Genomic DNA, 139,367 nt, shown 5'->3' on the forward strand with positions numbered 1-139,367 from the left:
GTCCTGTCATGCTACACCATACAACACAATATAAATCTCAGTATACTATCATAGTGTTGGTCCAGGCCAGGGATATCCTTCACCTCAGCTATTGCACGCCCCCCCCCCCCCCACCCTAGTAGGGCCACCCATGGCACCCCAAAACAAATTTGACTCTCCAATGCTTCAATCTACTTCAACCAGACAACATTCAAAGGAATGTTGTCTGGCACGTCTTTGCTGCAGACAATGGGATCATAGTCCAGGTATTCCTCATCCGTGTTTCATCGACAGTGTTACAATCAGAGCAGGTCAGCCCACCTCTATCCTCAGGAATCTCTTGAACTAATCATCTGAGAGCCATAACATGCCCACTATTCACTTTTGGTGCGCTCTGTGTCTTGGTCTGCTTGTAAATATTGCATAGAGTGGTAATTGAATAGTGGTAGCATGACATTCAACATCCCCACCTCCACTGAAGCTTTAGCGTTGTCCTGCACTTAAAAGTGTCTTTGAATAAAGGCATGTGCCAAATGAGCAAATATAAAGTGAAGTATTGCCTCTAAAAATCTATGCTGTGCCTGGAAACAGAGTCGGGGGAAACAGGGATGAATTTTACAGGCAGGCTGATTCAGAGTGAACTGACCCGGGCTGATCATCAGAGGTAGCTTTTGGATACCAACAGCAGGACTGTGCTTTCAACAAAAAGCACAGACAGATGTTTACTGGAAGTTTCTCCAGTTGATACTCACTCTTGTACTGTAATCAAATCAGTTTTCTCATCTCTCCTGAGATTTTCTGTCTAGATTTTAATCAAGTTAAAAACACCCTGTGTCAGTAATAAGAGACTTCCCTTTTCAGGCCCCATGATTGTCCGGTCTTGATCTTCCTTTAATTTTATATCCTCCATCACTGTTTGACTGGCATTGTTTCCAACGAGAACGAGAGCCCGGACAGCAAAAACAGCCCACATGTTAAACCTCTGAACCTTAGGAGAGGCATTTTGTCTGCAGAGGAGAAGATGAAAGGAGGGAAATGAGGAGGAAGGGGAAAGCTTCTCGGTGGCCTAACTGCGGGCCTCGAGGCTACCAGCTTTTCATTAGTGAGTCAGTGAGTGAGTGAATGAGTGTGATGGGAGGAATGGTCAAATAGTGCCGTGTCGTGCTAGTCCACATGAGCCATTTGTGTGATTTGGGGGCTCCCATTGACTCCTATTGTGTATTGTCCCTTAAGTGAATGACCGAGGCTCAACAGTGAGTCTTTGTGTGGGACATTTAACTGCCTGTTAGCATGCTAATTATGGGATGTGTGTGTGTCTGTGTGTGCCAGTGTGTGTCCATCATCTTCTGGTCTTTTTCCATCCTCCATCTCTCTCCTGGGATTTAAACTCCTCCAATTCTCCTTCTCTACTATTTTTGCCAAAGGCACTAATGCTCCACTGATCTCTGTGGAACTGTTGTGACCTCTTCTCAAGCTCCTTCCTGCTGCTTTGATCCTTGTCACTTGTGTCTTTATTCTGAAATCTGTATACTCCCAGTGTGCTCTTTGGTCCCTCTTTTTAATGAATCAGCTACTTTTGATGCTGGGATCAGTTTTGCTTTTGCAACTCTATTGCTCATACATTAAATCCTTGTCTCAGTCATAGTGGGACATTATCTCGCATTTAGCTGTGCAAAACCTAATTCAGACCTTCTCTTCTTCCATCAGTGACAAATCCTCCCTGAAAATTCCTGCTATCTTAAAAATGTCCTGATCATCTTTTCATGACTGAGTTTCACATACCTTCATTTAGCTACTGATTTAGTAACTGTCCGTCAGCAACAGGTATCGGCAGTGCCGTGGGTGTTAAAACCAACTCTGCAACAAGTTTTGTGCCTGTGGAAGCTCCTGGTTTCTTTTAAAATCTAATGGAAGGCACAATTTCTATCGCTTTTCACTCTCACAGGTTACATTTATTCATACTGATCTCCATCACATATCTGCTGAATGAAAAAGGCTAAAGTCATCTTTCATTCAACGTTTTTCTGGTTGCGGGGGGTGCTGGAGCCAATCCCACCTCACTCTGAGTGAGGGTGGGGTCACCCTGGACAGGTCATCAGTCCATCACAGGGCCAACACACAGAGACAGACAGAGACCAACAACCACTCACACTCACACTCAGACCTACAGTGTCACCAGTTAGCCCAAACATGATGTCTTTGGATGGTGGGAGGAAACTGGAATACCCGGAGGAAAGCCCTGCAGGCACGGGGAGAACATGTAAACCAAAAGGCCCCAGGCCGGGAATCGAACTGACCACTATACCGCCATGCTGCCCGGAGCCACGACAACATTGGCTAATGTACAAACCCTACATTTCTCATCACTGAACTCTGTCTGTTCAAAAAAAATCTCATTACTGATTAAATAATTCATGTTTTTCACCAGTCAGCTGATTTGCCTGCATTTTAAGATTAAGATAAAGCACTCTCAAAGTTAAATCGATAAGAAGTCATTTTCGTCTCAGCTCTCTTCTCCAGTGAAGTTCAGGGTTGATGAATATACACACCCCTTCAGGTGCATGGATAAATTATGGTTTCAGTGCTCCTGAGGAGCAGTGTGTTGACCAAACTTGATGCACTCCAGTGTAAATTGATATTGGTTAAATAGTATTATCACAACTGCCCATGAGGGAATACCATTGAGCAGTTGCAAACGCTTCTCACTGACCCCAACAATGGCTAGCTTTGTTTGTTGGGCCTGACAACTTGCACCCCTTACACTGATGTTGTTTCTTAACTGGACATTACAGACTAAATGTGATTAATAGGGTTACAAATGCTGGGAGGTCCGTTGCTATGAGCTGACATATTTGACAATTAGTGAAGCAGAGTATTTTGGATGCCTGCCTCTTCCCTGGGTCAGGATACCTACATGTTCTACAATAGCATCTCCATGTTAGTGCGGGATATATTTATTTTTGCATGTTTCCAGTTGGTTATTTTCATCAGCTCAACTACACCTCATCCTCAGTGTAAATTCTGCACTGACTGAAAACTGAAGACTGTGGTGGGGAAAATGGGCATCCTTGATGGGAGCCTCTTTGCAATAGAACAGACAGATTTATTACAAGCACTATGTGCTAACTACTATATATTAATTACCCTAATAACCCTTTGACTCTTTGTGTGAAGTGAGTCCTCCCTGTGCATTTAATATGCACACTTTGTTTGAGCACACATATTATTTCTTGATATCAGGGAAGAGATATTGTACTTGTTGGTCTTCTTGTTCTTTAATGTGCACCCTGCCATTGATGGATTTACATAAAGTTAAACGGGCACTAAAGTTTACTCGCTCTGTTGTCAACAGAATGTGTCATCCTTTTGTACATGCACGCCACCTGCCTGCGCACTAACTGTGTTTGTGTATCGTTCTGAGTTTGCCTGTGAACAGTTGAGTATGCAGCACACACTTCTGGATTTTCTGCCTGTAGTTTCCATTTTTGTCTCTATGTTTAAGTTAAGTGTGTGTGTGTGTGTGTGTGTGTATGAAGCTAGCTGTGGGCCCTATGTTTGAACCCTAGCTCACATGGGCAGAGCCAGGGAGGGCCGCAGGGTGAGAAGGCGAAGGGAGAGGGGACTGATGCCCAACAAACTCTCCATCTCCTTCTCCCCTTTCATCTCCTTCTCCCAGCATCAAACAACCAACTCTTTCATTCAGGCATCTTTGCGGCCAGCCACCCCAGACCCTCCAGGCCCCCACTCATTCATGCTCCTTAATTCAATGTTCCGAGGAGAACTCATGATTGGAGAGTGACTTTTTTATCCTCCTCTTCCATATCTTCTCCTAAGGAGCATCACTCATATCAAAACAGCTTCTGTCCTGTTACACAAAAGAAGTAAAGCATAGGTCAATCCACAAGGCCGTGGTAGTGAAGGCTCATCCAATGAGTAGTTGAGCTTTTTATGCAATGACAAATTTTACATTATTAGATATTAACATGATGCTTTTCCTGCAACTGTGGTCTGTTAGAAGGGCCAGCATTCAATCAAACAAATATAAGACATGATAAAGTAGTCTATCACGAGATGAAGTGTGGCTATTCAAAGTCCATTCATTGAGAGAAAAGAAAGTCAACGATTCACATCAGGTTTTTACTTCAAAAATAATATAACTGAATCATTTTCTTGTTTTGTTCTTTTAAGCCAAAAATAAACTCAGAAGTGAAATAATGCCTCTCTATGGGATGCTAGAAAAATTAACCCAACCAAACGAATTTATAATTGTGTCACAAATTTCTCATCATGGAGGCATCAGCCAGTATTGCATAGTCTGAGACCGCATATGTGAACGTCCTCATTTATGCAAAGGGGCATTGCGTGGCCCTCTAAAACACAAACTGGATTTGTTGATCCAGAGTAGGATCAGGAAGTTAAGTTAAAGTTACCAAATCATGAGAAGATCAACATCACGCTTAGTTCGCTGCAAGACTGAACAGCAACTTCGTCACAGGTATAGAAAAGAAAAGTTAAAAAAAGCACAAAAAACTCATAAATATTGACAAAGGGATGAAAAGGTTGCTTGTTGGGGTCTCAGAGGACATGGTGTCCTTTCACTTCTCAGGAGGGAAAACATGGTCAAAAACTTGGGGGGGCTTAAGATTAAGGAGAATTTCACAGTGGATAATTGGAAAAAGGTCCTATTCAGTGCTGAATCCATATTTGGGATATGGCAGGAACAGGAGGGTTAATGTGGGGACATGAAAACCGGGTTAGGGTTAGGGTTACTACAATCAAACATGACTGTGAATATGGCCTGTGGTGGAGCTGGACGCGTGCTCTGAATGTACTGCACCCTGAACAAAAAGAAACGTACTAACACTTTTTACTCAAATTGTTAAATTAATATCATCCATCCATCTTCTACTGCTTTTCTGTTTCCGGTTACAGAGGGTGCTGGAGCCAATCCCAGCCAATGTTCTGGGAGAGGGCGGGTACACCCTGGACAGGTCGCCAGTCCATCACAGGGCCAATACACAACCAGTCACAGACAGTTAGAGTCACCAGTTAACCCAAGCAGGATGTTTTTTTGACAGTGGGAAGAAACCAGAGGAAACCCACACAGGGAGAAGATACAAGCTCTGCACAGAAGGGCCCCAGGCTGGGAACCAAACCTGTGACTTTATTATGGGGCAACAACGCTAACCACTATGCCACCATGCTTTCAGAGAAACACAACAGCTCTCCAAAACAAGCCAAATGTATCCTATGCTAGATAAGTATAGAGCCAATAGAGACAATCTGTTTGTTTTGCCCCACAACAATCCATTATCAGTTTGACACACATTGCCATGGAAGCTGTTATGTTCAGAGTTAAAGTTGCTGAAGCACCTTCAGCAGCAGTTATAACCTTGAGTCATGTTGAGTATGATGTGACAACCTTTGCATGTCTGGATTTGGGGTTTATTCTTCTCTGCAAATAATTTCAAGCTCTATCAGGTTAAATGGGGCTTATCTGTGCACAATTTCAAGGCTCCTTTTGCTGTCTCGGCTGCATGCTTTGAACTTTTGGCCCGATCTGAGGTCTTGAATGAGCTGGACATTCAGAATTTTAGTCTCCCTGTTGAAAAAGACAGCATGAGGCTGCCACCACTGGGATGGTGTTGGGCAGGTGGTTTCATCAGAACAGAGGCTCTTGTTTCTCACAGTATGAAACTCCTTCACTGGCTTTCTAAGTTCTGATAGGCGGCCAGTTTATAAAGGATCCTAATTGTTCGAAATGAACAGGGGTTAGAAATGGATTTCTTTTAGCACAAGGCTGAAACACAAACAACTGAAACAGTAAAGGAGGCCGCAACACTTTCTGAAAGCACTTTAAAATACCCTACTGGTTGTATATAACAGATTTTATGATAGACTTAACAATGACCAACACCCTGGAATTACATAATTTTATTTTTGTGCTTAAAGTCTCGTCTTATATTATACTTTATCTTAGCTTATAGTGACCAGGTATTTAGATATTGGCCAAAGAAGGTTGTAGAGTAAATGGTATAGAGCTATGTTGGGTTATTATCATTTATAAATGAATATTAAATAATGCAGTTTTCATACAACTGTATTTTTTGTATGAAAATGCTTCGGATTAGGTTATGTCAGGCAATATCAGATGCAGCTAAGGAGAAAAACAATGTGAGAATCATTGAAATTGAACATTTTTAGAGAAGCACATCATTTCTTTGTGTTGACGTCCCAAACAGCAACCAGCCTGACATGCTGCAGAAGTATCCCAACAAAGGACACCCTTGTTGTCGGCCGAATTCTTGAACACCATTTTCTGCATTTTCCTGAAAATGACTCAATCTCCTCATCCCTCGCCTCTCATTCCGCCAATTATCATTTTTCAGGCATGTCCCCTTGTCCTCCAGTGATGGGTTGTTTGGGAGTTTCCAAATCTTGCCACGAAGTCTGCTTATATTAGTGAGCATTTCTGAGGGATTCAATGGCAAAAAACACACATCTACACACATGCACTTTCTACAAGGATGGTGAATAATGTGAGTGATTTTGCTGTGAAAGGGAGACAGGGGACACCAGCGAAGGGCACAAGGCAGCATTGAGGATTCTTTTGCTCTGATTCCTTCAGCATCGTCCTTGTTTTTCCCCTTGCCTCTTGTTGTCACAGCTGCACCAGAGTTGAGAACTGCCACAGCTTTGAGGGCTGGTCTGGGCTCACACCAAAGGATGTGCCACTTTCCAGTGTCTGCTAACCACGTCTACTCTTTAGTGTAGATCATGTATATGTGCATAAAAAGAACGATCAACATAAACCTGAACTGAACAAAAAGACGAGAAGCTGTAGCGTTTCAGTGGGGCGTTCGAGGGGTGATGCACTGCAAATGTGATGAAAGGACTTATCATCAGGTTTTTCAAACGCAACGCAGGCAGAATATATGAGTTTACAGCCATGGTTTTAGCACCGTGAGACAAATTTGTCTCAGACGCACAATGGTGCTTTGAGCTCGGTGCTAATGTCAGGATGATAATCTGGTCACAGTGACAACACTGGGGTTTTGAAGCTACAGGCCAGTGTAATGTTGATTACTTTCACCATCTTAGTCTAGCATGTTAGTACCCTGACAATCGCTAATTTTATTTAACACAAGATAAAACTGATGTAAGTGAGTGTTTCATAGAACAACCACATCAGCAGATATACTAAAACTTCTCTGCAAACATTAAATATCTGTACAAAAAAATTGTGCCAGTCGGTCTGTAGACATTGAGCTTTACGTTTTAGGATTAATCCACTGGTGGCACAAAGAGAGGACTCAAGGAGTCAGTTGGATTTATCCTCTGGCCAGTGTTTTCACAGACATTTCACAGGAAATCTGTCCTTAATTTTTCAAGATATTTCTCTAAAAACCAGAAATGCTGACCTATTGTTGGCGGTGTATGACACATTGCAATGCCATCAAAGTCAAGAAAATTCATTCTCCAGGGAACATGAATAGTAATGCTGATGTTTTCGTCTAGACCACAGTGGTGGAACAACAATCCAAAAGACAGGCTGACAGTGGCCTCCTCTTTTACATAAACCACGTGGATAGCAGAAACTATATGTGATGTCCAGGTGATCGGTTCTCCAAAAAGGACTATTTCAAATGAGCTTTTATGCTTTAAATGTTCTCTTGTCCACAAACATGTAACCCCCCCATAGCAGCTGTAAATGCAGTGTGATGCAGAATATGCGAGCACACGGATTGCACCAATCGCTCCTGATGCTTGAAACCAAGAAACATGAGACAAGTTGTCTGAAAACAAGTAGAAGGGGGATTGCAGGATACCGGCAGAGATTAGCTGCAGGTAACTGAACCCTTTTTTCTGTTTCACCTATTTCAGTGGGGACCCTTACCCCAATACCACCATTGCTTCAACCCCCATATATCAATTTCCTTTAGATGTTCCCCCCTCACACAATTGGAGTAACTGAATTCTTTCCTTAGGCTGGCCCATGGAGATATGAAGCAGAGTACACAATGGGCTATTCACAAGGCAGCCACGCAGCCACACACACACACACACACACACACCTCAGCCCCATTCATCCATCTGACCAGTATACAGCACTGTCCATTTCCTAAAGCCCACACACATATATGTCCTTCAGAAACATACATGCCTGTGCATGCAGGCATGTAAATGCACACAGAAATTTGTTATTTGTATAGACATTTAGCTGACCCACACACACACACCTCACGACCCAGCTGTAGTGAAAGCCTGTCCAAGTTTTGCAAGCATCACACGCACACACAAATATATGACAAAAATTAACACAAAGCCACTGATACTTTGGTACTATAAGCACAAAGACAGGATTCACAGATGTTCACAGATAAATTAATTGGTCAGGAAGTTTTTGAGAAAAAAATCAAAGAGGGCATTAAACTCATAATTAACTCTATCTCCCTTCAGCTTAATGATCTAAATGCCGATCTTTTACCAGCTCCACTTGTGCCATTCTGTAGTTCATTCTACCTCCACTCTTTCTTGATATTCCTATCATGTTTGTTTCATTCCGTATTTTGACGTGTATTCTGATATTTTTGATGAGTCTCTGTTTGCATTAATTTGTATTTTCTGATGTCCTTAAGTGCCTGTAAAGCGACTTTGTGTACCCTGAAAAGCACTTTCTAAATAAAATGTATTATTATTATTATGACCTTTGGGCTCCCATTGTGAAGTCAAGCTTGAATTCTGCTTTTATTGGAAAATATAAGACTGAGTTGATTACATTCCTAATAACTTAATAACTGCAATAACAGTATCCCACAAGATCCCTCTGCAGGCTTGACTGATTCACTTCAGTGAGCAGATACCGACACACCTGCTCGCTCCTGCACAGGTGCATGCATAGAGACAAAAAGCCAAGGAAAATATGTGACCAAGGATGTCACAAACGAGCAGACAGTGTGTTGATGACTAACAGAGAGATATAAACTGCTTTCAAAAGATGCTACTGCGACTCAGGAAGTGTGTTCGCAAATACACAATCACATATGTTGATCTGTTCGCGTCTATAGGCAGAACAACACTAACACCGCTGTTCAACCATTTTAACACACAGCCCGGTGAGTATATTATTGAATGTCTGAACCAGTAAACAGGCAGAAATCTGCCCATTGCATCATGATACACAACTACACATACATTGCCCAGTTCTGCCTTGTGACAGTAAACAATATATAATAAATGACCTGTAGTCAGGAGAAAGCATGCACTAAGTACATTTTATCGTTGGGTCACAAAATTATCTATTAAATGACATTATTGTAAATATATTTGTCCTTTGCTCTGTTCTCTGGTATATTTTCTCCAAATGCAGAGTGCCTGAAAAATCCAACTTCACTGAAGTATCAATAAAAATAGCAATATGTGTTTCTATTTTGGTCAGTATGTATTTAGACTCTATAATTATTTTTTCTCCAAAATATCAATTCAACAGTGATCAATTCTGGATCCATGAGAGACATAAGTAATATTTGCCAGGACTGTATAAAGACACCTGAGGAGTGTTGGGTACAAAGGTGTTTCCAGCTCTGATGTAATGTATATGGCCTCACGTTTACAAGACCACAGGACCCTGTTGACTTTTGACTGCTGCCCTGTGTATTATTTCTGTGTCTGCTTCACAGTGCTGGTTTGGTGCATGTATGTATGCCTCAGTTTGTCCAACAAAAATTATTTATCCTCTCTTATAGTTTAATAATGATCAAATAATTATTTCAGAGCAGCATCCCATTTTATTTCAAACAAAAATGGGTTACATGGGTTAAATTTGTAAAATCTGAGCAAACCACTCACTCAGTAAAAGTCATAGGAAATCCACTATTGTTGTCACTTTTTAATAATTTCCATAAACATTATGGCATCACAGCTGTTATTCGGTCGACAAAGTAGATGAATATGCCGAGAGGCTAAAAAGTGTAACAGAGAGCAGGTTGCACAGTAATTTTTTATGTTTCTTACATAAAAAAATATATGTAATTACAAAGGGCCTGAAGTTTTGTGTAATTTCATTGAGGACAGTTTAATTTGGTTTAATATTTTAGTATTTTTAGAGTTAGAAGCAATTTATTTGTTTCCATTGAAAAACTTTGTAAATATGTATATATTCATTATTAAGAGATATTGCTTATTTTATAATGTTCCTTTATCCAGCTGGAGGAGAAAGCATTTCACATGGAAATTAATAATTTTCCCTTGTGATATATAGGCCAAATAGAAAGCTAGAAATGAGGACCTGTAATAAAAAAAAAAAAGAAGCTTTTTTTTCCCTCAAACATCTCATCATCTCTCCTCGATTGATTTCTGTACTGACATACTGAGGAGCCAACCATTATTATTGTGAAGGAAAGATGTTTAAAATTAAAAATTTAAATGTTTTTTTTTTTTAAAGCAACATTGACTACAAAATTTAAGATTGCGGCATTTTGTCACAGTGCCACTCAGCTAATTGGGTCTAAGACGTAAATCCAGCTCCTGCTTAATTTCATCAAGGCTGTCAAACCCAGAAAGATCCAGTCTGCTCTGAACGCCATCACTTGATACAGAAATCTAACTTTGTTAGGCCTGCTCATTTCATTTCTCCCCATCATGATTATTTGTGCACAAATACACGTACACACACTGACACACACACACACACACACGCCTAAACAAACACTCACGTCAAACTGAGGCCGGGCCGCAGATCCTCATCTGCACAGCAAAAGACAAATCCCCGGAGTGTCTCTGTGACTGTCCCCGCACTGAAGCTCCAGGAGCCGGCCAGTCCCGCCACATCTCCCGGGCCGAGTCTCCGCGCTCCTGGAGCTTTTCTCTCTATGTGTCAGTTAGTTGAGACGCGGTTAGAGCGTGTCGGTAGAGGAGAAGACACGAGCCTTTTCCTTCGTTTCTTTTTTATATGCACAAAACAACTTTTTGTCCCCCCCCCCCTCTTTTTTTTTCATTTCAGGGGGAAGGGGGTGCTCGTTTTGATCACATGATTACAATTCACCTGAGATAAAACAAAGGGCGCAAAGAAAGGAGGGAGAGGAGGAATGAAAGAGGCAGAGAATCAGACAGAGATGCACTCATGGTTAGGATTCCCTTATCACAGTCAACATTCATGGATACTGAAAAAAGTGGTGATTTTTGGATTGGGGGCCAGTGGGTCGCATGGCGGGGATACAAGGGGTCATTGTTGAGAAGAACAGCACTTGTGTTTGTATCCGTGCATCCCATAATGTCCCCTCTCGTCCTTCCTTTCTGCATTTCTACCAGTGCTGTTTGGTTTCAGAGACAGGCTGTGAAGTAATTATCACACTCACTCTCAGGAGGGCATTTAACAAACCAGTGATGTGCAGGTATATATAATTTAATATAATATAACAAACCTCTACATCTAGATTATAATTTACTAATAGATGTATGCTATTACTCTAAAATGTGCCCATTTAAATCATACATCAAAACTCGTGCTATTATGATGTAGGATGGTGTGATGTCATGTCATCCTAAAACACTAAACTCTTGGTTTTTTAGTATTTCCTGCCCGGATGACCCATAAATTCATCCTGTTTACGTTGTGTTCAGGGGCAGCCAGCATTCAGCCTGAGCATCAATATTAAATAGCCCCTCTCCAAACCTTCAGACAGGTTTTTGACAGGAGAGCTGAGGATGCGTCTCTGATAATGAGCCCCAGACTCATTTAAGAAAAACAGCAACAAAGAACAAACAAACTCAAATTTTCTTTCTGGCTTTTTAAAATGAGAGCGACAGAGCGAGAGAGAGAGGTGGGGGAGAGAGAGCAGCCAATCATAGGCCTGGGAGTCCTCCTATGCAGCCACGCTGCCCCTTTAAGGTCCGTCCTCCTCTCTGCCTCTTTGGGTTTTTTTCCCCTGGGCCTCATACAAGGAGCCCATTAAGGCCCGGTACCGGCACACAGAGCCGGCATTCATACCCGGGCAGGGTGAGCGAGGGGGCTGGGGAGCGAGCGTCACTTTGGAAACTCTGGAACTCACGGATTCTCGTGCTAAACCGGCGACCTCCTTTTCTCATTGCTGAAGTAAGACGCTTAGCATGTCCATGTCTTTCCTCTGTGCTGCTGCTGCGGCAGCTCTCAGTCAGACAGAAGAGCCTCCGTTCAGAAATCTATTTATCTCACTCATAATAACTTGCAGCGTTCAGGATTTGCACACAGGATTTGTGTTGTGGTTCTCTGTCGGTGTTTTTTTTTTTTTTTTTTTCAATCTCAAACATCAACCTAACATTTGTGATAATTCAAACATATAAATCTGTAAATGCTGGGATAGAGGCTATAAACGGTGGCAGCATGTGTGGACTATTTTGGGTGAGGGTGGGGATGATAAACATTTTGACAACGACAGCCCTGATGTTGTTGTCAGTGTAACAAGCGGTTATGTTTTACATTGATTTCTGAGATGGTTAACATTTTATGTCATTGATCGTCATTTAAATTTGGATTTTCTTTTTCTCGCTTGTCCTATAATGTAAAATTTAATTGTTTCTGTGCGATTAACTGAATAATAGAAATGTAAAAAGCTGAAGAAAAGCCCATAATAGAGGACAATGTGACGACGAGACAAATATTTGCTATTGAAACTGAGGGGAAAAAGTTTCAAGCAATAAATTAAGGCCAACTTATTGGGCAGTCGAGCGGCGATAATGAGCTCACAAAGCCGAGGTTCATCCCACATACTAAATGTGCCCAGTAATGGAAATGAAAAACAAACACTATTTCAAAGGAAAACAAATGAATGAGACAAGCAGCTGTGTTGAGTCTCTTATTGGCCCGTTTGTCTCTAATCTGTGTGTGAAATAAATAACACGCTTCATAATGAACCTGTTCGCAGATTATCGGCTCTCGGTCAGGGGGACTATTTCCTTTCCTCAGATGGAGCGGCATTATGTGCGACAAGTGAGTGGCGCAAACTCAAACAAGTGCGCGAGTGAGACGTTCAGGTGCGTCAGGCGCGGCGGTGAAGCCGAGCGTCGCGTCCGTGCTGCGGGGCCGGGGTGGCGGTCCGTGAAGCGGCCCTGCATGCCAGGTGGCTGCCGGACACCATTTATCATTCATGCGCCTCGGACAGATGGTGGAGCTTTTTAGACGCAGCCGTCAGCTGCAAGTGGAGACAATTCCTGACACCCACTCTGGCTTTGGGACGTTTGAGCAGCATCACCTGCCATTCACCCCTGCACTCGGCCCACACGCTATACTTATAAATTCATACCACATATCACACAGGCATATATAGACATCGCCGGTCAAATATGAGGCCAGTGAAAGCTCAGTGTTACAGGGGTTAAGTGACTATAACCCAACACTTAACCTACAAGAAAACACCAACTCAACATCATTTTATATATAATGTCATTGCATCCCTAATTTCCCTGCAACATGATACCGAAGCTAAAGAAAAACGGGGAGTGCAACTGGTCCGCAGGAAGTCCGCTGATTTTAGGACGTGGAGTTGGAGGCAGGGTGTTGATTTAATGGACAAAACAAGGGCACATTTTGCTCCCGCCGATAGACCTGCCACTGTTTCAACAGCCAGACTGTGTCTAATTCACACACTCGTACCGACACACGCACGCACACGAGGTTTATATTTCCAGCGCCCGGCTGTGTTTATCCAAGAGGAGCGGGGTATAAATCCCCGGTTTGTGCTGCTGCGGCCTCGGTTCATTACAGCACTCCCTCTCCGGGGAGCTAGGAATAACTGCAAAACCTTTAACAGTCGCTGTTTTTTTTTTACAGGAGCAGGACCTCTGCAAATTATATTTATAGCCCACTTATTCTCATTTATATACTTATATAATAGCGACCCAACTGATGTAGACACAATAAAAAAGAAAAAAAATGAGAAATCAGACTTTGACTTGTTCTGTATTATTATGACAAATCTTGCAGTCAATTAATTGAAATGAATGAAATCTAGAAACCCGGTTGGGCTCATTCTATTGTACAGTCATTTAAATCCTGCGTGATACTATAATAAATTACAATAAATCATCCCAGGCTCCTTTCATGTCTGTTTAGATGCTGTTAATGTGTGAATTACATCCCAAATTAACGGTTGTATTGGCTTGAAACTGGAACACTGTGACCCCGTTTGAGGTTGTATTGCTGTAATACAGAGACAGAAATTGCGAAATCAAATGTAGTTCCCCGGAGTCTTCACTTAACCAACAGTGGAGAGAAAAACAGCATCTCCGCATTGTGGTCGGACTGTCAGAACTGACCTCCTCTCACTCTGTTTCAGGTGCTGTTGGATTTTAACCGCTGGACAGACGGAGGAGAGAGAAAAAGAGAGAAAGAGAGAGAGAGAGAGAGAGAGAGAGAGAGAGGGGAGAAGTGAGAGCGGGTGATTGGAGCAGACATTTGTGCTTTAGCAGGTAAACTGGGGTCCAAGGTGCGCACTGAGCCGCCTATGATACCAACAACGCGGATGGAAAGAACTTTAATGTGGAACCCTCACAGAGTTTTGCAACGGAGGCTGAGAGTAGAGACAGACTGGCAGTTTATATTATAACTTATAACTTAGAGGAAGCCAGAGGGACAGACCGGACCGCTGACTGCCGCCACTCCGTGCGTCACCGCAGGGACAGTCCAGATCAGAGCGGAGCGGTTAGGGAGCAGGTCCTCCATCCCCAGCCCTGGAGGGTCGTGTCTGGAGGAAGATGTCCAGAGAGGAGCAGAGCTTGTCGGAGGTCGAGCTCAGTCCCGGGATGTCGGACGACAGTCGCTCCCTGTCGCCGGGTCACTCCTCCGGGGCGCCCGGCGGGCGGGACTCCCCTCTCTGCGGCCAGGGGCTGCAGCAACCGAGGCCAGCGTGTTTGGACGACGTGTCCGCGGGGTGCTCGTCCGTCCGGTCCGACGACGAGGACGAGCGTTTCCCCGCGGGAATCCGCGAGGCCGTGAGTCAGGTGCTCAACTGCTACGACTGGACGCTCGTGCCCATGCCCGTGCGCGTGAACACCGGAGGCAAGAACAAGCCGCACGTGAAGAGGCCGATGAACGCCTTCATGGTGTGGGCGCAGGCGGCGCGCCGGAAGCTGGCGGACCAACACCCGCACCTGCACAACGCGGAGCTCAGCAAGACCCTGGGCAAGCTGTGGAGGTGAGTGCGGACAGTGGACATCCAGGGGACAGCACGGGAGGCAAATGTAGACCTGCTGCAGGGCGGGACAAGTGCTTAACGTTTGCGCAAAGTCATGCGACACAACTATACTAATCTCGCCCTTTTCCGCAAATGTGACAACAGAAAGGTTTTCCAAGCTCCGTTTCTATTCCACGTTTTCATTTGATTTCATTTACACGTTTCTCACTTCCATAACATCTCTGGCTCACACTGATGATTTCACAGAGAGGGATGACTGCAGCTATTTGTGCACATGCTGTATTCATCCCTCTACTTTAATCTGTTTATCTTAGTATAATGGTGATTCGCTCATGAAAAGGATGGCGTTTCGTGATATTTTCAGAAATCAGCATTAAGCTATTGAGTTCACAGCTCAGCAAGAAGTAGTATGTGTGTATCAGGCTAGAAATCAGGCTAATTTCATCCACTGGTTAATATTTGGGCATATGGCATTCAGCTCATTTTTCGAAAGCTCAGCCTTTCAACTGTGAAAGTTAAAGGTACTAGATGAAGTTATTTCATCTATATTTTCACATTTTTAAATATTGTTGCTTCTCTTAGTTGATGAATTTGAAAGTCCATTGAGTAGAGTACAATCCCTAATATTACTGTAGTCCAGAGTGTGGGACAGTAGTTTTTGACATTGCAGGCTCTAATCACGGAGCCCCTGTGGTCCATTTAATTTGAATTCTTCGTTCATTTCACAGGATCCCTACTTGTTTGATATTTTTCATTACTGAAAACTATTTGCTGACAAGAAAGGTTAGAAAGGTTAAATTCATTAACCTTGTGGGGATGGAAGGGTAATTAGATGAAGACTTGACCTTGGGCTCTGGCATCATTAGCTTATTAGCCCACTACATTATGAACACTGGGAACGACGGAGGTCAGGGTTTTCTCATGCCATTCCTGCCATCCGTGGTAAACAGGAGCTCAATTCCCTGTTTGCACACAGGATGCTCCTCTGGCCTGCATTATTTCATTACTGTCCAGCAGTTAAAAGCCCCTGACAGGCATCCCATCAGATGCAGCTGTGTATTTAATGCAGCTGAATAAGCTGAGAAAACAAGAGGAATTTTGACAATCTGCATCATACGAATTTAAAACTGATTACCCTGACTAATGGAATATCTGTTAACTGCATAACTGCTGTGATAACTGCAGTGATATTAACATCCAGGTCATTCACTTCTCTGCGAATACTGAGCCTCAAAAAGTTTATCTTTACGAAGCACACACACTTGATTATCACCGGCTTCCTTCACCAAATAACTGCACGCTTATTTTTCTTTTAACCAAGACTTCTCAATGAGAGCGACAAGCGGCCCTTCATTGAGGAAGCAGAGAGGCTGAGGAAGCAGCACAAGAAAGACTATCCTGACTACAAATACCAGCCAAGACGCCGCAAGAATGGGAAGCTTGGTTCTGGATCAGGAAGTGAGGCCAACGGCCATTTGGAGGGTGAGGTCAGCCAAAGCCAATCTCACTACAAGGGCCTCTACCTGGAAGTGGCCCACAGTGGGGGAGCCGGGTCCCCTCTGGCAGATGGGCACCACCCTCATGCTGCAGGTGGGCTGCAGGCTCCCCTCCACTCCCCCACCGACACTTTCCCCATTACACTGTTTTAGTCTGAATACAGCTGCACATTACGACAAATGGACAGACAATGGCTTGGGTCTGCCAAGAAAGAGAGCTGTAAATACATGTTTTCTTGTCTTTCTCCAGGTCAGAGCCACAGTCCTCCCACACCTCCCACCACTCCCAAGACAGAGTCTCAGTCTGGGAAGGCAGGGGATGGAAAGAGAGAGGGTGCTGGGAAAGGGAGCTCCCGTGGCACATTGGGAGCAGAGATGAGTTCAGTTGCTCCGGGATCTGGGAAACCTCACATCGACTTTGGCAATGTTGACATTGGTGAGATGAGCCATGAGGTGATGGCCAATATGGAGCCTTTTGATGTCAATGAGTTTGACCAGTATCTTCCCCCAAACGGGCACCCTGGGGTTGGGCAGAGTGCAGGGGGAGGAGCAGCTGCAACGACTTCTCCGGCCTCGCCGTACACCTACGGCATCTCCTCAGCTCTGGCAGCAGCCAGTGGACACTCGGCAGCCTGGCTCTCCAAGCAGCAGCCGCCGCCACAGCAACATCATGGGTCTCCTCTGGGCTCAGACCCATCCAAGGCCCAGATCAAGAGTGAAGCTGGAGGTTCTGTGGGTCACTTTGCAGAGGCAGTCTCTGCAGGTTCCCATGTCACATACACGCCCCTCAGCCTTCCTCACTACAGTTCTGCCTTCCCCTCACTGGCCTCCAGGGCACAGTTTGCCGAATATGCCGACCACCAGGCCTCAGGGTCGTACTACGCCCACTCTAGCCAGGCGTCAGGGCTGTACTCAGCCTTCTCTTACATGGGTCCCTCCCAGAGGCCTCTGTACACACCTATCACTGACCCAGCCAGTGTACCGCAGTCACACAGCCCTACACACTGGGAACAGCCTGTCTATACAACACTGTCGCGGCCATGACAGACAACGAAACCAGAGGGTGCTGGCGCAGGTTCAGCCCCCATGCCAGTCCCAAGGAGCAGCAGCGGCAGCATTAATAGTGGTATCAGAAATCAAAGTGGACTCAGCAAGAGGTAATGGGGGAGTTGGGAAGGCAGGACGGGAGAAACCTGGCACTGTCCTTGCCCAGGTGCAGAAATGTTTTCACAGCACAGATGAGTGTGAAGCGTGGTGCTTTCGAAGCGCAGCTGATTACTTGGGGCACACAGTGTCATAGTCAGCAAGCGTGTTATTTTGATAGTGCAAAGAAAAAATACTCACCCAGCAGTGCAGAGTTTCAGATTAGATCTTTCACAGCACTTCAAACAATACAAGACACGGAGTTCCGAGGAGGAAAAGCATCACGCCCCCATCGACTTGTTGACTTCCTGGGTATCAGAGAGGGCACAATCCCTAAAGGCCAAAAGATGGCTCAGCAGAATTAACATTTTAATGTGGAATATATAGCTTTGACCTGCGTTATAAAGGCTTTGACAAATTCAGAGCCTGACTTGAGTCCACATGAAATGTTTTTTTGTGCCAGGAGTGCCAACCTATTTGGCTTTGGCCCATTTAATTCTCAGGCAGGATTGACCTTTGATCAGACCAATGTTAGTTTTGTATTGCTTCTGGAAATCAATACAAAAAAACATTGACAATATTTTCTAGGTTATTCTGAGGCACATTTGTCCCTGTTTAATTCAAATGTTTGTGCTGTGTTCACTACAAATGCCTTTGTACACACAACAAGATGCGTGGAAGAAAAATGCCATAACAACGTGTTGAGTTTTCTTAGGCGAACTGTATATTTAGTCAAAAAAGGATAACTTAGTCTTATCAGGATAGATTAAATGTACTTGAAGTTACAATTTGTACATATATCGATGCATACAAATGTGAAATATTTGTAAAACAACCAAAGTTTTGAGACCAAAACTTTTTAGAGAGGAAACTCATTTTAATTGAAGTTTCTCCCAACGTAACACTCAAAACTACCTTACATTGTGTAGATAGCCAATGTTCTTCTGTTAGATGTCAACAATTTTACCAATTTAAAAAAAAAAAAAAATGTGTTGGTCACAAAAGTTGCTGTTGAGTTTGTTTCGCAAAGGCACTGATGAGCATGATTTTAGTTGGTATTTAATGTATCCATGAACAACATTCATGATAAAAACATAATTATATTTATACTTGGATCACTTGTTTTCATCAGCCATGGCTGCAATGTGTCAGACAAACAAGATGCTTCTGCAATTTTTTTAAATAACTGAGTGCTATCAAATGCTCTACGCTATTATTATTGCCACTGAAAGCCTGCAGCACTGCCTTTCCTTTCTCCATATGCATTGTTTAAAGAACAGTATTCAATGTGAAATGTCACATTTAATTTTATTTTGGATGTATATGATTTTTTTTTCTTGTTTAAAAAAGCTTCAGTCTGGGTGATGCCCATACTTAGAAACAGTTACCAGAGATTGCGCAAATGAGATAAAAAGTTTTAACAGAACCTTAATATTGAATAGAAAATGTGCCTTGTCCTAGTAATACCTGTTACTCACATGTTTGGTTAAATTCTGTTTGTTTCCTTTCCAACATTTGGAACTATTAGTTATTGTGTTTTTTCCCCTTGTGTCTTAGCTCATATGCTTTTCTGTGTTTCAACATCTTATTTCTATAACTCAGTTCCTAAGCATAACTGTTTTAATGATCCAGTTTTTCACCTGGGAAAAGAAAAGAATTTAGAATTGCTTTTATATTTATTGCTGAAATATTCTTTTTTACTACAGGACAAAGAGCTGAACATTTTGCATGCATTTAGCATTATTTTAAATCATGCTCCGTTTTTTTGTTTGCCTGTTTGTTTTTTATATCTTTTAGCTTAAATGTCCATTTATTACTATTTACCTCCGACACAAGAGACAGCTCATTGCACTGCTACACTGCAATGCGAGACACATCTTTAATGTTGCTATGTATTCCTTATTTATGTTTGTTTTATGTTTGAATGCGCTGTTAAATGTCTCTTCATTTTGAAGAAACTTTTTCACTGTTACTGCCATTTTAGTATTTAATCTGTCCAGTCCTGTATAACAGCCGCCAGCAGAGCACAGCAACACAACTTCTCAATAACAGCAAGAGTGAAAGCTTAAACAAGTGATGATGACTAAGGACCTTATACTCACTTGAAATAAAGCTATTTCTGCTTTAATACAATTCTGCCTATTGAAACATTTCTACACTAGAACAAGTAACGTAACCCAAATCTGAATAATAACAGTATAAACATATAAACATATAAACAATAATCTGAACATCCTAATTTTTTAGCAACAAATTGTCCACCATTCGAGAAATGTTCCTATTGTCACACACAGCACAGCTCTCACTCTCAGCATTATCAGTTCAACATACAGATAATTCAGTTTAGCTGGCTTGACTAAGCAGTCCACCACTGATGATTAACAAAGGTAAGCTGAACATGAGCAATGGTTCCTTGTTGCTGAGGACAGTCAAAAGGACCTGTGGGATGATGTGTAAGTTGATAACAGCAGCAGAAATGTCATCAGATCCACATTCTGATACTGCAGCTGAAAGTCTCCCTGTGTCTGAACTGATACAGTCTTAGAGAGGGGGTGTGTGTACATGCCTATGTACGTATTTCAAGTTTGTTATAATGTGCATTTGTGTGTGTGTGTGTGTGTGTTGCAGGTTAAGCCTGACTCCTAATTCCCCCTCTTTAATCGGCTGTGTGATACTTTGGAGGGACAAAGAGGCCCATTGAAATGGGAGCTGGGGGGGAGGAGGAAAACAGGGCAATGAGGGAGCCTTACCCATAACTGCCTGGTCTGTAGCTTCACTGGGATACAAAGGGACTCTCATACACTCTCTGCACATAGACCCTGCAACCCCCGCTACCCACCCTTACCCCCTAAACTCAGCCCAACCCCTGAAAAAAAATTCTCCTCAGGTTAGAGATATAATTGGATTAAATTTTCCAAAAATGAAAAAAGTTGGAAAGAAAGAAGACATAAGTAGAGTTATTTTCTGCTGAATGACAGTTTGTAAACTGCCAAAGCAGGTGTTGGCAAGAAGCAGTTGATGCAGAGCAAGAAGGGAGTGAAAGCATTGTTTGTGAAAGTTTGTGTTTGTTTCACTCGGACACGCAGACAGCTTGGAGGTCTGGTTAAAATCTAGCTTGTGCATTGTTGAGCACTTAGTTGATCATTGTTGTTAAGTTATATGTTAAGCCAGTGGGCTGTGACTCACATTACTGATGCAAGTGATCATCAGGCATCTGAGGAACTGGGACAAAGCTCTTTTTATAGCATGAATTGCATTTTGCCATTTTACTCTTTATCTTAAATTGTGTGGACTTATGTTTAACTAAAATTTGGGACGTTTCTCCAAAATGTGATGAGACGATGAGATCATCACAAAGAAGTGATATGTTGTATCGTGGCCCTTTTGATTATTTACTTCTCAAAGAGAGAATTAGATGGTTTGTAGTTCAAAATGAAATCAACCCCCCACACATGATGCAAAAAGGCATCATGTGTGGAGTGCAATGATTAGATAAAAATACAGACTGATGGGATAAAAAGTCAAAATAAATAAAATGGAAAGCAGGAGGATTGAGAAAAAGAACAAGTTGGAGGATTCATACCCTTTGCTGGGGTGAGTGCGACCTGTCGGTGGCCTCACTGTGGCTGGTGCTGCTGAGTGTCACATGTACTGCTGCCTCCAACCCATGAAAGGAGAGCAGCGTCACCCTGAGGTGCTGTCTCCTTCAATCAAGGGACTCACAGACTGAGGCAGCTTTTCAGAAATGAATAACATGACCGTGGCCACACACTGTAATCGAAACCAGCAAAAACTGGCTTCTTGTTATAATTTATCATTTGTGAAGTTGATGAGAACACAATATAGTCCACCAGTTTTTATTTTCACAACAGTAAAATGTTCTATTTCAGCTTTCTGTTTTGTTCCCAAGCTGCATTTATTATTTATGATGTCTTGAAATTTATGCCATATACACATCCACCCGTCCATCAACAAGTGGCTGCAGTGTCGGACAGCTTCCTCTACATAAAGCTGCTAATCCTCCCTTTCTCGCTGACTTTCAGCCTCTTTCTTTTTCAAGCATGCACTGGCCTCCATTCTCTCCAGGCAACAACCCATTTCCCCTCAACAATACACTGAATGTTTAGCTGCTTGTACATATGTATTTGTGAGACTAGCACATGAGACATGAAAGACAGAAGTGAGAAAAAAAAGCGACACTTTTAAAATATCTCAAAGCTCAGAAGGCTCTATCCTACGTGAGTATTTTCATTGGCTTCTACTATTGAAGCAGCATTTCTTCTCATCACATAATTTTGAACGTTGTTTTATATGAGTGTAGCTGCCCCCCCCCAAAGCACATACACAGTTATACTATTAAATTGCTGTGGCATAAATATTATTTAAAACACATTACAAATTCCTCTGAGTGCAAATAACATAAGTGGGACATGGTTATTTATACAAAAGTGTTTATTCTAAACTACTAAACAAAACAGCAGGTAGAACATTTACAGCACATAATAATCAGTAAAAAATAAAAACTAAATATAAACGTTTGACTTAAGTTATGTGTCCATCTTGTGGTTGTTTGTTAGAATGCAGCAATTAAAAACAGGAATACAGCAGGTCCGGCTTTGAAGTTGCTTTAGTTAAGCTCACTATTACTTGGACCATAACATTACCAACCAGAAAGCCACACACTGTCCTGATTTCATAGTTCTGCCACGTTCTGATCAGATCTGATCACGTGTTTAATCAGTTATTATGAGCTCGTCACAGCCCCAGTCCTCATAACTTCCATCAGGAAGATACCTGCGTATGATGATGGGGATCTTTCTGCTCCTGTTGGAGGAGGGAGACAAAGGTTGCAGTAAAACACATGGAAGCTCAATGTCCTGCTCTGTAAATGATGACAAAATAGAAACTAAATGTGGAGTATTAGTTTAACTTTGTAAAACATTGGAGATCATTCAAACAATAAAAAAATTAAGTAAACTTACTTAAGCTCTTTCATAGCTATTTGCAAGGGGTCTGTTTCTCCTTCCAACTCCACCATGACTGGAGCGCACATCCTGTTGAGATTGAATCAGAAGCGAGGAATGGTAAAGTGTATTTGTATGTGGAGGGAAAAAAGGACACCTCCTTACATCTTGTAATCATGTCTATGGCTAGTTCAACACAAACAAATCTGAGATACAGCAACATATGTTGTACATATATGTAAAACAACTTAGGTCTGCACCAATTGTCTGATAAGCGTTCACCTGTTGATCTAACAGGCAGGAGCTTGTGTTGAGACTGTTGCCACTACTATCCACTGACTTTGGGAGACTCTGTTATAGATTTAGTCATTTTTCTTTGCAATTTCAGCCAGTTGACACTGACACAATCAAATATCGCATTTTACCACACAGGTCCATTTTGAAATACGAGCACAGATCATAACAACAACAAAAATTAGGGATTATACATGCTTTTACAAGAATGAACACTGTCATTTCACAGTGAACACAGAAGATGGGAGTGTAAAATGTAGAGAAGAGTCAAAGAGGAGACCGGGTCTGAAGCCAGGACAGTTTGGACACTGGATCAGAGCTGAGTGTGGGTTCACTCTCCTGACAGCACTCACGCTATCTGCAGGGCCCGTGTCCCCAGGACTCTGGCTCTCTCGTATTTGGTCATGTATGGTGTTGTGATCCTCTTCTGGTTGGCCTGCTGGCCTTCTCCAGCCGGAAGAATCTGCACATTCTCCTGATCTTCCTGTTCGCAAAAGCAGAGACAAACAAGGCTGGTCTCACTGCAAATGAACCGATTTACACGATCGGGGGTATAAAGGATAATCAAACAAGTAGATCTCACACACCACGACTCAAACACGTTTCTTCCTGTAAAAGCCACAACAATAATCGGCGAACTTACGTCTTCCACGTTTTCGAGGTCATCCAAGCCCTCGTCCTCTTCGGCATCATCAAAATCTCCATCGTCGAAGCTACAAATTTGACAAAATATCGTTATGCCGGAGAGTCAGATCCAGGATTAGCTAAGAGTGTGTACCAAGAGCTAGCCAAAAGTTAGCAAGCAGTAACGCCAGCCCACGTTGTGTAAATACGGAGCTGAATGTAACACCGTAGATCTGCAGGCCGTTACTTACTTGTCTTCGTTGTCGGACATGTTTTATTTTGAAGCTGCTATGTCTCCTCTGTGAATTATTCCTATTATTGGTCTTATGAGACACTTTTGTCAACATGCGATCACATGAGCGCTCTGACTTTCCCACTTCCGGCGTCTCAGGAAAACATTCCGGGTGGTTTACCGGAACATGTGTATTTCATTCCGCCTAACTTGCTTTTTTGAACAAACTGAGTTCAAAATACTAATAGTGTCCCTTTTTGGTTTTATGTATTAAATTATAATAATTTAATTCAAATCAGCTTTTATTTTTCTCCTCCATAGTGGTTGTGAATAACCTTCAACCCCTTTACTTGTATTGGGTTACAAACTTCTCCAAAACATACCAAGACACACTTTCCTTATTTTCTTATAGGTGCATTTTTTATTATTATTCTGAACCACCAGAAAGGTGTAGGCAATAAAACATGTACAATGATGACACTTAAAATACCAAGTCAAACTGAGGCATTCAATATATTTTATATTCACACTACATATATAAAAATATATATAAATATATATATAAAGGAGCATGTGCAGAAATCTTACAGTATTTGTGCAATGCATAAATTATTCATGCAAAAAAAATCTCTATTCTAAGAGAGATTATTTTTATAAAAACATAATATAGTACAACAGAATGGACATCTGGTATGCCAAAAAAAAAAAACAATTTTAAATACAACTTTAAAAGTTTTCTTTTCCATTAGGAAGGTATGAAATCTCTCTTTCTCTCTGTCTCCATCCTCCTAATCCATCAGGGTCGCAGGAGGTGCTGCAGCCAATCCCAGCCAACGTTCTGGGCAAGGGCAAGGTCACCCTGGACAGGTAACCAATCCATCGCAGGGCAGGTATGAAACCTTTTCAAATAAATGTTTATTGCAGACTTCAACTAATACATGTATTTAATGAGATAGACAGCAAGAGATATTTTTTGCATGTAGCAGAAAGTGTTGGTAAAGAAACAATGCAGAGAAAATTTAATCTGTTAACACTTGCACAATGAAACTTTTATTTCATCCTGTTTATGCTGCTATACTGTTCTTTGTCTTTCACATGATGAGCATCTTCTGTGGTAAAAAGAACAGCAACATATCATCTCAGTATGTATTTGTTGCATATGAGGGCTTTGAGTCGCTATAGCATTTCTTCTGTTATGACAGTATGTTACTGCCTAATGGTTGAACATCTTAAAGACTTTTGTGAGCTTGAACTTTCCTTTTGATTTCTTCATCTCCTTGAGTCCCTCTTTATGGAACTCTGTTAAGAAACAGCATATTAAATGCAGTTAAAACATTTCAGTGAGCAAAGATAAGCACTAACGTGTTCCATCGAATCTAAGACAGAATTTGCAAGAGTAATAATAAAAAAGAGAATCAGAGAGACAACATGAAAAACATTTTGAACTGAAACATTTCTCACCTTTATTCTTTGTGGAGGCTTCCCAAAGCTCATCCTTTTCTTTTTCCCTGATAAGAAAGCCAAAGTTGAATTTCTACTTGATATCATCCAAATCTATGGATGTGAAAGTACCATGCACTGTTTTTTGCTTTGCACCTCTGCCTGTCCTGATCCAAACTGCTGATGATCTGGTTCCTCTGTTCGACGATGGCGACCAGCTCATCCATCAACTTTTGCTCTTGACCTCGATCCTTCGGACTCCAGTCACTCTCTGAATGTGCAGACAATGGTGTGTAACATTTAATTTAAGTTCAACAGACTGTGCAGTGAAATTTCATCATGGCAAAACTCACATATTAACAAACTGTGGTTTTCCCCAAGCAAATTACACTAAAACCAGTGTGTATATGTTAAAAAAAAGCTAAGTTAAACTGGAAATATAGTTTAGTATTAATGATCCTGTTCATGAATAAGTGATTGTTGTTATTGTCAGATACACTGATAAGTGCCATGCACAGTATCATTCAGACCAGGTTTATTAAGGAGACATCGCAGCTGATACTCCACGTCTGCCTGTTTCTCCTCTAACTTCCTCTGCGTTGTCCTGCAAAAACAGACAAAAAGCAAAACTCCTTCACCTCCTTTATTTTCAGGAATAAACAAACACACCATAGAAATCAGAAATGATTGCTTATATAAAACCTTATCAGAACAAAAGCCTTGTCTAGTTTACTTACAGATTAACCAGCTCTTTATCTCTGTGCAGCAGAACACGTCTCTCATGGATAAGAGAGAACCACTCTATTAACATTTGCTCCTCATGTTTGGCTGAAATAAAAAAAAAAAAAGGAAAAAAAATTAGCCATGACACAGACACTGACCTGACCCTGACTATGCACACTGTACACGTTAAAGGTGATTTCACACTATTCTTGCAGTCTCTCAGATTCCTCTCCAGTTCGATTCCTCGTTGTTCCAGTGCCTCTAGAAGTTTATCCACTTCTCCTATTTCTGTCTCTAGGTCCTCTGTGGAAACATGTTGGTCTGTCTGCACCTGTCAGCGACACACAGGACTGAAACTCAGGAATATCATACGGCGAAGATACTTCACACAATATCAAAATCACATAAAACCAGATTTATTTGTATCGCGCCAAATCATAACAAAGTTATATCAAGGCACTTTACATATAGAGCAGGTCTAGAACAAACTCTTTATAAAATGATTTAAAGAGACCCAACAGATCCCCCGATGAGCAAGCACTTGGCGACAGTGGCAAGGAAAAACTTATTTTAAGAGACAGAAACCTCGAGCAGAACCAGGCTCAGGGGGGGGCGGCCATCTGCCTCGACCGGTTGGGTTGAGAGAGAGAGAGAGAGAGAGAGGGAGAGAGAGGGAGAGAGAGAGAGAGAGAGAGAGGGAGAGAGAGGGAGAGAGAGGGAGAGAGAGAGAGAGAGAGAGGGACAGAAGGAGGGCTGCTCAGTGCTTCCCCCAGCAGCCTAGGCCTACAGCAGCATAGCTAAAGAGTAGAGGACTTTAACTTTTTATAAGCTCTGTCATACAGGAAAGTTTTAAGCCTGGTCTTGAAAATTACTAAAGAGTCCGCCTCCCGGACCGATGCTGGAAGTTGGTTCCATAGAAGAGGAGCCTGATAACTGAAAGATCTGCCTCCAGATTTACTCTTGGAGACTCTAGGAACCACAAGTAAACCTCCATCTAGAGAGCGGAGTGGCCTGCTAGGACAGTAAGGAACTATGAGCTCTCTGAGATATGATGGAGCTTGGCCATTAAGAGCTTTATACGTTAAAAGAAGGATTTTGAATTCTACTCTGTATTTTACTGGCAGCCAATGAAGAGCAGCTAACACAGGAGAGTTATGATCTCTTTTCCTAGTTCCTGTTAATATTCGTGCAGCAGCGTTCTGAATTAACTGAAGGCCTTTTAGAGATTTGTTTGGCCATCCAGATAATAATGAGTTACAGTAGTCCAGCCTAGAAGTTACAAATGCATGGAGTAGTTTTTCTGCATCATCCTGAGAGAGGATGTTTCTGATTTTCCTAATGTTTCTCAGGTGGAAGAAAGCTGCCCTACAGACTTGTTTTATGTGAGGGACAAAGGACATGTCCTGGTCAAAAATTACTCCAAGGTTTCTTACAGTGGAGCTGGAAGCCGAAGTGATGCCGTCCAGACTGATGAGATGATTAGATGGGGTTTCTCTGAGGTGCTTGTAGCACATGCATTTATTCACACTTGAATAATTTACATGTAATTCCCAAAGACTGAGCCTCTTGATAGCTATAAATAATCAAACTTGTTAACAGTAATAGTAATAATAATATTGGTGCTTCTAATCCTCCTAGTAAGGTTGAGGATGATTCAGGATAACAAGGTCAATTAGATTGTGGCTTTTTGGGCAACAACACGACAATATATATTTACTGCAAACACGCATTGTCATTTCTTCTTTCTGCATTTTTTGGGGGTTTAAAGCCAGCCATACCTTCCTCTTGATGAGTGGGAAGCCGTGTCCAGGGGCAGGAGTCCGTCTAGACAGGAGGTCCTGAGAAGTTGTTGATTTGGACATTGAAGGTTTTCTATCAAAAGTATTTTCCTTGCAGGCCTGCTGAATATGGAGAAAAAAATTTAGTTTTTTTTTTTTTTACATTGTATATGGTTGTCATGTTGATAATAGCAGGCACTGAGGAAGAAACCCTGTAGCAGTTAGAATTACTTAATCTGATATGTTTACTTTAGCGATATTGATGCGTAAATGATTTTCTCTTCTATAAAGCGACGAAAGTCTGAGTCTGTAGTTATAAAGGGGCATTCGTACGAGAAGTAATTGTGGCTGATTAGGCTTGAAGGTCGTACCTCACTTTGACTTGGCTTTGTTGAAGAACTCTGGGAGTGCACAGATGCGATAACTGGCACAGAAAGACTTTTGGGTACAAAGTGACTCTGTGCTTCACCTTCAGTTGGTTTTACATCATTAATGGCAGTATTCCCCGGCTCACTTCGGCAAATGGAAATGGAAGCTTCCACTGAGGATTTAGTTTGGTCTGAAGATTCAGGTTTCACAGCCTCCTTCTGTACATCCTCATCCATGTCCTCTGCAAAGGGATTGGGAGGGGGCACTTTTGTTTTGTACCTGGTTCCCTGTGAATTAGAGACAGCTTTTGATCGAGGAGCGGGTACAGGGGCTGGAGCGGGCGGCAGCTGTGTCCAGGGTCCAGGGTGGACGATGGTCATCCACGGGTGGTTGATGTTCACTTTAGAATTAACACTGGTTGGACTGGTGCTAAAGGGAGAATCACAGGAGGTAGTTTTTGGTGGTGATTCCACAAGATTTTCAAAATCAATTTGTACGCTTGTTCTCTTTTGAAGGACATCATAGATCATGTGCACATATACTATATTAAAAATTAATAAAGACATAACAAAAAAACTGATGCATGATAGCATGATAAAATAATATGATACTAATAGAAGTGCAATACCAAAGAGAGCTGAACATTTATTCTGACTCTTTGGGTTCACTTACATGTGAGATGAAGTGGGGGGATTTTTACTTTGGTTGGGTGAACTGCCTGCACAGAGAAAGACAGAAAACCAAACATTAGTTTCACTTTTCAGTAAAGGTAGAAGCTGTAGTTCACCATCAATATACACGTAGGGGGCAGAATGTTTACAGTAAAATAAACAGTGCCTGTTTACCTGCAGCAAGGGAGCCATTTGTTGTCTGAGAAGCTTTGATCCTGGGTGCAGGAAGAGAGGGCAGAGAGGAGGCTGCTGTTCGCCTGGGTGCTGGAGTGGGCAGAGCACTTCCTCCTGTCGACTGTTGCAGATGAGCTGCCGCTTCCTTCTTGCTGCAAGGTGCAGGTCTTGTTTTGTCAGTTTCAGGGGCCGTCCTGTCTGCAACGCTGGGTTGGGGGGGGTAAGCAGGTACTGGCTTCTTCAGCACAACAGTGGAGTAACAGTTCTCCCTGCCTTTCCTGTCATTGAAGTTCTCCAGCCTTTCTTCCCCCTCCATCTCTGGTGTTTGACAACCCTGTCTGTTCTTTGACTCTGTTTTAGTGTAATGGGGGACACTGGTGATATTCATTCCACTGGGAGATAAATAACTTGCCTGTAATTTATATTTTGAACGGCTCTCAGTTGTTCTTGCTTGTTGATGGAGGTCAACATGAGTACTTTTACTGTCTGTGACGTGGTGACTGCAAATCAAGGAGCTGGGATCACTTCCCTGTATGTAAGCCTCTGACAAAAGAGTGCTGTGACACACTTTGCACCTGAAGGACAAAAAGGCAATTTGTTGCTGTTGCTTCACGTATATAAACAGAAAAAAATGGGTGATTAACATCTGAAAATTATAATCCACATACGTTGAAGAAAATCCAATCATTTACTAATTCAAAAAGAATGAAAAAAAGTTATTTTGTCCAGCTGTGTGACTGAGTGTGGATAGACTTCCCTCAGATATAAATCATAAATGAGCGGGGAGGTCAAATAAGGTCACATGATTCCTTGAAACAAATTAGCAACGCATTCTTAGGTGTGAACTGCAGTCTGTTACAATCAGACTAGCTAGTCTATAGGCTATAGCTGCATCCAAACACTAACAGGAGCAGAAAACAATGAGCTGTTTTTTTTTAACTGTGCCGTTACCTGAAGCAGCTGCGATGGCAGATCTTTCCTCCAAACAAATGTCTCTGTATGAGGTGGACGGGCTTGAAGCACAGCTTGCACACCGTCCGTGGTCTCGTATTGGACAGATTGCCAATGGGGGCTTCCAGATTAGCCTTGCTCTAAAAAAGAGAAGAGAAACTTGCAGCTAAAACTGTTAATCCAGCAGCCTCAGATGAAAATGAGCTATGTGAAAACAGGGGTGTTGATGGCAAAATGTGAGTGATCACCTTTAGAGCTTTCAGACCATCAGTAGGTTTACTTGTGAGCTTGTTTAAGACATTGACATCTGATGACCTCGAATTAACAGGACCTGCTGCAGAGTCAAGAAAAGCAATTGCTGATGATGTGAAAGTATGAATTGAAAATATGATGCGTTGGTTTGAATGAAGGAGAGCGGTAAGTAAAGGTGAGATTGTTGAGACATTCAACAACCACGTTTCTTTGAACCAAACGACAAACCTCTGCTGACTTGCTACAAATAGCAATTGAACATCTGATAAATAACAATAAATCAGCACACACCATGAGACTTTCTGTTGAAGAAGTGGTAGTACTGTAAAAGGTAGGTGATGACACTCAAAGAGTCAGGCATCTTTGTAGAAACCATTTCCTTTGGGTCCAGCAGCGCTGGGATGCCCAGCCTTGTTTGTGCAACCTCAAACGCCTACAGATCAGGAAACATGAGCACAGATGGTAATCATAAATATGAAACAGAGCTGACAGACACAAGCTTTAAGGAAACATAAAGTTTAAGGACTCACCAGTTTGTTATTTTGATAAACATTATCTTTGGAGAGCGAGCTAAAATCTCTGAAGTGAGGTAAAGAAAAGAGAGATGGATTAAATGCAAAATTGCAAAGAAAAGAGAAAGTTGTTTCAAATCTTCGTCAGTGACTCCACAGACACAAACCGTACTACCAGATGATTAGTTAGAGATCCTTGGTCAACCGCTGACTGGAAAAGGTAAAGTCCAACTAGTTAATCTCATTTAATGGGACAAAAAAAGGTTGAGCGAGATTAAGGAAAGAGCAGCTTAATCCAACAAAGTTAAACCTGTGTCCCAGATTGGACAGCACGTTAGTCAGACTTTAACTGTTACAATGAAGAAGATTGAAATCTTAAGACAGAAACACAATGTGTTTCCAGCGTGACACCTCAAAACCATCTGTCAACACAGAGCTACCAAACTACATGGTGACTCACATCAAGTCAGGTCGGTGTTTGTGGATGATGGCACAAAAGGCGAGTCCGTCTCTGAATGAAGTTGACATGTCCTTTATGTCCACATTGCGGTAAGGGGCGCAGGTGACCCGGCACCACTGTCCCAGGTCCGCCGCCGAGGCCATGGCGAGGCACTTCATCAGTTAGAGAAGATCAGTCAGAGCAAGAGAGCTTTGGTTTGGTGGAGAAAACAGGAAGCCAGCACCAACCACTCCTGCACTGCAATTACTTTTTTTTTTCTTTTTGCAGAGAACCTGTGGCCAAATGTGCGCATCTAGCTGATGAAGCTGCAGGAAGGAAGTTACGTTGTTCCCCCTATTATGTCTCTTTCCCACTTAAAAACAAGGTATCCTGGCGAGCTGTTTGCGGACTCAGCTGAAATGCAACCCGGGTCGCTCCCCCTCTGTCCCGGCGGGCTCCTGTTCGTGCTGAGCTGCCCCCCAAACAAATGCAGGGCCCCGGGGGACACGCTAGAAAGACCGCAAACCTCCCTCGCTCACCCCCCGTTACTTTCAGCTGTCCTCCGTGTTGTCCACACTCAGGGACATGTCCAATAGCTGCCGCTAGGGGGACACACCGAGATGCTGATTTCTATAATTAGGAGGTTTCTGATGTCCTGCAGACTCGACACACTTCTTACTGTGTCACACACTCCCTTAATCTACAGTGTAAATATGATCAGGACATTTGTTAACCCACTCTTCCTCAAGATCCCATTTTCATAAGCATATATTCATATAAGCAGTTAACTAGTGGCTTCAACATTATCTTGTAGTGTTTTGACAGCACATCCATGTTCGTTATTTAAATAGTATCTTAGTAATCGGTAAAGCAACCTATTCAAAAAGCATCTCCGGTCATGCAGAAAAGTTAATAAAACATTAATCGGCAGACCATAACCAGCATTAAGCATTTAAGTCAATATAAGAGACATAACACTAAAGATCGTACTTTGCCTTTCATATTGATCTATACTGATGGCCACGCCATCAAACGAGTGCTAGTATAATTTTGAAGATATGTGACCTCCGGTCTGGTTACTTTCTTTTTCCCCTTGACGTTGCTCGATAGTTAAAGAGATTCATGTGCTAGAATGGATATCCACATTTCATTTTACACTTTATAATTTCCCTTGCAGTTAAAATGCAGTATTGGCTTTTGTGTTTGGAACATAAACATGCTGAGTATGCTGTGGGAGAGGCATTCATTCATTCATTGATTAATTCACTTCTAAGATGACGCTCAAACACCAGGAAGTGTTCTTAGGCTTAGTGAAATTAAGCCGTTTTAGAACATTTAATATACAATGTAAAAAGGAAATCGGGGTTTGTGTAATATATAATAACCGTACTGTGCTTCTCATTCGTATGTGTCTTTTCTATTCACTTCAGTTCTGGTTCTCCCCTTCCTCTCCGTGCTCGTTAATCTCTCGCGAGACCGACGTTGTACATAAATCTCGCAGTGATGGCTGCGCCGCCCGATGCGGAGAGTTTGGAGTCTCGTATCAGTGAGTATTTCAAGCTTATCTGAGAGAACCTTTGTTGTCTTCAGGCCCGGACACTCACAAATTGTCGTCCGTGAGTTGTTTTCGATGACATGTGAGCTTGAGCCGAGCAGCGCGTGTCCCTGCTGAGGGGCTCGGACCCGTCACATCCAGGATGCTAACCTAGCCGAGGCAGCTGTCAACACAGTCAGGTGCAGCATTAGCTTCACGGCTCGACAGCCCAAGCAGCCAGTGGGCCCAAGCCCCGGTCAAACCCCAGCCCTGTCCCAGCCCTGTGCCAGCCCTGTCCCAGAGGGCAGATTATAGTCCGATGTAGACATCCCTGTCACCGACACAGTGAGCTAGCTACCGACACAATGCTAACACCTGCTCGAGGTGTCGGCTGCAGGACTGCTATCGCTGACAATGTTGCTGCTTTGGTTCATGTTAGTCTCAGTCTACAACAGAAGAACAATCTGTGTTACATACTTATTGAAGATACTGTATGCTGTTTCCGTCTGAAAGAGACAATTGCAACATGTATTTAGGTCCTAGTTTATCAATTATTCTTCTTGAAATGAACACCAACAGAACATCTGACGTGTAAAACGTGTCAAATAAATCCTACCATTATGAAGGCCACGTTTTTGTTGTTTACAGTTGCTACTATAAAAATGCCTTAGGTTGATGTGTGTGTGTCGAATAAAGTGGCACCTGAGACAATAACTGAATAATTAGAGATCATCTAGAGACAGCTGAAGAAGTTATGATGAGCGGGTGTCAATATTAGAACTACAACTTAAAACCTCAACACATGTGAAACTGCACTGATGTAATCCATAAAATGTCCATCATCTCAGATGCTTGTTGATATTTCAGACAGAGCCACAAATCCACTCAACAGAGACACAGACTGGAGCAGCATCCACGCCTTCTGTGACCAGCTCAACAATGACTTGGAGGGGTAAGAGGAGCGCTCCCAGGGTCAGGACATTATGTGCGCCTCATTCCCCAGTTGTGGTATTTTCTGATTAAAGTCCTCTGACATGGGCTTTTTTCGCTGCCTGGTTTGAAATGGTTGTAAAATAAAAATCAAACTGAATGTAAATTCACACCCATGGTGTAACGTGCAGGTAGTGAACTCGATGCTCACTACTTGAAGGTGACATTTAGCGCTGCAAGCAGATCACAAGTGCAGGTCTGGAAACACTGCTATCACAGAAGTGATAGAGGTGTGGTGGATTTAGGAAAATAAACAATCTTGGCGTTTTGATAGCGTTACCCTTAATCATTTAAGCAATCAATCAAATTTAAAGTGGCTGAATCACGGTTGGTGTAAACATAAAAAAAAAAAAAATTAAATCCCTCATGATTCCATTAGTTAAAAAAACAAAAACAAAACAAAACAAACGCAAAAGATAAGTACAAATATATTGTTCAGCAGTACCTGCAGCACACTCTTGGTTCTCTATCCTTGACACTCACTCTTGGTTGTGACATGTGTTCTAGACCTCAGCTGGCCACCAGGCTCCTAGCCCACAAGATCCAGTCCCCACAGGAGTGGGAGGCAATGCAGGCCCTGTTGGTGAGTCTCAATCTGAAGCTGCATCTGTCAGAATTAGCTGCTTCAGTAAGGCAAAGAGTAAGGTTATAATCCATACAACCTTACTCTTTGCAAAAAAAAAAAAAAAAACTCTTCACTGAAAGCCGATTTTGATATTGTAGAGGATTCTAACTTTTGTCTGATTTTTTTTTTTTTTTTTTAATCCCAAAAAATGCTGAGCTCCCAAAAATCATTATAAACTCTGCTTATAAAATATGAGCTCTTATATATTACCGCCTTCAAAACTGAATTCTGTTCCACTGTTTGTCTCGATCTGTATTAAACTGAAGTAGTACACCTGTGAGATAACAGATGCTTTCATTATATCACACTATGTATGTGCATTTTCTTCCATTACAAGGTTCTGGAAACGTGCATGAAAAATTGTGGGAAGAGGTTTCATAGTGAAGTGGGCAAGTTCCGCTTTCTTAATGAACTCATCAAAGTAGTTTCTCCAAAGGTAAGAGGTTCAGATTGACTCTGTGTACTCTGACATTTTCAGGTATTTTTTAGCCTGTGTCTGTGTATATATATCGCTGTTGTTGTTCTCAATCCCTCATCCAGTACCTTGGCTCACGGTCACCCGAGCCAGTAAAAAAGAAGGTTTTGGAGTTGATCTATAGCTGGACTTTGGGGTTACCTGATGAGGCCAAAATCTCAGATGCCTATCAGATGCTGAAAAAACAAGGTGAGAGGCCAATCAAGGCTTTTATCTAGCATTCATTAACAGATAACATTCATTGAATTGCATAGTAATAAAGACGATTGCAATTGGTAACTACAGTGATAAAATAATGTTGCACAAACAACATTAATTTAACACAAGCATAACTCTGTATTATTCATTTTGTTTTTAAATCAGGTATTATCAAACAAGACCCTGAGCTACCACCTGACAAACTACTGCACCTTCCTCCACCCAGACCCAAGAATGCCATATTTGAAGATGAAGAAAAGTCAAAAGTAAGCACCTTGGAAAAGCTTCTTTTTATATACCTGAACCACAGTGACATGTAATTGAATAAAATAGCAAAAAAATGGGACCACTTTCAAGACCATGGCTGTCTACTTTGTCAGATGCTGTCTCGCCTGTTGAATAGCTCGCACCCTGAGGACTTGAAAGCTGCCAATAAACTCATAAAGGAAATGGTCCAAGAGGTAAACCTTTCTCCTACTCCTTTTATAAATGGCACTTTTCTATTAAACCTTTACACTGCCAGTGCAGCCTTGTGTGTGTGATTTTGAGGAAAAGTAGTAAAATCTCTGTGTGCTTCTGAGTGCTGCTCTCATGGCTGGGACATTAACCACATTAGGAAATGGGTCATCTGCCCTGCGGCGGGGTTTGTGTGTCGCTGGCAGAGTGATTCAGCAGAGTAGATTTGTCCTGGTTTCAGGGTAGAAGGAGCAGCTCTTATAACTGGATGCTAATAGCAACCTCTCTCCCTCTCACTTCACTGTTCCTTTGCATATACGATTGTTTCATACACGTGCATGTATTTTTGCTCTGTCGTGGCCCGTTTCAGGACCAGAGGCGGGCAGAGAAGGTCTCAAAACGTGTGAATGCCATTCAGGAGGTCAAGGAGAGTGTTGCTCTGCTGACTCAGCTGCTGCAGGACTACGATAGCACGGCTAGCAATCAGAGCAATGCTGAACTCTTACAGGTGAAGTGACTGACACACTTAAAGTCAGGAGACTCGCTTCCTTGAATTGTGTGTACACAACTTCTCCCTGAGCTGTGATTCACAAACTCGATTTCAAAACATTTTATTTGATATGTGTGTGTGCTGTGTCTTTAGGACCTGTACCAGCGCTGTGAGAAAATGAGACCCACACTGTTCAGACTGGCGAGTGATACAGAAGATAACGATGAGGCTCTGGGTGAGTTTCATTCATGCATCATTATATATCATGTAAAGGTGGAGAGAAGGTATTAGCTTTCCTCGTGTATTAGTTCTCATCAAGTTAGGCCTCTTTGCGCCTTTACCTGCCTGACTCAACCCAAAGCACAGTATAAAAGACGTATGACAGCTGCATACATACAATATGAGAGTGCCTGCTTCTTTTCCCAGCGGAGATCCTGCAGGCCAATGACAGTCTGACTCATGTCATCAACCTCTACAAGCAGCAGGTGAAGGGGGAGATAGTGAACGGCAACAACACATCAAACGTACAGAAACAATCAGGTGGGTGAGGCTGTGAGCACACCAAAGTATTTTTTGTAATTCAGTAAGTATTCAGGTGTTGGAAATGACGTGTCTTCAATTTGCTTCCCATAGGAGGCGGCACAGCTCTGCTAGATCTGTCAGGATTGGACACATCGCCCCAGTCGCCTCCATCCTTCCCAGAGTTTCCCACTCCAACGGACAGCCTCAACGCCCCCTCACAGGAGATGGGGATAAGTCTCCTTGACGACGAGCTCATGTCACTTGGTAAATGGATATCAGACAATGCAGATCTTTTTCTAAAATAACAGTCCCTCATGAGGGGTATAAGAAGTCTAGGTTTAAATTAAAGAGAGAAACTTGGTGAAGCACCGTGTGTGTGTGTGTGTGTGTGTGTGTGTGTGAGAGAGATATTATTCTCGAACTGTACTGTTGCTCCCATCCCACAGGTTTAAGTGAAGGGACACACACCTCCAATCCCGCTTCACAGCCTGAAGACTCCACAGCCTGGGATTCCTTCCAGGTGAGCACTTGGAGTTACATAATTGTCATTTCACAACCTCGCACAATCTCTATTTTGAATTCATACACATTCATACACTTGATATGGCTCCAGTATAACAAACAAGGCGACAGTGTTTTTTCACACACACTCTGCCTTCAGTCCTCTGACAGTATAGATGCAGACACCACCGCAGCACCCAACCTTCTCCTCAGTCCGGACCCCCCCTCCATCTCCCAGCCCCTCTCGTCTGGCTCAACCCCTGGGAACTCTGCCCTGGATGAGTTGGACCTGCTGGGGAAGACACTGCTGCAGCAGTCCCTGCCTCCAGAGGGACTGCAGGTCAAATGGTAATGAACACTTGTCTAACACTGGGGATCAGACTCAGAAATGACCTGATATTTCTCAGTTTTGTTTACATGTTGTTGTCTGTTTGGCGTGCTTTATGCGTGAGAATTTGTTTAGAGTAATGGAGCTGTGGTGGGAAGAAAGCTAACGTGTACACGTTTTCTGTCCTGGAAAAACGTCTGATCCCATTCTGCAAATAAGAGAGAAAAAGCAAACAAGTCTGAAGTGTAAAATAATTTTTGTCATTTCCACGCCTTTAAACCAAACAACTCAGATGTAAATGTTCAGTATCTGTATCTCCTTTAGTATTCTTAATCTTGCATAGCATTTGGATTTTTGAATTTCATGGTAAAATTGAATTGTCTGTGAAAAGCACAGAATGTCACAGATGAGTTATTCATCTCTCTGCTTTCAGGGACAAGCAACTGTCCAAACCAACTTTGAGAGACCTCCAGAGTAAGTCTGGGGTCAACATCGGCCCAAACACCATCCCAGCCTTTGAACACCCGGCACCACAACCTAACTCTCAGCCAAGCCTCGGGGCTACACTGTTGGACATGTCCCCGACTCACAGGGAGACTCCAGCTGCTGAAATCACCCTGACTGATGTTTTTGTACCGCTAGAATCCATTAAACCCAGTAAGTAGACTGTGGCCGTTTGATTCCCCTCTGCTTCGGCCCACCTGGTCGTGTATTTGTATGGATTTATTAAATGTCCTTTTTTCCCCTCCCCATCTTCTGACAGGTAGTCTTTTACCTGTGACTGTGTTTGATGGACACAGTCTGCGGGTTCTCTTTCACTTTGCCCGTGACTCACCTCCATCTCGTCCTGATGTACTGGTAGTGATCATCTCTATGCTGTCCTCAGCCCCTGTCCCTGTCACCAACATCACCTTTGAGACCACAGCTCCAAAGGTCAGTGTAACAAAACTGACTTTTTGTCCGTCTTTGCAGTCCAAGTCGAAAATTGGCTGGTGATTTGATACATGGTCTTAAATGAGAAACACAGTTCATCTTATCAAGACGTTATCAAACTGCTGCAACAGCTTTACTATCTCAGTAACAAAAATGTTTTCATTTATTATCCGTAGTCTATGGCAGTGAAGCTGCAGCCCCCATCAGGAACAGAGCTCCCAGCTTTCAACCCCATCCTTCCTCCTGCTGCTGTCACACAGATTCTGCTGCTGGCCAATCCAAACAAGGTGACTGTTTGAATTTTCTACACAGAAAATATGAAGCTGTGTGATCTCACACTTCAGACTTACATTGTTCAAGAAAGACATGACAGCAACCACACAGTCCTTCTTCGGTGTCTGGTTAAAGCTTCACTGTTGATCAGCTGGCACCCTCAGCAGGAAATGATCAAATGTCACATTCTTTTACTGTCATTGGTGAAATGTTCTTGTGGAAGTTTAACCATCTCCCTGTCCTCTTTGTGTGTGTGCTCCTCAGGAAAAAGTGCAGCTTCACTACACACTAAACTTCATCATGGGAGAGCAGGAGTACAGTGAGAGCGGCAGTCTAGAACAGTTTCCTTCTCCAGAGACGTGGGGGAACCTATAGCATTTAAACACAACCAGATAGACTCTCTGCTTCCCTCTAAACCAAGTCAACATCCCGCATAAGCCCATTTTCCTCTGTAATGACATTGTACTTTCTTTGATTGCTATTGATTGTTTTCCTTGGATTACGCTCACGCTCAGTCAGTGTAATGTGTGTATGCTTTGCCCTAAATGAGTCATGATTGTCTCGGTCTAGTCTGCTCTATGTGGCTGCTTTAAAACAAACCTGCAACTGATGCCCCAAAGTCGTTGCACTCTTGTCATCTTTTAAACAAACAGTACGGAAGGAAGAAAACTACGACGACTGCAAAGGTATTTGGTGCGACTTTTTTTCTCTCTCTTCGCCATGCCCCTCAACGAGGACACAAAATTGATCTAAAACCGTTACGAGCTGTTTACCATCACTTCTGCATGCTTTGACATCACAGGACACAATGCTTACAAAATCCAGCACACCAGAAAGAACATGAACATTACAGAGACACCAGCCCTCTTCATTTGTATAACCAAGCTGTATGTCAGCTACCAGTTTCAACTTTTGTGGGATCATTTTGTAATGAGCCAATATCAATATCATTCTTTCACAATCAGAGTCCTCGTGATTTGTACAGAGAATGATTGTTTTTGTTTATAGTTTCTGACTTTTCCTCATCTTCTGTAAAGAGCAAGAAATACTGTAACAGAGTTGTGTAATTTTCTGCCATATGTGCCTATTTTGCAGTTTTAATTTAATTTAAATATTAGTGCAATGATGGATGGATTCGTTTTTCTCATCTGTTACATGTCAGTCATATTAGGTCTGCAGTTTGTCCAGGTTACACATCAGCTACTTCGTATACTTAAATCCTTAATATATTCAAAACTTTTTTTGAAGTAGAGTATGAATTAAAATTTTCTTTAGCTTGTGATTTAAGTGAGTATTTTACTGGGTTAAACTAATTCTCTAACACTTGGGCATATGCAAACTGAGCTGAACACAGGCGCTCTTGAAAACAGTGTCTGTCTCAAAAATTGTTTTAACAGTCTGCGGTGCATGTCAGCCACGCTGAACACTTCCTCCTCCCCACCGGCTCTCAATCACATTCCACAGCACTACTCTCCAATACAACTGCTCTGTAAATACCAATGATGGCAGTGCTGTTGTGTACATTTGACTTGTGCAATGTGCATGAGCATAACACTGGTGAAATATTCCAAATGGGTAATAAAGGTTTTTTTTTCTCTGTGGCCCCAAGCGGTGGTTCGTGTGTGTTGTAGATAGGAGATTCGCCTACCACCACATTGAAACTCCACAGTGCAGCATTTTAAACCCCCCTTCCCTCCCACAGTTACAGTCCCAATGATTTACACAATGATAACTGAAGAGCTTTATTAAACATGAAAAACCAAGTGTAAAAAGGGAGTTACTATTAGCTAGGAAAAATCTCCATAATCACTGCAGCTTACTGCTGCTTAACTGAACAATCTATGGCAGGTGTTAGTTCACAATCGCAGAAAGAGAAATGCATTTACATGCGAGTCTAGCTGGTGCCATCACTACACAAAGCCCCAAAAGAGTTGCCTCTCTAAGTCCCAAATTAACATCTAAGTCTGGAAATTATCAAGAGAGTACAACAAATAGGTTGAATCTCCTGATTTAACCCCTTTTGCTCAATATACCCCCACCACATTTCTTCAGTAATTCAAACTGATAGCGAGGCTTACAAAGTTTTAAATTCAAAAATAAAGATATTGAGCCTCAAAGAGAAAGAAGCTTATATACAAGAAATTGACTTGAGCACCTACTTTTGAAACACCCAAAGGTCAAGTCAAAGTGTATGAGGAGGCTCACAGTACAAAAAAGAGCATGTTCTTTATAAAAATCTTTTTTTCAGGACAATAGTGACAAACCTCTGTCAAACTAAATAACTGATGCTGATTAATTTCACTTTGAAGAAAAACCAAAACCAAAAGGGTTGACCATTTAATAAAATTCTATGGGGCCTTGTCTGAGTGTTTTAAAACCACATTGATAATGAAGAAACAAGATATTTTATTTATAACAACATGGCAGACTGATGTGTTGAAACCTAACCACGCCTATGACAGGGATGGCAATGATTAAATATAAACAACATTTCGGACAAATTTTTGTAATTGGGTGTAGTGTGTTGTGCTGTGCCACTGTGGTGCACAGATGGGGTTACTTTCTCCCTGAGGCAGAAGGAGGTGGTGGAGGAGCAAACTGAAAAGGTGAGTGGCCCATAAGGCCCATCATGGGCTGGGGAGGGTTAAACTGCTGGGCCATCAGAGGCTGGGGAACCGATGGTGGGGGTGCGGCCTGTCCCACTCCGCCACCCCCTGAAGCAGGGGTGCCTCTGGCATTGCCGTACTGGCCACTGCTGCTGCTGTTGTTCTGGTACTGGTCGTACGAGTTGGAGCTGGAGCCATAGCTGCGTCCTCCATCCCTGTTACCACGATCTCTGTATGAGGACGAAGAGGAGTTGCGGTCCCCGTCCCGGCTGCTCCCACTGCGACTGTCTCGGTTGTAGCTGCTGCTGCTGCTCCGGCTGTCCTTTGAGCTTCCGCCCCCACCCACAGAGCGCATTCTTCGGTCACACTCATCCTGGTACATGAGGTTGGGATTGTTAGCATTGGAGCCACCACGGTAACGGGGACGGCCACCTGGAAAGGTGAACACAGAAGGGGGATAAACAAAAAAAAAAAAAGATGGAAAATTTCCCAGCAACCTACTAATTCACACACGATTTGTTGTGGAATAAACCTTCAACAAACTCAAGGGAACATTTAGGATCAGTTGAACTTTTCTATCCTATTGTTCAAAATAAGTTCATATTGGTGATATCAGGCCAAACAAACTTCAATCATTATTATCAGTATTAAGTTTTACTCCATCACCTCCTCCGCCTCCTCCACGTCCATTGTCAACCAGTTGCAGCAGTTTGGGATTGATGGCCTGTCTGGCCTCCTCTAAGACCCGGATCAGCTCACGAGCCTGGCGGAGATTCCCTGGAGTGAAAAAGGTGTAGGCTGTGCCTTTGTTGGTGCTGCGGGCCGTACGACCGATGCGATGGATGTAGTCCTCTGATGAATTGGGGTAATCATAATTGATGACAAACTTGACATCCTCCACATCTTGACATTGACATGGTAGTAGGGTTCAGTGGAGGGGCGGTGTGTGGTGATCAGTTACAGGGATGGAAAAGATAAAAACAGAAGTCAGAGCAAATTAACACTGGCAGAGAAATTTATCAATCAATTTGTGCCCTTCAATAATTTTAGGTTTTGTGCTTTTAAACCTGGAAATGTTCAGACAGACAATACCTGCTAGATACCCAGCATCCTCTGAAATCATCACTTACCTCTCCAGTGAGCAACTATTTATAAAATATACAATTAGAAAATGTATTTACTTACCATGCTACCATGCCAATTTCAAAACAGGCTTCAATAATCTATTATAATAAAGTACTTGCACACATGCAAATAGGGTTACATGCAGTCAAAGCCACTGATAAACTGGTTTAAAAGATGAAAGGGTTACAGTGGTTTGCTGTAAAATTTAGATATGAAGTGACATACATTAAAACAGATAATTCATTATGAGAAGCAAGTGGCCCTATACATTAAGTTCAACAGGTGATTGTTGTGTAAAAGACATATTCAGCTGATTATTGGTTTCAGTATAAGAATCAACTTGGAAAGTTAATTTCTATTTGAAAAAGAAGTCTGTTCAAAACAAACTAGACGTCTGTTTCTCATTACAGTTGACAAAGGGCTCAGAAGACACTGCTGATTAGAGTAAAACAAATCTTTGTTTTGGAAGCACGATGAAGGCTGGCAGAGGAGAATGGGGAAGGGAGGGTTAAGTACTTACCCTGTATGAGAGTTTAGTGATGACTTACAAAGTTACCCTTCACCCTACCCATCACCAGTCCTGGGAGGTCTGCAGGGGTAGGAGGAGAGCACAGAGGACAAAAGCAGTCCCTTCTCCCCCCTCACCACTCCTCCACAACACTCCCAAAGCTGGAAACTGTCTGGGCCAGAGTTCCAGCTCGACTGTGCTGGGATCCGGTCTTACTCTAGTCTTATGTGTGCATCTTCATGTGCCCCCGGCCTTTTAATGGCCCGGAGATGATACTGCTGGATTATGACGTTTGGAGCACAAGCTGGTGGGTGGAGAGGTCTTTACTCTGCTATTTCATGTGAACTTCAAGGATCGTGTTGACACTTACTCTGCCATTTCTCATATTAGTGGGCAGACCGTTACAGGTGGAGTGGGAGACCTTCTTGTGGGCTTTTTTGTTGCAGCTTGTTCCAAATGCCTCCCAGGTCACTTCCATAGGCAGTGATATCATAGAGCCCAACTTTTCAAGTTTAGTAACAAGAAACAGACACTATGGAGAAGATGTGGAAACTGTTCTGTCAGATGGATTTGACAGTGGGCTCTGTCTGCTACAAAATTTGACTGTGCACAGTCTACTAGTCCTCATGGGGGAATTAGCAAGTCATCAAAAGTTGGTGAGCTGGTTATTTACAGACATAACTGGTGGTTGGGTATGATGTACACAAATAAAAATTGGAAGGACACAAGGTTGGGGGTGGGGGCAAAGAGACGAAAAGATGGGCCAGACAGTCTGAGGAAAACAGAGATAACAAGAGAGCAAAAGGTATCAGGCTAATGAGGAAGGGGAAGATCTAAAGAGGGAGAGAAAAGAGATGAACAAGAAAGAAGAAGCATTTAGGAACAAGAAAAAGAGGGAGAGAAGTGGCGACAGGAAAAGCAGGAAAAAAGAGCTGGTGTGTAAGAGAGGCAAAGAAATTGAAAGTGAAACACAGACGAGAAAGAGCAGGAGTGAAAAAAGGGGGAATCGATTATAGATAGGTGGCTCCTCCAGGCCAGGACTCCTGCCAGCCAGGACCAGACATGACGTCCGCAGAGGGAGAGGCCGGCCGGCACAGCCAGTGGTAGGGGGTGTCAGGGGCTGGCATCAGGGGGCAGTTCAGAGGGGAGCCTCCAGCAAAGCCATCCAGGCCCGGCTTTGGCTGCTTTCCACCCTCACTTCCTTGCAGTTGTCTTTTTCTGTCTTCTGGTAGCTCACCACTGTATCTCAACTTCACAAAGCTCAAGTATCATCTATTTAGGCTCAATATCGGTATGACTATTTTAGGCAAAAAAAAAATGTGTTGCTTGATATTGGGAATGGAAATGCATCTCCTCAAAGGCTGTGCAGTTTTTGTAATCCATATCCCATCAGAATATAGATAATGAAAACTTGTCTGTGTTGCTGGGTGAATTTCAATTGAGCTAGTCTGGAAATGATGTGGTGCTTCACTGCGATGATGGTATGGCCAAGGGCAGCCCACCCTCCTCCACACCACCCTCTTCGCCCTCTCACCTGACAGCCGCCCCCGACCCTAGGATCAAATTTGGAAGCCCAGCAGCATCCTGCGCTTGTCCCCCCCCCTCATGTCGCCCAGGGAGCCAGTGTCCTGGAAAGGGGGGAGAGTTTTGTTTGTGGGCACTGTTCTAGGTTTTCAGCGGAGATGGCTGTGTCTGGGACTGATTAATCAGGCCGTCTCTCTCCCCAAGTCAGCTTTCGATTTGTCATGCCTAGGTCCGGCTGCAGGCTCCCGAGGGCCTGTGTGCTTCTAGTTGCCGGAAGAGAGACTTGGAAACAAAAAAACAAACAAAACAAAATGAAAAGAAAACAAATGAACATAGAATTAGGTTAAATGTTGATTGCCATCCTGCAAGGGGCTACTACACTAGCCTCACCCCTTACATCTTCACACTTCATTCAACATCATTCCTATGTTCTATGTTTCTCTGTTCAACAGAGCAAAGTGGTTTAAATCTTCCCAATAAGCCCTGATTTAAACATGATGCTCCATGAACACATCCTTCACCAGAGAAGCATCATGTGCTGCTACAGAAATGTGCCTTTGTATGTGTTTGAGGTTGACTTTTAACCATATATGCTGGAAATACTGGAAACATGCAGTGAAAAGCCAGATTATTATGCTAATGGTTGTTCATATTATTCTTTATAACAAATGTCTTGTGTGTGCACCATATCTGTGTCGTTATACTGAGAAAGTGGTTTTTCTTTGCACTTGAGCACACAGGACATACCCAAACCACGTGAGGCCACGTCAGTAGCGATGAGGATAGGAGCTTTGCCGCTTCGGAACTCTGCACCATGAGACAATATTATAGATGATCCACAGCATAAAGGTGACAGTGAAGTATTGTAAGATATTGTAGTTCAAATGTCAGTGTGTTTGTTGTACCTGCCAACACCCAGTCTCTCTCTGGCTGGCTCTTATCGCCATGAATGCACATGGCTGGCCACCTGGAAAGAAAGGAAAAAAAAAAAAAAACAACAAAAAAACAAAACACAGCAACCTGTCAGATATGGCCAAATGGTTTTGTCAACATTGTGGAAAGGGTATACCTCACACAGGGCTCTCAGTCAGCACCAGGACAGGGTAAACAGAGTCATGCATTAGCTCATGCACAAGTGCATTTACACCTGCTAGATATGCTCACCCATCACGTCTCATTCTGCGTGTGAGGTCGTCACATCGCTTCTTGGTCTCCACAAAGATGATGGTCTTGTTCTCTTTCTCAGCCATAATCTCTTCCATCAGCTGGATCAACCTGAAGAAAGAGAAAAAAAAAAAAGAAAAAAAAAAAACCCTCAATACCAAATACACAGTAATTACCCTCATCATCATTAAATTGAGGGTGAGGGGAAACACAGTGAATAGTTCAAGTGTAAGAATGATGTAAGGACCACAAAAAACATAAATTGTAATAAGCAATGACGGAATATGAAGTTCACTCAGCCCCTTACTTGTGGTCCTTCTCACTCTCCATACAGACATCAACTATCTGAAGAATGTTGTGGTTGGCACTCAGCTCCAGTGCTCCAACATTGATTTGGACATAATCCTTCAAGAAGTCCTCTGCCAGCTGGCGAACCTCTTTAGGCCAGGTAGCGCTCCACATCAGAGTCTGTCTGTCAGGCTGAGCAAAGAGCACAGCAGTTAATGAGAGACACTAAAATGACTGCTAATAATAAAGTAATACATAACACCAAACCAATAATTTCCTTTACATTCAACGACAATATGCTATTTTAAAAAATCTATTTTCTACATTTTATTAGTATCTAGACATACACTAGACACCCAACAGCTTTACCCTGATCTGGTCCACAATTTTGCGAATCTGTGGTTCAAAACCCATGTCCAGCATACGGTCCGCTTCGTCTAAAACAAGATATGTGCAGCGCCGCAGGTTGGTTTTTCCAGCCTCAAGGAAGTCAATCAAACGACCTGGCGTGGCTATGCAGATCTCAACACCTGCAATAGATAAACAGAATTATTAGTTATGCAACACAGAAAAGTGTTAGTATTTATCCAAACACTACACACTCCTCACCTCTTTCAAGGTCTCGGATTTGGGGTCCCTTGGGAGCGCCTCCATATACACATGTGCTTTTGATGCGGGATGACTTTCCATAGTCATATGCCACTTGCTGAACCTGCTGTGCCAGCTCTCTTGTTGGAGCCAGAACCAAGCACTACAAAGGACATGCATAATCCCATAAAAAATCACTGTTTATGATATTAAGATGACCCTTCATATCATTCCTGTAAAGTCTGACATTCCAAAGCAAACTGCTCAGTATTTTCGCTTTCTCCTCACGTACAATGGGCCCATCTCCACGCTCCAAGTAGGGCTGGTGGTTGATGTGTACGATAGCAGGCAGTAGATACTTCATAAAAAAAAAAAAAAGAAAAGTTGAACTGACTCCGCTGCTTCTACACTAGTATTTTGTGCATTTGTCATAAAAGGAACAAGGGGAAGATATGGGCCTCACCGATAAGGTCTTCCCAGAGCCAGTCTGAGCAATGCCCACCATGTCCCTGCCACTGAGGGCCAGGGGGAAACCTTGTGCCTGAATGGCTGTTGGCTCCTTGAAGTTCTGCTGCATCAGTACATCCATGACATACTCTGGGAGTAAAGGAAGGGAAAATTGTTTCTGTTAGCAGCCAGCAGATCTGGTGTAGTGGTCCTTACATTGTTGCACAGATTTGTGGATGCAGATGTAAGTAGGTGCTTACGGGGAAACTGTGCCTGATGGAAGTTGGTGACAGGCTTTGGGCAGCCCGAGCCTCGGACAGTGATTTCTTTCTTCCTGCGATACTCCTCAAGGTCATACTGAAATCACAAGACAGCGAAGGAACAAACTCTCAAACAGAGTCCAAAATCAGAGAGGTATTACAAAACTCAAAACATACTCCACTGATTTCCCTTCTCGGGATCAGACGGTGACACTGCCAGATTACCTGACTCAACCGCTGCACTTCAACATGTTCATTATAGAAATTCTTCTCAAATTTGGGAAGCTCGTCCAGGTCCCACCTCTTCTTCCTTAAACGGTCCCCGGGGTTTCCAAACTTTTTACCCGGCGGTGGGCCACCTCTGCTGGAACCGAAACGAGGGCTGCTGCACAAATATTGAGACATGAAACGTTTAACTGGCGTTAGGTTGCGCTATCAGTGTTAGCATTGTGGCAACAAACGCATCGGGGCATTTGTACTGACAGCTAGCACTAGCATTAGCTCAGATGCTAATTGACCGTATTACTGTGCTGCTCACCCTCTGTCACGGCCACGGTCTCTGTCTCTGTCTCTGTCTCCGTACGAGCCTCTCATGTTGGGGACACACACTCCTCCCAGCGATAAGCAGCCTCTGTAATGTCTCTGCAATAAGTTACTACCTTTCTCTTTGTTACAATCTCGGGCCTGGCTTGTAAAACCCTGGATCCGTATCGACGCGTCCTTTATTTCAGCCGAGTGTCAAAATTAATTTTGACGGTGGACCGAGAAAGGAGGAATTTTCTTTTTTCCAGGCTTTCTGATAAATCATAGACGGAGTTAAACTTCAGGTTTTGGGTTACACAATATCTCGGAGCAGCAGTGATTGAACCTGGTGTTGTTGTTAGCTTAGCGTTCAGCTCGACACTGTGATTGGCTTAGTGACGAGGAAGAGCCGCCCCCAAGTTTGATTGACACCTCTATCTCTCAATCATTTATGGTGTTATCGGCTGTGTTTTTTTTTTTTTTTTTCCTAACGTTTAACACAAAGCACTAAAATACATATTTTCACAATTAACATTTGCTTTACAAATGCAAATACAACTACACAAAACCTACCAATAGATATTAATAAATTACTTATGGTTTTTGTATCTTTAAAAACCACGTCGAGACGAGATTGTGATGAAGTGAGCAGGTCCAATCGTCATATGAAACGGATCTGTCACTTGTTGTGTATCCCTATGATGTTGATTTTATATTAGTTGAGGAGTATGTTCAGTGACTGACACACCAAATAACCAATACTTCAATATGCCCATACCGCGTATGCCAATGATGTAGTTCAACGATCAGTGTACCTGCGTTATTGGAGTTACTTTCCTTCACTGCTGAAAAGAGGGGTTTCCATTTTATCAGTCGACCTGTTTCTAAAGTTCTAAGAGTTAAAAATAGCATCATTTCACAGAGTCACAAAATATTAAACATTGCTGTGACAATGGGGTGTACATAGTAGTTAAAGTTGACAAAAACTCCTTCATAAAAATATGTTAGATATTTCCATTTTGTCTTTATTTTCAACACCAACAGAAACCAATGTAGCATTAAAACATGAGATATTACTGATATACAAATGAAAAGGTATGCAAAAGAAATAAATCCAAATATACGAAATTTAAAATAGTAATAAAAACACAAAAGTATTAAGACAAAGCACTATACCAAGCAATGCCATGGGAGTCATCATCATGAATGTTTCACACTGCTTAGTTTAACTATATACATCATTCTTTCCTTCATGGTATAATATTTTCCCAATTTAATATATTCAGTTTTATGAGTAACATCCAGCTTTCTAATCACATAGTGTCAAAACTGTAATTTTATAGAGTTTTGCATCAAGATGCTTGAGTTTGATATGCTGTTGCCTCTGGGCAAAATGTGAGACAGTGAATTTCACTTTCTCAATACCACTAAGTTAATGTTAAATTAATAATTAAATTCAATCAACTTTTGATTTCAACTGAATCACTTGAGGTTCAGTGTGATAAGTGATCTGTTAATTATTCAGTGGAGGAGGTGGTTGGACTGGATATGGGCTTGCAGTCACAGCCAGACACAAAGTTTTTGTATTCACAAGTAACCTCCATTCAAATGGAGTATGGATTTCTCATCAGAGTCAACTGTGTAGTGTTGACAGTGCACAACCACAGTTATTACATGCTTACCTGAAGTCAATAGACTAGAGCCAGTCTGTAAGATCTATTTGGATTTTGCTCTCAACATAAGCATTGAATGGTAAATGCAAATTAAAAAAGGCATAAGGGCCTTGGCATGTGTCCGAAGCAGTTGCTCAGCTTTTGCTTTGCTGTGTTCTTCCATTAAATATTTAGGATCATTAACACCAGCAATGATAATGCTGGCTGCTGGTAAAACACATAGTAAACCTTCTTCTTAACAGCATGAACAATCAGCTAAAATCTTTCAAATATTTTTTGCAAAAAGACAATGAGAACAAGGGGAACAAGAGGATGGAAGCCAGGCTCAAACAAGTAACACCAGTGGTGTTATGATGCATTTTCTTACAATGTCCCCATGAAGTAGCAAGGCTTAGGGTTAGGGTTCAAATATTTCTTATTTTTGGTGACACCTGCAACAATACATGGTACTTTCAAATTTGATTTCAATCCATGCACAGTCAGTGAATCACATTCTTTGACATTTGGCAGTCCAGTCTTACCAGACTCTCAAGCTGATGCAGAACATCTTCTAGTGTGTAAAATACCAGCAATTGTATATCATTTCATCAGTGAGTCAAAGGCCGTAAAAATAAAAATATTCACTGCCACTTTAACATGTTTAACATTTTTCTCACCGCTGCTAACAATTCAGTTCACAAACCAACTTTTAAAGCCTCCATTTTAATCTTTAGGATTTGAGTAAAGTCAAATTTAAAGCAATTTTTGCACTGACACATGTTCGCATGTCCTTATTTGTCTTAGTGACTGTCTCATTACTCCCTCAGTAATGTCGTTACACACAGAACCAGCAGAGGCAAACCTGATCTCTGCTGCCTGTAATGCCCTCAATTATGGGAATACAATCTACAGCACACAGCTGGGCCGTGTCTATGGGGAAGTGTTGCTTCTTCAGTAATCTGTAATCTGTGTGGGCGTTGTCTTTCCATCAGTCTGCCCACACTATTATCTCTCCTGCAGCTGTTCTCTCAGTTCTCCACAAACAAAAACATCATGGGAGGAGCCCAAGCCTCCAGCAGGCCATAAGGCCATAAGCTACACTGGTTCATTTGAATTCCTGACAAAATAAAGCATATATGAATAATGTGTAACATTTCTGGAATAAAAAAAATTCCAACACAGTTGCACTTAGATGAATTATACTTTCAAAGTCATACAAGATTTAAATAAAAAAAAAAAATATTCACGATTGAATTCGTATATATTAAAATGGAGCCATGCAATATAAAGGCCCTGTAGTTTTCTTGACCATAAATCAGCTCTAACTCTGAAATCAGTGTATCTCATTAAATTAAGTACAGGGAACTGCTCCCTTTGTTTGGCAATGTTTCAGTAAGAGGCAGATTTGGCAGTGGGGGAGGAGGAGTTTTCATGAAGAATCAATAGATCAACTATAAAATGAAGGAGGTCATGTGTTTCAGATGAAGATGGCACTTGTGTACAATGTATTTGATGGGTGTTTTTTTTTTTTTTTTTGCTATGGTGTCTAAAGTGCAGCATAAGGATGCTGGATGCAGGCACGGTTATTTGTACTAACCGCACTCATGGATCCATGAATGACTAGAGACATTATATGTTTATAATTAATGGTCTGTATGACACCTATAGGAACACACAGGTTTTCATCTCCACTTCTCCCTGACAGTAGTTGTAAACAACATATCTGTCCTTATTTCTCTGTATATTTCCTCTTTTATCTTAACACCTGCGCGCAATCTGGTAAGCATGAATTCAACTGGTCTTTCACTGACTAAATGTGAAAAAGGACAATGCAAAGATCTGCAGAATCTGATTGTCCATTTCAAGTAAAAACAAAAAAGCTCATTTGTCTGAGACAGTTGCTTAAAATGCAATATGGCAGGTGGGGGTAGAGTGAGTTTCAGAACTCATCATCAGAGCTGAGCAGCAGGGTCTTTTCGTTGTCCCCTCGGGTGCTGACATTACTGTGGCTGCGTGAGAGTGGTGGCCCCCCACTCGGGTCCAATGTGGACTGCTGGGTGTACTGCTGATAAGCTGGGGAAAAGTTGTGTATTGCATCCTGGACCATGTCCCCTGGATTCATGGTCTCCTTCAGGCTGCTGGAAATGCTCTTCATGGGAGCACAACGTCCTGGAAATGAAGAAGGGAAGATGACATGTTGATAAAGAGAGACAGAGAGAGCTGGAAGGTGAAGGAAGGATGAAATTAAAGAAACAACTGAAATGAGGATATCCAGTTATCAAGAGGATTTTCCCAATAAAACTTTGAAGTGATGAAGCTATAAACATTGATAAAAGGGATGAAAGAAAAAAATCCATTCCCTATAAATTATATAGTAGAGCAGCATGGGGTAGTAAGTATTGGGTCAAAATGGATTAAGACATTTCAAAACCACTTGCTAAACAATAAAATAATACTGCTGAACCTAGGCAGGTGATCATAAGAAACATGAAGTTTCTTGTGTTTCTCTAAATTCCTCGGCTAATTTGTGATGCCCAGTTCTTATCACCAACAAATTTTGTCCATACAGACATTTATCTCACAAACATACACTTAACAATATGACACAAAGAGAAACAAAAAGGTGAAACAGTGAACGTCTGTAAAATTAACAATGGGACACAAAACAAGACAAAGTAATAGAAATTCAATGAGAACACAAAAAGCAAAGAAAAGGCACAGTAATACACAGAACTGTGGCAGACACAGGCAAAGACAGTTAATGTCAGACATACCGTACTGTCCATAAATAGGAAATGAGCCTTTCAGTGCAGCACAAGGAAGAAGGAAGAAAAGGGAGAAAAGGGAAACAAGAGAGTCAAGATTAAATTAATAGAATGGAAAAATAGAGCTGAAGGAAAAGTGAAACTTTCAAAGATATTTAAAGATGGTTAAAAGTTAAACGATAGTAATCAAAGGCAAAAGGGGAGAACAAAGTGTGACTGTAGAAATCAGACTGTATTCAGAGACCTCTTGAAAGTTGAGCTTAGATACAATATTAAATCACCAAAATTAGCTTTACCTCTCCAGTCTCACATCAAGATATATTACACTAGCTTGCTAATAACCCAAACGTTAACACACACACAAACACTTCCCTTACCATATGAGTCCAGTCTTTTATCCATGTAAACTTTGTAAGTAAAAGCATGGCGCAAAGCAACAGCAGCAAAGAACATCTCAATGCAGATGATGAAGTTTTGGTAACCAGCAGCAACTGTTCCCTCGCCCACAGAGAAGCCAGAAGAGCTGATCTGAGGGATTGCTCCACATTTCTCCAGGATGGCTAGCAGCATTCCTGGATTATACAAAGAGAGTCAGAGTAAGAAAATTGGTGTTTAAAAAAAAAAAAAAAAAAGTTGAATAAAAACTAAACTACATAGTCAGTTTTCTTCTCCTATGCATTTTGAATTTGTGCACAACAGAAATTGACTAGAGATTCAGAATTCACCTGCTACAAAAAGTAACATATCAATATAAATGATCCACAAAAGCAAGCTTATGTAAACTAAAATTCAGTCTCATCTCTTTGATCTTATTACTGGTAGCTGGTCTTATTACAACCTGATTGCCCACTGAGAGAGAGAGAAAAAAAAAAAAAAAAGAACAGGAGCAGCAAAACCACAAGAAACTAATGAATTCCTAAAGGATTCAAAAACCTGGTAAATCTTAGTTATAAATTCTAATCTGGTTGAACCCAAAAGAGTATTTTCTGTAGCAGTATGGGACCGAATCGTCGAAAGTACACTTAATATGTATGTAATATGCTGATAAATCGTGCCTACAAGCTGCAGAACTAACAGATGAGAGTATATGTTGCTGTGTGTGTCTGTGTATTTACATGCTCAGAATGTGGTTTGCTTACCCTGCCAGAAGGAGAGAAAAATGACTGACTTGACCATGAAGAACTTGAGCACTGGGTTGTATGGGACAAGCAGCTCTCGCGTGGCAAAGTAGAAGAGGAAGAGAGCGTAGAGTGACAGACTGACAGAGATGTTGTAGATGATGGTCACGTACAGGTAGCCACTGGCCACACTAGTGTAATGCATGGCACAATAAAAGAGGCACAAATTACTATTTTTTGAAAGTGATCACACATTAAATATATGAAATCTATATCACGTTCAACAAATAATGTGTAACAAAACACAGAAAGATAGAGCACAAGGAGTCACTGCTCAAGTAGATTACCATGCTATGGAATGATAGTGGGAAGGCTACTATAGAAACATACTTGAAATCTCCATCTTTGTATTTCCCAAAAGCCTGAAGAATGACAGTGATCACTGCCATCAGGGGTTTCACCACACAGAACTGGAGAGTTGCCTTAGGAGTGAAGAGGAGTGAGAAAGATTGTGTGGATCAATACAAGGCAGCAATTCTTAAAAAAAAGCCTCACAGAAGAACCATTTTATGGCAAACACATTAAATTGCAATTTCAGTAAATGTCACAATTTACAGGATGCACTGATAATTTACCATGTTTATGATATGTCAAGTGGCTCATGTCAGTCAGTCTAGTAGAATTGGAACCCATAGTAATCTTTGTCTTTCTGTGTGTGCAAATTTAAAACACAGTCGTTTAAGTGATTTTTCACAATGTATGTAGAGTGTAAGGGGCAGCATGGCAGTATAGTTGCATGTTTGGTTCCTGGCCTAGAGTCTTTCTGTGCAGAGTTTTGCATGTTCTCACCGTGTCTAGGTGGGTTTCCTCCCACCATCCAAAGACATGTATGTTTAGGTTAACTGGTGACTCGAAATTGCCTGTAGGTCTGAGTGTGAGTGTGAGTGGTTGTTGGTCTCTGTCTGTCTCTGTATGTTGGCCCTGCAATGGACTGGCGACTTGTCCAGGGTGACCTCGCCCTCACTCAGTGTGAGCTGAGATTGGCTCCAGCACCCCCCAGGATAATGGAATGGATAATAAATAGAAGATGAATTAATAAATGAATGTAAAGTGTAAGAGGATGTTTAGTACCTGTTTACAAAACCTCAGGAAGCCAATGGAGTAGGTCTTTCCCCACAGACAACAGGTCCCATACATACAGCTTGACCTTGAGTGAATACAGGTTAACAGGTTAAAAACGTTTTAGTCTAAGTATTATAAGTATTCTGGTTCTTGCAATATTAAATTACTAAAATAACTATTCATACCAGAGAGAACAATAAAAATAACAGATTAAAAAAAGATGAAGGTGAAAGTAAACAAAACTCACTCAATAGGTTTCCCTCTGATCTCGGCCATGATGGCACTCTCTCCTCCCAGATACTCATAGCATAGACTCAGGAAGTTGTAGATCACAAAGGCTGCAGTCACACATGAAAAAAATGTTACTGCGTTTTAAGATGACCACTAGTATTTTTGAAACACTGGAGTTGGGATGTTTCCAACAGCTTCTGGTATCATAAGATGCATGATGACTACAGCCTGAATAGTTTAGTTACAATTATAGTAATACACACAAGTATCATTACCACTTGTCATAATCACAGTTATATTTTGCTGATTCAGTTTCAGAGCTGCTGAGCTTCCCATTTCGAGGCAGAAAGTCCACTCATCCCCATTACCAGGCTTGGAAAAGATTGGGTAATAGTTGTGGGGGAGGTAGTGTAATTGTAAGATACAGTTCTCTAGTGCTGAGAGCAGATCAAGGGTCATATAGGGTCAAGTAATGCAAATTGTTCAACATTCACACTCCTACTGCAGGTAGACAAACATAATGTGATCATGTCTCGTTATGGACGTCGTCTGCAAGCCAGGAACATGGTGGCCTTTTATTCTTTATACATCCGTCTTTCATCCATTCGGCAGATATTGGTCAAATGGTCAAGGTTCGATGGCTGATTTTGAAGCAAATATAGGCCAAAACAAACATCATGCATCCCTCTTCTTAAGTGTTGAAAGAGGAGTTTAAAAGTAAGCCTTTCATTGTAGCACACTAACAACAAACCCTGCCAAAACAGTCAGCACAGTGCTGGCTTTGTTAATGTAGCATTATTACTGTCACTGTATAGTTTCCACAAAAAATGGACTCTCCTTATCTTGAAAAAGACTGGCATTATGAAGGATAAAAATTATCTGACCACAAATCTACAAGTGCAAATATACTAGTGTTACCAAATGCAAGTAAATGTTTCATTAATCTAGATCAAGGATCTAGATTAATGAAAACAACTGCCTGTCAGAACCATTTTATCTAATATACCGCATTTTTCGCACTATAAGGCGCACTTAAAATCCTTACATTTTCTCAAAAATCAGCAGTGTATGAATTCTTGTTGCGCTTACTGACCTCGAACCTTGACCTCAATTGTCGTAGCATTCCCAGCTGACACAGGGACGTTGTGTTAATGTTGGTCCCTGGTTGGATATGGGTTTCAACGTCAGACAATGTTGAATAACTAATTATGCAGTGCTGGCAACCAACCACCATCCAACATTTAGTCAGTATTACCTTACTATAATTAGACGTCAAGCCAACGTTGAGTTTTTAACGTAAACCCAATTTTCAAATCCATATCCTAATCCAATTATAATCAAATGTTTTACGACATTGCTCCAACGTCACACTAACTTCAGGTGTTTGCTATCGCTGCTAACGATAAACCAATCAGAGAACAGTACCCAGTACGCTTACCTCCACCACTTTTTGTAATAGTGGTACATACTGCGCTTCGCTTTATATGTTTTATCATGCGCCTTATGCATGAAAATAGACCCCTTCATTAATATTCATTAATATTGCGCCTTATAATGCGGTGCGCCTTATGGGCCGCAAAATACGGTTTATGACAAAAAAAAAAAAAAAAAACAAACAAAAAACAATATTGTATTTGGCCATTCATTCACTATGCAACATGTGCTCAAATGTACAAATGACAGTCGCATGACACATGATGATTCAATCATGCAAATTCACATTAACATAACCAGAGTGTGACTGCTGCATGAACACTCAAAGACAATCTTATGACCATGATTGCATTATCAGTGTGGTTTATCGTCTCAGAAGTGGGGCGGCTTTTAGGAGTCTTTTCAAGGATTTGCTAATTTTCATACTGTTGCTAGGTAACTGTTTTCTCCTCCCTTGCAAGCCCAACAGGCCACAGAGACATAAGAACAAAGATGGCAACCTTTGTAAATAAAGACACTGCAAAGGCCATCTGCCATTGGGTTATCACACCACATAAATTCTCACACCCTTCTTTCTACAGAGAATCAAAAGAGATACACTGGTGTGCAAAATACTCACTCCAAACACTGTGGCTACCAGTGTCAAAGCCAAACATGGCAACATACAAAGCAGACACAAGTGGAATATGTTAGTCTACTAGTTCATCATGCAGGGCTCCCCTTTCAACTTACCTTCATAACAATCCCGGACTGTGTCAAAATAAACATAGTACTCTTCATTGGTGAAGAAAAGAAGGCTGAGCCAAGAGTCAAAAGCATAGATGGGGACAATGAAGAGGATCCTAACTATGTGTCTCTGTTCATTTGGAGAGCTGTAGTAACGCAGGTGCATGTAGATCTTGAAGGAAAAGACAAAGAAGACATTAGAAAAAAATGGGATCCATCAAAAAATTAAATTAACATTGATTTGGGAAATTTAAGAGCAAACGTAATACAATTTCATGATATAGACTATTATTTGACCAAAAACTAAAAGACTAAATTTGCAGACCAATTTTATAACCTGATTTTATTCCTGATTTTGTCACAAGTCTGATGCAGAAATGAGTCACTCTCAGATCATGAAACTGAGTAAGATCTGATATCTGATGCCATCAGGCATCACACACTCTCTCAGTTGGCAATTATAAAAAGTCCATATGTGGGTATGGTGACTGAATGTAGCGTGCTCCTTAGAAGCAAGACTATTTTGGCTGTACTGTACTAAAACTATGTGGCTCTTTTAGATCCCACTTTAAATTTTAATTTTTCTACATCAGCCTTCCACAATTTTCTGAGGGCGCAGCCAGAACATATTTCCCTGATGGTATCATACTGAATCACTTGGGACTGATTATTTTAATTCAAGTTCTGAGTATTACTAGCAAGCTCTGTTGCCAAGCCAAAGGATGGAAAGAAGGACCAGTGTGTGGCCAGTGTGAGTGTTCCTAGTTCCCCCAACAGTAATCCAGTTTCCTCCCAAAGTCTGAAATCATGCCAGGTAGGATGAGCGGAAGGTATGTGTGAATGTGAGCAGGGATGGCAGTTTGTCTCTCTGTGTCACCCCTGTGATAAACTGGCAACCTTGGACAGGTCTACATCGCCCTTGCCCAATATCAGCTGGGAGTAGCTCTAGCTCCCCCAGAATTCAGAATGTGGTGAATTAAAGAAACTTCCTGCTATATCATGAAAGCTTTGTGTACACGACAGGATGCAGCCACTATTTTGAGTTGGATATGGGAATACTGTGTGTTGTGTGCATGCACTGGCATTGGGGTTGTTTCAGGTAATTGATACTGGGGCTTTTATCACTCCTATTCAGAGCAGTAGACGACAGGAAAGGCAGGATGGGCCTTTGTCAGCAGCGCTTCTGTCTGTACAAGCCACCTCATTTCCACTTACACAATGCCACACCTATCACCTTTCCTAGATTGTAAACAGACACACACTTTGGGTAAAATAACAAAGAGTGGGTGGCAATGCACCAGGCAAGATGGTGCACTTTGCTCATAGGGCTTGTTGCTAGGATACCCTTTTCCCACATCTGCATGCATGCACGCACACACACACGCGTATTCCCTGGTCTTTTATGTTGTCTTAGTTGAGTGCCAGGAGCACCTGTTGCTGAGGTGACACAAGACAATGTAAGACAAACCGGTGACCTAGGCCTTGAAGCTCCATTGTAACATAGTGACTAATAAACTTTCATAAAGACAAACTGCACTTGTCCACTGTACTACAACGCAAACACTTCAAACTTATATTTGTAAGAGATTTTGAATATAATTGTAACTCCACCTCTTAGATCATATTTTTCATATTTTCCCTATTTACCAGTACATACTCATACCATAGTTGTGGAAAGAGAAGCAGAAAATTTGTAGTTATAAGTTCAGTTTCAATCCTATGACCAGGGGGCCATCAGAATCCGCAAAATGTCTGGATCTTCTTACCTGGTGACATGTGATTAGAAGAGCTGTCCAAACAAAGAAACCCGATATAGTCTGGGCAGTGGATGTCATGAGAAAAAATGGTGCTTCTTGTGTGACAAGTGGAGTTTCTGGTACCATGGAGGAGTTGGGTCTCTGTGGGGCCACAGTAGCTGGGAACCCTGAGGCGATGCCAACTGGAGAGTCATTTCCCAACCTTTCTGACAGGGGTATGTCTCGTTGCCAAAGTTGACTCATCTGTATGAAAAAACGGTATACAGGAGATCAAAGAACAAAGATACGCTGTTGCGATAACGCATGCTCACTTAGCCTAGATCTTAAAATGAGCACTTTGCTGATCAAAACAACTATTGGTTAACAACAATCAGCTATAAATCCTTGTGTCTCTGATATGAAGCCTGAAAGAGCCTGAGAGTAAAAGCTAAGACCAAAATCTCAAGCAAACATCCACTAATGTCAGACTGAAAAAACAGAAAAAGATACAGAGCAATGTAGGACAGTGCACAGATCTACAATGGAAAACGGGCTGTGATGGATGAAGTGAGATCAAAGCAGAGGGAGTGAAAAGTGAATGCATAAGGTAAATGGATGAGGAGGTGGTGATAAAGAGTGACCCAATCTCCCTAAGCTTTCCTGTAGGCTGGTAAAATAGGAACAGCGTCAAACACAAATATTTTCTTCATAGGACTGCAGCACCTTTCCACACATCACTAATGAAAGAACTTAAGTGCAGGTTAAACATACTGAGGCCTGTGGTCACAGGTACATGCTGCGGTAGATTCTTGACATAAACTTGAAATGGAGTCAAACCATAACTGAACCCCATCCAAATGCTTACTCCCTAAAATGGCTAAAGATGTTAATAAGTTCCTGTTGTACTCCAGAAAACTTTGGACACACTTTCCTATTCATTTAAATGTCAAAACATTTGACTGGTACTGTAGATTGTTAAAATAAACAAAGCCAACATTGTGCAACATTATATAGTCCAAAACAAACTAAGATGTGTCAGTGTTATTACTTGTCCTTCATTTGTGCCATTTCAGCAGAATGAGATGTTGCACCCTTTACAAAACTGCTATACCTATAATTGTCAATAATTATGTGTAAATAAGATGGTGAGGAAGGCATTAATACACAGCCCTGATTTAGACAAATGAAAACAACATGGGCCAAACCAGACATCACAACATTAAAAGCTCTGCCTTGGGAAATCACTACAGATCTGAGCACTGATATCACCCCAACTACATCAGCATCTTGGTGTGGATTCCAGGAAAACCAAAATCTAATTGCTCAGAGAAAACTAATTTCACAATGACTTTCAAACCCCCACCGCTTCGCCATGGTGAAGTGGCTAAATATATATTGTATATATATTAGCCCTCGATGTGATCATGGATAACTCATGCTGCTCCTCAGGTTACGGTAACTAGAAAGACATCACTGTCTCTCATACACCAGAACATATTGGACTATTCAGACAAAGAAAATCAATCAAAATTTAACTGATTGTATTTATTTTAGTTGGCAATTGGTATAAACAAAGTCTATGTAATATATGAGCCTCCAATGCATTTCCCTTTCACTTATCTTGTACAAGTCAGTCAGTTACCCATAGTAACTTACACAATGAGCTCTGCTATGGGTCCAATTAGTCCTACAATAACAACCATGCATTATAATATGAACTGCATCAAATGTCAAACACGGTTGGATATCCGCGTAATGTAACACGTGATATTGGGGCAAGGTCTTATCACTTATCAGCTCCATCAGCACCTTTATGGCATATCGCCTGATTAGTAGACTTCTGGACTGATAGAGTTCAAATCATTCTGTGGATCCACGTAAAGAAGTAAAGAAATTGTGTTGTTAAACATAACAATATATTTAAATGTGTTTGATTTTACTGTTTTGGTTATGAACGATGATCACAGATATCATCTCACACATATAAGAGCAGGACTCTGTGCTTGCCAGCGGGTCATAGACAACATAGACTGCACCTTTGGGTAGTTCTCAAAACATGCATTATACTTTGACCTCAATCGAATCAGCTGTATTGGTGACGGCCTAGGACAGATCCATGGCACATAACATAAGGCGTCATGCCATTAGGCACGTTCAATCAGAGGCAGTTTAGACAACAGGGCTACTTAACCGTAACCACAATTCATTTTAGCTGGGGGTGGCATTTACCTTAGCCGATTTAGATGAGTAGAAACCGCCTGCGACAAGAGGGAAACACACTAAGCAGGAAAAATGCTAGCTGTTTTTCAATGTTCATCCAAAGCCTGCTGCTTTACTCACCTCCTCTGCAGTTGTTTTATCTGCGGCGGTTTGAATCAGAACATCAATTTAGCTCATCCTTCTTTTTGTCGTTCAAAAAGTTATCCGGGACAAGGGCTAACCTTCAGACGACAGCCATCCACTTGTGTGACCACTGCATCGTCGTTTGAAGCGCGGAAACTCGCCTCTTTTTATAAGATTAGAAAGTGTTGGCAGCTGAGCTTCAACTACGCCGAGCGCTGCTAGCTAATGCTAGCCTTCCTAGCCGGATGCTAGCCTGCTCTGGTTTCTAACCGTGAGGGCAATACAAAGAAATATTAACACTGTATTAGGAAACGGCACACCTAGTTACACTGTTGGGGTGTGTATAAAGCGTAAAACAGCTTCATTTCCCAGTTAGTGCTGATGAAACCGACACCATTAGTTGTTCACCGGACTAAAGGCAGTAGCTGCCAACAGCTCCGAGCGCATGCGCAATCAAGCTGTTTGACTTCTCAGGTACTTTGCCCTCAAGTATGACGTAACTTTGTTCAGGCTACAACGGACCCCCCCCAAGTGGGAACAACTTTATTCAAAGGATGAGTAACAGAAGGCCATGAAAGAGTTGTGAGCAACGTTATTAATTTTTATTACTTCATAAAATATACACAAATACTGTTGTAAATAAAGTGTGTTAAAGAACTGTACAAGCTATCAGTACACAATACATAAAGTGAAATCCCCATCACTGCAGCCTCCTCTATGCCGTCCCCAACCCACCTGTTACAATGCCACTGGGTCATGGTGGCCTGTACAAAGGTAATTACACACAGTACACTGCTATTTACACATCCCTGCAATTGCATCAGCCACATTTCTTCAGAATGACATCATCATGGTTGCTGGGGGTTAAAATGGAGGTGAGTGACATCAAACTACTGATGTATCATTTTTGCAGAAGGAATGTTGAAAGCCCTGTGTATTATGAGATGAACAGAAAACCTTTGAGCCATAACAGAAGAGAAAAAGGTAGGCAAAAAAGATTAATACAATTCTAATAAGTTACAGCTGATGATAAAATGAAACAAAGAATAAAGGACAACACGCTATCGATTAAAATATAGCTTAAGATAAATAGCAAAGAGAACAATGATAAAAACAGTTTGCATACAAGGATTTACTGAACCGGGATTTACTGTATCATTTTCTCTCACACAAAAAAAACACATACATCTGATGACCCAGGTGGCAAAGCAACAGTAGCCCTATCCACTATACGAATACCTAAACTTCTGAATCTCTAAAGCCCCTATTTTTGTCATTAGTATGCATTTTTCTACTTTACATCTTGAATCAAATAACCACATTTTGGCTTTACATCAAAATAAAAAATATTTACAGTGGAGTAAGCATAAAAAAAAAAAAAAAAAAATTGAATGCCCCATCCCCTAAATTTAATCCCCATCAATGTCTTCCTACACCCCAGTGACTTCCGATAACAAAAGAATAAAAAAGGTAACATTAAGAACTATCATAAAAATTGCAGCCACTATTTCTTAGCCAAAATGGGCAGCTATGGTCTCTGGTCAAATACACAGAGGATTTCCTGAGGAGCTTCCCTCAAGACTTGGGACTGTGTCTTTGCAATATCTATGGTCATTCTTCACCTTACCCACTCATTTAATCCCAACAAAAACACACAACTCAAAACAGGCAAAATAAAGGGTGGTGGAGGTTTTGGTGGTTGAGTTTTGAGGGACAGTACATCACCACGACATAAAAGGATGAAGGGCAAGCAAGGACCAAATGCTACTTCACCAGAGACATTATTCTACAACAGCTAAAACAATACTTACTTATCCTTTTTCAAAGTTATCTTTCTTTTTGTCCACTAGCCTTTCACCTAGCTCTCCCCATCTACCTTCTGATCTTTTAGCTGTTACTTCTTCCAAAAACATGTATGAAAGGAAACCCATAACAAGCTCCGATATAAGACAGCTTCATGAAAGAGAAGAGACTACATTGACTGAAAAGGTCTGTTTGCTGTGTTAAAACTGAAAAGAAATCTTTGCGAAGCTGATATCACTCACAAAATTGACCTTTGAGGAGAAACATGCGGGTGTCCCTGATAGCTTCTTGCTTGTTTGATGCAAGCAGTTCTTTCACATTTTGCCAGACAGAAGGTATTAAGGGAATGATTCAAGGAAGAGGGGAGCAGGTATGAGCAACCACGGAGTGGTAATAGTGTCACACTGTCATTCACACTGTCACTGTCATTTGCTGTTTGTATTGTGTTGCTCCAGGGTTCAGTAAAGACGGTTCATTAAAGAGTGCATGTCGGATTCCGCCATGGACTTCCTGACTCCTTTAAAAATTTCAGTCCTTTTCCAAATAACTGTGTCCATTGGCAATTATCTTGAAATAAGACAAGGTAAAAAATACAAAAGGAAAATAAACTGGAGCAATGAATATACCTCGCTGCCCTGAAACAACAAAGAGATTGCCAGTTATTACAGAAAGCAATGTATTAGTGACGCATTTTGCAGTTATGTGAAAAAAATAAATGAAACATGGATTACCTGTCAGTTTCATGTGCATGCAGAGCCCAAATATTCTACTTTCCCATATGCTCAAATGGCATGCTGACCTGAAACAGAAATTAAATTAGACTCAGAGGAAAAACTGGCAGTAAAGTTCTCTCTCACATGGATTAGGCATAACTATTATAGAAGGCTAAACTGTCATTCCCTCCTGAAGCTGTAAAACTGTACAACCAACAATGCTCCTGGTAGATGCTACATCCAAATGTACATAACCTGTATCTCTTTCATAAAAAAAAAAACAAAAAAACAAAACTCTTAACCACTACCCTTACACTTAGGTCTGTTACTCAATTTCCCCACAATGAGACAAATAACCCTAACCCAGGAATTTGAATCAGGTTTAAAAAAAAAAAAAAAGAAGAAGAATGGCGTTCTTTTTCACTGCTGCATGAGAAATAAAGAAAGTAGTAAGTCACGTTTACTACAATGTTTGGCTTCATTACTTCAGAAGCAAAGGTGATTCTGAAACCAGACACCGCACCCACATTCAGAAAGTAAACATGTACATATTTTTTTCCCTTTAAAAGCACTCAATTAGTGCACTGTATGTACAGCAGTAGGGTAGCCATGCAACAAATACTAGCATTAGTACACAATTTCTGTAACCATAAAAGTGCTGATTTACAATGATCTCCAAATGTCTGAGATGGCCTTCCATTTCAATCTCTAATTACATTACTTAATTATTTCTCTGGGTCTACGGTCATCATGACCCAGTTCATTTTAACATAAAAATCTGTGGATGCCCTGCTGCTTGTAAAACATTTCTCCAGCATTGGCAGCAGAAGTCCCTTGGCCCTGGGAAAGGTTTCTCACCTGTGATGTGGAAATTCTGGACTGGTCGTGACGGGCTGTGAGGTCAGAGGATGATACATTGGCAGGAGCCCCACGATGGAGCCTCATGCTCACCTTCCTCTCCCTTTCTGCACGAGAAATTGCTCGTGGTGACGTGTTCCCTGAAATTACACATAAAGCTAAGAGATGACCACATCTGATTTGTATATATTTTAGAAAACAAAAATCTTTTCCGTCCATTTTAAATAAAGTATTGTTATTAAAAGACAGAAGTTTGGGACTTAAATAATGTAGAAAAAAAAAGCTTACCAGACTGCTGGACTCGTGAAGCAGGGTTAGAGATGGCCTGGTCGGGCCCATTCCTGATTCTGTTGGGAGCTCCAGGGTTGGGACCTGGGGGGAGGCCTCGTGATGCAGACCCCCTTGGGGCTCCTGCAATTCGCTCATCTCTCTCATCTCCCGTTCTCCTCTCCCGATCCCCATCCTCAGCTGTCCGACTGGCACCCTGATAAATGAAATGAAACAGCTACATTAATGCTTTTCTATTCCCAAAAAACACAATAGCTTTTAATTGACCTGTATTATATTGTGCACAATTTGGAACAGATAGATGGGAAACTGGCATGTGATGAAAGCGGTAGTGGTAGCTCAGCACCCACAGAAAGAATACTGAAGGTAGAAACAGTCAAAAACTTACAAATTTGAGCATGTTCCAATCAAAGACGTAATCATAGGAGAAGCCTTGTCGGTGGAATAGATTCCTGAAGAGCTGTCTTAGGTAGGAATAGTCTGGCTTGTCATCAAAACGGAGTGAACGGCAAAAGTTCAGGTATGTGGAGAACTCGGCTGTTTGAGAAAGAGTGACAAGGAGATACTCAGTTTACAGAAAATCCTGGTTACATAGGTACAACGCATCACTTATTGGCTGTTGATCTATGATAATATAATTATATAATTTTTAGTGTTCATTTCCAAACTGAGGAAACTTCATTCTGTAGCCGCAGACGGCAATACAGAAAAATCACTTACAAGGGTATCCTTTGCAAAGAACCTCAATGGGTGTGGACATTTTCTTCTCACTGATTCGTTCATATTTCTGTCTCTTGGTTGCAGCCTTAAGGCCCTGCCAGGGGAGGGAGCCCAGGTTGAAATACATCAAGACATAGCCCAAAGACTCCAGGTCGTCACGTCTGGACTGCTCTGTGACCAGAAAATATAGAAAGAGCAGTGCATTTTAGTTGATTTAGTGCCATCACAAAGGCGCATTTAACCAGAGCGTATTTACAGTTTTAAAAAATAAAAACACTATAGACTATTTCCAAATGAAATTCAGGTTTTTGTAATTTCCAAATAACAGAAAAGGGGGGGGGGGGGGGGGGGAAAGACATCCCCTGAGGTAAAAGCAGTTCACTAGTTTTATTTTGCAGGCCAAAAAAAATAAAATAATAATAATAAAAAAATTTATGGAATAATGCACAATCTAGACCTATGTGTGGTGTAACACTTTCACATTTGTCATTGCGAACCATGTTATTCATGACCACGCATTCTGTTAAGTCTGTCAGGCTGACTTCAGCGGGGAACACGGAGGTAAAAATTGGTTATATATATATAAAAAAAAAAAAAAAAAAAAAAAAACATAAACCAGGAAAAGTGAAGTCTGTCACAGACACACAGACAGACCGACTATGATTACTATCAGAGTACAAACCATTACATATTCCAGCAGTGTTTTATTTTTCTGTCTTGCGGTTGTTTTGATTCTGATTCAATTTGTAATACATAGCTATTTAATGGGAAAGTGCTGTGTAAATAGACCTCTGTTGTGGTACAAACATTTTCTGCAGTTCTAGTCTGTAGTCTGTAAGCCTGTTGTGACATCTGGAAGTACAAGGCACCTTCACTGCCTATTGTGGCACTGTCTTGTAGATTTTTGCTGCGACCGCTATTTCTGTTACTGTATCTGCTGTACACACGACTGTAATTATTGCAATGTTTATTGTTATTATGCATATATAATTGTATTTTATGTATTGTTAATAATATTAAACATATTTGACTCAGAGAAGACTGCAAAGTCATTATGGGAGGTGCATTGTAGCTGTGGATTTAAGGCTCTTTTATTTTATTTACATCCTTTTAATTCATTTGTGTTGTAGGGTTAAATGAGGGCAGAGATGTTGTGAGAGGAACATTCTAACCGCTACCCCAGAAAATCGCCCTCTTTTTCACAGCCCAGTGTTGACAGGTATGGCAATCTGGCCAAACATGACTACAGCCTGAAAACAGGAATATGGGTTAGGGTAGCTCAATTAGTTTATTCAATATCTATGGTTACAAATCACAATGTGTCAAAGATAACTGTACTGTAATGAGGTAATTTTCTGCAAGATGTGTGAACAGTTTTTACATCATGTCCACAAAATCACTATCTGGACTGCTCATGTCTCCGACATAACACAAATAAGATGAGAAGGACCTTAAAGTGTACTTTTTGTTTGATAAGGTAAGAATGAAAAATCACATCTTTATATCCACCAAATATAAGCAAAGTATCGACATCACAGCATTTACGAACACCCATAATGTTGTATACTTTGATTCCTAAAACTGCTTAATTTCTTTACTTTAGATGTACAGTAAGGTTACTTACTACAACAGAGATAGTTCTGTCGCTTGAGAGTTTAAGCTCATGTCCCTAACAGATCTGTGAACCATTTTTCACCCTCACTTTTGTCCTTCCAGTTAGTGTGCAACACAACGTCAATAATGTGAAACCAAAACACAGATAAATAATTTTCTGGGCCTAAAATTGTTCAGCTAGTTTAGTTATGAAATGGGTGGAGGTGGGTTTAAATTGTTAGCTCTGTAATATGTATCACAGAGCAATTGACTGAAATGACAACAGGGCTGTTTTCTATTCAAATTGGTTTTTCCTTCTTTTTCTCTGTCAGGAGCCTTGTTCCCATGTAACTCCATGTATAAAAACAAAGACTGATAAAGCAAGTAAAATGATCTGAAATCAGAATAGGACAGAATGGAGCTAAATGTGGCCGCATCCTCAGTGAAACAATTACTTAATCACCAAAAAGAACTGGAGAGACACCAAGTGAGAAGGAAAGGGGACATGACTGAATAAAGATTTCAAAGACAACTGATGAGTGTCACATAGATTCAGTTCTCATTATGAGCAGCTCTGATGCATAATATTCAAGTGCTTAGTATTCAAAGGCAGCTGAAAAAGTGGAGCAAGGGTATTACCCAGTTGGAGCAGAAGTTGCGCAACTTTGGCTCTCTGTTACTAATTGCAACAAATAGTTACAATGCCATATTCCTTTCCATCTGATGGCAGAATAGCTGCCCAACCGTGTTCCATTTCTTTCTGCCTTAGTCTTACTCGAGAACACTTCGACCTCGCTCCCTTGTCAGCTATACGTAGAATGTAAACAAACATGAATGACAAGACCAATTGGGTCTCTCTTGTACTCAAAGAGCTGCCTGAGTACATGTATAAATATAGAAAGATTGAAAAGTTGCAGCAGTATTAACCCCAATTCACTGTTTTGCAAAACATGCGGCAAAACATGCAATAGTTCTTGAGACCCTACACACACTTCATCAAAAAAGCAGTATAGATTTTTATTAAGAGCCTCCTTACCAATTCCAAGATGTGTGTTGATGGAGGCATAGCGTGCCGTGCCAGTCAGGTTCTTGTTCTCCCTGTAGGGGATGTGCTGGTGTGTGCGGGCATCACGGTACTTTTTGGCCAGGCCAAAGTCAATGATGTACACCAGGTTGCCCTTCTTGCCAAGCCCCATTAGGAAGTTGTCAGGCTTCACATCCCGATGGATGAAATTCTTGGAGTGAATGTATTCAATGCGACTAATCTGGGGGCCACAGGTGAAACAAAACTCAGGTTCTGCAATACACATTATTTTAATCATAAGAACAGATGGATGTTACAACAAAGGCTTAATGAACTGTGCTTGAGAGAGCGATTTGTTAGATGAATCTTTATATTTATTTGATAAATCTTTAGCACAGTGGTTGCACAAGTTTAGCAGAGACCAAAAATTTTATAATGACATCAATTATATATGAAAGTTTGACATGTCTATTCTTCTGAAAATGAGAATGTTTCATATAGTGAGAGCTCAACTGAAAGGACAGTGCTTTGTGTAGAGATAGGACATACCATCTGGTCTGCCAAAAGCAAAACAGTTTTCAGGCTGAACTTCCTGGAGCAAAAGTTGAAAAGGTCCTCCAGACTAGGACCAAGCAGCTCCATTACCATCACGTTGTAGTCTCCCTCAGCACCACACCACTTTATAGATGGAATGCCCACTGGAATACAAGTCCACTGTTATTACTGGACCTTCTACAACTGATAATAATTGGCCTTTCTCAAATGCATAGACTATTAAAATGGCTTTAAAAATCAAAACAATGTGAATGACAGAGCTTCAAAGATTTTGTACAGGTTTCCTGCAGATTTAATAGGACATCTAAAACATTACAAGAAATATTTTAGTGAGGAATGCATTCATAAATCTTGCCAAGCATTTTAAAGTTGCAATCACTTACCTCCTCCTTGCATCATCTTGTAGAATTTGCTTTCAATGTGTAATTGTGGATGTTTGGTCTTCACACATTCAAGCTTGATGGCTACTTCCTCACCAGTGGCAATGTTGGCACCTGAGGCGATGCACCCAAAAAGTTAAATAAATAAACAAACACATGCCTACTGTCAATCAATTAAAATAATTTAGATCAATCACAATTAATATTAATTCAACTTTTGCATGGGGACTTAAAAAAAAAAAAAAAAAAAAAAAAAAAACACACCTCACGAAAGAAGGCAATATATAAATAAAATAAGTACCAACCACATCATATTTAGAAATCACTCATTTTGTTTTTTTGGAAACAAACAAATATCCACATTAACGTGGACCTCTTATTCATCTTTTAGCCAGCCAGATATTTGCAAGCCAGCAGTGTCAGCTTTTCATGGGCACCTGGATGAGCTGACCACTAGTGATCGTTATATCGACACTCACATGCAACTAATTTGAGTATTGATTACTGTAATATTGTTTTTAATTAATAAATAAGAATAAGAAAAGTGCATGTGTCACTTCCAATTATTTTATTGTTTGTTTTATTGTTTTGTGCCCTCTCCAAGGGACAGTCCTGCATACTAATGCTCGGCTTTCCTCTGTACTGCCGGCCGGCATCTTGGACAACGATTTACGGCAATTCCGTAAATGTTTTTTTATATATGTATATAAAAACCGAGACCAGCTCAGTTCTGAATGAATATTGAGGACAATCTAGTTGATCGCCAAACAAACATAATGATACAATATGAAAATACTGTCCAACAACTTATGTGGATAGTTGAACAAAGGAGGGAAACGGACAGTTAAAACAGAGGGGGGGAAAAAAAAAAAAACCAAACAAACAAACAAAAAAAAAAAAAAAAAACAGTCCACTTACCAAGGTAAATGTCTCCAAAAGAACCGCTCCCTATTTTTCGCCCAAGCCGGTACTTATTCCCCACTCTCAGCTCCATGGCTGCAAATGTCACTGTCAATAACAGATTGATTTGGTTAGAAGAAGGCTAATGACATGTGATGCCACACTAGCTTTTCTCTGCTGCGCATCTTGACTGACTTGACTTGCTCTGTAAAACTTCACTGAATAGAACAAGAAACCATTCCCTTGACTTTCCTGAGTAGTACTATGAGAGAAGAGATCCTCAAGGGCCAGTCAGCTGGTCACATGATGATCATCAATGAGAGACGCAGTGAACTGCGTGAGAATGCAGCTTAATCAGGGCTAGTTGATCAAACAGCTGTCTGGCCTCCAGAAACACATGGTTAATTTTGTAGGGGAGTTAGGAGGGGGTGGTGACTGCACTGATATCAGCACACAAGGATGGGAGGAGAAAAAAGAAAGAAAAAAAAACAACAACAAAAAAAACGGTAAAATAAGGGAAACAGCCATGCTAGCTAATGCTTGGAAGAGGGGATGAATCAATTGCTGCATCAGTGCTAGGACTTAGCACACACAAGGAAACGAAGTGTATCGTCTGAGCTGATCTGCACGTGATGCTGGAGCAGGATCATCATTTATTTAGTTCTCTCTCTACCATTGTGCAGCTACTGCAAAAGCAAGACTAAGCTCTCCACTGTTCTGTGCTGGCACTGCCAAGGGTGGTAAGGCATGGGCAGGCGTTGACTGCTGACTATCTGTGTCAAGGCTCTTTGCCAAGTCTGTGAAATTTACTAGTTTAGACATTACAGAGTTTAGACTACTAAATTTACTACTTTAGACATTTACTTCTTAACAAGCAACTTGGGTTGTCCACGTAAACAAACTGTGCTGTTGGTAGTAACAGTGGCCCCTTGTTCCAAATGTAGCACAGCTGTGTCTTCACACTTAGTGTGCGTCAGGTAATCAGGCTCTGAGCTATCTACTAAGATTATGTCACTTGCTCTATTGACGATTCCACAGGAAAAGACACTGAATAGGCTGTGCCCTATTGTGTGTAACCGTCAGTGTGACCTGAATCTACATCCTCTATAGAAAACATCAAAACAGTCTCATGACAGCATGACGACAACTCGCAAATTGCAAAACAAAGCATTCTCAGACAACTTCAGTTTTGTGGGCCTGCCAACTCAAGGCAGCAGACCAGTCATCAACTCTGCAGAACTTGCCTCCTTTACCTTGTCTGCCTACATCCACATTGTCTATATCTCTCCGAAAATTACTGTGCAAGCATCTTTGCTGAACTGTAAGTAACTTGCATTGCTCCATCTTCAATTCAATCATCAAAATTGTGCCAACAATGTCGGATGTAGGCCCTACACCTCTGTGTAAGTTGTAGTTGAAGAGAGGATGGCTTGTCATGGTGGATGTGATGAAGGCAGATGGATTTGGGTTAATAAAGGGTTAGGTTTCATTACACCACCAGGCTATGTCATGCAGCCAGGGACCTGACTTCAGGAGCAACATTAGTCACAAGGCCATGCTCATCAGTGATTTCTTTTTTTTTTTTTTACTGTCTGTTCAAAGATGGGCAGCACGTGGATTTGAGACACATTTACCCTGTGTGCTTTCAAAAGTTGTACATTGTTGTTTATTGTAAAGGCATAAAACCTTAGAGAATGACTTGTGTAAAGAGTAGCTAGCAGTTGAAGACTATCAGACACCCCATTTTAAAAACAAAAAACACAAGCACACAAAAAAAAAAAAACAAACAAAAAACAAAAAAAACACCCTGCATGTGCCAGAATTGTAGTAAACAGTGAGTAGGTTACAGTTGCCACAGCATGTAACCGCCAGTGAGGACGTCATAAGTGTGATTTTGGTTTTTTTTAGCTGCTCTTTGTAGAAGTGGCAAAATAAGTTCAAGAGAAAAACAAGCTAAAGAGACTGAAATCCAGAAGATTTCACAATCACATGAAAAAAAAAAAAAAAAAAAAAAGCAGTGCTGCGCTTCTATCACTCACACAGCTGTCACTGCTCGGCCGTACAGACTGGACAGCAGACACAAGCACCGATACGTCGGCAACTTAAACTTCATCGTTTGTAAAACATGTCCAGTCCGACTGGTGACGGATGTCAGGCTCTATTTATCCATCATGGTTGCAATTTGCCGAGAAGCGAGTCGATTGCGATTAACGCTGCTGAGGCACAATAATTTGCTATAAAATTCACATTCTTTAAGTGATATTTCGCGTAGAAAGACGCGTTCGTTTAATTTACTGCCAGTAAAAGAAAATACCAAGCGAGAGCATTAGTGTTAGTTAAGTGTTGGCTGCTAAGAGTAAGCTAGTAGAAATACGTTAACCGGACCGCGATACGTACTGACCAGAAATGTCTAAAATAGAGCAAACCCACAAATGTGCGATTTATCCTGTTCTAAAAACACATTTTCTGTCATATTTACAACCGCACCCATGAACCAGACTAGTCCGTGTGGATAGGCATCCTTACTACTCGCCCCCTCCCCCTCTGCCGTAAGCCGTGAATGCGAGAGTCTACCCCGGCCGAAGCAGGCCCCTTTTCCCCCTCGGTTTCCCCGGTTCCCCGAGCCGACACTCACCCGATACTGGGTTCGTCGGAGAGCTGCTTCGGTGGAGTTAGTGATCCGATGGTTGTCAGTCGGACAGGGGCACGGGTGGAGGAGGATGGGAGCGGATTCTGGCGGCTTTCATTCCCCCAGCTCGTAGCTCTGTCGTCGGTTGCTCTGCCTGTTGATAGTCCCTGAGAAGCTCCAGCAGCTCGGGCGGCCGTGCTCCGCTGGAGTCTGTCTCCCCCTCTCGTTACTTAACAACACGCCCGTTCACGTCGATGATGTCATCGCTGGATGTCAGCACACAGTCATTAAAGAAACATGTCACCAAGTATCAGGTCTCTGTCCGGGACTTCCGAGGTATAATGTTCATGTACATGAATGGAGCAGGCTGTGGACGCGAACTGGCCTCTGGGACTAAGAAAGCACTCTGATTCTAATGTGTTTACAAAGTCAGTGCGATCTTACTGTTAGTGTTTATCTTGCAGCAGTTTTGAGACTTTCTGTTATATTTATTGTCATAAAAATACTTTGTCTTCTCGCATTACAAATTGCATGGAAGTCTCCAACACGATGTTCTGAAAAACATGAAATGTCCCAAACCTGCTTCCTCTCTGCAAGAAATTTGAGGCCAGAGATATCCATTTATCTATCACAATGATCTGAAAAATCTACGCTGGACATTTGCCTTTGGACAAAAGTGGTGGTCAAACTACTTCACACACTGAGAGGCAGATAGAAAATGATTTCATACAGTAAGCAGCGGCTTACAGCAGCATGACGTGGGTGTTAAATAGGATTGGTTTGTGGATGTAATGAGCGGGTGACAGATGGACATCCTGGCTTGTTTCGCAGTGGCCCAGTCCATCGACTTAGCATCGTTTCTTGATCATACTGCAACATCCACATAACACCTATTTTTGATGTCAACATACATACAGTGCAGTGCTGAAGTGTTCACATTTGTTTGAAGAGAGGAACAGATAAGGGCAGTTTCACAGTACAACTGGTTCAACAAAGCAAAAAACAATTCACAAAAACCCACCCACAAAAGAACACAAATCTATACTTGGATTTGGACACAGGCACATTACAAAAATGAACACACAAATTTAGAAGCCAATACTTTAATCTTTATTAATCTTGTTCTCATTTGTTTAAATAAATTTTTTCTTTGTAAAATCTCAAAACGAAAACACTGAACAGGAGTGTTAAAGCCTGTCTTAATTTAAAACGAATACACAACAACAGAACATTAAAAACGTACGGCAACTCTTACTCTGCATCTGTAAACAACCCGTCCCACCCATCCCTCCCACTCCACACAGTTTGATAAGATTTGGCATGTCCATTTTCTCAACGCATATGCCTTCAGCTCTTTGTGTCATTAAAATGTTCTTTTTTTTTTTTATTATTATTATTATTGCAGGTCGGACAATAAAAAAGACAAGTCTGCTAAAAAAACAACTTCAAATGAGAAAAAAGCATTAGTGCCAATATTTCTTAACACACAGTCAGCAGTATATCGAATGCACTCAAAACATTTTTGTATAGACCTTCTGTATAGTAAGCAGCCTTGCCCACATTATGACAGGCAGTAACATGCACACACACATTATCCTCACATTCACACGCACGCACAACAACTGTGGTGGTTTAATCCACTTACTTGGTCTCAGTCTCACTCATACTCATGTCCATATAATGTGTATGATGCTGTGCGCAGTATCAACACATGGAGAAATGCAACATAGCCTCAAACTGCCAGCAATTTAACATTTATCACTGCAACAGTAACAAACATGTTCAAGAGAGAATAACAGAGAAAGAGTGCGTGAGATACAACAGTAGGAGGTCAGCATTTTGAAAACAGAACAATGACATTTTTCAATATTTTCACTGTTCAAAAATTAAAACAATACATACAAACAAACAGAAAAACAAACTTAACATACACAGTAAGATACAGTTCTGTTGTCAATCAGAGCTGTTTGCATGTGTTTGGATTCTGTCTCCATCTTTAAGAGGACGTGAAAACAAACAGCACTTTAACCTCACATCATGTAGTAGTTTTTAAGTTCTCTTATACGATGAAGGTAATGCTGTTTACAGTGCCCATCTGTCTGAAGGCTTGTCTGTATTTGGTGTGTGCATGTGTATGTAAATCTGAAGAAAAGTCCCCTATTTACTAAGCAAATAGCAATCCAGTCAAGTCTTTCAGACCAACTGACTTTTCATTCTTTTTCAGGTTTCAAGTCTAAGCAGTTGAAATCTTCATCTGTGGAAAAAGGCTGTATACACATCTAACAGTCCCTGCATTTGTTTATATAATAGCTTAAGTCTGGCCACAAGAATGTGTGTAAGCATGTCTCACATTTCTGCTTTGTGTGTGCACATTAATATGCATACAATGTAAATGTGTTTGTGTGTGCTATAGTAAGTACATATGTATCCCAGTGTATGCTGTATCAGTGTGTCCAAACCTACACATACAAATGGAGGGTGCTCATCAGATGGAATCAGCCCCTCCTCCCAGCAGGTCACCGGGCAACAATGCGGCAGGGCTGTCCATTTGGTGCCTTTCCTCCATTTGCGGTGCCCCCCACAGGCTGCTGCCAGGGTATCCTGCAGGCATGCCCCCCCAGAGCCCAGATCTCCCAGCCTCTACTCCTCCAACACCTCCTCCCTCTCCAGACCCATTGGTGCTCCACTGAGAAAATATCCCCAGCCCCGGACCTTGGGCTGAAGGGGTCTCTGAAGAACTGCCTGTACCATCAAGGCTTTGCCAGCCAGAGCCAGAGGACCGCACACTGCCTAGAACCGCTGCTCCACTTTCCCCTCCTCCACCACTATTTCCATTTCCTCCAGAAGTTGTGCCTCCTGCTGCCCGCTCATTCCCTGGGGAGCTACCTCCACTATTGGCCACAGTGGTGCCTGTTCCAGATGAACCCTGCGTTGCACCAACCGCAGACCCTCCTGAGCTGGCTACCTCTGCTCCTGTGGCCTGGGAATGTGCAAAGTAGCGAGCAACTTCTTCCTCACTCACAAACTCTGCCAGGATTGTGGTGTTGCCCAGAACACACCTGAGAGGGAGTTAGAAGGATTTAGATTGAACAGCATGTTAAATGTTAAACATATGTGTAGTTGTGAGTTTACAGGTTAGCCTACATGTGCAGTGCACTCTGGGCCTTGGCTGCTTCCTGCCGGCTGCTGTAGCGAATCAGAGCACTGCCCTGGGTCAGCCCAAGGTGGAAGGTCAGCAGGGGGCCATGCTGCATGCAGATAGTCCTCAATGTGGAGCCATCGATCTACAGAGACACAATAAAAAAGGTCAAGTATAAGAGATTTAGAGAGTGTGTGTGATGTGACAAAGCTTGGGTAATTATACACAGTCTTGAGTCATCAATTACAGTGACAGAGAAAGGTCAGGGAATCTAGGTGGTTATACAGCAACAGTTATGGATGAAGAATCCTCAATGAATAAGTAATGCACTGAGACTGTAAACTGTGGCTTTATTATTCTGTAATTCTTAGAGTTAGAGTAAGATACAGAAGCCTATTCAAAAGAGGAGGGAAACTCCTCTTTTATTTCTACAGTTTTTCCACTGCAGAGACATGGCAATATCATTTGTACAGACTCTAATTTATTAAATGGCTCATCCAACTTTGCTATCCAATTACAGAAGGTCACACTTCATTCTAATTTGAATAAGACAGACTAAAGGGGAATACAGATGAATGAACACAGAGGTTGGATGCTTTTGAAATCAAAATCTGACCAGTCTGTCCTGGAAGCTAATTTGCACTCTCAACAAATTCTGTAGAAATAAAGGTTTTTGAGAACAGTGCCATTCTATATTTCTCTTACAATAAACTTGTGTTACATCTTTCTAGATTATTCTGCTTCATTTAGGTTTATAGACAAGTCAAGCCTGCTATTGTTTACACCGTTAATATTTTCAATTCACTGTTGCTATAAAATTCCTGGTAACTGCCCTTCAGATTTTTCTAATCACTCCTCACCTGGGGGGTAAGGTTACTCAGCAGCAACCAGCAGCTGCCTCTGGAGGCCACACCATCACTCCAAGCTGAGCCTTAATTAATGGACAAAAGCAGGGAGACAAACAAGAGGGACAGGACAGAAACAAACGAGTGATGCTATGGTCAATTACAGACAGATTTCACTGTAAATTGTTTATTTACATAAACATGCTTGTACTGATACCATAGTCAGACCTGCGTGGACTTAAGATCTGTTTTCAGATAGTATATGAACTAAGAGCTAAGTTCATAAGTGGTTATAAAATACTGACGTATTCACTTTAACAGTACCTGGCCCGAACCGCGACTCTTGATTTATCCCACCCCCTCCCCAACTCCGGGCCAACCGTGGGCCTCCACTACCCCAAGGGGAGGGTGAGGCCTGTCTCTGATTTGTTAAGCCAGGAGGGGGGCGTGGCAACTGCGAGCTGTTGCGATTGGTCTTCCACAACTTGTTTTGTCCGATGGGCTCTGGGGGCCAGCTGGGTTTGTACTCCGAGTACTTTCCTGAAGAGGATGTGGAGAGGGTGGAAGAAAGAGGGAGAAAATTAGTTTTGCAAAACAGACCACAGAAAAATGTGGAGAGGGTACAATACAGTTAATTCCTTATTGTTTTTTGAAACAAATATTCAAATTGTAGAACAGTAGGATTCAATTCAAACACAATTATAGTAATAGAAACAAAGGAATGAAATAACTATACTAATATGTTGGCGATTTATAGGTCAAAGTGCAAAAGGAAATTATCAATATAACAAATTCAAACACATTAAAATATACCTGTGCTGTGTGCATTGTTGAGGGGACTGTCTGAGGCACTGTAGGGCCAGGCACCAGGTGAAGGCAGCGAGGTGTTAAGGGAGGGGTTTGGCCCTGTAAAACATTAAAAAGGAAACCAGATCACAGTTTAGCTGCAGACAGTGTGTGAGGAAGGTGGTTTGTAAAACCTTTGAGCTACGACTTCCTATGAACAAACAGGACTGGAGCTTGTTTTCAAGCATTTGGCCACAAGCTAAAAAGATGGCAATAAATATGGCATATGTTACAAAAAAAAACATGGCTCCAGTCTTCTGTTTCATTTCTCATTTTGTCCAAGTGTATATTGACAAAAGTCAGTGAGTGAGAGAAAGAAATTTATTCTTTCAGGAAAAAGGCATTAATGTCACAACAAGTTGTCATCCCGGTATATGGTTGCACTATGTGTATGTGTGTATATATGCTGGGTGTGAGGGGGAAAAAAAAAAAAAGAAAGTATTTTTAATTTAAAACATCAAAGGAACATGTTGAGTAGTTGTTGAACAAGTAGTAGGGTAAATGGACAATTTAACACATCAAACAGAGAAATCTTGTCTCCAAAAGAAGTCAGCCGGTGTCCGACCAAGCCAAAAATAGGTTAAGGATCCTTATTAAGATAGTTCAGTCTTATAACCAGTTGTGTGAATGAGTTGAGTTTGATCATCTGATCATTCATCTGACATTTCTTCTCACAGGATGGTAATAAGAAGACAAAAGGGAAATTTAATTTTGGGTTTAGCAAGTTGCCTGGAAACGTTTGACTGAAAACTTTAACGTTAATAAATGAAGCAGAATTGTGTATGATTATTCCCTGAATAAAATGTTCACCATTTTACAGATGGTAGGGTTTTCTGGTGAACAGATTAAGTGCCTAGCCCTAATTTTCTAAGAGAAGAGTTATGGCTACAAACGGGAGCTCAACATAATATGTTCTGATAACGGCTCCACCAAAGACTGTACAATAGATTAGACAGTAATATTTTAAAAATGATTTTTTTTCAGTCACTCAGCTCCATTCTCTTGCAACCATTACAATACTAAACCCCTGGAATCTATTAATTGCTTTTATGTGGGACAAACCAGAGCTTTAAATCCAATGTTGTGCACATTTAATCAGATACCTATGTTGTCTCGCAGTAACTGGTGGTCAGAGTCATTTAGGCTTGAAGGTCCAGGGGAGCCAAGAACACTACCAGGGGTCATGTAGGGGTCAGACTCAGGGTCCCCACTACTCTGGATTCCCTTCCAGGGCACACCAGGCTGGAACTCTGTCAATTAACCAGAGAACACTTACTGAGTGATTTAAATGTTATGATTGTTATTTTTCATTGTGCATTGCTTGAACATCAAGCCCATCACCCCAATCTTTGACGTCTTAATGTCATATTGGCAAGCAATCAGTGCCATCAGTTATCCTTTACTGTCTTAAGGTAATATATATAGGGCAGCCTACACATTTGATTCTGAAATTTGTATTTGTTTTACTATTCATTCCTTCTAGACACTAACTTGCTGCACTTTGGTAGTAAGTAGCTAAAAGACATTCACCTGGAGGCCAGCTGGACGTTGCAGGTTTGTTCCCCATTTTACTACCAGGAGTTCGGTGCCAGTGGTCTGCAGAGCCCTGTGGAGGAATCCCTAAACCATCACCACCCAGCATTTCATACTGCGAGTAAGGGGATCCTCCTCTCACCTTTATAGCACTAGGTAAAGGGCCTTCAGAAGGGCACACAAAAGAAAAACGGGGTCAAACTGGTTGATATGAATATGTTTCATATCACCTTGATTAACACCAGATTAACACCAGCCAGGGAGATGAGCTTTTCCAAAATGTTTGCAAAATATCTTGTTATGAACCATCTGTTTACACACCATTCTTGTGAAGGGTTGTGTCAGGAGGAGAAGGAGCTGGGGAGTGGCCTTCCATCATCCATTTGAAGCGGGACTGCTGTCCTCCTGTGTCCTTCATTCCTCCCATCATGGGACCAAGTTCAAGTCCTGACAGGTTACTGCCAGGGGCAAGCCCTAAGCAGTCAATGTTGACACCAATTAGAAAGCTACAGAATACTGGGAGTTGGGCAATGCTGCATGGCATTACTCTTGGGCACACTTCATTCTAACCTAGGATATTTGGATGGCTATTTTGACAGCCTAATAAACCATTTAAAGTAAACAAAACCCACAATTATTTTGCATGCTGGACTCACCAGAGTACATCCCTTGTGTTTTGGCATGAAGGTCTGATAAGGGCCCACCCATTCCAGGATGTGGAAGGGAGTCAACCATGGGCTGTTTGGACAGACCTCCTCCTAGGTGAGACGGGGATAGTTTGGAGCTCCCCCCTGCTGCAGCTCCTCCAACTCCACCCTGCTGATGCTGTCTCTGCTGCTGAAGAATAGCCATAATCCTTGCCAGCTAAAAAGGACATAATTCAAGAAAATAAATCAAGTCAGAATAACTAGAAGGATAGAGTGGTTCAAATTTGTCTCGGTAAATAAAAACCTTATTTGCCAATATTTATATGTGATGTAATATGTTGTACAGAGAAAATTAGCAAGGTCGTTGTTGAAGTAGTAGAAGGTTCAAAGAATCATCTCATAGAATGTTATATTTCAATAGTAATAGCTGAGTTCCCAGAGTATAGAATACATATTCTGCAGCTCACCTGCTGTGGGTCTGGCTGCTGCCTGACAGGCTGAGGCTGAGAGAATTTCCTCTGGTTCTGCAGGAGCTGCTGCTGCTGTTGCTGCTGTTGTATCAGAAGCTGACAAGCCTGTGGTGTGGTGGGAACAAATGGTCAGAGACTGAGAGGCCTGGTTAGTATGCGAGTTGGGCGAGAATTCCACAATTATTAATCTAATCTAGCACAAGTTGTACGATGGCAGTCTGTATTGAAAAATTTGTTTCCATGTAACAAATCAATCCATCAATTCACTATCTAAGATTAAGACACGTACCAGATGGAACTGCTGCATGTGGGGGTAAATGTTGCTTAGCATTGCTAGCTGCTGTGGGGAAATCTGAGGAGGGAATACTCCTCCTCCAACACCGCCAACCCCTCCGACACTTCCAACGCTGCCAACACCTCCCACTCCTCCAACCACTCCACCCACACTGCCACCAGGAGAGGGCATCTGCTTCAGCATAGGACCCGACACCTACACATTAGAGGAAATATTTAGTTTGTTTTCAGAGTCTTGATTAAAAAAAACATTCATTTGAAAGTAATGTATGAGTAAATGTATTACATTTTTTGGCCTTTCTGCCTCTATTAGACAGGACAGTTTGAAGACTGACATGAAATGGGGGAGAGTGGGCAATGGCCTGCGGCAAATGAGACAGAGTGGAACCTTGCAGCCACCTGTTTATGGGCTGCAAGCACTACCCACTACGCCAACCAAAACACAAGACAGACTAAATTTATTGTAATTCATAGTTACCAAAAAAAGTTCTAGTATTAGTGGAATAAGGAGTCTTGGGGGAAAATCAGAAAGTTCTGTTCATTAATATAGCCTTCAGCGAATATATGAATTGTGCTATATGTCTAAAAGAAACTCAGAACTGAAAAGTTGGTACAAATGAAAGGGAGGGGAGTCCTTATTTTCTGTAAACTCTCTTTTGAAGATTTTTTGTACATTTAAAACAGGTGTAATTCTTGCTTTTATTGGAAATGTGCATGTCCACAAGGTAAACTAGAACAGATTCCAATTCTGAGGTGCTGCAACGAATGAAGGTAGGAGACTTCAAAGTGCAACAAGTGTGGGGCTCATTACTCTGGCCAGATAAATGAGATGGTAAAAGAAAACACATACATGACATAAATGTGCTAACACACAGTGCATAGGAAACAAATAGGATGCAAGTACATTATTTTGTAATGTGTGAAAATTTTTCACCAAGCCACTTCCGTTATTCTGAAAGTCATTTAAATCAACAAATACTCAGGAGAAACCCCTCTGCTTGATACAACATTCAGACTAACAATATCAAACAGAGAAGATTATAAACCTGAGCAGACAGGAACTGATGAGGCACTTGAGCACGTAACCCTTGGGAGGGGTTCATCGGATGCATCCCAGCTTGGTGCATCCCTCGAGGCTGAGGCATCCCTCCGCTACTGCCAACAAACACTCCGTGGCCACCCATCTAAGTTCAACAGAAACAAAACAATAGTGTAAGTGTCCAGCTAGAACACTTGACTTAACATTTCACACTAATGTAGCAGATATTGCTGATATAAATATTATCATATAACAACAAAAAAAAAAATTAAAAATAAAAATCTCAGAAAACTGAGTTAATACCACTTAGCACTATATGCTGACCTTTTCACCATACGGCCCCATATCAACAGGACCCATGTCTTTCGAACTAGGTATCCGATATGCGCCACCTCTTCCTGCCCTTCGCATCTCTCCATTATAGTCAGTTATTCCTCTTTTATCTCCTTCCATCTTTTTGTCATCACTTGGGTCATCACCCTAAGAGAAAAAAAAAATAAAAATAAAATAATATCACTTGGTGGCCTCACATTAACCTATCACCAATCAGTGACTTTATTAATATCAGTATTTACAACTACTGATTCCTCTTTAGTCAAGTGACATCTTACCAGAAGACCCATATTTGAAAACTGCCGTGACACTGGGTTCATCCAGCTGTCCCCGCCTCCACTCTTTGGGCAAGAAATTCAAACATTACTTCCAGTCAATTCTTTTACCAAATAGAATTAACTTAAAAAACCCACAATAAAAGGGCTGTTAAACCTGTTTTTGTGCCCTAAAACCTCGTTTCCTACCTTCATGTTGCCTCTCTTTCCTCCGTGAGCCTGGCCCCAACCTCCAGAGTTGAAGGAGGAGCTGCTTCCCTGGGAACCTGTGCTGTTCCAGACTCCTCCACCACCATCATCTTCCTCATCCCAGCTGGGGTGTCGAGAGGCTGTGACAGAGCCTTCTCCCTTTCCACCCCAACTTTCCATTGGCTTAGTGCCTGCAGCAAGAACATAGCAGATGTTTACAATAACATTCTGAAAATTCCATCTGTGTGTGCTTGTGGTTTAAAAGGCAATGAATCCCAAAGCAAAAAGATGTATGATGTGCCTTGAAATGATTCAGTTGAGATTTCATAATGTTTTGAATTACTGTTCTTACCAGGTTTACTTGTGTTGGGTGAAGGATTTCCCCAGCCAGAAGATTTGGTAGGTTCATCTGGATCACCCCAGCCTGTTGCTGCATCTGATGCTTGACCCCATGCAGCTGTACCATTATCGACAGATTGTGCTCCTCCCCACATACCTGGACACGGAGATTAATGAAGTTAACTTCATTATGTGATACTAATGGAAGCAAAGACATTTTTCACAGTTGAAATACAGAGGATCAATCTACTTTGTGTATGAAATTCCCAATGCAGTCTTATTTGTAAATTGGGCTTACCCACTGTAGCATTGCCAGGGTTTGTGTCCCTGCTTTGTTGTATTCCCTGCTGCCTTCTAGGTGGTTGTTGCTGCATGGATGGTGGTGGGGTCTGTTGGCTGTGGGTTTGGCTGGGTGTAGCACTGTTTTTGTCCCACAAGTTCACATTCTTGCTGTTGTAACGTGTTGGGTCTCCCCAGGCTGAAGTCCCATCGTCGATTTCCATTTTGCGACTGATGGACTGAGGGGAAGGTTCTTCCCAGCCACTGGGCTCCAGCGTATCACCCCCACTTCCAGAGGCCTGGGGGATTGGACCAGATGTCCAGCCTGAACTTTGGTTCTGATTCTTGGATGGTGGACCTCCACCTCCAACAGCGGACCGACTGTTCCACCCTCCTTGCATGGAACCTCCTGGTGGCTGCTGGCCCTGTGATTGGTGCTGCTGTTGATTTGGGGCTTTCATTGGTGCCACTTGGCTGTTTGGTATCTGTGCTGATGCTGTGTGGGGCTTGGCACTCCCCCATTCCTGGTGTGATTTGCCTCCGGCGACATCTCCACCTCCCCATCCTCCTCGCTGAGATCCCCCTTCATCCAAATTACCCCAGGAGGATCCGTCATCTGAGTTGCTTCCACCTTTGCTTCGCCCATCTCCCCAACCACTTCCAGGTACAGAGTCCCTTTGTCCCCAGTCTCCTCCCCAACTGCCTGCCTCCCCTCTTCCAGTGCCCTTCCAGCCCCCTGTCCCTTTATCCTCTGGCCCACCTGTCCACCCACTACCCTGTTCTCCTGTGTCTCTTCTGTTCCCTCCTCCTCTGTGATCCCTCCATTGTTGTTCTTCAGTCCCCCATCCTTTGCCCTGCTTTTCAGGTGGGAGATCACCCCAGCCTCCAGCTGACTTCCCTGAACTGCCCTCCATATCTTCTTCTGGTACCCCTGGCTTCTTTATAGTGCTACCAGGCATGTGAGGACCACAGGTGGGCTGTGCTGCACCACCATCCCAGCCATCCTTCACCGTAGCAGGGCCAGAGTTTAGGCTGGTCATGTGACTGCCAGAAGACGGATCATTAGTTATTGAACTGATGTTCGATGGGTACCCAGGACCACGACCAGTTGTAGTGTTCATGGTTGCTGATGAAAATGCAGAGGAAGATGAAGAAGATGAATTTCTTTCATTTCTATTTCCTACTCCTGTTGTGGTATCCAGGTCCCAGGCCACATTCTGTCGAATCTGGGTCTGCCCCCACCCCATGTTAGACAGAACCTTGGGGTCTAGGTCAGACCGATTGAGCATGCTAAGTAAGGCCACTTCAGCATTGGAGGTCTGGTGGGAGCGGCGGCGCACAGAAGAGGCTCGATCCTGTTTTTGACTGCTGCCACTACCTCCCTCACCACTTCCAGCTATGGAGCCTCCTCCACTAGAAGATGAGGGTCCTTCACCTCCAGTGCCTACACCCTGCCCTCCTCCTCCACCCCATTCCCCAACTGCCCCATCCCCACTTTCCATCCCTTTCTGATTGTCCCAAGCTTTTGTCATAGTTTCAAACTTTGGCGAGGCAGAGTCCTGCAAAACACTGCCACCAATACCCACACTGCCTCCACTACTACTGCTGTTGCTACTCACATCTCCTCCTCTTCCACTTCCTATTGCTAAGTTACTTGAACTTACACCTCCCACTGTGCCACTCCACTCTGCTTCTGAACTGCCTCTGCCCCATGCTCCCTGAGATACCACTGGGGTATTTGAGCCACCATCATTTCCCCTGCCCCACCCTGGCTTCTCACTCTGACTAGCAAAGCCCCACACATTCCCTTCCTGCCCCTGAGCTCCCACCCCGCCGCCAGCCCATCCATCTGCCTGTGATGCACCCGCTTTTGGGTCAGAGGAGACTGGAGGTATGGATCTCCAAGAAGAGGCAGCTAATGAGGAAGAACCAGATAGATTACTCTTTTCGTCCTCAACACTAGCCAACCTACAGTCACGCTCATCTCCACTCTCTTGATTTGGTCCTGCTCCTTGTCCACCTGAACTCTCCACCCCTGGGTTTCCTAAGTGCTGCTGTGGTTCTTCACTCCTGGACCCAACAGCTGTCTCAGTGTTCTGCTGATGAAGACCGGCTTGATTCACAGATGAAAAAGAATGAGTGGTGAGGGTGGTGCTGGCAGAAAACGAGGAAGCTGAAGTAATGGATGAGTGTAGTGGGAGGCTGTCATTAGCCGAATTTGATGTTCCACCTTGCACCAGAGCAGGCCAGGCAGAGGGGTTCATGTTGGGATTGAAATTGGCACCAGAGACACTGCTGCTGCCACCCACAGGGCTCTCCTGAGCCCCAGGAAGAAGATGGGAGACTTTGGAATTGTAAAATGCTGCTGATCCAAGCCCTGCCTCCACCTGAGAAGAGCTGGAGGAGCTCCACACACCACCACTTGGCTGAACACATTCATTAAGCGAGGAAGAGGAGGAATGAGGAGAAGAGCGAGGTGGGGAAGGATTGTCCATGTTCCCTGCTCCTCCTCCTACTGCTCCTCCCTTCTGCTGGATATTTCTCTCACTCCATGAGGCACTACTGTTGTTGTTACTGGGGCAGTCTTGCTCCTGCACCCCGCCTCCATTCCCATCACTCATTTTGGCCCCGCCTAGGATGCTTGGCCAATCCTCCAGGTCAGTCCCATCCACAATCACCTTCCCGCAGCCCTGAGAAGAGGACTGGCTGCCAGAGCCTGCCCCCCATGTGGAATTTGCATAAGTTGAAGTAGTCGAAGTTGAAGAAGACGACAGAGCAGCAACACATAATGAGGATGAGGAGGAATTGGGGGTTGAAAGGGAGGATGAACCCGGGTTGGAATCTAAATGAAGAAAAATACAAAAATTTATTCAATTGACAGTTGAAGCATTGGCAACTATACCTAATGACTTTATGAACATACCAAGTGTTGGTCCCAGTACTATAAATTTATAATATATCAATATTATTAAAATCAAATTCCTTTGCTGTTGGTAGTTAAAGATATGCAACTACTATGAGTGTAACAGTACACTAAAGTCACGGTTCGGTATGTACCTCAGTTTTGAAATCACAGTTCAGTCCATTTTCATTACAGAAAAATGCAAAAAATAAAAATAAAATAATACCCAAACAACTGAAATAAACTTGAAATGTTATTCACATGCTTAATTCTCCAATGTAGAAAACTCAGAAAATATGAGCCTCATGTTCCTCGGTGCTAACGCTAGGTGCTAAAACAATTGCAAGATGGCTTGTCTTTATTAATGCTAGACCGGGTTGTAGATCAAAAATTTGCTTGAGTGGGTCAAGCTCAGTGAGGCTGCTACATGACAAATGAGGTTGGTAGAATGGCTTGACAACAACGTATGCGACAGTGTTCGGTAACCCAGAGAAAACCAGGAGTGGCGAGTAGTTCTGCTTTGCTTTAGCGTGGGAATATTCTCGGCACGTTTGGTACACGTGTGTATACACATACCATTACACCCCTGCTACATAGTAAATATAATAATTTTGACCCACCTGTGCCTCCAGCTGTGCTTGCATTGGGGTTATCTGCTCCCTGTAAGGAAACAGGTGGGGTGGCTGCCCAGCCACTGCCTCCCCCTGTGCCCGCTTCCCCTCCTCCTCCCCCGAGCAGCATGGAGGATAGCGGTGGCTGGCCTCTCTTCAGTAACACTTTACACTGGTCCTGCTGGCAGCGAAATCTTGGTGGAACCTCTCTAGACATGTAGCGCTGCTGCTGGGAGCTCTGGCTTCCAGAAGGAGTGGAGGAGGGCTGTCCGTTGGCCACAGCTGTCCGCTGCTTTGCATTGTTCCCACCACCAGGAGGAACTTGTGCAGAAACCCCAGCTGCACCAGGACTGGAGGATGAGGGGACAACAGGGCCAGGGCTGGGGGACACTGAGCCTGGGGTGGCAAGTGGTTGGGAGCAGGAGGGTTTAGCTAATTCTGGCACTGAAACACACAAATAATTATTGTAAATAAGCAGTAGTTGTAGTCAACACAAAAACTGTAGTGTGAGTATTCTCTTTGTTGTCACAAGGTATTACAGTCATTTTAAGAACTGAGGAAAAAATATTAAATAAACACTAAAGTGTAAGACAATGACAAAAACATAAGAAACAAGACTTACCTTTGATTTTCTGTTCTGGCACCTAAAATATATAGCATAACCAAGTTAGTAATCTCTTGGTGGCAAACTGCTTGATGAACAAGAAATGTATGTTTTCAAATCTGCCTGAGGGGTACATGCAGATCTGCAAGTATAATATTTCTAGGCATTATTATTGCTAATACAAGAGAGAAACAGCCAGGCAAAGTATGTTTCAGAAACAGAAAAATTTGCTAGAAACTTGATAATCTGTTAATACCAACTGGGGATATTGGAGCAAGTAATTGCAAAATCAGTTGTGAATGTCTGTTTACCTTCTGAGAGGTTTCCCTTTTTTTTTTATCTTCTTTCTTCTTTTTCTTGTCTTCCATGAACCACTGTTCCCTTTCCTGATTCTCCTGTCTGTGAAGATAAAATATACACATCCAGTTATTTATGCTGCACCTCAAGCCAATGTCAAACTTAATCAGAACTTTTTTTTTCCAGACACACGCTTAGGACTTGAAATCAATATTATGTATCAGATCACAGCTAGGAATACTCCTACACAGTCGGTGTTGTAAGGACTGTAACGTTAACCAGGGTCAGACAGCTTGACAACAGCCCATGGTAGCCTAGCTTCTCGCTGCATAATTCATTAACCAGCAAACGATTGCACTTCCAACCAACAAACAACACAGGCACCAGCCAATCTGAGGAGCGACTTCAAACGCCAATTTACTGGAAAAGTCAGGCTGTCTTGCATTGCAGAGAGACTACAGTGTCGGATTGATCCAGATGATACTGGCTTGAATGTGAGGACATGACGGGATCGATCCAGTCTTATCAAGGACATGTTCTCACTGACCTAACACCTGCCCCCTACCCTGCAAAAAGTAAACACATGTAAACATGCAAACACACAGCTCATACCCAAGCCACGTGAAGATGTTTATGGGGAAAGCAAAGCTTGCTACAGGATGCCGAGAAAAAGCGGATAGTACTGCGTGGAAAAGCCGAGGAACCACAGCACAGCAGAGCTGTGGACGCGACAGGGCCCAGTGTTTGTGTTAGCTAAGCTTTACATACACAGAGCTAATGCGAGCTAACTGGATAACTTATCGCTTCAGTTTTCACTGCGTCCTGTATAAATATACCATCAAGGCTATGGCTGGAGGTCTGCATTCGTCTTACCGGACGGCTTGCATTTCATGGCAATAACAGTCAAAGACAGGAATAGCTGTGCACCTATAAGCGCCCACCGGCAGAGTTGTGCTAGCTGTTGCTAATGAAGCTGAAGCAGCGGAGCTCCGTGGTGTCGTGACCCGGAGAGTCGGGCTCTCGCGGGGATACGCTGCCTCGGAGCACCGAGCCAAACGGTCCGCTGCTGACTGCGGACGACAGGCGCGTCATGTCGGTTCACGACATGCCCCTTGCTTTCAAAGCCCGGGGCCCTCCGTGTAGCTGATTTTCTGTTCTGTGTCGTAACTTCATGGTCGTTAAAGAGCAGAGCTGGCAGGTCTGTGTGTTAGGGGAGGCAGCCTGCTGCTGGCTGCTCGACACTAACGGTCGACTGGGCCGAATGAAAGCAACAACTTCAGTGACGTTTCTTCGGCGGCGCAGCGCACAACAGGCGAAGCTCCTCCGGCCGGAGAAACACCGAGGCTGTTAGCTGTGAAAATTAGCGACGCCATGAAACAGCACAAACACAAGCACTCCCTCGAGAGCCACCAAAGCCCACACCGTCCGCGGTCAATACTCACCTCGGGAATCACATAGGACATAAAGTGCTTCTGTGCAAAAATTCTTGCAGACCCAGCGCTAGCAGGCTAGCACGGCAGCTAGCCTAGCGAGCGAGTTCTTCGAGGCTAAATTGAGTAAGAAATGACATCACCGAAGGGCGAAATGTTAATCGTAGAAAAAACCGAGGAAAGGCGACTATCCTTATAGCGCGACTGTAGTTCTCAAGCTGTTAACACAACATGCACAACCTCTTGATGACTATCAGACGCTGTACGATCGGTTAGTTTACTATCGGCCATTTTGCTTCTGTGTGGAGGTTTAGCCAGCATATGATATCACCGGGCTGGTTGTTGATCAGTGAGGGGAGGAGGAGCGGAGCGGACAGCGACCCCGGCCACCAGGGGGCGGCCTCCACCGGAAACATTACGTCACACACGCGAGGCACAAATAACTCAACTCATGACTCAATATCTTTTATTGAAATTTGATTGTAAAGAAGATTTTTTATTTTTTTTTGCAATCTCGAGCTTAGCCCTCTCTATAGCTGTTAAGTAGCTCTAAATTTTTACCCTATAAAATATTATGTTAGTATGACCGTCCAAGAAATGACCATTTTGAGTATATATTGAATTAATTATTCTATTAGCAATTTTTTTTTTTAAACAGAAATTTGAAAATTCCTGAGTCTGAAAATGTCCCAATTTTCTCTGATAACTCAACCCTCTTCTCAAATCAATTGATCTTTTAGACCCCTAGAATAATAAGCTTTTAAATGCTTTAAATGTTTCACTACCACCTACTACAAATAATGCGGATGATAGCGACAATGTCCCTTATAATAAGCATGTGGTCATTAAGTAATTCATTTAATTGGTTTAGCGAATGAATGTAGAATGTGTACATTCATCTTTTCAAAAGCTTTGTCTCTTTGTGTTTCAGCTAAGACCATTAACTATAACAATAATAACAATTTCTTCATTGAAATTTGTGACTGCACCGATGCCTGCAGTATTCAAGCACGCAAGTTAAGAAAAGCTCAGTTCGTATTGTATGCATTTATTTTTCAAAAAGGTTACAAAAATGATACTACAAATAAAATTACCCAGGAAAAAAATGCAGCACTGGGGCTAATGCTCAGTCATATATCAGTCACCTAAAGATTATCCAGGAAGAGTTTTTTTTCCTTTTGAAATAACAGTTCATATAACAGATTATGTAAGTTTGATACTTTTAAATAAGATACAGACATATATATGGTCTATACTGCAAAAATATTACCCAATTTGCTCCCAAAACATACTACAATATCAGTCATTTAGACTTGTGTCCTCACAGTTTTGCTTTCCACTCACAAAATAACTCCACTGGCCCAGATGGCTTACTTAATTAATTGGTCCCTTCTGTGACCCTACTTTTGACAGTTTACATCTATAATAAAAAATTATATTTAGTAAACTGACTAAATGAAACAAACAAAAACAGTATAATTCACATTGATAAAACAGTTAAACACAGTAGTCAACTGACATGTACCTTCTTTGGTATAAACGTGCTCTAGTTTTATTTTTCACAATTGTTCCACTGTAGCCAAACCAGCTTGGCTACACAAGTAAAAATATTGAAATGTATATTTGCATGCATTCTCCATTTTATAAGCTTGATTGTGGTTTTCTCCCAGATTCTTAATCCAAAGTAATGAGAATCAAGTGTGCAATTAACTATACACTAGTGATTTGCTTATTACAGCCTATCCAGTTCGACCCAGGCTACTGCCCTCTGTTGGCTGTCGATGGCTTTGTGTATGGCTGCCAGCAGCTCATCGGTGCAGCTCCAGATGCTGGGCTCCAAGGTGTAATAGAGCAAGGGCAGTGTCTCTAGCTGCAACTCCTCAGCCTGGCAGACTTCCTCCATTACAATGTCCTCCCCACACCGTGGAAAAAATTTCCTATTTCAAATGTTGGAGGAAAACAGCTAAGGACATACGATAGTATGCAATGCACATAGCATTATGTAAAAAACTGATTTATGTGTGGTCAATCTGGACACATCTAAATGACGTTCCGGTGTGTATACAGTGTAGTACTGAATTTATTGTACCGTACGGACAAAAATCACTGTGCACCTACCTCAGCTTCTTATGTTTTTTGTTCTTCGGGCGGATATGGATGACAATTGGGTAAATCCCCTGTCTCAGCAAGCCCTCAATACTGGGCAGACCCAGCTCCAGTAGACAGTGCTTGTCCTAGACATTAAGGAAAAGGGAGATTTCGATAATACTTGACAATGTACATAGGTATGAGGGATGACTGATTTTACATAAAACCATCCATCTTAATTGTTCCTGAAGGAGGCATTGTTTGAACGACTTTGGGTTGCGATTTTCAGATGATTACAATTGATGGGGTGCAGTTTAGCCATAGCAAGAAGTCAACAATGTGTTTGTGGATCAATAAGTTTAATCTTAGGAGCAAAACGACAACAAGGATGCATTTTTTCTTATTACCTGGCTAATCACATCCTGTATTGACTTCAGCCTTATCCCCAGAGCCTCCTCTGGACTACAGGAATCCAACAAGAACACATTCTTATCTCGTGTCTCTGAAGCTTGTATCGGCTCTGCAAACCACAAGAAACACGTCATGCGAATTTTAAAATGAAGAAACATTGACCTTTTGTTCATATTGAATTTGTCAGTATAAATTTATGTGCAGCATACATACCTGGTGGGCAAGTGTTGAAGTTCAAACCAGACTCTGCTGGTTGCAGCAGTCTTTCTATGAGACCACGTGAGAGAAGAGAAGGGGAAAAGATGACTGGCCGTTTTGTCTGAACCTGCACTGGCTGCACTAAGCTGTACGGGATCAAGTGCTCCTCATGACCTGAGGGGACAGATACACGTGTGCATACATTAATTAACGCACAGGCTGTTTTGCTTCAAATAAAAAAAGTTGCATTCTGGGAACAGTATGGCTCACTCTTACGCTTGCTGAGTGTGTAAAGGACTTGTGTGGAAAAAATCCCACGGCCACTGGGGCCCACTGCCTTAACCAGTCGTACGCAGCCAGACGATTTCTTCAAGAACTAAATGTGGAAGAAATGGAGGAAATTTTATCATTTAGTGAAGTTTACTTTGGTGAGCAGTTCTGTAATAGTTTGGGTGAGAGGTTGAGCAATTGGGTCAACGGTTCGTGTAATGTCCATATGAGCAGGCATACCACCTTCCTTTTGAAGTCCTTTTGCTCAAGGGCCATTTCTCTCAGCCTTACAAGTAACAACTGTTGTGCCCTGTGATGGAAAAATTGTGTAATTCACATTATTTCTACTCATGAAATATGTGATCATACTTGTTTTGCAGAGCTGGTGGGAAAATCTTCATTAGCCAGAAATGAAATACAGACTAAATTAATAGAGTCTAATTACATTCTGATTTGCATACCTGTTGTAGTTGGGCATTGTCCCTTCCTGCAGGGGCTTAGCTGTCTGTGGTTCTACAAGGGAGCAGAGCCAATGGTATTTCCCTCTGTACCTTGTGTCTGTGACATGTATAATGTCATTGCAGGACACAGTCAGTGATGCCGGGTCACTGTTGGGCTCAATATTGAGATTGACACGCACATAGAAGGAGTCAGCCCCAGTGAAAGTCTGCGACGATATTTGGGAGCACAGCTTTGAGTATGCTGATGACAAGAACGAGAGGATGGAGATAGCTCAGTTTGTAACGTTTCTGACAAAAACTGGTAGAACTTTATGTCTGTTCATTTATCTGTCAGCTAACAAACTCACTCTCTGGATTACTCTGGTGTTTCAGTGTTGAAGGCTCTGTCCACCACTGCAGGGAAAAGTGCGCTACCTCAGCAGTGCACTGGGCTAGCAGGACACTGCCCCCGCCAAATAGTACCCGCTCCAGCTGGACACCAGAAAAGAAAAGGGAATATTGTGTTACAGATTTGCGTTCCGATACTTTTGAAAATGTCTTATTTCTAATTTCATGTCCACACTAAATGAGCATTTGTTCAAAAGTGCATGCATTTGAGCTGACACCTGCCTTCCAGGTGGTATATTTTCATTGACACATGATTTATTTCCCACAGAGACACACACCTCCAGCAGCTCACTGCCCTCCTTCAGTCCACATTGTTCTGCTGGGGAGCCAGCTCTCACATGGCTCACAAAGATCCCTGTTCGGTTTCCTCCGACGATTGTGATATCATCCGCTAGACTGGCTCTTCCATGTTTAGGTAAGATGGGGGGACTTGAAGAGGGGGAGCAGGGTGACATCCTAAGAAATGGCACAAGATGGCCAACAATGTGGCATATATATTTGGCATATTAAATCATTAAGATTTTATAAAAAATAATAATTTAAATTATTATTATTATATACAATAAATAACATCTTGGTTCAAGATTGAGGCTTCAGGAGATAACATGCTAGTGTCATTCCCTGATGTTTTTAGAAGAACGCAAGTTCAAGTCAATGCTTTAAAGTAGCACCTGGGAGCACTTTGACTGGGTTGGTGTGAAGACACTGCCGGCAGGTTGACCAGATCAAGGGGGAAGGGATGAGAGTGTAGGGAGTTCCAAGAATTGCACAAAGAAGGTTCGGCAAGCTGACCTAAAAATACACCACAGAGCCTCAGAACTTATGTACGCTATATGTGAGGAAAGCAAAACCTGAATAATCCAACCTTGTTTTATTTCATTTTAATGCTCAATGGGCATGTGAGAAAATAATTTGAGAAATGAATTGTCCTTGTCCTGGCTGTAGTTCTGTTGCCTCATAGCGATGGGTTTGAACCCCCTTTCTGTGTGGAGTTTGCATGTTCTCCTTTTGCCAGCATGGGCAAAAGGAGAACATTTGGTGGATTTGTGATTCTAAGGTGTGACTTTAAGTGTACGTTGGCTTTGTGATAGACTGGCAACTTTCTGTACTCCACCCACATCCACTACAACCCTGTGAGGATAAGCAGTGTGGCTGATGTGTGGATTTTTCTCATCCTTTTGTTTGCAAGACAAAAACAATCATGGCAGTATTGTCATCAAATTTACCTGTGATATTGTCATTCTCGTCACTACCCCAGGAGTCCAAGTCAAACCTTTTCAGAACAGGAGAAAGGTTATATTAATCAAGCAAGTTATGGGGGAGAAATTAGTTCCAACAAGCCTGAGATACATAAGTGACATTTTGAGAGTTTGATTAGCTCACTCAGTGTTGACTCGTCGGTTTATGGAGTTCATACAAGGAGGGAAGGGGAAAGTAGACAGACGATTTATTTCCTTTTCATTGTCTTTTGCCTGATTGGAGAGGTAAATAAAAAGATTCTGATTTTGATTTGTTCTTTGTTGTGCATTTCATTCATTTAATAAACAAAGCTGTGTTGTTCATTACTCACTGATGACAGGAGAGACTCCTCTGAATTTGAACAAGAATCTGCGAAGGAGCAGAAGTATTGCTCAAATTTATCATCTAATTTGTGCATTAACATTTTTCTCTGCAAAACTCATGAATCATCTTTTGGTTGCCATTGCACATTACTTACCCTCAGCGTTTTCATTGGCTTGACCTCTAGATGGCATCTGTGGTACGTTAAATGGCACAGTAAGTTCACCTAAATCACAGCTGTACAGGTGCTAACATACATTAAGAGTTGCGTAAGACTGCATTAAAACATTTTGAAAATAAAAAGAGGCTCAGACTATGGCTGAAGAAATTTACATACCATTTACTGTTTGTACTTAGTTTGTCCAAAAGCTAAATTCCTTTCACAGTGTAAAAACATCACGAGGAAATTTATGTATGCCACCACAACACCTGTGCTGTGTGGAAATGATAATTTAAAGTAAAAAAGAAATAAAAAGTCGACGACATATAGCAACTACAACTGCTACAATTGAAAGCAGTACCTCACATCAACAACAAAAACTGAGATGACAGCGATTGTACTGCTATAATAACTGTGGCAGCCATGACATGCGAAACAGACCAGACCTTTCTCAGCACAGAGCGGCTGCCATTGGCCCGGGGGCTCAGGTCCAGGCCGAGGGAACAGCAGGGGCCATAGCACTGGTCCTCGCTGCACAGAGACAGGTGGGACTTGGGAGCAGACACAGGGAGTATGTATATTTGTTTAAAATGTGATAGCAGTGGAAAGAAGCCTCGTAACTTACTGTAGCCATACGTTAACTTACACAGTGCAGGCAGCTCTGCTCAATTTGTTCCTGGCTACGCTCCCTCTCTCTCTCCAGGTCCCTCTGCTGCTGCTCCAGGTTGGCCTGCAGCTCTGCAATGCGCTTCCGCAGGCGGTTCTTGTCCAGCAGACAGTCAGTATACTCCAACTGCAGGCTGTCTCGACTACGTAGGGCCTGGTTCAAAAGACGGAAAAAAGACATTGAAAGGATATTAGTCAGAGACATGTAAGAGCAACATATGCACAGCATACACGCTGCAAGTACTGTCAGAGACTGTGATGGGGACGGTGACACATTCACACTGACCTGGTCTCTCTCCTTTTCCAGTTCCATTATCTGGCTAAAATAGGACATGCTCCTCTTCTGCTCAGTGTCCCAGTCCAGTTGGAGAGTCCTTACCTTCAGCTGTAGCTGCTCACACTGCAACTCTAGCTGCAAACATAGAGTAATTCACCGCTAAAGTTTCTATTTACAAGCGGAAATCATGCTCATAGCATGATCACCATTAAAAAGGAAATAAAATCTTTTGATCAATGATTCAAAATAATGTTTAAGATAATGGGGGACAACTGTTCACCTTGTCCCTTTGCTCTTCACTGCTCTGTAGTTCTCCCTCTAGTCTGGAAATGATGTCACAGAGCTCCTGCCTTTGCTCTGAAGCTTCCCTGCGGTCCTGCTGCAGGATATCCATTAGAGCCTGATGTAAACAACAGCAAAAAGATTTTTACAACCAGAATTTACAGCTATAGAGACATCAACACTTGAGAAGAACGAATTAAAAACGAAAAGGTAACTGTAGCTGATCCTTATAAATATACCAGAGACACTTGTAAAGTTTATTTTAGCTGGTGTTACTGTAGAAATTAAAACATACACTGACTCCGGTTGCAGGAAACGAGCCCCTCATCAGAGTTTCTGTACTGACGGTTTTCTGAAACTCAGCATGTTGTGGTGGCTTGATCAGTAAAGCAGAACCATTCACTCCAGTGGGGAGCAAACTGGTTCTTCTGGCTAGCATAGTTTTCTCTGAAGGATTGACTGTCTGCTCCTCTGCCTCTGTCAACCTGGACTTCAGCTCTTCTACCTGCAAAGAGATAGAGAATCAGCCATGACGAGCTTCAAAAATAATGGCCTTTACTTTTCTATACCTGCCATTTGTTGTGCTGCTGTAGGAATCCAGTGTCATGGCTCATGTGTGTATTAACAATAAAATATTTTGATACACTCCAGATATACATCGTCTGTGAGAACAGTGAAAATGCCATGCAACTGCTTATGAACCGTCTTTAAACAATAAGATGAGCCACAAACATTTGGCATCCAGATTATTCAAACCTCAATGGTATGACCGACATGTTGCAACAGAGTATAAATGAAAGGAAGACAAAGCTGATAACATCTACACAACTGATAGGAAGTGCTTATTTGCAGTTGCAGGCCTCCTGTACCAGTTTTAATTGAACTGATTTGGATTGTTTTTCCTAACCCTAACCCCATCGCACCACGATACCAAACATTAAATCACCCTTTCTCTCAACATGTCTGTCAAAACTTTCAGAAGTTATTCAAATAGAGAACACTCACAGACATATTCTAATAGCTCTGCCTATTTCTATAGCGCAGAGGTGTCCACATCTGGTCCTGGAGGACCACTGTCCTGCATGTTTTAGATGAGTGACTGCTGGTCAGACTTCAACAGAGCTTTAGGACGAGCTGATCATTTGAATCAGGTGTGTAGGAGCAGGGTGACATCCAAAGCATGCAGGACAGTGGCCCTCCAGGACCGGATTTGGACACCTCTGCTATAGAGTGATTGATTTTACCCTAATTCAGATTTTCATGTCAAGTAAAATGTGAGCACACAAACTGATGGGCTTGTGACGATGAGATCACTATTGTGTCACCAGAGAATTCCCCATTTTGCAGCAACTGTACAAAAGGTTTTAGATTGTGAGTATCACGTGACGTGTTTGGAAGAATACAGTGACTGACTCATGCTCTCATTTCCTTCTTAACAATGAAGGAGCTATGGCTTCAGTGAAGTTCTCAGGCCATAGTTGATACCAGGCTGCAATTGTAAAAACCTCAACTTGCAATTTCTTTGACTTTTCTGACATGAATCAAGTTTAAATAAACATAAAACCTTGATGCTTCTCATAACCGACCCACCTGCCTCAGTAGTTCCCTCTCTCGGGCGGAGGCTTTGCCCTGCTCCTCCAAGGCCCTGGAGTACTTCACAGCCTGTTCCAAGTGTCTGTCCTTCAGCTTTCCTAGCTCTCGACTTGCTGACTCACAGTCCTGACGCAGCCTTGAGATAACAAATCATGCAGTGGACACATTCTTGTCACATCGTTCATTCTTGCATTAGACAATATCAGTTATTGATTTGTGCATTTTACAGCCTTCTCCAAAGGGAAATAGCAGGACACGAGGGGAGCAAACTAATCTATCTGGAAAAGACAGTCTAACCTCTCAAGCTGCAGTCGGTTGTGACGCAAGTCCTGTGCTTTACGTTCCGCACGGCTACGTTCCTCCTCTGCCACCCGGCAGCGCTGAGACATGCGTCGCTCACACATGCGACTGTTTCGAAGCTGCCCCCTCAGTTTACGTACCTCCAGCAGCAGAAACTGGGTCAAGCCCTCTGGACCTTCCTCATCTTTGGAGGGAAAGAGACAAGCAGAGGTTATAAGGTTACAGATGCAACTGGTCAGTATATGAAGATCAGCCTCCCAAAATCTGCCACCACAACACAACCTCAGTCAGTTTACTTGTATCTCTTATGCTCCCATGCTTTCTCTCTTATCTTTTACTAAAGACCATTAGTGGTAATTGACCCACAGCCCATTATTATCTGTGTTTGTTTAACATGCCCTACAGTCATTTTGAGTATCATAATAACAAAGGATTTTATTTACATTCACATTTGAATGTCGTATCACTTTGTATATTTATGATGGAGGAACCATGCACAGAACTTTCTATCTAGACGCTTTGCAAACATAAATAGGACCAAGTCATTTTTCATCTCAAGAATTGAGCTCGAAAACTTAGAGAAACAATGGGTCTTTTGAGTCTGACATTGAATGCAGCAATATCATTATCATAGTTAGCATTAATAAAGTATTTTATCATTTAACATGGATTTTCAAGGCGGAATCAGCTTCAGGCACAAAAATGCTCACACCGCAGTATCACTACCCCTCTCCTTGATCTCCATACCTGAGAGTCAACTCATCCTCCCTGCAGGTCTTATCAGAGAAATTTTTCACCGGACATTCTTCCTGAAGTTTTAGTTTTTTGTTGAAGCTGGGTTGATTTTTAACTGTATCTCCCTTGTAATTCATTCTGTCACAGATCAATATACAGAAATCCCTGCTTACCCAGTATGAGGGAGCATCGCTGTGTGGGCTGCTGTCCAGTCAGCTGTGTGTACTGCTCTGGGTGATAAAACTCCAACGCCTCCATGAAGGCTTGAAGGCCTCGCTGGCCTTGGCCTCGCAGAATGTCCAGCAGACGACCTTTTACCCAGAAGAGAAACACTTCCTGAGAATTAGTGTAACCATGTTAAACGAGACACACAATGTTTAAAAGAAAAGCACTGAACTGATCTGCACTCATGTCAACAGTTACATAAACAATCACTAGTTGAGCCACAACTTTGATGTGACTGCTATGAACCCTTCTAGTTGTGCAGGTATGTCAAACATGATAAATGCATGACCTAACTCACTGGCAAAGGAACAGGAATATTCGATCAGTTTGGACCAGGTGCTCGGGTTCATCTGGTCTTTTCTTGTGACATCTCCTCTTCATCTTTATCGACTCTCATCCTTCTTGTTCCGTCCCTGTCTGCCTTTGCACTCCCCTTTACTTAGCAACGTCTTTCATCTTACCCTCAGTGGTCCCTGCCTGTTGGCCTTACTGCACTATTTATGACTGTGCAGTCATTCACACGTAATGTTTATTCTCTGGAAGTTTTACAAAAGAACTGTGTGGATTCTACTGGGCTATGAGTTTTACAAAGAGAATCAGAAATAATTGAATAATCCCTGGAGAGATATTCTGCTAATTTAAAGCTTCTAAATGTTGTAAGATCGCAGATTGGTTTTCTTTCCTCCAGGCAACTGTTTGTATCAATTTATCTCAGTAAAACAAAAAATATATTTGCTGAACTAAACCTGCATCAAAAAAATTTACACAACATTTGATAAGGTTTATTGTCTCTCTTCTCACTTGGATTTCCTGGTATGCGCTGGTTTAAATGATACCAAGTTAATGAACAGCAATTCCTTATTGTGGTGTAAACATAAAATCTTTTGGCAAGTTCTGGAACCTTTTTTTCTGTCGTTTTAAAAAAGCTTATGATGTTTAATTGCAGTAGGCATCAAAAATTGAAATGTGAATCACTAAATCTAAATATGTTCGGGATAAACGAGGTATCTGAGCGCTGTCCACTGCTGCTACTACTGACCATGTGAGTACATGGGTCAGCTGCATTAGCTGGATGATTCATCTTACGACAGTAATTCACTACTTTTTCTCACCAGCTTTGGAGATGCGCAGTGGGTACTGTGTGGAATTGAGCACCTCGTCTTCATCCTCTTCATCAATGACCTTACACTGCCGCAGGTACGGGGTGAGTTTGGCCGGGTTGAGTATACGTGTGAGCTTGTGTCGCACTCCTTCCACCCGATCCCACAGTTCCTCACAGCGCTCCTCTGTCCAGCAGGGAGGAGAGTCCCCCTCTTCCACCAAATCTGTGATCCCTGGAATTGGCCAAAAGTTTTTCAGTTCAAGTGAGTGATAGTATTTCTTGAAAAAAATTACTGTACATTGAAAATACAGTACAGGCCAAAAGTTTGGACACACCTTCTCATTCAAATGAATATAAAAGTGTGTCCAAACCTTTGGCCTGTACTGTAATTGGACAGTATTGTATATGTTATTTTCCCATCTTTTATTATCTCTCTCACTTCACATTAGAGGTCAGATTTAGACAATATCCAGTCCTTGACTTAATATTGTCGTCCCCTGGAATTTGTTTTTGTCTCTCAGCACTTATCTGTGTCTCTGCTACCACACGCAATCAAAACTGGATCATCTAAGATCCAATCGCAGTCTTTCCTCTTTTAACACAAAGATAAGGCATCAAAATCTTAATGTGAGCTACCTTTGTGAACAATTTTTGAAATTCCCCTATCTATGAGATTTTGCTACATGGTAATCCTTTTCATCTAGCATTGAGTGAGCAGCTTTTTAATAGAAACCTTCTTATGGATGCAGTGATTATTGAGCTGGTTTGCTGCATAGTGAAGGCAAGAGATCTAATACACCTTACTAGAGACCATCTCAGGCATGCTGAGGGGAACTGGCTCCCAACAAAATCAGAGTCTGACAGACCAGCATTTAACTTGACGCTTCTGTTAAATCTGGCATACCTTAGTTCAAAGCCAATAAATGTTTATATGATTGAACAGGAACTGTTTTTTTAAAATCAGCGTGGTTTAGCGTAACAGCTGAAGTGACTCAACCTAACTGTTGTAGAACAAAGGGTCTGCTGCTATGGGGATCATAAACTTGTGGGAGAGACACTTTGAGGGTCAGAGCCTCAGAACACAGGAATGAAAATACTGATGTGAGTCATTTTGCAGGCCTAAAAACACACCAGGGCACCGCAGACAAAGGCTTTCTCAGCCCCATTCACTGAACACTGGCGAAACACAGCGAAAGTGAATAAACCTGCCACTCCAGGGGTTTGTTAAGAACTCACAGAGTAATAAAAACACAATTGAATATTCTATTATCAGTGGTGTAAAGAAGGCAAAACATTTGTTAGATTTTAAAATCCAGCAAGTGCTATAGCAACACAATCACTGCAAAGCTGTGTTGATCTAGAGGCAGAATCCGACATCTCCTCTTTTGTTTGTTTAAGAAATGTAGTGAGTGCAAAATTCACGAAAAGGTTCACAAGTTTCTGAATGCGAACACATGACTTTGGGCTCATGAAGCCAGTAATCAGCACTTGTCTGTACAATATAGTCTATACTATACTATAACACAATGTTGAGGAGATTACACTGAAAGCAAATCCCATATAAATATATACCTGTAGAGCCTCTTTGCTGTTGTTTAGAAATGCTGGTGCCGTGACTGAGCATGTGTTGCTTTGTGGAGCTGATGGCATCTAACTGAGCTAATGTGCAGGTTGGGGCAGGTCAGGAATCTCTGTCAATGCTCTCAAACTGACTATTGAGACTTTGGTCTGATGTGATTACCACTCCTCCAGATTACACTCAGTGTGGTAAAACAAAAAACCCTAATATTTTCGTCAGTCCAATTCAAACCACAGCTAAAACTGTGAAAATAAATAAATAAATAAATAAAGCTTAGTTCACATTCGAAGAAAATAAAAAAAAGGGGAAAAAAATGACAACAACTAACAAACATCTGCTGATGAACTGACACGTTTCCATTTTAAAATGAAAGAAGGTTATTGTTATGGTTTTGCCTTCTTTTATTTTGGAGGATTCTGTGGCACCAGCAAAAAAATGTAGTAAAATAAATAGATCGTATTAGACAAATGTACAAGTGACATCGGTCCAGTGGATACACAATCCATGGACATCAGCAAAGAGGATTCAACTTGATGTGGCTGATTACTGTATGAAAAGTGGAGCAGAAACCGAGGAGTAAAGGCTACAGGTTAAGATCAGACTCAGTGATGTAGACTGGTTAAATAAAAAATAAAAGCCACCCATTGATGCAGTATAGACAGAAAAAGCGCCAGAGCACGTACTGCAGGGATGTGGACTTACCGCTCATGTCCTCGGGCTTCAGATGGTGTAATGAGGGTGACACCGGGCAGGTAAACTCATCCCACAGCACACTCAGCTCCTCCACCCCCAGACACAAATAACCAGCCTATCGGCAGGAAAACGTTTCCCCTTTGTACCTTTCGCTCAAATGGTGAGCACATACAATTGAGTTTTTGGCACTAGATGGCGCATCCAGCCAAAGAGTCTCCCTGTAAAGCTGTCGCCCAAAATCTGAGTTGGAACGATTATCCCGTTAATATGGCTGAATATCCATCAGTGTGAGTAAAAACGCACATGATCCCAGAGAAGACTGTCTGGTCAAAGTGTGCGTTTTATAGTAGAGCATTTGTCACTTTCTTGTCTCACAGAATATGACTCATTAACACAGTGACTCACTTTACAGAACCTTCACTGCAACTGGGAGTAAAAAATAACTTCTTTAAAACTACAGGGCTGAAAGCTGAGTGTTTTCTGCCCTGGAGGACAGCAGCTTAGTCACCAGTGCTGCAGGGGAAACCTGAGCCACCCCTTACAGAAAAAAAAACCAAAACACATTTTCACGGTTACTGTGTTATTGTGTTTCCAGATGATACCATGGAAATAATAGGATATTACACTGAAGTCTAATGAGTCCACCTGACTGATACTGTTTGAGTGAGACTCAGCACATGCCAACCTGCTTCAGCAGTAAAAACATTTGCTCAAACAGGCTTCTTGCAAATAACAGCCTAGGCAACTTGTGTCAAACTCCAAATCCTTTGGCAGCAGGTGAAAAACTTGAAGGTGTTTGGAGCATCAAATGAAATACAAGGGGGGATAAAACTAATGGAACCATGAAGAGCAGAGAGTTTTTCCTGGCATGTGGGCCACACATCTAAGGCTACTCTCTGTCTCTAGACCCTTGTGAGCTAACTGTTTGGGGTCTTTGTGCCGCTGCTGCACGTCACTGCAAGTGTTAGTGACATTTTTATGTGACATAATCCCTGAAAGATGTTCAGTTATCACATAAGAGTGTAACAAATGCAGTTGAGCAGTGTGTGGGGAGATGATTGTTATTCTCATTTACATAGAGCAAATCGAATAGGTCTTCTTCTCTGTTTTTGGTTATGACTGATAAGTTCATATCCTTGTCTGTTCTTTTGGTCCTTCTTCTATCATTCCGTTCTTGCAAGCTTTTTCCTCTCCCTGTTCTTCTTCAAAAAGAATTTTCCTTTCCATCTCTGTCTTCCTTGGTGCCTTTTGCTCTTGTCAGCTTTGTGCTTCTTCTTGAGACTGAACAATTCTTCTTCCAGCAGTCTGTGCAGACCTCAGTCAGCAGATGGGGGGGGGGGGGGGGGGTGATGAGCATTCCTGTTGTCTCTGAGGTGACAGTGACACAGAAGAGCCATTGACGGCAGCACTGGACTCCACAGTGTGCTCATGCTGGAATGCGTGATAGTGTCGCAATTTGGACAAACAGAAACAAACTGAGCAGAATTCCTTTCAGTTCCCTTTTGTGTTTAAGATGTTTTATTATGCTGTCCAAGCAGGTGTCAGCTTCAGCATCTACTTGAACAGGCTGATGATGAGCACTGTTACTGTTGTTTGGGATGGATGACCACACCAGCTGATTGGACTAGCACATCCCTGGAGATGTAGCTGAAAGATGTGTCCTGAACTACACAGAGCACAGCAGATATTTCATTGAACTGTGGCCTCAAGGCGACAGGAAGTAGATTAGACTGATAACCATCTCTGCTGTTCTTAGTGAAATAAGCCAGTGTCTTACATATGCTTTCCATACCATGCAGCTGGCTTTTAGAAAGAGTGATGGACAAATATTGCTTCAGCAAACAATGAAATCAGACAGTGGAAATCATTTAAATGCAGTGAAATGTTTAAAAATGAACCATTTAACAATGTCCAGTTTAAGCAGCACAGTGTCTGTGAATTTTATTTCTATGTTTGTTCCGCTCCGCTCCTTCCCAGCACACAGAGGGCTTGGCTCTTCACCCAGCAGCTGACCCCCTATGGCTCAATCTATGATTCAAGCCTGGCGACTGCACAGAATCGCCTCTTTGTGTCCCTGAAGAATGTGTCTTTTCTGTTTTTTTTTTTTTTTTGAAAAAGAGAGGGATGGGGGCATCTGTAATTGAGACAGATTTAAATCTCGACACGTGATTTATGCTCTCTTTTTGTGCAGGATACGGTGACAGCATCTTTCATTATTAGCAGACTGGTGGTTTTGACACATACTCTCAATGCTCTATGACAAATTAGAGATTATAAATGAGAAATAAATGACACCAATTTACTATGAAAGCATGTGTTAACAAAATGAAAATGTATTTCCAATGATGCTGCGAATCTTCCTTGAGCAAGAAAAAAGCCAACTTGTGGCTTATGCAGTTAATACTGTATATCCTCTCATTCACGGTTCTGCAAATGTGTCATATGTGGCAGTGCCAGTGTAGTTTTATGAAATCATGTAAATTTCCTAGACTAATCCCATGCAATTTCCTGTTAAACAAGGAATCAACATCCATAACATCAGAGGGTCAAAGTAAAAAAAATTAAATGAGGAAAGCAACAAGAAGCTTGGAAAAAGAAGAGTGGGTCGGGAATATTAAAGATTGAGAGCAGTGTTTGTTTACCGTGTGGTTTCCATGATTTCCTGCGTTGTGTGAACAAAGGTTCCACAGTGGGTTTGTCCCTCACTTCGACGACACCCAGAGGATGAAATATGAACAACCTGTTTATTGACTCTTTTTCCAGGTTCGGAGTCCACATTGTTCACATTTGAATGTCTTTATGCCGACAAATGTACAGACAGACACACACACACACACACACACAAATGCGTGCGACTTTCAGGTGCCAATGAAAAGTGACGCCTTCCTGTCACTCTCCTTCCAGAGCCGTGAGGTTTGAGTTGTCGTTTGAATTACAGGGTGCAGCATAGCGGCCTAAATCTGAGCTCCACCACGCATTTGAACTGCAGACATACACAGCTTTGCCAACCACATGGTAAAGGTTTCCCTGGAACAGGGAAGTACAGCAGCAGAGCCGTCACTGTACACAAAACAAGTTTGTCCTCAATCGTCTACAATCAGGGCGGGGCATTTGTGTACATTTATTTAAACTTGCATTATAATGTGGGTGGATGTTTCCTCTTAAGTCATTTGGAGATGAAGGCCACATTTTCAATTGACAGGGAGAGATTTGCCACGTGCCCCACCTGCCGCTCAGACACATTCCCTGTGGTTTGTGAAATTCTTTCCCAGCAGGAAAGCTAGTTCTGTGGGGAATGATCACAACAAAATAAAAGTGTGCTAAGACACTGAAGTTCTATTCTCAGCTTAACACAACAATGCATAGCATATTAGTATATACAATGCCTTTTTGTATTATGGGGTTTTGGAGATGTAAGTTAGCTCACTAACAAAACCAAGTGGTCTCTGCTTCCATGTCCAGCTCGACCAGCACACTGTGAGCACAGTCTAACTATAATTAAACATTCTGTCTGGAAGTACAGTGGCTGGTTTCAATGCTCACAAGCTCTCCCAGACATTGTCATCTGTCTCCCCACCAGGCTTCACCACACAGGAACAAGGGATTAGCTCAGGCTGACTCCTTGTGACTCAGCCAGAACCACTGAAATCTCCAAACGTCTGCTCACATCACTCTTCATTATGGCCTGCTTCTCAAAATGTGATAAATAGTCACTGCTGCCATGTGACAGAACAACATGACATCAGTGTAGTGTACGTTATTTCTCCGTGACTGGGGCTATTACTTATTGGTCTGTAGGAATTAACGATCACTAGAAACTGCACAAGAAATGACAGAAAGTTTCTGAGATCTTTTGTGACTGATCAGAGGCACCAAGGTGAAGAATACTGCAACATTTGCAGAATCTGAAAAAACAATATAGTGGTTATGATTTTTCTTAATTTTTTTATGATGACTGCCAGATGTGGAGTCACACAATTTAAATTTTAGCACATTGAAATGCTGAATTGTTAGTAGATAGTAGTGTACATGGTCAGGCAATCATGTTTTTATTTTAATACGGGCATTTTGGAAAAGACTGAACACAAGGCTGACTGAAAAAAAAAACAGAGCATAAGGACAGTAAATCATGCTGCACTTTCAACATACTAGTTTAATCTGTAAAAGTGATGCAACAATAAATCCCCCACTGGCTTCTGACCTACAAAGGAGTTGGGGGCGCTGGCTTGAGCATTCTTTCTTGCAATACAGAAGTCTTTTTCAGTCTCACAGCATCAAAATCCTCTTCCCCACAGGCTTCAAAACTGGCTCTGAATCATTAGAAACCATCTTCTTTGTGATGCACTACAGGTGTAGTCCGTTTGGGTTCGTGGAGGTGACATACTGAACATAGATTAGATTATTCAACAAACAATCATCATGTAGCTGTTTTTTAACATGAGATTTTCAAATTAGATTTGTGGACCAGAACATGCAAAACCTGTCCACATGTGAAATCACTTCAGGAATACAGTGAGGTGTTTATTGATGACTGATACAATACAGAGAGGTGTACTTCATACTTAAAAAAAATAAAGAATCCTTCAGGGCTTTACCTTCCTGAGAAATAAAAAGAAACTAACATGCAGAGCTTTGTGGAAAGTTCTGCTCTGAACCGCCAGTCCTTTTCTGAGAAACATCTGATGGTTAAATTTAGACCAGACTTCTAAAAACAAAGCTGAACAGTGAATGTTCAGTGACAGTCAGAAATAAATGTTTCAGCGTTTGTCTTTGTGCTCATGCTTGTGTTTTTTAATTGCAGGATATAAAGGACTGAGGACAGACATTACAATGCTCTATTGTCTCTGAGCGGACACTCAGGTCAGAATCTATGAAAACAGGAGCACAGCCCAAACAAAGGCGCTGCCGCAGGCTTCTTTCATGTCGCCCTGGACCCAACGCTCCACAGACAACCTTTAGCACATCACCTCCCTCCCCAACGCCAACCGATCATTCCCACTTCCTGAATGATGTCCTTTAAATGCACATCTGGCTCGTATGTGAAAAGGAATCTCACAAAACCACCATCATGTTTTCACTTAAACTGTTGAAAATTAAAGCTTAGTCTTTCTGCGAAGAAACCCTTTTTCTGTCTCAGAGTTCTCGCCATGTTTAACGACCACCCCTCCTCCCTTTTCCTTCCTATAGGCTCACAAGCTCCATACTTCAGTGTGTTTTTCTTCTCTCACCCATACCATACCATGTCATTGTTCTCTTAATTGAAAAATCATAGTTTTATCATGTGTGATTTCCTGTTACTGCCCTCTCCCCCTCTGGCTTTCTTTTCCTCGCCCTCATCAAGACCGCTCTTCAGACAGCGTCTGATATGTTGCAGCTGTTGTCAACAGGAGCTACTTGTCCTCCAGTGTTCACTGCAACGATGATCCCTCCATTTATCGTGTCTGCTCTCCTTACGTCTCCTTCACTGGCCTCCCCCGGCCTTCTTACAACATGACGTACTTGTCTCAGTCTCACCTCACATGTCCGTCTTACTCCCGCTCCTCTTTTATTGCAGCCTCCCTTTTCTTACTCTTTCCCAATCTACTGCAGATTTTCGTTCTGGTAATAATAGATTTCTGTTTGCACGGGTTGCATTACAGATTTGCAGCATTATCTGTCTGGCTCTGGTCTGAATGATTACTGTCCCCTATTCATTAGATAAAATTTTCTTCCACCATTAGGGATGCCACCAAAATTACTTTTCTCTATGAAGACACAAACATACCTGGATCACTGGAACATGCTGCAAAGCCAGATGAAACCAGACGAATATCAAGTGCTGCAGTTTTAAATTTCAGTGAAGCCCTATGGATTAAAGTACATCAAAGTGAGGTTCTCATTCTTTTCTCTGCTTGCATTATATATTTTTGTGTAATTGTCCGATGATACAATATTTCATATACAGGGCGTCCATAAAGTTTCTTTACAATTTAAAAAAATGAATACAAAGACAACAGACAAGATATCTTAATTGGATTTGTTGTATGTACTCAGTGGTTATCAAAGTTTTTTAATCACATTGCATGTGTGTCTTTCAGGTACCATGTTGATGAAATAGGTAGTGGTAAATGAACCCCTATACAAACGGCTGCTCCTCAAGAGGACCTCGTTCACCTCGTTCACCAGATATCACTCCCCTGGACTTCCTTCTGTGGTATTATGTTAAAGACACTGTGTATCGAACAAATATCTGTGACATCACTGACCTAAAGCAAAAGATCACTGATGCCATTGCAACCACTGACGAGGCAAAAAATCGAATACTGTCTAATGGTGCCCATGTAGACGTGTATTAAATGAGGCAGTATAGCTACTCCTCATTCTGTAATCATTTCCATATATTTGTCTGTTCATTTGCTTTTGTAATAATTTTTTTAAGTTGTAAAGAGACTTTATGCATAATTCAAATAATTCAAAAGTAGGAAAGAGGCAACTGTTTTAACCGTGCTCTCTCCCACACATATTCACCCTATTGTTGCATGCCTGAATGAAAGCTGGTGATGAGTGTATTTTTGTCAAGAGTGAGGTTAAACAGGGTCACAGACAGGAGAAGGGTAGATGACACCCCTGGCGGCTATTAAGAGATCATGTTCACAGAGCAGAATGAAGGTCAATATCTGTGTGTCTGCGTGCCCCATTGTTTACAGCATATCTCAGCTGATGTTTAAATATCTAAGTTGCTGAAACCAAAAGAGCTGACAGGATACAAAGGCCATGAACATGCACGTGTCCATATTTAGTCAGAAGCAACAGCACTCAGTGGCAGGACAGTGCGTGAAGAATAAGAGGTTTATTATTACAGCTTTCAGCCTCACAGGAGAATGTGCTCGCTGTCTCTCCTCATGCCATTGGCTGCTTTGATGAGCTCTCGCTGACATTTTGATTGATCAAGCTCAGTTGTTCAAAGTAGTTTTTTTTTTTTTTGTAACTCTACACGTTTAATGAGTAACCTATCCATCATTTAAAGTTTACCTGATTTGAGGCCCCGAGCTGGGTTTGGCACATACTTGCACTTTACATAAAATTTCATTGCCATTCTGTTCATGTTGCAATATGTACTTGCACAATTTATTTGCACTGCAATAATTTTATTTTAGTACTTATTTATATTTTTTATTGAATCTTATTTAAAGGCTGCTGTTGAAAAATAAAGCTGGCGAGAAGAAATGTTGAGCAGGAATGTGCAATGACAGTAAAGACTCAATCGATCTATCTATATTCATGCTTTTTCCCGGCCCACATGTCTTCCTTTTTCATACAACTTGTTGTTGATGTTGGCTCCCATCAAAGCCAGTCTTTGTTGCTGGGCCCTTCGCTCCTGTGGAGCCCTCCCACCTCCTCCTCCCCCTCTCCATCTCCTGCAGCAGCAGCAGCACTGAGCCCGGAGGATGGCGGAGGACGGATCCGGGGAGAGGAGCGCTGAGGTAGGATTGCTTCTGTAAATCAGCTGCTGTCACAGTGAAGTCAGCAGCAGCGTATTTGCAATTTAATTCGGTTTCACTTCTGTGAAACGAAGTTCATGCGCGGTCTGTGTTGCTTCAGAGCTGCGAGTATGTGCATGTATGCGCCACAACGGACAGCGGCACACTGCACACTTACTGGCTTCACAGCTTTCCCTTTGCATTGAACTGGTTAGAAACTGCCACGGTGGTTCATGTAAAGCTTCATCAATAAATAGCGGTCGATCATTTATCAGCTTTAAATGAGCTATGTGTACGTTTTAGCAACTGCCCATCGGCAACATTAATGTCAAACTTCATTTGTGTTCTTGTCCAGTAGAAATAAACAGCAGAAGCCAGCTCCCAATGACCAAGTCACTGTGGAATCCAGTCTGATGTTCTCAGTGGATTCGCTTAAATACACAACAGTGGCTGAAGTGAGTGGCAGGACTCACACTGGCCATGTAGGCACTGAACAGTTCCTTTAAGTCACATTGGATGTACAGATTTAAGACAGTGCTGAGTTGACAGTACATCAGTGAAAAGACGAGTGGAAAACAAGCTGCATCATCATGAATAGCGATGAATGTGTTTACAGTAGTGTAACAGTCGTATTTTAGTCGTAAGTGCTCACATTGTTTCAAGAGAACTGGACTGCACTGCAGTGTATATCATCTGTTTTTGCACGGCATTACTGTAGTTTGGTTCTGAATGCGGTTCTGAGACAGTGTTGGGTTAAATCACAGAGTTGTACCAGGCACCAGGTCAATGGCTTGGCAGTGTGTCAGGGAGACCAAATCTTCCTGAACCATCCCAACATATGGCCTGCCGAGGAAGACACTCAGTCCCTGCAGTACTTTAGCACTGATTTTAAATAGGGTTTGTATGATGAAAAGAACCAAGCAGTGCTGCTCTGAATTGGCACACCTCCCAGTTTGTGTTTGCTAGGTGGAAGTTTGGCGAGGCAACATTTCCTTATGCTCTTTGTTAGCAGATCTTTTGAATGGAATGAGATATGTTTGCCCTTCACTTTTGCTTGGCCTCATTTCCCTTTTGTTCTGCTGACATTCAATACATAAAAAGAAGAATTTATGAAACCTTTGAATAGTGGCAATGGTTAAATGTTGCTGTGATTATGGATTTGTTTGCTTACCCTGCTGCTTTTGCAATGTTTTCTGAAAAGTCTTTGCAAGTTGTGAAAGAAGTCATTGAACTCGCTGAATACTTATCCGCAACATTTCCTCTGGTGAGTTCATTTACAAGTCATAGATCCTGGATGACACTTATGTCACATCACACATATTTGTTCACAGGCAGATAACACAGCCTGAGACCGCCTCATGAGCCCAAGTCATCACAGTGAGACTGCAGTTCATATATCAGCATAGTCTGTCACACATACAGACGCACAGACACACAGCGGGCCTTGGAGTATATTGCCACGTTGCAGCAGTCGATCCTTTTAAACTGAGCGCATGCTATATTTTGGAGCTGTGTGTAATGGTCAGGGTGTTCCGACCTCAACCACAGCTCTCTGCAGTAAAAGGACCGTGGCCCTCCAGTCCAGTGGAGGAAGCAACCTCATAACTAACCGACTGAAGCACAGCCATGTGCGTGTGTGTCTTTGTGTAACAGCATGATTTATCAGCAACTCAAATGTCACCAAAGCCTAATTCTGAAACTTGTGGCTGTGTTTAAGTGCCACTGTGCATCTGGTCGCAGTGCAGCGAGCAACAGACAAGGCAAGTGCATCTAACAATTTGGGCTTTGTGACAGAGAGAAAAAGAGAAAGATAAATCATGGCAAGACTAAAGGTAGTGCCCGGACAATAAAACACATAAAAACAGCAGGTCAGAATGTGATTGTCATCAGTGTCCTCAGATCCTGAATTGGACGACCTCTGATCTGCTGTCGCCATTGCACGCTGTTCCCATTACACTTTTCAGCTCATCTGCCTCTCTCTGCAATCAGGCAGGCAGCACACACAAAACAGATTGTTTATAAATGCTACAGAGCTGCAGGTACAATTCATGCATGGTTTACCAGATCAAAGCGTCTTGCTGTGTGTTTCAACAAATCCAATTTATTTATTCATTTATTTTTTTTTTATTCAGTCTCCAAAGTCAGTTTTGTTGCTGGTATTAGACTTTGCTGTACATTATTCACTGCTGTTTTCACTGCTCACAATGCCAAGTACAGGGAAGCCAACCAATATAAAGAAGCTGATATGGGGATCGAATGAGGATAAAATATATCAGTAAGACGATGAAATTGTGCCATGTCAGATGACTGAAATTATTAAGAAATAAATTCTCGTTAGATATTTAGGGATAGAAATGATACGAAAGGTGTTTATTGGTTTTAAATCTGATATGAACCTTGGTTCATGGATATTTGCATTCCTTTCCTCTCACCTTCTCGTGCCCGACAGAGCCTAATGACTTTCTTAAGATAAGCTAAGATAAGTGATCTGGAGTGGTCACCCACCGGATAAAGTCTGTCCACCTACCTCCTCTCCTGCTCTCTATGAATCATCGTGATTACACACCAATGCCCTCATAATATCTTCTTTCCTTCATATTTTCTTTTCCTCCCTCAAGGTAAAGACACTGAATGATGGCCACCGCTGAACATTTGTCCTGGAACTGTAGAAAAACTGGGATTATCTGAAGATTTAGGGAAGGTAATCTGAGACCAAGCCAGTGCCCAGTAAGAGTGGCACCGTATGTCACCTTGTCATGTTGTTATGTCTCAGGTCCAAATTGGCTGAGCAGCAGTCCTGGCTAGTCTCTCATGGAGCCTGTGACATTAATCCAACCCTGGCTGCCGTTTGCACAAGTCACATGTTTTGAGCTTACCAGTGCACCTTTTGCCATGGAGTCATCGCTTCAGCAGACAGGAATAAGGATGCAGAAAACAAGATACACAAGGCCTGTAGAGGCTGTAGGACGAATTGTCTTAGGCGTGCCATTCAATTGTTGTTGTGTGTAACTAAAATCTTATTCGTGTAAAGATTAAAGGCATTCAAAGCCTTAAATCAAAACAGCAACTAAAATGAAATTGGGCTTTTGACTGTGTCATTGTTAATTCATTTGACTTTCTTTTTTCGATAAACAGTAATCATTTAGTCTATAAATGCCACAAAATCACTTTCTCTCTATTTTGTCCCACTGTCCAAACCCCAAAGGTGTTCATCAAGCAGGTAACCAGCTTGAATCAACAAATGTTTGTCAGTTATGCTTGATAAAGTTAGCTATAGTTATGTTACATAGTTTTAGATTAATGTTTTTGCCAGTCGAGCAATTATCGAAACATTTCAGTGCTCAAGAGAGGACAATGGAGAGGTGTTGAACAGAGCACACAAAAAACCCTTTTCAGGTTTTATTTGACAAGTTCACTGCATTAAAGCCTCGCAGACTCCTCAGGCAACAGAGACAGAGAGAGAAACATTCTCAGCAACCATCAATCCCATGACTTGGTTGCCTGACACATTTGTGTGCGCCTGAAAGCTCCCACTTTGGTCGAATGTGTAACTCACACCTCTTTCCTTTTCTCTCCCTCTGCTGTCTCAGATGGCCTTGCGTGAACTGGAAGAAAAAAAGAGACCCCTCCCTCCCTCCTACCTGGAAACCTTTGGAGAACTAAGTGGATTGAAGAAGCCAGAGAGCAAGTGAGGGGGTCAGAGAGGGAGGGAAGACAGAAGGGATTACCAACTAATCCAGTGCGCGGACAATCCCGAAGGAGCCTCATCTTTTTTCCAGGACCATACAGACAAAACAGTTGCTGGATTACGGCGCTTTACTTTATTGGTCTTTTCAGGAAAGCATTCCCCTCCTGTCTCCTTTGCCCTGATGGTTTTCACCGCCTGCCAGCGGTCTGGTGCCTTTGGTACGGATGAACCAGGGAACAGAAGACAAAGAAGTTTGGCGACAGACACGGTGCCCCCTGGACAGCATGGTGTACACATGGATAAACCTCTTTAGCTGGACCCCCCGTTGTCTCTCAGTCTTTCTCTGCTTGAACAACTTATCGGATGAGAGTCTCGAGCCGTTGTCAGAAGCTGACGTCTATTGATCAGATACAGAGCGGACTAAGTAAGCCACAAAGTCGAGACGCTGCTGTGCTAACATTAAACTGTTTTGTGAATTATTTCCTTATAAACGCAGGATCCCCAAAACAAACTGAAGGTTTTTATTGTGCGTGTTTCATCATTGCTTGAGAGCAGGGCATGCAGCGGAGGTAAAGTAAAGTGAATGGGGGCAATGATGCTATATAACATTTCTCACATATATATATAGAATCTGCTACTTTTAAGCTTCCTATGTAAGGTTTGGGTAAAAAGCACTGTGGTTTCAAAGGGCTTCCTGATGAGGTCAACACAGTGCAAACAAGACACAAACAAAAGCTGAACTCGCATATCTTTTTTTTTTCCGTTGTGGCTGGGTTCTTCAGGTCTGAAATGCCATTTGCTTAGATAAAAGTGGAGATAGCAGTTGACACTGAAGTCTCAGATCACAAAGGCGATTGTAGCCTTAAAAAAACCCCAAAAAAACAGAGTACGATGTAATAGATCTTTAGCTGCACAGAAGTGAGCTGACAGCGAAATGTGTAGAACTATAAGTGCCTGAAAGAAGAAGGAGAAGAGGAGGATGGCAAGAGGACATGGACTTGACTGACTCTGCGTCCATATTTTAATCTTCAGTATAAAGCCCGACGGGGATATCGTGGATGAATAGTTGGCTCTGGCTGTGTGGAGAATGGATTCTACACACATTTTCTGCCGTCTGAACAACCACATATTTGTGTTGCCTGTCCTCACTGTCTTGGCATATTAACACTTTTTCTTTCTGGTTTTTCAGTTGACCAGATACTGGAATTCAGATTTGACTGACATGTAATTAGACCCTGCCATTTCGAATTAAAGGGATATTACACAACTTTTCTGTCATCATGAGTCTGGGAAAACTGCCAGGGATTAAGGGCCTTGTGTCAGGCTCTCAAGGGAAGCGGCGGTTCAAGAGTGATCTCTCTGTGGACATGATCAGCCCTCCGCTGGGCGACTTCCGACACACTATGCATGTTGGTCGTGGCGGGGATGTGTTTGGTGACACTTCCTTTCTAAGCAACTATGGGGGTAGCAGGGAGCCAGGGAGTCCGGACTCAGCCAGCAGCTCCAAGACAACTGGGTTCTTCACACGCACCTTTCGGCACGTACGGAAGAACTCTGGGCCGTGGCCGCGAGGGGGCTCCCGGGACCTGTCATCCCCGCCCCCAGACATCTCACCCATCATCAAGAATGCAATCTCCCTGCCCCAGCTGAACATAGACTCTCCCAATGGGTACCTCCAGAGGGTGCTGTTCCCCAGCTCCATCAGCTCAACGGATGACTCCCTCTGCACATATGGTGAGATAATAGAGATAATGACTTCCAAGCAAAGTGTCTTAGCAACAGGATCATCTTCATTAAAATCTGAGTAAATGTAGTGGTTTTCAGAGAAGTAAGACAAAGAGGGTTCACACTGGAAATGAATTATCGCATAGATGCAGTCGCTACAGCAGCCGTGCAGATTCACTTTAACTCACACCAAGTTCACTTCAAGCAGAGACACTGTGCGTGTGTGTGTGTGTGTGTGTGTGTGTTCAGAGGGAGAGAGATAGCACAGATACTAACACACCAGTTTAAACAATATAGCGTCATTAACAGATACACACATGCACATGTTTGCTCTGACATTTCTACACAACAAACACAGAAGTCATTTACTTCACACGTATCAGTCACGTCTCACAGACTGTCACATTCATTCATCTCTGAGCCACAAAGCTTCATGCATGGACAAATTTTTTGTGTTTTGCTTTTATTTTCCTTTCTTAGCACACAGAACTAATTCTGCATGTATTTGTCATGTAGATTTTTTTTAGGCAATTCTAACTGTCAGAATTGACACAACAGCAGGCCTAGTATTCCCTGGGTGTGAACTTGTGTGGGTGAGTCTCACGGGAGCAGACTCCGACTGTTGCAGGGAGTGCCACACAGACGTTCTGAATGCTTTTCCTGTGGATAGATTTAGATAGTGCAACAGTGTCACTGGACAAAGCACAGTCACAAAACTTTACAAGTGTTGGGAACAGGATAAGGATTGTGTGAAGAGCGGTGTAATGTGACTGTGAGCACTGGCTTTGCAGCTCTTTTATTCACTTTAGCCTCTAGTTTTAAGATAGAAATGTGGAACTAACCTGGCATAAGGTATAATCTTTTGGGAAAAAACACCTACCGACCTACTTATTGGCTACGGCACTAATGCATCATTTACCATGAATAAGTATAACGATATTCACTAGACAGCAGACCAAAGAAGTCAAGGAGCTGGGGAAAAGAGGACCTTAAATGTCAGTGAACACATAAATAGAGTTGAGGTTGCTCTCCCTTGAACATCATTCCCACATTCCCCGAGACGAGCCGCAAACAAGCGGGCTTCTTCTGAGTCATCTGGACTCACCTTGGCAACAGCTGTACACTGTTAGGTCTAGCAGCCCAAACAGACACAGCTGGTTAGGGACAAAGAAAAACACTTAGTGGGTATTTCCTGTCATCTGTGTGTGTGTGTGTGTGTGTGTGTGTGACTACCTGAATGCACACCATAAACACTATTCACTATATCTGCTAACTATTCAAGGCGAATCAGGCAGCAGCGTGCTGGCTGGAAACTGGAAATCCCCTCTCCACCTCCTGATTTGTGTCCTACTTTACCAAGAATTTTCCCAAAGTAGATGACGTAGAGCTGGCATAGAGAGTCACGCAACCTTTTTTTATGGTCACCAGTTGCTTTCTCTGTATCACATAAGTTATTTCTATCCATCGTTTCGTAGTGTCTCAGCCTTTGAAATAAAGAAGAAAAACTTAAAAACTAAGCCACAACTATGTGTAAATGGCCTAATCAACTCTTGTGCAAAAGCTTAAATTTAAATTATATTGATGCAAAGAAACTTAACCAAGTAATCCAAGACTGTCGTTCACAAAGTGTTTTAGTAATGGTAATGTATTTCCTTACATTGTAAAAGCCTTTTTCCTAGATATTCCCCTTTTATTATCTCAACACCACCCTCTCTATACTGGACTCCACAGGACTCGCTTCAAACTTGTATTTCCATCTGTCACGTGCTTTCACGACACTTATCAATATGAGGTGTGCAGGAGATGGAAAAGAGAGAGGTCAGTGTGGAGAAACACCTGAAACTCCTGCCGCCCTGTAGTCAAGGAGGTGATTATTGTTATGTTGTTGTCATGTCAGTGACTTTTTCTCTTCCTGTCTGTTTGAAGGACTCCGGTCTGGGTTTGTCACTCTGCCCCGCCTCTCTCGCCTTGACAGACAGTCTCAAGATGGAGACGGCCAGAAAGGGTCTCAACCAGATGATGTTGGCATCGCGCTGACACGCTCAGATTCCCTCACGTCATTCACCGTGGACCTTGGCCCCTCCCTTATGACTGAGGTGCTCGGCTTGATAGACAACCCCAGCTGCCTTCAGATGTCCAATCACAGCCCAGCTGCAGGTGAGGAAGATGACAGAGGAGATGAGGAAGATGGGGACGACACCTCTCTAACAGAAACGCCCGTGCAGAGCCCTGAGGTCACATCACCCAACCCCTCCGTACGCAGCGCGTCGTTCGCCAGCACCAACAACAGGGGGTGCTGTAGTGGCTCCAACTGGCCAGAGGACGAGGAGGACAGCAGGTCTCTGAGGACACCTGATGTGTCCACTGGCTCTCCACAGAGAGTAGAGCCTGTAATGGAGGCAGAGAGGTTCCAGAGAGCAGCTGACGTCTTGTCCCGTCATTATGGAGGAGGTTCTTTCATGAAGGGAACAAGGATGAATAACAGCACACCTTCTCCTGCTTTTTCCAGCAGCCGTAAAACATCATATACCTTTTCTGAGGAGGAGGAAGAGATTAAAGTCTAGATGTTGGCCCTGTTTCTGGAACAGGGTCAGATAAAATCTTAGAAACCTGCCAATGAGCTGAGCTAGATGTGTAAGATATCTGTGTTGGGCCACCACTCTCACTACGTGGTTTTAACAAATCATTTTAAGTCTTTTTTTATATTATAAACATGATTTTGTTTTGTTTACTGCCCTTTTTAGAAATCCAAGATTGTGTTTGTGGGAATTGTCAAAAAAATACGAAAAGAACAAAAGACATGACTGTCAGGAATCAACCCCATGGCGTCCAAGATAACATCACCAAAAATCTGAAATGGCTTTAAAAAAAATGCAAACGTTTGGGTGTGCCACCTTAATATAAACTGCATGAGAAGCAACACAACAAACAAATCACAGTGGACAGTTAACACTGACTTGTAAGTGAGAATGATCTAAATATTTTCACAACAGCACTAATTAATCTTTTTTTTTTGTATTACACCACACTAAATAAACTCACAACAAAAAATTTTAACACAAAAATTTCAGGAAAAAGAATTTCAGGTTTAAGCCCTGAGAGACTTGAGGAATGCTGCAAATGTGTTTTCATCATATTTCATTATATCGTTATAGTTACAGCTAAAACTCCTCCATAATATGATGACTGTATTTGTAACAGGTTTGCTTATCAAAAATCTTTTTTACTCATATAATAAACACATAAACATTCTCTGAACTTTCTGCTTGTGTTCATATGAAGCTGCAGGAGGTGAAGTCATGTATTTTACGCAGATAGACGATAACAGGAAGATATTGAACACTAAACACCAATAAGTACTCAAGAAGAAAGTTTAATGGGAACTTCTATGTATTTTTGGTGGCTAAGCATTACAGAAAAGAAAACTTAATATAAAGGCATAAGTAATTCATTAATAATTTTGATTTTTCAATGTTATACAGATGTTGCTGATATGAAATACAAGAATAAGAGGAAAGAACTAAATCTCAAAGGTTTTGTTGAAATAAACTGAAATTGGCCACAGGACACATTTGGAAGAGCTCAGTGGTCAACAGTAATGACTAAATAGTTTACTCACCCTTCTTCAGTCTAGTGAAATTCATTTCAGAAGTATCTTTTAAAGGTACCAGTAGTAATGCTCTGGAGCAATATTTTGAAGAAATCATTTAAGTTTCCTCATTAATGTACACACTAATTTTTACAGAAAAAGACATGCTGATTTTTTTTTTGCGAATTTATTAAAGAACAAAAACTGAAATATCACTTGGCCATAAGTATTCAGACAGTTTGCTGTGAGACGTGCAGTGGCTTGCAAAAGTATTCATACCCGTTGAACTTCTCTACATTTTCACATTACGACCACAAACAAATATGTTTTATTGGAATTTTATGTGAAAGACCAACACAAAGTGGCACACAAAACTGAAAAGTGTGGTGTGCAAAAGTATTGACCCCTGATTTAATATTTTGTGGAATTTTCTTTTGCTGCAGTTACAGCTGCAAATCTTCTGTCTCAACCAGCTTTGCACATCTAGAGACTGAAATTTTTGCCCATTCTTTTTTGCAAAACAGCTCATGCTCAGTCAGATTAAACGGAGAGCATTTGTGAACAGCAGTTTTCAGATCATGTCACAAATTCTCAATTGGATTAAGTCTGGACGTTGACTGAGCCATTCTAATTCATGAATATGTTTGGTTTCAAACCATTCCATTGTAGGCCTGGATTTTTGTTTAGGGTTGTTGTTCTGCTGGAAGGTGAACCTCCACCCCAGTCTCAAGTCTGCAGTTCGTCCAGAGTCACCATGGGCCTCTGATCTCCAGCCTGTAAATTTAGGTGGACGGCCATGTCTAGGTAAGTTTTCAGTTGTGCCGCACTCTTTCCATTTCCAGATGATGGATTGAACAGTGCTCTGTGAGATGTTCAAAGCTTGGGAAATCTTTTTATAGCCTAATCCTGCTTTAAACTTCTCCACAACTTTACCCTGACCTGCCTGGTGTGTTCCTTGGACTTCATGATGTTGTCTACTCCCCAATATTCTCTGAATGAACCTCTGAGGCTGTCACATAACAGCTGTGTCCTGGTCAGTCAGTTCTGTTAGTTCTGTTAGTTTCTGTTTTGACTCAGTTTTATTTTGTCACTTCCTGTTTTATTTTGAAGTCCTAGTCTCTTCCCTCATCCTGTCAAGCTCCCACCTGTTTATTGCCTTCCCTGCCCTAATGTGTTTCACCTGTGTCTTGTTGTCTCCCTCCTCTTGTGCCTGCACACCAATCCTCTCTCTGTCCAGGCCATGTCAGGTCCTTGTCCCTTGTTGTGTTTTTATATTTCTTTTTCTAATGTAGACCTTTCTGTTTAGAACCCTTTTAGTCTGTAGATTTATTTCTGTTCTTAGTTAGGTTGTTTGTTTGATTGATTGATTGATTGATTGATTGATTGATTTTTTCCATTAAAATATTTGCCACAACCTTCAATCCACCTGCTCCTGCATTTGGGTCTTCACTCCAGCACTCACATAACTGTGACAAGCTGTATTTGTAGTGAGATTAGATTACACACAGGCTGACTATATTTAGTCATTAGGACAACATTTGATCATTCAGCAATCGTCAGGCAACTTCTGAAGGCAATCAGTTGCACTCAGACAAAAAGGAGGCTGAATACTTTTACACACTGCACTTTTCAGTTTTTTATTTGTAAAAAAATGTTTAAATCATGTATAATTTTCTTTGTACTTCACAATTGTGTGCCACTTTGTGTTGGTCTTTCACATAAAATTTCAATAAAATATATTTATTTTTGTGGTCGTAATGTGACAAAATAAGTTCAAGGGGTATGATTACTTTTGTAAGGTGCTGTATATTTACTACTTCCTCAATAGGTTTTTATGAGAGCCAGCATCCATGGAGCTGCACTGCTGCCACTCGTATATTTAACTCAGGTGCTGTCCATTTCTTCTGATCATCCCTCAGATGGTTCTGCACCTTCACTGCTGTGTGTAGTTAAATTGATTGGACTTGATTAGGAAAAGCACACACCTGTCTACAAAAGACCTTACAGCGCATGTCAGAGCAAATGAGAACCATGAGCTCAAAGGAACTGCCTGAACAGCTCAGAGACAAAACTGTGGTCAGAACTGCTCTGGTCAAGGTTCCAGAGAGCACAGTGGCCTCTGTAATCATTAAATGGAAGATGATTGGGATGAGCAGAACTCTTAGAACTGTCTGCCTGGCTAAACTGAGCGCTCTGAGGAGAAGAGGCTTTGTGAGAGACATAAAGGAGAAGCAACGATCACTGTGGCTGAGCTCCAGATTGGAGAAAGTTCTAGAAAGTCAACCATCACTGCAGCCCTCCACCAATCAGGGCTTTATGGCAAAGGGGCCCAATGGAAACCTCTGTGAAAGACACACAAAGGCCTGCATAGAGTTTGCCAGAAAACACATGAAGGACTCCCAGACTATGAGAAATAAGATTTTCTGGTTTGATGAGACCAAGATTGAACTTTTTGGCCTAAATTCTAAGTGGTATGTGTGGAGAAAACAAGGCACTGCTCATCACCTGCCCAAAACAATCCCTACAGTGAAGCACAGTTTTGGCAGAATCATGCTGTGGGGGTGTTTTTCAGCGACAGGAAGAAAAGATGAATGTGACCAAGTACAGAGATATCCTGGACAAAAACCTTTTCCAGTGCTCAGGACCTCAGACTGGGCCAAAGGTTCACCTTCCAATGGCCCAGCCAGAGCCCTGACTTAAACCCAGCTGAGCATCTGTGGAGAGACCTGAAATCCAACCTGACAGAACTGGAGAGGATCTGCAAGGAGGAATGGTAGGGGATGGTGGGAAGGGAATGGTGAAGCGGTGCTTCTACTCAGTGAGTAAAGGGTCTGAAACCTTATGGCCATGTGATATTTCAGTTCATTAAATTTGCAACATCTTTGTGTTTTTTTTTTTTGTTTGTTTTTTCTTTATTGGGTGTTGTGTACATTGAGGATAAAAATCTACTTAAATTACAAAGAAATGGCTGCAATGTAACAGAATTAAATTTAAGGGGGTCTGAATACTTTCCGTACCCACTGTACATGTTGATGACAAGCAGTTTGAATTGAGGCCACTGATCCACCAAGAAATAAAATTAAACCACAACAATATGATGTGTTCAAACCAGGTCCATTGATACTGGAGACAGTATTTCCTGTCGGCTGCTGCCTTTTTCCTCAGGATAACACTCCTATCACAGAGAAAAGATCAGCATTAAAAAAGGCTTAAAGAACAACAACCTAAGCAACATGTGGGCTTGGATCCAAAAGCACTGTAGCTCTCAGTCCACCCAAGAATGTCTCTCATGATTTCAGGGAAATAGAAAGAGCAGTTAAGTTTCATTTCTCCGTTTTGATCAACTGTGGAGGATCAAAGATGACAGAATGAAATATATGAATAGATCTTTACATAATTACTTAAATGTCGTTAATTAAAAGGGGAAATAAATACTTACCAATACTTACAATTAATTAAAATACCAGTTCATGTAATGTAAAATATATGTAATTATTTCACTATTTAATTATTTCATGGTCCTGTTGAAGTGCTTCATGAATTTATTTTATCTGTCAAACACACTCATCAAAGTCAGTGGACGGGGCTAATGTGAATCGAGTCTAATCAATTGCTTTGTTCAGAAGCATGAAAGCTTTTCAAAACATTGCAGTTACGGACAATGCACTTCGACTTTCTCTGAAGTTGGTGAAGTTTTTTTGCAAGATGTGTGTGTGTTCCAGGTAAGAATATGGCCACGATGTGTAATCCTCATCCTACCTGGATTATTTCTCCATAACGATCGGCTCATTCTACATACATACATCGTGCCCGTATTATTACCTGGAACACGAACACCTCTTGCATTAAGATAACCATGCATTAGCTTGTAGCCAGCACGGTCCAACTTCTCATCACTCACAGCTGAATACAGCTCTGAAAAACATTAACAATGAGTAATATTAGACTGCGTCAGTGCTTCTCAATTGTTTTATTACACCCCCACCCCCCGCCGCGATAAATAGTATCATTTATCAAAACCCTACTAATGCTCCCTGCGCACACTGACAATGAGCGCCACTGCCATTGAAAACTCTTCCAGGCTTCACCAAAGCAATCGATTAGACTTGATTTGGTTTAGCCTCAGTAACAGCGCCAGAAATCCTTAATAGGGGGAGTTAAGAAATTGTTACTTAAGCCCCCCCGTAACCCCCCCACCCCTTCCCGCCGTCAGTGGTCAGCCTCGCCCACTTACTTTACTGACAGTTAAATAAATTCATGAAGCATTGTAACAGGACCATGAAATAATTAATGAAATTGTGAAAGAAATGTGTATATATGTGTATATATATATATATATATATATATATATATATATATATATATATATATATACATTTAAGTAATTATTTTAAGATTTATTTATATATTTAATTCTGTCTTCTTTGATCCTCCAAAGTATGTACCACACTCATCTGGTGTATATTGAAGAAAGGGGTGGGTCCTATCATTAGGGACAAGGACCAAGAGGGAAAATTGGCATTTCATACTGAAACAGGGCTGCGAGCAAACTGAAGGCGAACTGAAGGTGAGTTTGTACACAAATTCAGATTAAAATTTTTTTCAAGGCTTTTTCTGCTCTTAACTGAGGTGTGACACGGACAGGTTATTTTGATTGTGCAAAATGTGATTATTGTAAGGGTGTGAGTGAAGAAATAGTCATATAAAAAGGAAGATGTCGCAGGGGGTGGTTTTATAGTAATAATGAAAGTACACTGAGGATGCATGTGGTCTGGGTCATATTGAAAGTGTGTCTTTGTCCCAAAACAATCTTTACTTTACTTTACTTTATGTACTTCATTAATTTGAATAATAGCGTTCACATGGCACTAAAAAAATCGGATTATTTCGAATATTTCGAATCGAATTTATGATTGTCGGACTAACACACCAAGATAATGTGACTGAAAGTCGGACTGGAGCCTGGGGAGGTGATCTGCGCATGTGCCAAAAGTTTCGGCATTTAAAACTTGAGGAACGTAGGAGGTCCGGAGCTAACGCGTCAAAAACAGCAAAGTCTGCAGCACAGACTGCAAGGGGGTAGTCCTTCATCGCTCCAGTTTACCTCTGAGTCGCTAACTTGCTTGCTCAGCGTTCTGCTCTTTCCATCTCGGCTATGGTCTGTGACGTCATAGGTCAAGCGGTAGTGGCCCATTACCCACAAGCCAAAAGAGTGCATATCGCCACCTATCGTAACGGAGGCGACATGATTCCCCGTGCATGTACACTGGGACAAGAACAGAAGTCCGATGAGATGGCTTCATCCAGCCATAACCACAACTCCACTTAATTTTGCATGCAAACGTGCTTAATGTCTCTCTCCCTCACACACACACACACACACACACTAACGACTCACTGGCTCACTTTCGGCCCAGCAACAACGCACTGGCGCACTCGTTTGTATTTGTTTTTCATTCGTGAAGGAATTTCATTTTAACAAAGAAAGATTTACACTTTAAAAAAAAAAATAAAAAAAAATCTGTATCTCGTTATGTCAGTTCCAACGTTGCACCGTTGAAATTTTGCATGGTCAGGGAGAGAAAATACGTTTCCCCTTTGTGAACTCTTCAACTTATATTTTTTCACAATGAAGTGATCATATGTTTACATTCGCAAAGTTTATTCAGTCTGTTTACAAATTGGCGCGTGTACCAATGATGGGACCAACGGCGTTACTTTTTTCAGTTAAGAGAAATCTAATTGTTCACTCTTCCCATCTTTATGACGCCGTTACCGTTACTGCCGGAAAATGCAGCGCGTTACGATAATTGAAGCTGTTCTTGTTTATTTGTTTGTTTCATCAGACCAGCCAGATCTCTGACAGAGAGGCAGACACTGTTTTCCTGCTGTTCTTTGGTTAGGTGAGACAATCGCATAAATGATGACGATTGGCTGGAGTAGAGTAACATTTCATAGTGAGCCAATCAGACACACAGTGACGGACACAAGTGAGTCAGTGACACTGCTTCAGTTCTCAATTTGAAGTGAATCTGTTGTTCTTCAGGCCGTACTTTTGCTTCTGCTGGTGTCCATAATGACAGTAATAATAATCTGATACAGACCTAGTTCTGTTTAACTCACTCATATTTTGAATCAGTAAAAAGAATCGCGTTTCTAATCATGACCAATGGAACCGTGCAAAATACGTGGCGTGTCACGTTAGATACCTCCCATGTTTTGTTAGAGGTCTAAATCAACAAGTCTACAAATTACTATACAAAAGAATAAGAAATCAAATAAAAATTAATAGAAAGGTGGAATAAATTATTTACAGTAAAAACAAAATAAACAGGAAAAAGCATTGTCTTCAGATGTCGACAGAGTTTTTCCTTTCTTTTATTTTCACTATTCATTGTCTTATTTCTTTTTATATATTTATTCTGTTGATTTTATTTTTGAGTCTATTTACATTCTCTTTATTAAATAATTTACTGGTAAGCTGTATTTTCTAGTTACTTTTTTGTTATATTTATCTGAAATTGTCTTATGACATTAAAGATGAGGAGCTGCTGAGATGGAGAACCAAAGTGACGCAGCAGAAACAGGAGGAGGAGGAAGAAGAGAAGAAGTGTCTGAAATCAAATCTTTAATATCGTCTGTGACAGATGATAAAGGTTAACAGTACAAACATTCATTAAGTGCTGTTATCAAGTTACATTTTGATTTTATCTTGATCTTGTTCAATCTGACTTTTCTTACCTGACCTGTCAGTGGAGGAGCTGGAGGAAAGTGGAGCTGAAACTAAGGTAAAATATGTTAACCCTGGTTAGTCACCTTCATGTTAATTTCAACAGTGTTTTCTAAGTTATGTCAGAATTGAGCATGAATTCAGAGAATCCTTCCCCAAATGTATTATTTGTTTTGTTGCACACACAGTATCCACTCTCTTTCATGAGCAACCAACTTAAGTTTCTTCATAAAAAAATTAACCTCAATGAAAATATTAAGTCAATGCCTCAGACCTGGAGAATTCACAGTTAAATGTAATTAATTGTTTTCTTAGTCTGATTCTGTGACTGAACCTGGTGAAGCTGAACATCGAGAACAGAATGAAACAACCACAGGAGGAGAGCCAGAAATCAAGTGTGTCCCATCTGAAACCAGAAACAAAGGTGACACAAGAACAATATCAATCATGTTTGACAAATGATATTTCAGCTGAGCTTTAAACTGTAAACAATCATGAAAAGTGTTAAACTGATCTTCTTTGGTGGCTGTGACCGTTCAGCAGCTGAGGCTGACGAAGACAAAGACGTCAACATCGTAAGCAGCAGCAACATTAATGAGCCCTCTGAAGAGGAAAGTGACACCCTGAAGGACACAAGTCCAACATTTCAGACTGTTTCTACAAACATCCATGAAGGTAAAAGTCATTCCCCTTTCTTTTGTCATGTGGAGGAACTCTGAGCAACATCACAGACTCAACTTTGAGACCATTGTTTCTCAGATTCCTCCAGTATAACATACATATGTTGCTCTTTTTGTTTCAGTGTTACCTGAGCTCACTCTTGTCTTAATTGGTGACACAAATGCCATTGAGGTTGGATCAAATAACATCTTACTTGGCCATGCCGAGCAAACACATGGATATCAGTTTTCATCCAAACTGTATGATTTGTGTGGTCGACACATCTCTGTCATTAACATGCTTGGTGAACAAAACACTGACAAATTTCCATTATATCAGGGAGTTCATGCCTTTGTCCTGCTGTTAGCACATGGTCAGCATATCGGCCACGACAACTCAGGAGTACAGTGGTTAGTGAAGTCTTTTGGGAAGGAATCACTTTTGTACTTAATGACAGTTGTCACTCATGATTCAGAAGAACAATGTGAGTATGCGATGACAGAACTGTACGACAAAAGCAGTTTGGTTGGAAAAAGATACCACACGTGTACAAAAAGCATGGAGAATGAAATGGAAATAATAGCACTGCTGAAAAAAATAGATGTCATGGTCTCTGAAAATGATCCACACTGCTACAGAAGATTATGTGGTGAAAATAAAGAGCATGAAGAAGACCACAACCACAAATCCCATGAAGAAGAGAAGATGGATTTTTCAGTGTGTCATCCAACTCAGTCAGGTGAGTCTTAAATAATGCTGATCAAAAAGCTGTGGCAGTTTCTGGCAAAAGATTAAGGGAGGTAGAGGGAGAAGGAGGCAAGTGGGAGGGGACTGAATCAGTTCAAAAGATTTATTATTAGGCTCATTAGCCAGGTCAGGTCAACAAAGGACTCAATCTCACACATAGTTGGTGATATCACATGGGAAGGTGGCACATTGTTCAAAGGGGTGAGGTAAAGAGAATCAGGTGTCTGGTTTTTATATTGTTTCATGGAGAATATATTTAATGGGGAGGCTGGTAGCTGGTGTGGACTGGAATAGCTCTGGCTGTTGAGGCCACCTAAATGAAGGCTGCAGGGTGAATAGGAGGAGAGCTGACATGAGAGGCAAAGACTGTCCAGAGGCTGATTATGGAGCAGAAACTGGCCACTGTCTCAGAAACAATAACTGGACACCAGAACATTTACAGAAGAGGAAGAAGTGGCTGAGAGAAAAGCAGATAGAAGCTGTAAGAGGGAAGTTTGGTCCACACACACAGAAAAAAAAGGACACTCAGGGAAGGACTGGGAAACACTCAAATGCAGACCCTTAGAAAAGTTCATAAATCCAAAGTATCACTGGATAATGTAAAGGTGTTTGGAATTGTACAACTTGTTTAAGACAGACCTGAGAATAGTACACAATGTTTTGATTTAAATGTACCTACAGATCCTGCACTTGAAGAGATGCAGCACCACACAGATGAAAACAAGGTAAAAGTGCATTTTTTCACCTTCATGAGTGAATGTCATTATAGAGCAGCATCTCTTCTGTCCCATGTCCGGCAATGAACTGTCTGAATTGTTTTCCACTGCTTTTTGTTGTTCTTTACTGAAAGTGCACCACTGGGTGTTTGGTGTTATATGATGCTCTTTCGTTTCACCAAGTCATCATTCAAAAGGTTCCAAAGCTTTAAACGTGAACTAACATATAAACAAATTGACTTGTGTTCATAGTGTGATGCAGTAAGTGAACCTGAAGACAAAGTGGCATTTTGGGATTCAGTGTCACTCTGAATTGCTGGAACATATCTCTTCTCTTATTTGAGCTCCAAAGGTCCAAACTTGTGAAGTAAAGTTTGTATAAAATCGTTTGTTTTCAGTGTCAGCCAGTGAATGACTCTGCTAATGCTGATCACTCACCAAAGAGCTTAGACGGCACAACAGAGGGAGGAGAAAGAGAAATTAAATCTCCACGACCATCATCAGGTAATATATACATTTTACAATCAAAAAATTCAAAATATAATCAATTCCAATTTTAACTAACAAAATATGATAAACAAAAATGAACTGCTTCAACAACACATTGATCTGGTTCATTGGTCTTGTGTAGGGATCGTAGATATGGATGTGAATGGAGAAGGTGATGAGGTAAGAAACAAATATCAGAACTATGTACTTTGTCCCTTTGAGAGACATTTTTTATAGACATTTATGGGTATTTATGAATTAATTCCAACAGTCAGTGAAGATTTCTGAGGAGATCAACAGGAAGAAAAAAAAAGAAGGGGAAATTGAAACTCTGTTTCACAGACTGCAACTTCAAGACAATCATCAACAGAAGTTGTCTCCAGCAGATTTTCTAAGAATCGGTCCAACTGTGAAACAGGACCATGAAACATTTGAGAAAGATCTAGCTGGAAGTTTTCTTCAGAGGTTGATGATGTTAGACTACAGAGCCAGATATATCCCTGTAACACAACACAGTGCTGAGGTCAGCCATTCAGATCCTGTTGCAGATTTTGATACTTTAAACACAAATGAAAGTTTTTTAGATGCCTTTTTTAGCTCTCACAGAGACTCGAATGAATCAAAGCAGTCTCACATTCATCCAATGGACGTCCAAATGGCAGTATATCATTGCTCAGACAGCTTCCTTAAGCAGAGCATGATTACGAAGCTCTCACAGTGTCAGTACGCCTTACCTTTGCTTGTTCCTGACCCTGTAACAATGGATGTTGAGTGTCCTCTCTGGACATTCAGGCAAATCAGGAAAACATGGAAGATAACTCAAATTGAAGAAAATTCAACGAGTATCGCCATGAAGAGTTCGCCCATCTGCAAAGCTGAGACACCCATGGTGTCATTTTTCCGCCTTGGTTCATTGTCAGTGTCTAAATCACAGCTGATGAGCACTTTGATCAACGACCGTCACAACACCTTCTTCCACAGAAACTGCCCAGGAAGCACCAAGTCCCGACACTTGTTGGATGGCGTGGCAGAGATCGCCTGGTACTGTCCTTCTGGAAAACCCAATGATGCCTTCACTGACTGCACTGCCTACTGTAACCTTCATGGTGATGCTCTGTCAAATGAGAAACAGCGTGACATACTGATCGACAAAGCTTCAGTCAACGTTGTTCTGTTACCAACACCCAAAAAAGGTGACAAAAGTATGACACTTGTCTCAGACCTACTTGAGTCTGAAAAGCCTGTCATCTGTCTCATTACTGACGATGATTGCACTGCAGTTCAAACAAAAAAGGGAAAATACAAAATGGGTCTAAAGGACAGAAGCCAGTCAGATGTATCTAATGAACTGAAAAGAATCATTGGAGAGATTTTGGCTGGGCAACACACGACCTTCCAGCTTGAAGCCATGATGAATGTCTGTGGGATCAGAGTGGATGAAGATGATGCAGTTATCCAAAAAGGGAAATCTGGTGCCATGGAAGTAATGAAAACTCTTCAACAGGAGGACTTTTCAAAAATCAAAGATAAATTCCTCCCCTGTCAAGGCCGACTGTGGCATGAGTGGTGCAAAACACACAAAGAATTGTATCAACTCAAAGGACACGTTGAGAAGGAGAAAAGTAAAAAGGAAGAAAGACTGAGAGAAATACGGCAGAAACAATGTGATGCTCCCTGTAGTGAGCTAATGGAGCTATTCATTGGCAGTATGTCATCGTTGCCATCAATGGACAAAGAGTTCTTCCTTAAATGGACTCAGATCTTGATAGATTCTCTCTCCACAGATGATCTCACTGCAATTCTCCAAAGCTACGATGAGAAGTGGTCTGAGGTCTTGGCCCTGAAGAAGAAACATGCCAAGTCAGAGTCCTTAAAAAGAAAACAAACTGAACTTGAACAAATATCAACAAAACTGCAATCAGCAACTTTCGGCTTGGAGCACATCTTTAGGGAAATGGGACAGATCTATGAAGCCCACAAAACTGTGGAGGAAGAAACACGGAAGGGACAGACTGACTGGTATAAGTACCCCGAGCTGGCAGCAGAGCTGATGATATCAGGATACCCGATGGAGCTGATGGACGGTGATGCAGGCCACGTGCCTCTAATATGGATCTCTAGTCTTTTAGAGGCAGTCATCAAGAAACTGGGAGACCAGAGAGTGTTTGTGTTGTCAGTTTTGGGAGTACAAAGCAGTGGAAAATCAACAATGCTGAATGCCATGTTTGGGCTACAGTTTGCAGTGAGTGCTGGGCGGTGCACCAAGGGTGCCTTCATGCAGCTTGTCAAAGTGTCAGAGGAGATGAAGAAAGAGTTCCAGTGTGACTATGTCCTGGTGGTGGACACCGAAGGGCTGCGTGCTCTTGAGTTAGCAGGTAATGCTACTCTTCACCACGACAATGAACTGGCAACATTTGTTGTTGGTCTGGGAAATATGACGTTGATCAACATCTTTGGAGAGAATCCAGCTGAGATGCAGGATGTTCTGCAGATTGTTGTTCAGGCGTTCATGAGGATGAAGAAAGTTAAACTTTCTCCAAGTTGTGTGTTTGTTCACCAGAATGTTACAGATATTGCAGCTGCAGAGAAAAACATGGACGGAAAGAGACGGCTGCAAGAAAAACTGGACCAGATGGCCCAACTAGCTGCCAAAGAGGAGGGTTGTGAGGCTGAGTGTTTCAGTGATGTCATTGCGTTTGATGTGCAAAAAGATGTGAAATACTTTGCACAACTATGGGAGGGAAGTCCTCCCATGGCTCCTCCAAATCCAGGTTATAGTGAGAGCATCCAAGAGCTGAAGAAGATGATTCTCTCTAAAGCTTCAACGTCTGCTGGGATTACTCTGTCACAGTTCAAAAACAAAATTCAGGACCTGTGGAATGCCCTGTTGAACGAGCACTTCGTTTTCAGTTTCAAAAACACACTTGAAATTAAAGTGTACAGAAAGCTTGAGGTCCAGTATGGGAATTGGACGTGGGCCTTGAGAAGCAACATACTGACCATCGAGAACCAGCTGTATAACAGAATAGAAAACGGAAAAGTTGACAAGATGGAGCTCAGCCATCTCCGTGAAACAATCAGCAAAACTTATGGAGAAGTCAAGAAAGAAATGGAAAACTACTTTGATGATGCAGACAAAGAAACGTTGGTTCAGTGGCGAGGTCGGTTTGAAATCAAAATACAACAATGTCAAGATGACCTGGTGGCAGGAGTGAAAAGAAAACTGGAGGAAGTAATCCAGCAAAAGAAGGCTTGCGAAAAGCTTGATAGACAGAAAACAGAGTTTGAGAACAAGCTGCTGCAGAAGAGCAAAGACCTTGCTCACCAGTTAAAAGACCAAGCACAGGATGAAGAGGAACTAAAGAAACAGTTTGACTCTGTTTGGAACGGCTGGGTGAAAGAACTAACTGCAGATACAAAACCTATTGAAGACATCAACTTGGAGGAAGATCAGATGACTGTCATTCAAGAGCTTGGTATTGAGTGGGCTCTTATAGAAGAATCCAGACGCAATGGTGGATACCAGTACATATCAAAGCTTGGTGATTACTTTGATTATGTGATACTCACCAAGCATCGGGAGCATTGTGACGAAACCCAGCAACCAGAGGAGGGAGCGAGAAAAAACAAGAACCTAAAACAACAGGAAAAATATTCACGGAAAGGTGCATGGGTGACTTTTAAGACATGGTTTGGATTTGGGATACAACAGCCAGAAAAAAATACAAAGAGTCCCTTATCATATGAAGAACAACAAAGCTTCACGTCCTTCATTGAAAAAATGGAAAAACAGACAAATGAGATAATTCAGTTGAAGCCTGTAGCAGAAAGTGGCTATACATCAACTTACTTAACAGAAGTGGCCAAAAATGTCAGAGAGTGTGTGACAGAATTTGAATCAGAGAAGAAATATGCTCTGAAGAAGGAGTTTACAGTTGATCTCTTGCTGCATGTGTTTAACATAGCAGGACGTTTGCTTTCAGAGTCCCACCTGAAATTCAAGAAGAGGAACGATGCTCTGACTTATTTAGAAAGCAACAAAACACAATATTACAACATTTTCAGAAGTTTCTGTAAAGGAAACTCGTTTGCTGTTGTGCTTGGGGAGTTGATCTGTGAAAAACTGAAGGTTTCCATGGTTGAGGCTGCCTGTAACAAGACTGCCATTGATCTTGCTGGAGAGATGAGGTGTAATTTCCCAGCATTCAATGGGAACAGGCTGAACCTGGAGAAACATGTGTTGAAGTCACTGGCAAAGAAAGAAGACTTTGATAGTTTCATCACCTATATCAAACACCCAAGGAAATATGTGGAGACTTTCATAAAAAAGGAAGTGAACACATATATCTTCAACACACACAAGCGTGAAGCACGAGATGTTCTCAAGAAAAACATAGAAGACTTGAAAAGACTTGTAAGTCAAGCTTCATTTACTGCAACAGAGAAAGTCAAAACCCAAAGTAGAAAAACTGATGAGTGGCTGAAAACATTTTCCAGTTTGCTGGGAGATGTGCTGGCATTTGATGCAAGTTTTCCTCAAAACTTCACAGATATTAACGACTTTGACTTTCTGAAAGAAGAGGTGGAGAAAGGCCTTGTACCTATAAGTGAAGAGTTAAGCAGCCTCTCACTGTCTAAAATAAAGAAATTCAGACAGAAGCCAGATCAGATCCTCATTGAGCAGCTGTGCAAGTGCTGCTGGGTAAAATGTCCATTCTGTGCAGCTGTTTGCATCAACACCATGGAAGATCACGGCCCTGAAAAACACAATGTTCCTTTTCATCGGCCTTCTGGGATTGAAGGATGGCATACCAGAGGCACAGAAGATCTGGTCATTGATTTCTGCACAACATTAGTTGCAAGTAATAGATCATTCTATCCCCGTCACGACTCAGAAGAGGCAGTTCCATATAAACAGTACCAGAGGGGTGGGGATAAGTATGCTCAGTGGATGATCACTGCTGATGAGTCTAAACTTACATACTGGAAGTGGTTTGTGTGTCGTTTTCAAAAGCAGCTGGAAGAGCACTATAATTTAAAGTTCCAAAATTGGGGAGAAATTCCCCGTGAGTGGAGGAAACACAGAAAAGATGAAGCAATTAAAAGTCTGGATGAAATGTACAAATGTGAGTGAACCAACTCAGCAACACAGCCAGAAACAATGAGCCTAATTTTTTCCTGATTATTCATGAATCAAACACATAAAAGGACATGCACAGGCTTTTGTTGACTTTATCATTGACTGTCTTTTTGTTTGTGAGTAATACATGTTGGCAGTAAGCGACTCATCACAAAGTCTTTTTCATATTTACACTTATAACAAAAGAGTACAAGAGCAACAGTAATCTATATTGAATGTGTCATCTATAAAGTTGACTGGTTGGACATCCTTCATCTGAAAAATGTTTTAAGAAATCATGTAAAAAAAAAAAGTGTTTTGAAAAGTGTTGAGTTCCCTTATAGCATAAAATGATGGGCATATTTCTTTTTTCTTTCGAATTTCAGTTAAACTGTGTAGCTACATTATAAAACTACAAACTAATGAACTACAAACTAATAATAAAATTGGTGTAATGCTTCTTTGATTGCACTGTCCCTTTGTATATGATACAGTATCTGAAGTTTGACTCTCTGCATTTGAGAAAATATCTTTCAAAGAAAATCAGGCTACAGTTCATTAAACAGCCTCTTCTGAGTTAACAAAGTAAGATCATTTGACTTTTAAACTGTTTTTTTTTTGTTTGTTTTTTTTATTCTTGTGTACAACATGACATTCTTAAATAAAGATACACTTCATATGTACAGAGGAGTTATATCTGTTAATGACAAATTTTTCATACAATTGACCTAGTTAGAGTGTTATGTTGAACCAAAGCATGCGTCTATACAGCAGCTGTCTTAGCACACCTTAAAGGAAGTCAGGTTGAAGTCTCCTGTGACTCTGATGTAGCTGATGACATCTATGCCCACACGGTTAGGGAACTGGACTTCATGTCCATTAGGAAGCTCCACCTCAAACATTTCTCCAGTCAGCTTCAGCACAATCTGAAACAGAAAGGATGGTTAGAGAGTAAAATCGATTTTACCTTTCGTTTAAAAAAAAAAGAAACAACAAATTGGTAAAAAATCCTCAACAAACCTTTTTCTAACAATTTTCATTCAGTACACACATCTTCACTTAATTTACTTAGCCTGCTCACATTCACATCTAAACCTCTCTGTAAGGGATTATATATTTCCCACCTCTCATCGCCCCAACAGCCTGCAGTCTTTCAGTTGCAAACAAGCACAGCTCCATCAGTGTCATCATGGAAACGAGGGTTAAAGTGCAGCAGGTTATCAGCATCGTGGCTGAGGTTGATCTTGAATCTGAGTTTATGACTGACATGATGCCACTGATCTGACGTTGAAGACTTTCTAATCCTGGTCACTCTATTCGCCACATACACAGAATCAACGTGTAATGTTGTGAATGTATCCCAGGACGATTCTACTATCCGTGCAGAATGTGACTCTGTAGATCCATGTCGCTCTCCTCTGTGATCAGTTTGGCCAGTTCCACAGGTAAGACAGCTGCACATAGTTCCAAGTGTGGAACTGTATGAGCAGAAGATGGTGCTAGCTTAGCCTTGCCCATGATGAAGCTGACATGGCACTGGCCATCGGTGTCTTTGACCCTGAGGTATGCCACAGTAGATGCATCTGAAAAGATACATATTTCCCTCTTCTCAGTGCAAGACAATGACACTGGAACATAGCTTCTGAGTATCTGGAGATGTTCAAGCTCACTGAGTCAGTCCACTTCCCTGTCTGCTGGTAGAGGTTCGTCCCATGCTTGCTGCTCCAAGGTAAGTTCCCTGTATAATGATTTCCCTTGAATCACAACGGGACGACAAACCCAATGGGATCGTACGGACTGTTGACAACAGAAAGAATTCCTCTTCATGTAAAAGGGCTTGCCATTCGGTGCCACTTGAAACGTGACGCTGTCAGTCTGTAAGTCCCAGCTTTCCCCAAGGCTTCTCTGAAGTGAGCACTGAGCACTAGAGTCAAAGACAACCCCAATCTTACCTGGTTTCTGGGGGTGATAAACTCCAAAAATGGGGAGATACCCAACCTCTTCGCCAGGTTTCAGAGGTGGGGCTGCTTCTGCTTGATCTTTTTCAAACATTTTCTTCATGAAGTTGATGAATTGTTCTTTCATTTCTGTCCTCCTCTGAAACGTGTGCTGCAGGTTGGTGAGACTCTTCAGGGCTTGGTCTCTGTTTGGAAGTAACCGCCGTGGCAGTGGCACCACCCAGTGGTTATCTTCATCCATAAAGACCTCTTTGTCCATAATTTGAAGGAAGATGGTATCTTCAACCGATGGTGCAGGTTTGTCATCATATGGCCTTTTTTGAAACACAGTCTCTCCCAGATTATCTGTGTAGCCCACTTCTCCAAAATACCGCAGGGAAGGGCCCTGGGTTCATAAAACAACTAGTTTTAACTTAAGTCCCTTGTAATTATAGTTTTATGACAACTGAATGATGGGCAGAGACATTATTCACCTTTAACCTTAGTGTCACAAAGAAATATGCAAAACTGTTTTTAGAAAAATATTAAGTCAATTATTTATTTAGCTTTCAATATGATTTCACACAATAACAACACTATATGAAAAAAATAAAAATAAACGTATTTGTCTTCTTTTCAATTGAAATCACCTAAATCAGCACCTGATAGCACCTGACTCTGCCCCGGAGTCAGGTGCTATCTTTGTGGTTAACAAACCACAAACAATTACACTTTTTACACAGTTTAACAAATCCACACTATCCCTGTAAATATCTACAGTAAAATTAAACATGAACATTTAATTGCAAAATCACAAGTACTTTTGATACTGGCCTGCACTGTGCTGATGTTATACTACTTTTACATGTGATGCAGTATTTTGCAGAGTTAGTATATTTAGTTAAGGCATCTGAATAGCTCCTCCGCCACAGATCTTAAAGCAAACGTTCACACAAAAATGAAAATTCACTCAATATCTACTCATCCTTGTGCTGATGAGAGGATGGGTGAAAATCTCCAGTTCACAAAACTGAAGATGTGAACTGGAGATTCTTCACCCATCCTACAGTAAGTACATATTGACTGAATTTTGATTTTCGGGTGAACTTTTGCTTTAAGATCAAATTTCAGACATTTACCCTTTTTAAACCCAAAGCTGCTGAGTCAACATTACAGGGGGAGTTGGGGAATATATTGAAGTTGCTTTGTAAGCTACTTCTTCTATCTAGATGGGATTTTAACATACCCATCAGAAAATGTCCGGATTTAGTAACGTTAATAGGCACACAGACATTTAACAGAAGCCACCGCCACAGTAATGCAAAGAGATGGGGGAGCATTTAACTCAATAATCGTCCTGCTCAGGACAGGATTAAAACCCCAAAGCAATTTCTCCCCACCTCCCAGAAAGAAAAAATATCATCCAAATTTTAAAGTGAACTTAAAAAGTTTGGCAATCACTGAGTTAAGCTAGCGTTAATGCTAATGTGCTGTATCGTTAGCTAGCCTGATTTGCCGTAATTGCAAATTACAATAAAATAAAAAAACAGCAAAAACGAAACAACTGGCCTTTCCTATGGTCGGTATTATTTTAACTGTAAAGAAATACATTTTACATATATGTTTGAGTGTAGAGTCTACTTACGGTGTTTCACTTCTTCAGTGGTGTTTTGACCCGGCGTCAATGGGCGTACGTAATGAGTCCGCCTTCTGACGGTGTTTGTTTCCCTGCAGAGACTCCACTGTGTGCTGACAGCCGTCTGTAATGGTGACGGTGTAAGTTTTGAAATGTAAAATTAGGTGCATCCGCTTTGCGAGTCCGCTGTTTGACAGTGCACTGCCCACATCCGAGCTGTATCCGGCGCGCATCCCCGAAACGAATGAGACTGTAAGGCGGATCTGCTGATGTGACATTTGGTAGGTCTTATTTATCCCCAAATGACCTGACCAGTTACTTTCATGAGCAATAGAAAGCACGTGTTGGCGATACACAACAGGAACTGTAATGATATGTGGCACCAGTAAGTGGTGCTGCAAGCGGATTGGTTCATGCTCGGCGTGACTGCAGCGGGCACACAGAAGAAGTAGAGGGAGGTGCGCGGTAAAAAGGCAGTTGAAGGACCTCCGCTTTAGGTCAATAACAGATCATGTAACTCAAGAAGACTTTCCGTCATCATTGATGACAGAATCATAATTTAAGCTCTCCTTTAACGGCAAAGCAGCAACAGCTTCCTGAGCTTTACCGTGAATTTTACATTGTAGCAGGAGTGGCCATACGTCATAGGGGCACTGGAGTGCAGACGTAGTGTGTTCAAATGCAGGAAAATAACTGTCCACCTCATTGTCTCTGAATGGAGGAACAAGAGAAATGTGCTCGGCGGATTGCTTTTTCAGCTTCGATCTCCATTTTTCTGATAGTCAGCTGGTCCTGCCGAGCCTCGGCTCTCTCTTGGGCTTCAACCAGAAGCCGTGCCAGGTGGACTTTCAGTCTGGCCTCAACCAGAGAATCGTGGCTTGTTGGGGAGGGGGCATCATAACGAGGAAAGGTAAACGGAGGTTTAGGCCGCTCACTCACCTCATCAGTCTCCCTCTGTACAGCAACTTTGCTCTCAGCTTTAGGCTCAGGCCCTGATGCACCCACAGGTGACTCACTAAGCACCAACTTACCTATGACTAAAGGTTTTAAGTCTCTCTTTAGAATAGTTTTTGCAACAGAAACATTGAAATGGGCGGCTATCTCAATCAAATGATCTTTTCTGCATTTATGAATGTCGTCCAATGACGGGTTCTCTAAGAAGCTGTTCAAATCAAAGGACACCATTTTCACTCTTACTTGACAAAAAGTTAAGCACAAGCTTACCTTTAATTTAATAATAACCTTTTTGGTTTCCGGGTCTCCTTTAACAAATTAGTTATCCCGGATGAGCCCCCACTTATGTTACAACCAGCTCATTGGGGAACAGGAAGTAACATAAAAACCTGATGGTAAGAGGTTAAATGAAAGCTTGTTGATAGTTGGATGGTCTTGAGAGTAAATAGTTTGCAGAACAAATTTACTGCCTTAGGGCACTTATGGACCCTGATTTCTGTTCCAGTAGATGAGTGAGGCAGTGAGAGATGGGAAAAAGAGGGAGGCAGTGTACGTTAGGTAAAGGAAACAGAGAGAAATCATGAGCGAGGAGGGACTGCAGCAATATGAATATTTCAGGCTAGTTCTCAGCACCCGGCTGTGCTCTGATTGCACGCTGCTATTATCAGTTCCAGCCTTCTATAGTGTATATTTCTCTATTCAAATTTCTGCCATTGTAAGAGATTTATTATGTAGTTAGAGGTATTTGATGATTGAGCTTTACCAGCATTACATTTGACTTGAGAGTAAATTGGACTGACAGTAAGGTGGTTTGTAGGGATGCCTCCCTGTTGAGTGGTTATTACCGGACTGAATGAATGGAGCGTCACCATGTGAGGAATGGTACAAAAAGCAAAGCATTCTGGGTCAGGGCATTTTATGGCATTATTCAACCTGTAATAAACTTGGCTGTAAGACTGAAGCTTTTTTTTTTTTTTTAAATTCTTTCTTTATTTTTTGCAATGCAACAGGTTCATAATGTCTGCATATGAATTCATATCCATAAACCATACAATCAGTGTGAACTTCGGGCCTTCAATTCTTTCACTTGGCCTCCACTAAACACGTCTCTTCTTTTAGACTGCGAATCCTCGTCAGGTGTTTTTCTTCGCAAGTCTGACTGAGCTTGACTCTTGGTCTCGGTGCTGTAAGACGGAGGTGTAATGTGGCGTTGGCGTTTGTGTGGCCTTCCATAGGGAGCAGAATAATGGCTGCTACTGTGAGTGAATCTACTTGCGTGCCGTATTTGGGCCATCTCCTCTTTGTTATTTGACCTCTCAGAGTCTTCATCTTCAGCCAACTTCCTCTTAACTCGAGGCAAGACGCAACGTGTCTTGCTGCTGCGACGGTGTGACAGGTCTTCTCTGAACCTCTTCCTTTCACAATCAGATCTTTCAGAGCGGTGACTCTTGGATATTTTATAATCATCATCGGCCATCCTCCTCTTACGGCTGGAGGTGATCCAACTCTCGGATTGGTTGCATTCGGTGGGATGTCTCCTAGTCGCGTCTGCACATCTTTGGATATTTGAAAAACACTAAGTTAACTGGCTGAAACTAAAAATTAAATCTCACAGCATCTAAATTCTTAAAATGTCTGTAAACTAACTGATGCAGAGGAGCATACCTGTGCTTACTGTCGTCAAAGGCAGACTTGATATTTTTGGATCGATGAGACGTTTCGTTTACATCCTCATCTTTATGATCAAGCTTTCTTTTTGCCCCTGACCTATCTGAATGTGTCGTCTGGTTACCAGAGCTGGGGTGTTGGCTGATGTGTTTGAGCCGGACAAGGCCAGCGGTGCTACAGTGGGGCTGCCGTGGTGATGGACACACAGATTTACCTGTTTTGTTGCGGAAGGCCTCCATCGTTTTAAAGCAAGACCTAACACTGCAAGACAATAAATCCTTTCATGAGCGCTTCATGTTTTAATGTCTACATGGCCCGTTGTTAGGGTTTGGCTTACATTTGAAATATTTCATCAGATCCTGGTATGGACTTACTGGTTGCTAAGAGGGTACATGCTGTCGATATGACGCATGCTTAGAAATGGATGATCTAACACCTGTCGGGGTGTAATCCGTTTAGCAGCGTCCAGATGGAGCATGCCTTTCAGCATGTCCACAAACATCAACACATCAGCCATTTCTGCAGCTTTATCTGCATAATTATCAGTCTTGATGAGGCGGAGCTAAAACATGAACATACAACAATGGACTGAGGTTTTCCTCGGGACCGAGGGTCATTTCTCTGAGCTGAAGAAATAAGTTCAAGCTCAAAGTGTACATAGAAAAAGATGAAAAAGAACACCTACATGCAGGATGCTATCCAGAGAGGTCAGCTTTAACCTTCTGCTATCCTGGGACTGAATCTTTGTGTCTTTGTATGCCTGTTCTTGTGTCTAATAGTATATTTGTTAGCAATGGCATTCTGAGCACATCAGACTTGGACAAACACAAAAATGAGAACAAGAAAGAATCACATTTTGAGTAGGTACCTTAAGTTTCCAAAGAGAAGAGGCACATTGATGGCTTCTTTGGAAAAAGCGGGTGGTGTTATATCCACGCGTGAGCAGGTGATCCGGCGGCTGACCCTGCGTCTCCACTATGTACCTCATCTGTAAATACAACACATTAAGTAAGGGCTGGGAGCTTTTGATGA

At 41.9% G+C, this 139,367-nt stretch overlaps 12 protein-coding genes across 28 annotated transcripts in view; 4 read left to right on the forward strand and 8 right to left on the reverse strand.

Annotated features, from left to right (window-relative positions):
* The first annotated feature begins 11,965 nt into the window (after window positions 1–11,965).
* On the forward strand, window positions 11,966–19,909 carry sox10 (SRY-box transcription factor 10). Of its 2 annotated transcripts, none has more exons than XM_029509213.1 (4): window positions 11,966–12,073; window positions 14,292–15,149; window positions 16,471–16,739; window positions 16,896–19,909. In XM_029509213.1, the coding sequence occupies exons 2-4, from the start codon at window positions 14,710–14,712 to the stop codon at window positions 17,687–17,689; spliced, it is 1,503 nt and encodes a 500-aa protein (XP_029365073.1). In that variant the 5' UTR covers window positions 11,966–12,073; window positions 14,292–14,709; the 3' UTR covers window positions 17,690–19,909. The 2 variants fall into 2 exon arrangements, with proteins under 2 accessions (XP_029365073.1, XP_029365074.1); XM_029509214.1 differs by having other exon boundaries at window positions 16,471–16,631.
* A 1,789-nt stretch (window positions 19,910–21,698) lies between these two features.
* Window positions 21,699–24,054, reverse strand: polr2f (RNA polymerase II, I and III subunit F). Its single transcript, XM_029509223.1, has 5 exons — window positions 23,922–24,054; window positions 23,690–23,759; window positions 23,400–23,530; window positions 22,771–22,842; window positions 21,699–22,612 (listed from the first exon to the last, which is right to left on the reverse strand). Exons 1-5 carry the CDS (start codon window positions 23,939–23,941, stop codon window positions 22,522–22,524), a joined length of 384 nt encoding a protein of 127 aa, XP_029365083.1. The 5' UTR covers window positions 23,942–24,054; the 3' UTR covers window positions 21,699–22,521.
* Window positions 24,055–24,309: 255 nt separating this feature from the next.
* On the reverse strand, window positions 24,310–31,788 carry LOC115047948 (MICAL-like protein 1). 2 transcript variants are annotated; one of them, XM_029509203.1, is made up of 15 exons: window positions 31,233–31,788; window positions 30,791–30,839; window positions 30,552–30,693; window positions 30,257–30,342; window positions 30,009–30,148; window positions 29,058–29,632; window positions 28,885–28,930; window positions 28,215–28,641; window positions 27,844–27,966; window positions 26,270–26,396; window positions 26,080–26,170; window positions 25,873–25,946; window positions 25,499–25,613; window positions 25,364–25,410; window positions 24,310–25,201 (listed from the first exon to the last, which is right to left on the reverse strand). In XM_029509203.1, exons 1-15 carry the CDS (start codon window positions 31,388–31,390, stop codon window positions 25,116–25,118), a joined length of 2,286 nt encoding a protein of 761 aa, XP_029365063.1. In that variant the 5' UTR covers window positions 31,391–31,788; the 3' UTR covers window positions 24,310–25,115. The 2 variants fall into 2 exon arrangements, with proteins under 2 accessions (XP_029365063.1, XP_029365065.1); XM_029509205.1 differs by having other exon boundaries at window positions 27,844–27,963; window positions 31,233–31,787.
* Window positions 31,789–32,704: 916 nt separating this feature from the next.
* Window positions 32,705–40,137, forward strand: LOC115047949 (ADP-ribosylation factor-binding protein GGA1-like). 4 transcript variants are annotated; one of them, XM_029509209.1, is made up of 18 exons: window positions 32,705–32,757; window positions 33,613–33,697; window positions 34,243–34,318; window positions 34,698–34,796; window positions 34,901–35,024; window positions 35,199–35,299; window positions 35,414–35,494; window positions 35,860–35,997; window positions 36,133–36,214; window positions 36,406–36,519; window positions 36,616–36,765; window positions 36,948–37,021; window positions 37,163–37,350; window positions 37,764–37,877; window positions 37,923–37,987; window positions 38,094–38,263; window positions 38,440–38,550; window positions 38,801–40,137. In XM_029509209.1, the coding sequence occupies exons 1-18, from the start codon at window positions 32,715–32,717 to the stop codon at window positions 38,909–38,911; spliced, it is 1,926 nt and encodes a 641-aa protein (XP_029365069.1). In that variant the 5' UTR covers window positions 32,705–32,714; the 3' UTR covers window positions 38,912–40,137. The 4 variants fall into 4 exon arrangements, with proteins under 4 accessions (XP_029365069.1, XP_029365068.1, XP_029365067.1 ...); XM_029509208.1 differs by having other exon boundaries at window positions 36,613–36,765; window positions 37,764–37,991; window positions 38,098–38,263; XM_029509207.1 differs by having other exon boundaries at window positions 36,613–36,765; window positions 37,764–37,987.
* Window positions 40,138–40,262: 125 nt separating this feature from the next.
* Window positions 40,263–47,938, reverse strand: LOC115047950 (probable ATP-dependent RNA helicase DDX17). Of its 2 annotated transcripts, none has more exons than XM_029509211.1 (13): window positions 47,585–47,938; window positions 47,272–47,428; window positions 47,047–47,143; window positions 46,803–46,936; window positions 46,632–46,697; window positions 46,361–46,502; window positions 46,121–46,281; window positions 45,771–45,943; window positions 45,464–45,574; window positions 45,205–45,266; window positions 45,047–45,106; window positions 41,809–42,045; window positions 40,263–41,574 (listed from the first exon to the last, which is right to left on the reverse strand). In XM_029509211.1, exons 1-13 carry the CDS (start codon window positions 47,638–47,640, stop codon window positions 41,093–41,095), a joined length of 1,938 nt encoding a protein of 645 aa, XP_029365071.1. In that variant the 5' UTR covers window positions 47,641–47,938; the 3' UTR covers window positions 40,263–41,092. The 2 variants fall into 2 exon arrangements, with proteins under 2 accessions (XP_029365071.1, XP_029365070.1); XM_029509210.1 differs by having other exon boundaries at window positions 47,272–47,431.
* Window positions 47,939–50,723: 2,785 nt separating this feature from the next.
* Window positions 50,724–61,132, reverse strand: LOC115047955 (transmembrane protein 184B-like). Its single transcript, XM_029509216.1, has 9 exons — window positions 60,693–61,132; window positions 58,383–58,616; window positions 56,623–56,788; window positions 54,473–54,563; window positions 54,235–54,310; window positions 53,494–53,585; window positions 53,125–53,294; window positions 52,363–52,557; window positions 50,724–51,389 (listed from the first exon to the last, which is right to left on the reverse strand). Exons 2-9 carry the CDS (start codon window positions 58,614–58,616, stop codon window positions 51,160–51,162), a joined length of 1,254 nt encoding a protein of 417 aa, XP_029365076.1. The 5' UTR covers window positions 60,693–61,132; the 3' UTR covers window positions 50,724–51,159.
* Window positions 61,133–61,283: 151 nt separating this feature from the next.
* LOC115047954 (casein kinase I) lies at window positions 61,284–72,371 on the reverse strand. The gene is made up of 11 exons (XM_029509215.1): window positions 72,165–72,371; window positions 69,548–69,637; window positions 68,633–68,743; window positions 68,244–68,392; window positions 67,707–67,935; window positions 65,078–65,248; window positions 64,746–64,894; window positions 64,358–64,553; window positions 64,070–64,209; window positions 63,230–63,297; window positions 61,284–63,133 (listed from the first exon to the last, which is right to left on the reverse strand). Exons 2-10 carry the CDS (start codon window positions 69,621–69,623, stop codon window positions 63,265–63,267), a joined length of 1,254 nt encoding a protein of 417 aa, XP_029365075.1. The 5' UTR covers window positions 69,624–69,637; window positions 72,165–72,371; the 3' UTR covers window positions 61,284–63,133; window positions 63,230–63,264.
* A 1,086-nt stretch (window positions 72,372–73,457) lies between these two features.
* Window positions 73,458–88,531, reverse strand: LOC115047943 (trinucleotide repeat-containing gene 6B protein-like). Of its 2 annotated transcripts, none has more exons than XM_029509192.1 (21): window positions 88,243–88,531; window positions 86,815–86,902; window positions 86,522–86,543; window positions 85,909–86,343; window positions 82,406–85,228; window positions 82,121–82,264; window positions 81,769–81,959; window positions 81,583–81,645; window positions 81,296–81,451; window positions 80,979–81,116; window positions 79,928–80,128; window positions 79,636–79,743; window positions 79,178–79,385; window positions 78,843–78,968; window positions 78,519–78,686; window positions 78,092–78,238; window positions 76,956–77,048; window positions 76,467–76,682; window positions 76,158–76,228; window positions 75,303–75,442; window positions 73,458–75,217 (listed from the first exon to the last, which is right to left on the reverse strand). In XM_029509192.1, the coding sequence occupies exons 2-21, from the start codon at window positions 86,869–86,871 to the stop codon at window positions 74,644–74,646; spliced, it is 6,081 nt and encodes a 2,026-aa protein (XP_029365052.1). In that variant the 5' UTR covers window positions 86,872–86,902; window positions 88,243–88,531; the 3' UTR covers window positions 73,458–74,643. The 2 variants fall into 2 exon arrangements, with proteins under 2 accessions (XP_029365052.1, XP_029365051.1); XM_029509191.1 differs by having other exon boundaries at window positions 78,843–78,995.
* A 737-nt stretch (window positions 88,532–89,268) lies between these two features.
* LOC115047946 (caspase recruitment domain-containing protein 10) lies at window positions 89,269–101,374 on the reverse strand. Of its 5 annotated transcripts, none has more exons than XM_029509202.1 (24): window positions 101,227–101,374; window positions 98,956–99,177; window positions 97,792–97,929; window positions 96,881–97,067; window positions 96,581–96,719; window positions 95,286–95,495; window positions 94,989–95,108; window positions 94,718–94,843; window positions 94,412–94,585; window positions 94,212–94,316; window positions 93,763–93,799; window positions 93,616–93,653; window positions 93,429–93,517; window positions 93,272–93,318; window positions 92,717–92,837; window positions 92,324–92,501; window positions 92,006–92,129; window positions 91,659–91,899; window positions 91,438–91,507; window positions 91,198–91,303; window positions 90,943–91,101; window positions 90,726–90,838; window positions 90,349–90,464; window positions 89,269–90,167 (listed from the first exon to the last, which is right to left on the reverse strand). In XM_029509202.1, exons 1-24 carry the CDS (start codon window positions 101,231–101,233, stop codon window positions 89,963–89,965), a joined length of 3,072 nt encoding a protein of 1,023 aa, XP_029365062.1. In that variant the 5' UTR covers window positions 101,234–101,374; the 3' UTR covers window positions 89,269–89,962. The 5 variants fall into 5 exon arrangements, with proteins under 5 accessions (XP_029365062.1, XP_029365059.1, XP_029365060.1 ...); XM_029509199.1 differs by lacking the exon at window positions 101,227–101,374 and adding an exon at window positions 100,518–100,582 and having other exon boundaries at window positions 91,441–91,507; XM_029509200.1 differs by lacking the exon at window positions 101,227–101,374 and adding an exon at window positions 100,518–100,582 and having other exon boundaries at window positions 91,204–91,303.
* Window positions 101,375–108,609: 7,235 nt separating this feature from the next.
* cdc42ep1b (CDC42 effector protein (Rho GTPase binding) 1b) lies at window positions 108,610–117,449 on the forward strand. 3 transcript variants are annotated; one of them, XM_029509220.1, is made up of 5 exons: window positions 108,647–108,680; window positions 111,296–111,378; window positions 112,268–112,789; window positions 113,555–114,099; window positions 116,017–117,449. In XM_029509220.1, exons 4-5 carry the CDS (start codon window positions 113,646–113,648, stop codon window positions 116,652–116,654), a joined length of 1,092 nt encoding a protein of 363 aa, XP_029365080.1. In that variant the 5' UTR covers window positions 108,647–108,680; window positions 111,296–111,378; window positions 112,268–112,789; window positions 113,555–113,645; the 3' UTR covers window positions 116,655–117,449. The 3 variants fall into 3 exon arrangements, with proteins under 3 accessions (XP_029365079.1, XP_029365080.1, XP_029365078.1); XM_029509218.1 differs by having other exon boundaries at window positions 112,268–114,099; XM_029509219.1 differs by lacking the exon at window positions 111,296–111,378 and having other exon boundaries at window positions 108,610–108,680; window positions 112,268–114,099.
* Window positions 117,450–120,336: 2,887 nt separating this feature from the next.
* Window positions 120,337–132,702, forward strand: LOC115047944 (interferon-induced very large GTPase 1-like). Of its 4 annotated transcripts, XM_029509193.1 has the most exons (10): window positions 120,337–120,452; window positions 124,220–124,335; window positions 124,433–124,467; window positions 124,725–124,833; window positions 124,950–125,084; window positions 125,212–125,808; window positions 126,498–126,541; window positions 126,931–127,036; window positions 127,164–127,201; window positions 127,293–132,702. In XM_029509193.1, exons 2-10 carry the CDS (start codon window positions 124,236–124,238, stop codon window positions 132,153–132,155), a joined length of 6,027 nt encoding a protein of 2,008 aa, XP_029365053.1. In that variant the 5' UTR covers window positions 120,337–120,452; window positions 124,220–124,235; the 3' UTR covers window positions 132,156–132,702. The 4 variants fall into 4 exon arrangements, with proteins under 4 accessions (XP_029365053.1, XP_029365055.1, XP_029365056.1 ...); XM_029509195.1 differs by lacking the exon at window positions 120,337–120,452 and having other exon boundaries at window positions 124,206–124,335; window positions 124,953–125,084; XM_029509196.1 differs by lacking the exons at window positions 120,337–120,452; window positions 125,212–125,808 and having other exon boundaries at window positions 124,206–124,335.
* A 217-nt stretch (window positions 132,703–132,919) lies between these two features.
* LOC115047282 (homeodomain-interacting protein kinase 1-like) overlaps window positions 132,920–139,367 on the reverse strand; it is a 7,663-nt gene continuing 1,215 nt past the window's right edge. The window contains exon 5 of the mRNA XM_029508098.1: window positions 132,920–133,066. Coding sequence (XP_029363958.1) covers window positions 132,920–133,066 — 147 coding nt within the window. The remainder of the gene's footprint in view (window positions 133,067–139,367) is intronic.

The sequence above is a fragment of the Echeneis naucrates genome, chromosome 8 (genome assembly GCF_900963305.1).
Source record: "Echeneis naucrates chromosome 8, fEcheNa1.1, whole genome shotgun sequence".
Classification (NCBI taxonomy): Eukaryota; Metazoa; Chordata; class Actinopteri; order Carangiformes; family Echeneidae; genus Echeneis; species Echeneis naucrates.

Coding starts and splice junctions, on each gene's coding strand:
- sox10 (XM_029509213.1), top strand. CDS start 14,710: ATGTCCAGAGAGGAGCAGAGCTTGTCGGAGGTCGAGCTCAGTCCCGGG. Junction 15,150..16,470: donor ACCCTGGGCAAGCTGTGGAG/GTGAGTGCGGAC, acceptor CTTTTAACCAAG/ACTTCTCAATGAGAGCGACA. Junction 16,740..16,895: donor GCACCACCCTCATGCTGCAG/GTGGGCTGCAGG, acceptor GTCTTTCTCCAG/GTCAGAGCCACAGTCCTCCC.
- LOC115047944 (XM_029509193.1), top strand. CDS start 124,236: ATGGAGAACCAAAGTGACGCAGCAGAAACAGGAGGAGGAGGAAGAAGA. Junction 125,085..125,211: donor TTCTACAAACATCCATGAAG/GTAAAAGTCATT, acceptor TTTTTGTTTCAG/TGTTACCTGAGCTCACTCTT. Junction 127,037..127,163: donor ATCTCCACGACCATCATCAG/GTAATATATACA, acceptor GGTCTTGTGTAG/GGATCGTAGATATGGATGTG.
- polr2f (XM_029509223.1), bottom strand. CDS start 23,941: ATGTCCGACAACGAAGACAA. Junction 23,531..23,689: donor ACCTCGAAAACGTGGAAGAC/GTAAGTTCGCCG, acceptor TTTTGCGAACAG/GAAGATCAGGAGAATGTGCA. Junction 22,613..22,770: donor ATAGCTATGAAAGAGCTTAA/GTAAGTTTACTT, acceptor CTCCTCCAACAG/GAGCAGAAAGATCCCCATCA.
- LOC115047946 (XM_029509198.1), bottom strand. CDS start 100,569: ATGCTCAGTCACGGCACCAGCATTTCTAAACAACAGCAAAGAGGCTCT. Junction 93,518..93,615: donor AGGAGTCTCTCCTGTCATCA/GTGAGTAATGAA, acceptor CTCTCCAATCAG/GCAAAAGACAATGAAAAGGA. Junction 91,900..92,005: donor ACACCAGAGTAATCCAGAGA/GTGAGTTTGTTA, acceptor TCTTGTCATCAG/CATACTCAAAGCTGTGCTCC.
- LOC115047943 (XM_029509191.1), bottom strand. CDS start 86,871: ATGGAAGACAAGAAAAAGAAGAAAGAAGATAAAAAAAAAAGGGAAACC. Junction 85,229..85,908: donor AAGCACAGCTGGAGGCACAG/GTGGGTCAAAAT, acceptor TTCTTCATTTAG/ATTCCAACCCGGGTTCATCC. Junction 78,996..79,177: donor AACACAAGGGATGTACTCTG/GTGAGTCCAGCA, acceptor TTGACTGCTTAG/GGCTTGCCCCTGGCAGTAAC.
- LOC115047954 (XM_029509215.1), bottom strand. CDS start 69,623: ATGGAGCTGAGAGTGGGGAATAAGTACCGGCTTGGGCGAAAAATAGGG. Junction 65,249..67,706: donor CAACACACATCTTGGAATTG/GTAAGGAGGCTC, acceptor TTCTGGTCACAG/AGCAGTCCAGACGTGACGAC. Junction 64,554..64,745: donor ATTGGAACATGCTCAAATTT/GTAAGTTTTTGA, acceptor TTCATTTATCAG/GGTGCCAGTCGGACAGCTGA.
- LOC115047950 (XM_029509210.1), bottom strand. CDS start 47,640: ATGAGAGGCTCGTACGGAGACAGAGACAGAGACAGAGACCGTGGCCGT. Junction 47,432..47,584: donor GACCGTGGCCGTGACAGAGG/GTGAGCAGCACA, acceptor ATATTTGTGCAG/CAGCCCTCGTTTCGGTTCCA. Junction 41,575..41,808: donor ACGTGGAGGAGGCGGAGGAG/GTGATGGAGTAA, acceptor TCACCTTTCCAG/GTGGCCGTCCCCGTTACCGT.
- LOC115047948 (XM_029509203.1), bottom strand. CDS start 31,390: ATGAAGTGCCTCGCCATGGCCTCGGCGGCGGACCTGGGACAGTGGTGC. Junction 25,614..25,872: donor ATGTCTCCTTAATAAACCTG/GTCTGAATGATA, acceptor CTGCACATTCAG/AGAGTGACTGGAGTCCGAAG. Junction 25,411..25,498: donor TTGGATCAGGACAGGCAGAG/GTGCAAAGCAAA, acceptor CTTTCTTATCAG/GGAAAAAGAAAAGGATGAGC.
- LOC115047949 (XM_029509206.1), top strand. CDS start 32,731: ATGCGGAGAGTTTGGAGTCTCGTATCA. Junction 33,698..34,242: donor CTCAACAATGACTTGGAGGG/GTAAGAGGAGCG, acceptor CATGTGTTCTAG/ACCTCAGCTGGCCACCAGGC. Junction 34,797..34,900: donor TCAAAGTAGTTTCTCCAAAG/GTAAGAGGTTCA, acceptor TCCCTCATCCAG/TACCTTGGCTCACGGTCACC.
- LOC115047955 (XM_029509216.1), bottom strand. CDS start 58,616: ATGAGTCAACTTTGGCAACGAGACATACCCCTGTCAGAAAGGTTGGGA. Junction 56,789..58,382: donor TTCTAATCACATGTCACCAG/GTAAGAAGATCC, acceptor TTTTCCTTCAAG/ATCTACATGCACCTGCGTTA. Junction 51,390..52,362: donor TAAAAGACTGGACTCATATG/GTAAGGGAAGTG, acceptor CTTCATTTCCAG/GACGTTGTGCTCCCATGAAG.
- cdc42ep1b (XM_029509219.1), top strand. CDS start 113,646: ATGAGTCTGGGAAAACTGCCAGGGATTAAGGGCCTTGTGTCAGGCTCT. Junction 114,100..116,016: donor TGACTCCCTCTGCACATATG/GTGAGATAATAG, acceptor GTCTGTTTGAAG/GACTCCGGTCTGGGTTTGTC.